This window comes from Xenopus laevis, chromosome 9_10L, assembly GCF_017654675.1.
Source record: "Xenopus laevis strain J_2021 chromosome 9_10L, Xenopus_laevis_v10.1, whole genome shotgun sequence".
NCBI lineage: Eukaryota > Metazoa > Chordata > Amphibia > Anura > Pipidae > Xenopus > Xenopus laevis.
The window spans coordinates 45,301,223-45,445,401 of NC_054387.1; the positions used below are offsets into that span (position 1 = coordinate 45,301,223).

Genomic DNA, 144,179 nt, shown 5'->3' on the forward strand with positions numbered 1-144,179 from the left:
GTGTTACTCACTGATCCCCCCCCAATGTTACTGACTGATCCCCCCAATGTTACTGACTGATCCCCCTGTGTTACTCACTGATCCCCCCAATGTTACTGACTGATCCCCCTGTGTTACTCACTGATCCCCCCAATGTTACTCACTGATCCCCCCAATGTTACTGACTGATCCCCCTGTGTTACTCACTGATCCCCCCCAATGTTACTGACTGATCCCCCTGTGTTACTCACTGATCCCCCCCAATGTTACTGACTGATCCCCCTGTGTTACTCACTGATCCCCCCCAATGTTACTGACTGATCCCCCTGTGTTACTCACTAATCCCCCCAATGTTACTGACTAATCCCCCTGTGTTACTCCCTAATCCCCCCCAATGTTACTGACTGACCCCCCTGTGTTACTCACTGATCCCCCTTTGTTACTCACTGATCCCCCCAATGTTACTGACTGATCCCACTGTGTTACTAACTGATCACTCTGTGTTACCCACTGATCCCCCCCAATGTTACTGACTGATCCCCCTGTGTTACTCACTGATCCCCCAATGTTACTGACTGATCCCCATGTGTTACTCACTGATCCCCCCAATGTTACTGACTGATCCCCCTGTGTTACTCACTGATCCCCCCCAATGTTACTGACTGATCCCCCTGTGTTACTCACTAATCCCCCCAATGTTACTGACTAATCCCCCTGTGTTACTCCCTAATCCCCCCCAATGTTACTGACTGACCCCCCTGTGTTACTCACTGATCCCCCTTTGTTACTCACTGATCCCCCCAATGTTACTGACTGATCCCACTGTGTTACTAACTGATCACTCTGTGTTACCCACTGATCCCCCCCAATGTTACTGACTGATCCCCCTGTGTTACTCACTGATCCCCCAATGTTACTGACTGATCCCCATGTGTTACTCACTGATCCCCCCAATGTTACTGACTGATCCCCCTGTGTTACTCACTAATCCCCCAATGTTACTGACTGATCCCCCTGTGTTACTCACTAATCCCCCCAATGTTACTGACTGATACCCCTGTGTTACTCACGGATGCCCCCAATGTTACTGACTGATCCCCATGTGCTACTCACTGATCCCCCCAATGTTACTGACTGATCCCCCTGTGTTACTCACTAATCCCCCAATGTTACTGACTGATCCCCCTGTGTTACTCACTAATCCCCCCAATGTTACTGACTGATACCCCTGTGTTACTCACTGATCCCCCCCCAATGTTACTGACCCCCATGTTACTCACTAATCCCCCAATGTTAGTGACTGATCCCCCTGTGTTACTCACTAATCCCCCCAATGTTAGTGATTGATCCCCCTGTGTTACTCACTGATCCTCCTGTGTTACCCACTGATCCCCCCAATGTTACTGACTGATCCCACTGTGTTACTCACTGATTCCCCCCCTCAATGTTACTGACTGACCCCCCCTGTGTTACCCACTGATCCCCCCAATGTTACTGACTGATCCCACTGTGTTACTCACTGATTCCCCCCTCAATGTTACTGACACCCCCCTGTGTTACTGACTGATCCCCCCCAATGTTACTGACTGATCACCCTGTGTTACTCACTGATTCCCCCAATGTTACTGACTGATCCCATTGAGTTACTCATTGGCACAGCGACGCTACTGATGGTGGCCGCAAATAGGTGCCTATTTAATCTAATTCTAGCTCCACACCACTAGCAATGTTACATTATAATCCTATATTTTTCTTACAACCATACAGCCCCAATATTCCTATAAATCTGGGCATACATCATTAGGTCCAGTCATTTGGTTACCTTTTAATGATTTGTTGAAGTGGGTCAAATGGGAATGATCTGATTGTTTGACCCCCTGGCAAATGATCACATCGTAAATGGGGCCTACGGTGACCCTTTGGGAAGGGACCACATCAACAAGCCATTGTAGCCTTTGCCTAATAGGATTGTTGAACCTGCCCAATGGATTTATAGTGCCCATACATGGGCCACACATTTTTGAGTGGTTGATTGGTCAGCTTTTATGACACCTATATGTGACAATTTTTGTTTTGAGAAGAATAGAAGTGTCCCCCTGGCTCTGTTTTGTGTAACTGCTGTATCGTGGAATGTTTCCTGCTCTAAATGTGTCCAGTTGGGTTTGAAGTTGGGCAGGAGTATAGGGGTGGAACAAGTCATGCAAGCAACACCTTATTACTAAGTATAAGTCATGGTGAGTAATGCCAAAAAACTGTAACTGTAATGACAAAATCGTATGTTATTCCTCTGCCCAATCTGATTGGTTGCTAAAGACAACTCCACTTGTGCAATATAACACCATCTAGCTTAGAAAATCCATCCCATGTCTTTCCTTTTATATAGTATAACTTTTAAGTCGACACCATGCCCTACTTATTTTAGTAAGTAAAATATTAAATATTCCCCGCTGACAGTCTCAGTCTCTCAGTGCAAAAGAAAGATACAAGAATTTGCATTCATATTGTCCCTGATGGGATATTCAAATCTTCATCTTGATTCATCTCCTCCATTTCCTGGTGTATTTCCTTATTCAAATTAGGACACAACAATATTATGCCATGCCTCAGGGCACGATTTGTATGCATGACCGATGCACAAGATTTTTGCAGACACTGTTAACAAAGGTGACCCAACCGTTGGTATAAAACCGGTAGCATAACTATAGAGGAAGCAGACCCCTCTTGCCTAGAAACTTGCAGGCCCCCTGCAGCAAGCAGATGTGCATGAGCGTTGGTGCGTTCATGGCAACATGTCCGCTTCCGTTAATGTCAACGCGTCCGCAGCAGCGTGTCTATGCGCATGGGGGGTGGGTAAGCTGCTGCACGTGCAGGGCCCCTCGGAATTTTTTTTGAGCAGTTGTATAAAACACACTTGTGTGCTGCATGTTTTTATTGCTAAAATGATTGTTGAACTCATATTTAAAATGTGTTTTGGCCGCCCCTAATACTCTTTCAACCTAGGGTTGCCATCTTTTCCAGAAAAAAATACCGGCCTTCCTATATATTTATCTTTTTCCCCTATTAATAACATTGGGATCAACCATTGTTTTTACCGGCCAGGTGGCAACCCTATTTCAACCCCATTATGAAACTATGGGTCAGATTCCCTAAAGGGCAAAGTGGCTAACGCTAGCGACTTTTCACCAGAAATTCCACCCGCAGGGACATCGCCAATGCACTAACAGGCACAGATGACAATTCGCTAGTGAAAGAGACAATCGCTAGCGTTCGTTCGCACTCTGTCGCCAGGCGACTTTTCGCTCAGACGAATGGTCCCAAATTCACTTTAGTGCAGATTTCACTGATCGTTACCTCTTTCGCCAGAGTTGACTTTGCCACCTCAGACCAGTCTTATCGCAGTGACATCATATCCTGTCTGCCGAAAATGCCTTAAAGTTAAAAAAAACTCTGACGACTTTTCCTTTTTTTAAGTGGGATTGCCTGCTAAAGTCCTGACTTAAATTTTTTTGGGTTAACATTTTCCCCCAGACATTTGAGGGCCATGGAATATTTGTTTTACAGTGGGTTCGTGCCTAGGGCATTATAGGATCTCTTTTGTCTTTATTCAGGTTCCTTGGACATTTGTAATAAAAAGTGGCCACTTCAAGCATTTGCACCGACATCTCTAATAAAGACGTCCATACGACTTTAATGTACCCGCCCTATTCAAATTGACATAAGTGTAAGATCCCTAGCGACTTTTCACTAGGCATAAACAACACTAGCGAATCTTCGCTATGAAATGCTCGCTAATGCTAGCGAAAAGTCATCAGCGTTCGGTGCTCAAGACGCAACTTCACATTTTAGTGTATTAGCTAAATGAATTTGCGCCTTGCGAAGTGTGCGCAGCAGTCGCTGGTGATAATGTTTTTTCTCAGCATTCATGAGTCTTCTTCCTTCAGTACCTGGGATCTGGCATTCAGCAATGAGGATATAATTAGGCAGATATCTATTGGGCAAGTTAAGACATCCAAATTAAACAAGGGCTGCAACAGCTCTTTAGGGCTCTTACTGACGAGCGGTTGTAGCTGCGCTCCCCTGCATTCCGTTTTTCTGCGTTCAGCCGCAGGGGAGCGCAGGAATAGACACATTACATTTTTTCCAATGGAGCTATACTCACACAGGAGCGTGTAGGCGCCGAACGCAGGTTGAGACACAACATGCTGCATTTTTCCTGCGTTCGGCGCCTACACGTGTGAGTACAGCCCCATTGGGCTATTCCTGCGCTCCGCTGCGGCTGAACGCAGAAAAAATGGAACGCAGGGGAGCGCAGCTACAACCGCTCATCAGTAAGAGCCCTTAATGTGGTCCTCACCTAAAGGGTAAGAGAATTTTCCCTTCTTGTTTATTAGCTCCTCAGGGCAGAATGTCAGAAGCTATCTGGTTGCTAGGGTGCAATTGACCCTAGCAACCAGACAGGGGTATCAATGAGAGACCGAGTTATAAATAGGAGAGACCTGAATAGAAAGATAAGCAATAACAAGTAACATTGCAGAACAATATTTTTATGGTTTTTCAGTTGCCCCATCTGACAGAGGAAAGAGGAAGAAGAATAAAAAAACAATAACATTTTATGAAGTAATTGAAGGGTTTCAAAGAATCAGGCATCCTATAGCATACTAAAAATTAACTTTAAGATGAGCAACCCATTCAAACGATAAAACAGTACATTTCACTGACGGGCACCGACTTATTTGGTAAACCCCCGTCTTGTGATTGCCGAGATATAGGTGCAATTCGCTAAAACTGTATGGACTCTGCATCTGGCATTTCTTTCAACTCTCCCCTTGTGTCCCCTTTCTAACACCTGGGATCCCTATTCCAACGTCTCTTCTACTTCATTCCCCGAGGACACATCACATTTGCGACTTTCACTATTACTTGACATATTTCCTCTTACAAAGCCTTTACTTTGAAGGGCAGCTGTGCAATGTTGCTAGATTTTTCAGGTATTCTGCTATTGAGAAACTTCAAACTTCACGTCTTGCCTGCAGAACAGCAAGTGCCGTAAGGAAATAGAATTTCTCATACAGTTATCTATAATTAATCTCATCAATTCTAGTACTTGCCCACGTTTTTCCTTAGTGGCCCCAGGGCCATTCTGAAGAATACTGCAAGGCCTCAATCATTTTCCTATCCATTTCATTTTTTGTTTCCCATGCAAGATTTATACATATCGGTGGGTGTTACCATATTACCGTATATGAGTATATGTTGTGCTCAGAATATTTCTTCTCTGCAAATTTGTTTGAAGGTATAGTTCATTCTGTACATTCTGATATGTTCTATAGGACTATATTGCTATGAAATATAAAAATACGAGTATAGTTCCTGCACATAGACTATAACATACTGTATTTGCATTATACACATGATTGGCAGCTGCAATTTAGGCTGCTCTTTAAACCTGCCCTGATCACATTCAGTTATGCCCCAACACACCTAGATCTTCCCAAAACCATACCCATGTTCTGCCAACCCTGGTGCTTTTTTGGGTCCATGATTCAGAAACACAAGTCATAATGTTTCCAAGGGACAGTACTGAATTGAGGAGCTTCTCACAGCCTGAAAAAAATATTATGCAGAGAGGAAATTGTATAATTATCATTATCTCACCTAGAGAGCTCCAGTTGTTAATGAATCTTCAAACAAACCCCTACAGCCTTTAGGGCACATGGGCATTGTAACCCTATCCGGACTGAGAATCAGCCCACAAATAGGCCCAAACAGCCCCCACCAGCCCACTAAATACTGACTTTCTATGGCACCTTATAGCAGCCCCTCTGGTATTTGCCAGAACCCACAGATTGCCAGTCTGGGCCTGATTGTAACTACCACTGTGCTATTGTTGAGAAGTGGGGCAGTTACAAATTCCTGTCACTGCTTCCTATAACATAAATATGGGAAATTCTCAGTCCATGGCATGTACAAGTTGACCCACCACATGCACCTTAAGGTGCAAGTGTTTGTGCACAAAGAGTTAAGCCGCAATCCGAATCGCCAACATTTTTGCACTCTGAACCTTGCCCTGGTTATTTAATCTGACTCAAGATGCAGAACTTGCACCACCAATGCATAAAGGCACAAGCTATTTTGTACACCTTAGTGCTCCAGGACTTTCACTTTATATCTGTTTTCTATGAGTGCAACTATAAAAGAAGCAGATTGCAACAGCTATATAGGTCCAACTGCTATATAGGTCCCATTGACAGGTATTTTCAATGTACAAGGTATTAATGAAATATGCCTTATTCCCAAGGGAAGTGAGAACCCTACAATGGGTTTTCTGTGGGGTCCAGTAACTTCGAATAAACACAACACTACTGTCATCTATTACTGAGTCCCACAAAAATCCTGATGACTTGACCATGATTTAAACTTTAGACCTCGCTAGCCCTAAGCTACTGTAATTGATTTAATTGTACTTGCTAAATAAAAACTGAATTCAAGCTCAAAAGAAAGAAAAGGAAAGCCTTTATTTTAGTCAATAATTCATTTAAACAGTTGACAAAGAGTTCTGTAAATTCCAGTGTCACTTCCAACGAAGGAATTGGCTGGAATGTGGTGCCACCCAGTCACATCTACGGCATAGGATTGTACCCTTCACCCTGCACTGCACTTCAATGGGGTTCCAAGTGGGGAAACACCCAGACATTACCTTCTTGTGGCCAATTGAAGCGCCATTAATTAGTTGTCAATAAGTCGCCAACATCGGGAACGTTTAATAAAGTAGGCCTGCCTTACTGGTAATAAATAGACTTTGAAATTCTTTTTAAATTTTCGCGGGTGTTTCGCGAATTTATTTGCTGGCGGCAAATCACGCAAAATTCACGCCTGGTGAATAAATTCGCCCATCACTAGTTATTTGCCTTCTTCTTCTGACTCTTTCCAGCTTTCAAATGGGAGTCACTCACTGACCCCATCTAAAAAACAAATGTAAGCAGGGTCGGACTGGGGGCTCCTGGCCCCCTTCTGGCACCCCCTGCCGTCCGGCACTCCGGTGCCGGGTATGTGTATGTGCATCAGTGCGCAAGCGCACTGTGCAACGCTAATGCGCACGCATGAAATTTTGATTTTGCCGCAACCCACCAACAAAGAGGGGTCGCTCGCCATAAGGAAGCAGATCTGGCCCAGCAGTGCCCACAAGATCCTGGGGCCCACCGGGTTTTTTCCTGGTGTCCCGCCGGCCCAGCCCGACACTGTCTGTAAGGCTACAAATGTATTGTTATTGTTACTTTTTATTGCTGATCCTTCTATTCAGCCCCTCTCCTATTCATATTCCAGTCTCTAATTCGAATCAGTGCATGGTTGCTAGGGTAATTTGGACCCTAGTTCCCACATTGCTTAAGATGCAAATTGAAGAGCTGCTGAATAAAAGCTAAATAACTCAAAAATCTTCAATAATAAAAAAATGAAAACCAATTGCAAATTGTCTCAGAATATCATACTCTACATCAGTGATCCCCAACCAGTCGCTCATGAGTAACATGTTGCCCCCAAACCTCTTGGATGTTGCTCTCAGTGGCCTCATAGCAGGTGCTTATTTTTTTAATTCCAGGCTTGGAGGCAAGTTTTGGTTGTATAAAAACCAGATGTACTGACAAACAGAGACTCCTGTAGGCTGCCAGTCCACATAGGGGCTACCAATAGCCAATCACAACCCTTATTTGGCACCCAGGAACATTTTTCATGCTTGTGTTGCTCCCCAACTCTTTTACATCTGAATGTTGCTCATGGGTGAAAAAAGTTGGGGACCCCTGCTCTAGATCATTCTAAAAGTTATCTCAAAGGTGAAGAAACCGCTTTAAATAAACCCAAAAGGCTGGTTTTGCTTCCAGTAAAGATTAATTATATCTTAGTTTGAATCAAGTACAATGTACTATTTTATTATAAAAGAGAAAAGGGAAATTATGTTTAAAAATTAAGATTATTTGGATAAAATGTAGTCTATGGGAGACAGTCTTCCCATAATTTGGAGCCTATTGTTTACCAGATTTCCGAATAACAGATCCCATACCCCCATTATTGCAGGGATTAAATGTGTCCGATCGGTTGTGTCCTTTTATTTTCTATTCATGAGAAAACATAAACCTTGATTGTAAACTGGGTACATTTTCTGTTATCATATATCCAAAATGGCCTGTGGGGCTTATATACTGTGTGGCTGCTGGTTAGGTGGTCTGTGTTTGTGCTCATCTGCAAAGATACGACTTTGCCCTTTAAGTGCTTACCATCTGGTGTAGACTACACAATATAAACATGATACAGAGATAGAATGCATCTTCTTATATTAAGGATTTGCTTTGTAAAGGTGGACATAAACAGGCCGATAAAAGCTGCAGACAGTCGGCAGCTTATTGGCCCGTATGTGGGGCCTTCCAACGGACTTCCCTGATCGATATCTGGCTGAGAGTTGGCCACATGTCGATTGGGCAGGGCTAAAAATCCCGTCGGATAGCGGACCGCATCTGTTCGTTGATGCGTTCTCGCGATCCGATCGCCCCGTATTGCTTTCATTATTATCCAATTGATAGGGCCTAGGGCCCACGATCGGATCAGCCCGATATCAACAAAATTGAAGGTGGGCATATTGAGGAGGATCTCTATGTGTATGATCAGATATCAGAGAGAGAATTAGAGAAAAAAAGAGAGAATGGATTTCTTTTCTTGTAATTCTTACAATGGGGGGCTGTCATTGAGTCAGGGCTAGGGTTGCCACCTTTTGCTAATTTTTTACCGGCTGGTGGGGGGTGGGTACAAAAAGGGGTGGGGTGTGACATCAAAGGGGGCGGGGTTGTGCCATAAAGCGACGGGGCCACGGCGCGGCCAGGACAAAAACTGAGGAAAAAGCTTACAGGGGATTGGGGGCTGGCCGAGGGGTCTTTTTAAGGGTATTACATATTTACCGGCAGCTACATTGCCAGTAAATTTGTAATACCGGCCCCGGCCTTGGCAGAAGTTTTACCGGCTAGGCCGGTAAAATACCGGCCTGGTGGCAACCCTAGTCAGGGCCCAGTCCAGACTGTGCCATGAAATACTAGTGGCCAATGGAAAAAGTGAAGTGAACAGGCAGTTTTACAGTGGCAGTCGGCAGAAGAGAGGCCCAGTCCATTAGCCCTTTTGCCCTGCCAGTTTATGGGGGCCCAACAAAATGGTCCAAATTGAGCCCTGCACTGCACCTGCGGCAAGAGTGCCTCCTTATTCTCCCTCTGCCACTGGCATCAGTCCATTAAATAATGTCAATAATGGTCAGACATGGCAGGCGGGACACTGGGAAAAAACTCAGTGAGCCCTGCCGGCAGGGTTGCCACCTGGCCATTATATTACCAGCCTGGCCGGTAAAAATGATGCTTGATGCCAATGTTATTAATAGGAAAAAATAGCAATAATATTGGAGGGCCGGTATTTTTTCCGGAAAAGATGCCAACTGAGGTTGTCACCTTTTCCAGAAAAAAATACCGGCCTTCCTATATATTTATCTTTTTTCCCTTTTAATAACATTGGGATCAACCATCATTTTTACCGGCCAGGCCAGTAAACTACCGGCCAGTCAGCAACCCTAGTGGTAACCCTACCTGCCGGCCCAGACCCGCTCCCTTTGCTGCTACTTCTGACCCCCCCTATCTGGCCCCCAGCATGCCACATGAAAATAAAGGTATGCGTGGTGGGCTGAGTGGGGTTGCGGCTCAGTCAGGGGGGGGATGGGGGGGTCCTGGAGCACCAAGAGGCAGCAGCCCCAGTCCGAATCTGTAGGCATACAAGGATAGGCAGCACTTGTCAGACTATTATGACCAGGTAAGGAGGGGGTTAATAAAAGATTTTAAAAAATCACATTCAGTCCTTTATAAATTTAAGCAAAATATATATATATATATTACAAAGCATAAAAAATATATCAAATGGACAAAAAAATTGTTAAAGTTCTTTACAGCGCCTACAAATGATTTTACATATTAATAAACATCTTTATGAAGGTACAATTCCCCTGTGTATCCTGAAGTGGAACATTCCATACCGTTCAGGGATCAATATCAATTTGTTTGACTTCCGTATATTTATGTACATGTATGTAGCACTACAGACCAACCTTATAACTGTACAAACTGATGGGCCAGCCAGTATTGAGCCAGCCATTGTGCAGTGCGATCAGTGTTAATGCTTTTGTTTTTATTTTATGCCTAGCTCTCTGATCATAGAATGGCATCGATAACAATATTGGGATATATTTTTAGGCCACTCCCCGAACCACAAACATTATAAGCAGCCATGTCCTGGCCTATCTCAAGCTCCTCCTATTCCTAGAATAAGTCCCACCCTTTCTTGAGTCCGTCTTATTGTGGCACTTGGTAGCGTATGCATAAAAAGTGTTTTGAGAACAGAAATCCTTAGATTTTATTAATCAGCACAGTAGATTTTCTGCTTAGATTTAACTATTTCTTTAGACGCTGTCTAGAAGAGAAGCTCCGGAGAGAGGAACCCAGCTCAAAGAAGAAGGCCCAATGAATCCGTCTCAGTTAAAGCGGCAGATGCACAGTTGGGCTATTCGTATGAAGCGCAGCTTGTAGACAAACCGACCTCTCTTACACTTGGGGGTCTTGTGCAAGATGGGCACCTCTTTATCAAATGGCACACTGACTACCGAGGTTTGCTCCTTGTTGTGAGAGGAAATGCAGCCTTTGCATAGGCAGTAGGCCTCCAATATCTGTCTCGGGTAGCGGTTTACATTTTCATTGATTCTGAAAAAGAAAGTAGCGGTTTCATTATAATAAATCACTGGTATTTTAAAGGATAATTTACCCCTACTGAAAGTTATAAGGCTATTAGAAGTCACTGTGGGGTTCTGTAACCATATAAAGGCAAAATATTGCAGGCTGAGTTATACAGGGAACTCAGAGTACCACTCATGTATTATAAGGGATAATGTACCCCCTACTGTAAATTATAAGGATATTAGAAGTCACTGAGGGCTTCTGTGACCATATAAAGGCACAAGGCTGCAGGCTGAGTTATACAGGGAACTCTGAGTATCACTCATGTATTATAAGGGATAATGTACCCTTTACTATAAACGATAAGGATATTAGAAGTCACTGAGGGGTTGTTCTGTGACCATATTAGGGATGCACCAGGATTCGGTCCGAAATTCGTCCAGGATTCAGCCTTTTTCAGCAGGATTCGAATTCGGCTGAATCCTTCTGCCCAGTCGAACCGAATCCTAATTTGCATATGCAAATTAGGGGCAGGGAGGGAAATCACATGACTTATAAAAATTGTTTATGTATTATAAGGGATCGTGTACCACCTACTGTAAATTATAAGGATATTAGAAGTCCCTGAGGAGTTCTGTGACCATATAAAGGCACAAGGCTGCAGGCTGAGTTATACAGGGAACTCTGAGTATCACTCATGTATTATAAGGGATAATGTATTATTTTCCTACTGTAAATGATAAGGATATTAGAAGTTACTGAGGAGTTGTGACCAAAGCACAAGGCTGCTCACTGGTCTCTGTCCTTCAGTCTGCTGTATAAACTTATTCTAGTTAGTAGCACAATTCTCTCAGCTACCTGTAGGACCATGGTGAGATGCTCCGTTCTTGGATGAGATCTGAGCTGTGGTTAACACTCTTAGGGCATGTCCTTATGTCCTGATCTGGGGTGATGTCTGGTTTGAAGAGGAGTATATGAGCATCAGGTGCTTGGCGGAACAGTTTATTCTGCAGATACTCCTCACTTGGGTCCTTGCATTTAATTTGGCTTCCTTGGCAGTAGGCCCAGGTCAAGACTAAGAGAAGAGAGAGGAGTAGCTTCATCTATAAAAAAACAAAGAGAAAGCAGGTTTATGGTTTATGATACAACAATGTATTCCAGTACCACATACTGTACAACAAAGCTAATACACCATGAAATAGAGGAATGTCTATCTCTGAGAGAACAGACAGATGTGAGGAGCAAAAGCTTGTGGTTACCCACTCAGTATTGGTCTAATGTGAAATAACCGAAAAGGCCAATAATCTCTGCCTTGTGCTGGATACAGCATACATGCAACAACCTGTATTAACTTTATAGCATGTTGGTTTCACCATCCCCAATTTAGAGATGAGGCAAGAGTTTAGGAGTGCATGAATAATTTTTGCCGTTCCTGTCTAACAAGATTGGTCAACACTGGCCTCAAAAATGCACCAGATACAAACTACTCTCTGCTGAGTAACACAAACAAGAACTAGGAGCAGAGTTTACATATCCAGGTGCTTGGGACCCCAGTCACTGTAAAGTCAACTACTTATCCCAACAATACGGCAGCTCTTTACAAATGTGTTTTAATCTTAATTTATCAGGATAAATCAATACTTAATTCGGTCTACTTTTATTTATAAGGGCAAAGTAAGCTTTGATGTATTTAGATGTATGTTACTTAACTGACAGCAGTTTATGATGTTACAGAGCTCAGTCAGTTGTAAATTGAGTTTTTCCTTAGGGTGCAATGGAGCAGCACCATAGACAATATTTATGCTGCTATAAACACAGTTGATGTTTAAAGTACAATACCAGCGGGAATACAACCTACAAAGTATTTTTTATTTTCATCTCAGTGTCTTGTTGGTCTATAAATCCAGCCCAAGGTCTGACATTTATGTTAGCTCTGGGCTAGAATATTATTAGCATGTATCTATATAGTTCCTACTTATGATTTAGTGCTTTCAGGAGATCATACATCATTCACATGAGTCCCTGCCCCAGTAGAGCTTACAATCAAAAGTCTCCATCACATTCACTATGGACTATTTTATCAGGAGCCGATGAACCTGCCTGGTTTTTTTTTCCAGTAAACATTTAACCAGTGCTTTTAACTCTCCTGGATTTTTCAGGAGTCACATGTATTTACATGTCTCATTAGCATGGGCATGGCATCATTTGATGGTCCTACCACCTTCTGGATTTCAACTCAGGACTAGGCCTCTCTCCGCCTAGGTCGTTTTGGTCGTATAGCACCCAACCCACATCCTACTAGAGGCAGAAATGCGTCACGTGAAATTTCAAGTATCTTATCTTGTTAAATCTTACAAAAATATCTCAAAATAGGAACTGCATGATTTTAGCTGAACTTTCCGATAAATGAAAGAGAAGATAAAATGCTTCAGGCCAGTTCAGTTCCTACCAAAATAGACCTATTCTACAAAATGGGTGGATTTAGATGTGCAATTATATAGACCTGCTCTGAGACAGTTTCTCTTCCTCTATGTGACCTGTTCTACTTTGAGCGTAAATACTGGATATCAGCTGTACCATCTAAGTAATAAATTCTAGGATATATTTCTTAAAAAATGACGTACTAAAGTTACACAACAGACTGAATTGCATAAGTAAGCCAAAAGGAATTTTTACTCTGGCAGCCCTCAGATAAATATCACAACTGTGGGCAGTGCAAATTTATGTAAGCAGGGAACATATTAGCAGGGACTGTGGCTGTGGGATAGCAGGTATAGTAGGGAGAGATGGTGCCTATAGTAACAGTGGGATAATAGTCTCTGGGAAGGGACTGTGGCTGTGGGATATCAGGTATAGTAGGGAGAGATGGTGTCTATAGTAACAGTGGGATAATAGTCTCTGGGAAGGGAGTGTGACTGTGGGATAGCAGGTATAGTAGGGAGAGATGGTGTCTATAGTAACTGTGAGATAATAGTCTCTGGAAGGGACTGTGACTGTGGGATAGCAGGTATAGTAGGGAGAGATTGTGCCTATAGTAAAAGTGGGATAATACATATATAGTAGAAAATCAGATGGCACAAACTCTGGCAAATGTGCAAACAACATGTGTGGATCTCAATAAACTACACATTTTTTGCACATTTGCCAGAGTGTGTGCCATCTGATTTTCTACTATATATGGAATAGTGAAACCAAGGTTTGCAGTAAGGTTTCCAGATTGAGCACAACCCGAATACACGCATAGGTTTTGCATTACCACCGAATAACAGTGGTACAGTATAATAGTCTCTGGGAAGGAACTGTGGCTGTGGGATAGTAGGAGTAGTAATTGGGCAAGTGCAGCCACCTTTCCAAACTAACCTCACTTTTCAAACCAACAACTGCTGCTTTGCAAGCCGCCCCCACTATGTAGAAACCCCAAGGTAGCTGTACTTGTCTGGACTCCTGGATGACCGCTGTGAATCACAGTTTTGATACATGCTATTTGCTGATCAGGTTTATTACTTTATTAATTCCTTTTAAGGATGCTGAAGAATTAAATCTGACATATTCCAGATAACAGAAAACCTAGCTGTAAAAGGGACACTTTTGCATATTGGGGGTCCAGCTTCTGCATTCCGCAGGGCTTTTCTTCTCTGACTTTTGCTCTGGTATAGATCAGCCATAGTATAACAGTATGCTTATAACAGATGAACTTACAATAGACTATTCAACCATTCATTTCACACTGGTTACATAGCCATGTAGGTATTAGAAGCAACTTATTTCTAGCTGTTCTAAAAAAGTTCTAAAACTTAAGTTGTACGCAGAGCGCAGTCTTATTGGAGACGCCACCTGGAGAGTCATTTAACCCTGGGACCTGTGGCTCTGCAGCTCTGTTTTGGGTCCATGTGAAATAGTTGACAGGACCCAGTATTTAGTGAGTAGGGACTTGGAAACCAGTACCACAGTCCTAAAACCACAAAGAGATATTGTGAGTTGTATGCAGAGCACAGTCTTTCTGAAGATGCCACCTGTATAGTCATTTCAACCTGGGACCATTGGCTCTGGGGCTCAGCCAACACAAAGGTTCCAGTTTAGTAGTAGAAGACTCCTAACTGCTAGTTTACTTCAAATCAGCAGTTCTGTCTATTGGGTTTGAATGGGCTGCAGATGGTGGGACGTACTGTACCATAACAGGGGAAAGGCTGCATTCCTGATTTAAACAGTAGCTTGGGGTAATAACAATCGCAATGAGGCGTGGGTGGAAAGTGTGTTCACTGGGGTAAGATTACAGACTTATGAGAAAACGAAACACAAACATAACCGTAAAAACATCAAGCTGATTTGCCCATTATAACATCCCTTTAAAGGGGTTGTTCACCTTTCAACAAACTTTTAGTGTGACGTAGAGAGAGCGATATTCCAAGACAATTTGTAATTGGTTTTCATTTTTTATTATTTGTGGTTTTTGAGTAATTTAGCTTTTTATTCAGCAGCTCTCCAGTTTGCAATTTCAGCAATCTGGTTGCTAGGATCCAAATGACCCTAGTAACCATGCACTGATTTGAATAAGAGACTGGACTATGAACAGGAGAGGTTCTGAATAAAAGGACGAGTAATAAAAAGTAACAATAAATGTGTAGCCTTACAGGGCATTGGTTTGAAATGGGGTCAGTGGGAAAGCAGCAGCAGAAGAAGGCCAAATAATCAAAAAGAAAAAATGAAGACCAATTGAAATAAATTCTTAGAATCGGTCATTCTATAACATACTAACATATTTAACTAAAAGTTAAATTTATGGGACATTCCACTTACGGGATAATATAGTACAAGTTGTGCAATAATCTTGGCAGCCTCACAATAATTCCCTCTTAAAAATACTCATGTTAATGGTAACAAACAGGGCTGAAGCCTCTACAGTCCCCTGTAAGGTGGATTCCTGCCAACATTACCCTTATAGGGAGGGACACTTACAGGTAATGTACTGTGCAGGGATGTGCGCAAACCTCAATCATTTTTACAAAGCTTCTGCACATTGCCCTACACATTGCATTCAGAGATTTCAGCATTGTCCTGCACATTGCATTTAGAGATTATTTCCGTATAGCCCTGCAAAATGCATTTAGAGAATTCAGCAGAGCCCTGCACATTGCATTTAGAGATTTTACCAAAGCCCTGTACATTGCATTTAGAGATATCAGCATAGCCCGGTACGTTGCATTTAGAGATTATTTTACCATAGCCCTGCACATTGTATTTAGAGATTTCACCATAGCCCTGTTCATTGCATTTAGAGTTTATTTCAGCATAACCCATTGCCCAGAACTGTACCAACATGTAAGAGCCAGTGCTGAGATCAATACACCTAAAGTGCATATGTTATTATAGATAAAGCATTGCTTGCACACTGAAAGCTGCAGGTTTCTCCCGATACAAGGTACAGACAACATTGCAACTAATAAATAAATACACAAATAAATACATAATGCCATTGATGATTAAGCGCTAAGGCACAAGAGGAAGGAGCGCTTAGAATCTAATCTGGATCAGGAGAAATTTCAACACAGCCCTGCACGGTACATTTACCAGAAGTGTGCCTATATATAGAAAGTTGTTGGCAGTTACAATTTCAGACATTTGCAGAGAGTTTATATATCCCAGGGGTGATACATTTCTAGGGGAAAAAAAGTGTCTACCTTATTATTCATCCTTATTAATATCATTGGTAGCAAGCATCATTTCTACTCGTGGGGTTGGAAATAAATCTTGATCCAGAGGCAACAACAGAACTGCCCTGCACTTTATAAATATAGTGGAACTTCAGTTTTACATCCACTGATTTTAAGTTTTCCCTCATTTTACATGCGTGAGCGGTGCCGCAAATTGATTCTTTTTGTAGGGCCAGGAGATTGTGAGAGGGGGTCTGGCCCGGCAGGGGCCCACCAGGTTTTTTCCCGGTGTCCCGCCGGGCCAGTCCAACCCTGAATGGGGTTGTTCTGTATGCCTACTTAGAGAGGAAGGGAACAGAGAACCTTCAATATCTCTCATGTAAAAGGGGTTCACATAAAGCTAAAGATATTAATTTAGGCATATAAACCCCATACTGATGTTAGAAAGCACATTACAAATCAACCCAACAGAGACAAAGAATAAACTCAGTTCTTCAAAGACATAAATAAAGGTCCCACCTCTGCTGCTGGTTCCCGCTTTAACTTGTGCTGCCTGTTGTCCGTCACACGCTTTTAAAGGGACGATGCCAGTATCTGAGCAGGCTGAAGCTGGGTTTCTCTTTATAACCTTCCCTCTGTGACATCAACTCGCAACTAAACTTTCCCGTTGTGTGGTATTTTTTTTTTTTGTTCTTGTAACCTGATACTGTACGAGGCAATGGGGTTTATTGGAGTCTGGGTGGCTGCCAGAAGTTACAAGAGGCACACCCTGCATTACTCACACCTGTAATTGTACTTTGCTCCCTCCTGTGCTGTTTAGAGCAAGTCAGTTGGGAGCAGGTGCAAGAAGCCTTCTATAGAGGGTTTGGGCACAAACACACTGGCCCTTAGCCTGAGGCGAGGAGTGGCGCGTTCTGGTACAGTTCAACTCTTGTCCGAGTGGGAAAGTTATTATGGCAAAGGCAGCCATTATTTGTCAATAGGATCATTGTCTCAGAGGAAGGCCAGCGCTTCATTGCTGATGTAGTTATCCATTGTGCACAACAGGGGACCGTGTGTCGCCCCTCCATGTTCGCTAGAAGGGAAATCATATTGTACTGTAATATATCTTCTTGGAGTCATCAGGGGCCAGTTGTCAGGAATATTCCCTGTACCAAGTCACTTTTATATTCTAATCTACCCCCATTAACTGGCTGAATGGCTACCGTAAGTAATGGTATAACTAGATGTTACTGGGCCCCACAGCAAATTCATTTTAGAACCCCCAATATATCCAGAAGTTGTCTTGTATTATCAATATATGTTGAAATTGCTCTGTTTTGGGGTCTGATGGGGGCCCCCAATTCCTCCCAGGCCCCCCTACAACTGCTTCCTCTATAGCAGTGATCCCCAACCAGTGTCTTGTGAGCAACATGTTGTTTTCCGACCCCTTGGATGTTGCTCCCAGGGGCCTCAAAGAAGATGTTCATTTTTTTAATTCCTGGCTTGGAGGCAAGTTTGTTTGCATAATAAACAGATTTACTGTCAAATAAAGCCTCCTGTATGCGGCCACTCCACATGGTGCTCAGGGCTGTGTTTAGGTCCGATGCCGCTCTAGGTTTCCGGATAAAGGATCCCATACTTGTACTTTGATATCTGAGGGACAAGAGGCATAGCTATTGATCCCAGGCTCCTGTCCCTTGCTCCTGACGTCACACACCAGAGCGCTGACTTCCATATTCTTCTTCGGACCCCTACCCCTCATCCCCGTCACCAGATTTCCTATGGAAATCCGTGGCGGAGGGTTTAAAAAAAATAGGTACTCCAAAAAAATAGGCAGTCTCCAAAACCGTGCCGCCCTAGGCACAGGCCCTTGGGGCCTATATATAAACATGGCCCTGATGGTGCTACCAAATAGCCAATCAGTGCGCTATGTGACATTCCATATAAGTTTTTTGCATGCTTGTGTTGCTCCCCAATTCTTTTTACATTGAAATTTGGCTCATCCGTAAAAAAAGTTGGGGATCCTTGCTCTATAGTTACACCCCCTGACCGTAAGGCATTGCACACCAGGGTGAACGGAAGAGCAAGATGCAACTTATTTATACATTAGGTTTCTGCTTGTGTTTGTTTACTGTTTATCAATGGGATATGTCATGGTTGCTCTGATAACAGCAGATTTTCTATGTGATACCAAATTGCACACAAATACCCTTAACAGTATACACTGTGGAAAGCACTTGATGATTTTTGCGCTTATAATTTAGGTGATTCCTATACTGCTTAAGTGACATTTAGAAACAAGTGCCAGTTTTGTGCCTCCATTGTAGAATCACTTCCAAGCAGCAGATGTAAAGGTTAGGGGCACTTTGGGGTGGGCACTGTGTTGTGTGTGACTTTTTGCACTTTCCTCCTGCAGAGGGATAGGCCCAATAAGAATGTGCAACCTGCCCTGCATATACATGGTGCACTGATGCCGAAGGGGCCTGTGAGTAAGTCTGGTGGGCAGTGATCCATGGCCCTGGTGCAAAGGCTTCAGCATGGGTATGGGGCCTGCAGGTGTGGGTGACAGGGGTCCATAGCACTAAAGAGGAGCAAGGGACAGGAGCCTGGGATCAATAGCTATGCCTCTTGTCCCTCAGATATCAAAGTACACGTACGGGATCCTTTATCCGGAAACCTGTTATCCAGAAAGCTCCGAATTACGGAAAGGCCGTTTCCCGTAAACTCCATTTTATCCAAATAACCCAGATTATTCTAATGATTTCCTTTTTCTCAGTAATAATAAATCCGTACCTTGTACTTGATCCAAACTGAGATATAATTAATCCTTATTAGCAGCAAAACCAGCCTACTGAGTTTATTTAATGTTTACATGATTTTCTAGTAGACTTAAGGTATGGAGATGATCCGTTGTCCGGAAAACCCCATCGCCCAAGCATTCTGGATAACAGGTCCCATACCTTTACTAATGTTTTATTCAGCAAAGAGAAATGTTGTGTTCCATAAATCCACACCGTTGAGGGAAAACAAATCCATTTTTTTTTCTTGCCAGTGGTCTGGCCAATTTATCTCAGCTTCAGAAAAGAAGTGGTGCTAGGCAATGCAGTTTTTCCGTAGGTACTATATAATTGGCAGGACACTATGATGTATTACCCACGTTGTTGTCAGGAAAAGAGGATACCAGTACAGTGTTGAACTGGCCCACCAGGAAAACTCCCAATGGACTCAGGTATTATTGGGTCCTCCTGCTCACCCAACCATTTTGATTTGTATGTCTATATTAGGGATCCCCAACCTTTACAACCTGTGAGCAACATTCAGAAGTAAAAGAAGTTGGGGAGCAACACTGGCATGAAAAATGTTCATGGGGTGCCAAATACGTTCTGTGATTGGCCATTTGGTAGCCTCTATGTGGATTGTCAACCTACATTGAGACTCTGTTTGGCAGTGTACCTGGTTTTTATACAACTAAAACTTGTTTCCAAGCCTGGAATTCAAAAATAAGCTCCTGCTTTGAGGCCACTGGGAGCAACATCCAAGGGGTCGAAGAGCAACATGTTACTCGCGAGCTACTGGTTGGGGATCACTGGAGGCACCCCAGCCCGACATTGTACCAATACAGTATAATTTCCCATAAAATCAGAGCAAATGTTTTTATAATAATAACTGGACCAATTGTTAGGTCTGAAATCATTGCAATACGACATAATGCAAAGAGATGTATAACAGATGCCCAGACTTTCTGCGTGGGTGTGAGATAAGATTTAGCACATAGACATACAATATAGCACATAGACATACAATATATATATATATATACACACACACACTGAGCTGTCAGTCATGCCGAGTACAATAGTTAATGTACATATTGACTTCACACAGAACTGCACGAAGCATTTTGTACAATTGATTCCAAAATACATGTTCATTTCCCCCACTGAGTTGAATGCAACAGGTTTACTTAAAGGGAGGTTTGACCATTGGACAAAGGCAGAATGTTGCAATCAGAATATTGTACAATAAATGTGGTGTTTTGCAGCCATGAAAGCGATTTGTGTGGTTAACGGTTAACCCTGACGCTTCCTGCAACTCATTACAAGGGAATGCCCAAACGTTTGCATTTTGTTGTAGTTGCATGAATGTCCCTTAAACTATGCGCACGCAGGCTGAAGGTTCTGGCTGTTGTCAGTCTGTCTATTTTTGTCATTCTGAGAGAAGCAGATCTGCTCAGGGCCCCTGCTCCATTCATTTGAATTCAACCAGCCTGTGTGCAGTCACACACAGTGGAGCTGAGGCTAAGGTCAGCCCGGAGATGCCTCCTTTCACGTATTTGGGCTGAACTCAGCTTCACAGACAAAAAGTTTTGCCGCACGCAGCTTGGCGAACATTTTTGATCACGCCCAAAACCTAATCTATTTTACAAAATTTGACAGGTTATGGAATGTTTGAACACATTTCTGGGAGTTTTAGGGTCAGGTTTTGTGTGTTATTACCGTATTGCTAATGAAGGTGAATTGCCATTTAAGCTACAAATCACAGTTTACCCAAGAGACCTGCTTATTTTAAATTGTTACAATTTTTTTTACTTATCTTAAATTGTTACAAAAGTATCTGCAGTATTCTGGGCTCTGCCAAATAAGTTATAAACGTTGTATCTTTTTCTGGCTGTTCAGTGCAGGAGATCAAAGAGAAAGTCAGGACATTTCAGTATGAAGGTTGAGCTGTCAAAATCAGGACTGTCCCACAAAAAACGGGACAGTTGGGAGATTTGCCTCAGCCTGCAAACATAGACAGACTGACAACAGCCAGAACCTTCAGTCTGTGTGCCCATAGCCTAAGGGTTGGCATTTCCACCATCACAATGCTGCTGCAAATAAATAGTGTTGGAAATGCCCAAAACAAGTCATGAGAAATGCTCGACTTATGTCAGACCCAGGCAGGCAGATCTTATTCTGCTGCTAATCAGGGTTACAGAATGTGCTAGAATGTCGGGGTATTAAAAGGGACATGAAGCTGGTTCAGAAAAAGTACAAGTATTAACTATTGCAATTCTAGCATGACTATTTGCATGGTTTTGCAAAGGTCTAATTAAAGTTCACATTATAACTTAAGAACAGTGTTTATCTGCTGTGTATTAATAACTCTATTTTCCAGGTGTAACAGACAATATGACATGTTGCTTTATCTGACTAAGCAAATCCAGATAACCATATTTAGATTATACTTTATGTGTGACTGAAGAGTAAGGAGGAATGGTGTCTATAATGTAAGTGGCGTAATAGCCTCTGGGCTAAGAGACTGTGGCTGTGGGATAGCAGGTATAGTAGGGAGAGATGGTGCCTATAGTAACAGAGGGATAATAGTCTCTGGGAAGGGACTGTGACTGTGGGATAGCAGGTATAGTAGGGAGAGATGGTGCCTATAGTAACAGTGAGATAATAGTCTCTTGGAAGGGACTGTGACTGTGGGATAGCAGGTATAGTAGGGAGAGATGGTGCCTATAGTAACAGTGGATAATAGTCTCTGGGAAGGGACTGTGGCTGTGGGATAGCAGGTATAGTAGGGAGAGATGGTGTCTATAGTAACAGTGGGATAATAGTCTCTGGGAAGGGACTGTGACTGTGGGATAGCAGGTATAGTAGGGAGAGATGGTGCCTATAGTAACAGTGGATAATAATCTCTGGGAAGGAACTGTGGCTGTAGGATAGCAGGTATAGTAGGGAGAGATGGTGTCTATAGTAGCAGTGGGATAATAGTCTCTGGAAATAGACTGTGGCTGTGGGATAGCAGGTATAGTAGGGAGAGATGGTGCCTATAGTAACAGTGGGATAATAGTCTCTGGGAAGGGACAGTGGCTGTGGGATAGCAGTTATAGTAGGGAGAGATGGTGTCTATAGTAACAGTGAGATAATAGTAACTGGGAAGGGACTGTGGAAAACATGGCAATAGCTGCAATTGATAAGAACCAGCAGAACTGTGAAGCTCAATAATGTTTTTCCCTATCCCCCTCTTGTGGTTGTAGTTCAGTACTGCAGTGTGAACAACAATTAGGGAACATACAGCAAAGGTTAGTATCATATTTCCAACCTACCTTGAACATCACTTCCATGTAGAACAGTGTGTCTCAACCTATTAAAAGGTTCATAGTTCTCTATGTAATCGTTCTTGAGGCAAAATCCCAGAAAATATACATACTGATTTAGAGGAAGTTAACAGTGTTACAGTATAATAAAACAACAATATATATATTTTTATTTCCCTTGGTCCCCAGAAAGTATCAGTGTTCTATTTGCTTTATTTAGTCAATCTAGCCCTAAACATGCTTCTATGTGACACAGCATATCAACATTTCATTTTCTAGTTTGTCCTGTAATTGCGACCTTGTTTATGAAAGCCAAAGTAACTCTTGCCCTCTAAACACTCTTCATTGGCATCTATTGCCCTGCAGCAGAATAAAGCACCCAATCACCAGTGTGCATCATATCTATGGAGGTCATAGTGTTGCCCTTGGCAGAACTCTTTGGGAGCAGATTTACTCTGACGTAATATTGCTATCATTTTTTTTTATTCTATCCCTTTTAGGGGGATGTTTGGAATGACAGAATCCTGGTTGCCCAAGGCAACAAGTCAGCCACGGCATATGGACTTTCCTTGTGACTAGTGGGTACTGCAGGGTGATTCTGCTTAAAGGGCCAGTAACAGCAAATTGTGAAAATGGCTTACATATATTTATACATTATGGGGCAGATTTATCAAGGGTCGAATTTCGAAGTGTAAAAATATTCGAAATTCGACCATCGAATTGCATTTACTTCGACATTTGAAGTCAAAGTCATTTTTAATCGAATATGGCAGTTTTTGGTCTAAGTAAAATCGTTCGATCGTACGATGAAATCCTTCGAATCGAACGATTTAATTGATGGAACGATTTTACTTCGACTTCTAAAAACTTAGGTTCAAGGAGGTCCCCATAGGCTAACATAAAACTTCAGCAGGTTTAAGGTGGCGAAGTGTCGAAGTCAAACTTTTTTAAAGAGACAGTACTTCGATTTTCGAAGTCAAACTTTTTTTACTTCGAATCAAAGTCGAATTTAGGCCTATTCGAAGGTCGAAGTACCCAAAAAATTGTTCGAAATTCGAAGTTAAAAATTCTCTTCGACCCTTAGTAAATCTGCCCCTATATGTCTCTGTCTAAGGTATTTATGACAGCACCCACACGCTTTATAGTTAATAATGAGTAATATAGAAACACCAGCAAGTGACAGTTATTTTTATTATGATCATTTACAACTTCGAAAGCAGATTGTATTGCTGATTTAACCCTTAAAGGGGTTGTGCACCTTTGGGTTAACTTTTTGTATGATGTATAGAGTCATATTCCGAGACAGTTTGCACTTGCTTTGCATTTTTTAATATTTGTAGTTTTTGAGTTATTTAGCTTTTTATTCAGCAGCTCTCCACTTTGCAATTTCAGCAATTTGCTTGCTAGGGTCTGAATTATGTTAGCAACCATGCATTGATTTGATTAGGAGATTAGAATATAAATAGGAGAGGCCTGGATAGAAAGAGGAATAATAAAAAGTAGCAATAACAATGCATTTGTAACTTTACAGAGCATTTGTTTTTAGATGGGGTCAGTGACCCCCATTTGAAAGCTGCAAAGAGTCAGAAGTAAAAGGAAAGTCATTTAAAAACTATAAAAAAAATAAATATTGAAGTCTATAACATACGATAAGGTATCTTAAAGGTGAACCACCCCTTTAAAGTGGAATCGCAGGTAGACTCTATGGTACTGGTAATGCCCTTCAATCTATTCCAAGGGTTAAAGGGAAACATCTCCATGTAGACAGAGGTAACAATGGTGCCATTTATCACAGCAGTCTGATGAGACATCTCCACCCATATGAAGAAGCCAATAGATGAATAGATAAATGCATATGGTCATAGTGATATATAAACATTACTCCATAACACTGGTATGCTTCTTATATCATGTCTTATAACGGCATAAGAGTTCAGTGAGTCATCCAGAGACTAGTAGAGATCAGTCGGTACTCACCAAGAGGGCGTGATCCCTACAGCAAGCCAGAGCCAAGAAAGCAAGGGATATTGGGAAGGTAATGTGACAAGAGATGATGGATTTCCTTATAATGAAATGTTGCACAAGTAATACACAATGGCACAACCGCATGCTTTCTTATAAGCAGATCCAGTGTATCCAGCAGTTTCATTTAACTAATGAATGTCATTTCTTGGGTTCTGACATCTTATTTTCCTAGAAAAGTAATGCAGAGGTGAGTACCGGAGACAATGGCATTAAAGACTACACTATAACAGTATCATTTAACATACCCAGGGTTTAAAGCATGCGTCAATTACACTGTGGTTTCCCATGACTTAATAAAGCATTTCCACAAACTACCATAAAGATTATATTTCCCTTTCTGTTTATGTCATATTCATACAAAAAAACAATAAAAGCCCTTACTATTTCAGATGGAAAAAAAATCGTGACTCTTGTGACTTCAGACCCAAGTCCAAATTCTTATGTTTCCAAAGAAAGAAGATACATCCTTATTTCTAGCTTCTTTTTTTGTTTAAACTCACCCTCCGCTGGAAACTAGACTGGAATTCCTGAAGCGGAAGGATGATGGAACGGTTTCTTTTTTAAGCCACGGCTAAGTACCTATGTAAACAAGTCATTTTAATAAGAAAAGAGCCTGCTGTGATATTCAGTGATATATAGTAATACTATAAATAAACTGCATTGGTGTAACGGTCATGTTCTGCATAGACTGCACTGAAATATATAATAATTACAGTAGGATCGAATCGTATGATGTGCATGGCAGTAAGGTATAATACCTATATCAAATTCTGATTCTATGAAGAGTAATAATAGTGATGGCCGAATTTATTCACCAGGCACAAATTTGCAGAGTATCTCCTATTTGCGAATTTGCCGCGAATCTTCGCTGGTGTTTTAAATTTTTTTTTTTTTTTTATGCCGGCGTCAAGCATTTTAATGCTGGCGACAATTAAAGGCGGCTATTGACTTTAATGCGAGTCAAATTGTTTGACGCCGGTGTCAAAATTTGCAATTCACGAACCAAAACGGGAGAAATTCGCCCATCACTATTGAGTAGCCTTTCTTAGCAATCCCGCCTAGTTCACTGTAAACATGGGGTTATACGCAGTCACAATGCCCATAATAATAATATAGCTGTTGCCATGACAATTCCCAGCACCCTATGTGCCTCTCTAGATGTAAAAGGTCTACAAGTCCTAGCACCCATGCCAAAATACTTGAAGTCCTTCAACTTAAGTTAAATTTCAAATGTTGTCCCTCCTGCCAATATATCATCTGTGGCCCTACAGACAGTTCCACCATTAGTGGGGTACAGCACTCACGGTTCCAAGAGATGTAAAAGTGTAATTCACAGTTCACAAAGGGGATAGGGGCTTGCTGTATAGTGGGGGCGGGTATGGGTGGATTGTGGGCAGGATTTAGCATAATAGCATACATGGATCTATTTTTTTCATTGGGTTATATTCTACTTATTGAATAGGGTTCTCTGCCCAGGTGATCAATGAGTCTTAACTCCCTCCCTGGTGGAGGTAGAGGGGGTTCTGGTAACTTAATAGTAAAGGGCCCTGTGATGCCTGATGGTAGCCCTACCTCCAGCTGTAGCTCAAAAAGGAAGATCAGCCCAGCCAACAACTAGGGTTGCCACCTGCCCGATGTTTTACTGGCCTGGCCAGTATAAATGATGGCTGATCCCAATTTTATTAATAGGGAAAAAAGATAAATATATAGGAAGGCCGGTATTTTTTCCAGAAAAGGTGGCAACCCTACCAACAACATATCTGTAGTCCTCAAGATTGTACTTCAGTGACTTCTACAATGCATACCTAACAATGCTATTATAAAGATAGATATAACCATCCAACTGTGGTTTTAATTCACGACATGTATCTGTTGAGTTACAGGTTCTGGTGAGGAGCAGTGCTGCCATGAGCCAAGGTATATATTGATACGTAGTTGCAGTGTCACAAAAAAAACACTTTACTGTTCCTTTAAATTGCTCTCTCTTTGGTACCAGTTGGAGTAGACACTACTACTAGCTGATGCCCATTCATTGAACTTGTAATATGTAAGATAAGGGTACAGTTGAGTTTTTAGAGCAGGAGGGAGACCTTTAGATGTTCTATCGGGAGTTTGTCACTCACCAGTCTGGGTTGGGATTAGTAAATTGGCCCCTCCACCCTAAACAAATCCAATAAAAAAACAATTACAACATTCAATGCAACTCTAATTATGTTCACGTAAGAAGTAATGTAGAACTATAGCATGATAAGCAGATGCGTACAGTGATTTTATCATTCATTAAATTCATTGATTGCATCTTCAATGGGATCCACAATAAAAAAAAAGACAGCTTCATGCTGGAAGAACAATCAAATCGTTTTTTTTGTCAGTGACATCACAACTTTCTTTCCAAGATCTGTGACATCATATATGAACAGGATTCCGTTTGCACTGCCTGATGAAAATTTACAATACTGTTTGTTCACCCCTTTTTCTTTCATAATAGTGAATGATCTTCATAGGCTTTCATGTCCATTTGGAAGATGCCTACTAAGATACTGTACAGTAGTAAAGGCCAAGTTACCACTGATCCAACCAGCTGCAGGTAAGCCCCACAACATCACTGCCATTCATTGTGTTTATTAAATAACTTCGGAGAAAAGAGTAGGGAAGGGGACATTGCTTTCTGGAAAGCTCTTAAGAAGTCACCAGATCTGAACAGCATGATCCAGTCTTGAGTAGGTGATGTTTGTAGCCTCTTGACGAGGGTCAATTTGGGCTCAAATTCCACCACGAGGCTGTAAATAAATAAATAAAAATTAGCGACTAGAATAATAACGATACAGCTACAGTATGTGGCATGATTTTTGCCCCCTTTCTTATTGTTTTTCCTATTTACATTTTATCTCAACTCTTTTTCCTATCCTCCTTTCCCCCTTACAATCATCCTCTCCAATCCTCCATCTTCTTACTTACCTAATCATTTTAAAGGGATCCTGTCATCGGAAAACATGTTTTTTTCAAAACGCACCAGTTAATAGTGCTACTCCAGCAGAACTCTGCACTGAAATCCATTTCTCAAAAGAGCAAACAGATTTTTTTATATTCAATTTTGAAATCTGACATGGGGCTAGACATTTTGTCAATTTCCCAGCTGCCCCTGGTCATGTGACTTGTGCCTGCACTTTAGGAGAGAAATGCTTTGTGGCAGGCTGCTGTTTTTCCTTCTCAATGTAACTGAATGTGTCTCAGTGAGACATGGGTTTTTACTATTGAGTGTTGTTCTTAGACCTACCAGGCAGCTGTTATCTTGTGTTAGGGAGCTGTTATCTGGTTACCTTCCCATTGTTCTTTTGTTTGGCTGCTGGGGGGGGAAAGGGAGGGGGTGATATCACTCCAACTTGCAGTACAGCAGTAAAGAGTGATTGAAGTTTATCAGAGCACAAGTCACATGACCAGGGGCAGCTGGGAAATTGACAAAATATCTAGCCCCATGTCAGATTTCAAAATTGAATATAAAAAAATCTGTTTGTTCTTTTGAGAAATGGATTTCAGTGCAGAATTCTGCTGGAGCAGCACTATTAACAGATTCATTTTGAATTTTTTTTTTCCCCCATGACAGTATTCCTTTAAATACTCTCTCTCTCTTTCCTTTATCTTCGCTTCCAATTTCAGTCTATTGTTTCCCCCAATCATATTCTCCTTTCTTTCTGCCTAGTTTCCCTTTTCCTCCCCTTATCTCTGCACTCCTTTACCCCTCCATGCAGTATTTATATAAGGCTTAAGAACCAACTGAAATGCTTGTTAAAACTAAAGGAATGCGAGTTCCTAGTCAATAAAGAGAATATGACCTAACAGGAAAAGTATAGTGAATGGTCTCTGGGGCGAGTGCAATTTTCACCTGGAAATTGCATGGTCCTGAGCTGTTCCGGGTTCTCCAAGCAATCAATGATGACTCTCTGGAATGTCTTGCTCAGGGCAGTCTGGAGATGACTTAAAGAAAGATTAAAAAAACAAAACATTTATGTGATATTGTGTCTCCCTTTTATTTTCACCACAGTTATGAACAGTGATGTTAAGGGTAGTGGCAGACGGGCAGATTAGTTGTCTGCAATTTTTAAAAAAGCGAGTTTCGGCAACAAGTCGATCGTTTTGTCTTCTCATTGAGAATAATGTAAAGCTCCAGCTACTTCACACATGATGCTACTTGAGATCGAAATTGAAACCTTTATTTGAGTGATTTATTAGAAATAGCAAGCCCATTCAGAAGTATTGAAATCTACGATAGCAAAACACACAGGGAGATTAGTAGTAGTATGTGAATTTTACGATGATTTATTAGGGCATGTCGTAAGCATGTAAGAACGCTGGGAAACCACGCAAATCCAACATGCGATATCGATAAGGGAGGTAAGAACATCATTTCTGTTTCCCGTGTGGGTTGCACTATGGGATGTAAATCGTTTGGAAGCTGAAATCGCTTGAAATCTTTACTTACCGAAAGACGATTGACTTGTCGCCGAAACTCGCTTTTAAAAATCATAGGCAACTAATCTTCCCGTGTGCCACTAACTTAAGGTGGGTATACTCAATTTGTTCAGCGACAAGCTGTGCCAATTGGGCTGATTTAATTTTTGATCTCTACTCAAATTATTTTTTTTGGAGAACTGTCAAGAAGGGACCTATTCATTGTGCCAGCTTGGTCCTCATTTGACTGGATTTTATAACCCTAATTTTCAGCCACATCAGGCAGCCCATCAAAAAGGCTCCATACACAGGACAATAAGCTGCTCACTCTGGAGAAGCAGAGTCGTCAGCTTGCATTGGCACTATATACAGTATTTATGGACATATTTAGCCTCCAGTAGTTCTTGCTTAATTGCAATCAGAATACCAGTGCGAACTCAGGCAGATTCACATATTAACATTGGGCAAATCTGCACGTGGGCAGTTACAGTAACTAGGGTTGCCACCTTTCCAGTTTTGACCCGGACAGCCCGGTTTTTTAAGGGCTGTTTGGGTCAAAACTGGCTACCCGGTTTTCCAAATACGGAAAACCTGGCAGGATTTCCTGAGATTGATGTGCCGATCGGGCAATCACAGATCTCCACGTCATAGCCCCACCATGTCACAGCCCCACCCTGCTGTCAAGGTCCCACCCCCGCTGCATCACAGCCCCGCCTCCCCTGTAGTTCGTCAGGGGAAAAGATGGCAACCCTAGCAGTAACCCATAGCAACCAACCATGGTTAGCTTTTTTTTCCCTGCAGGCTGAACTTTAAAGGCAAACATTTGATTGATTGCCGTGGGTTACTGTCCAGGTGTGACTTTGCCCAGTGTTTATAAATGAGCCCAAATAAGATCACAAATAGTCTTGGTTTCCAGAAATAAATGTTGTGTTTACTAAAAATGACGTGGCAATGACGTGTTTGTGCTCTCCTTATTATATATAGCTTCCAGAGTACACTCAATTCTTGACCTTATAAGCACAGAGCTTACGTACAGTTATGGGGTTATCCTAAACTCATATAACCTTCTGTCAACCAACACTGTTTGCATTGTAATGATATTTATTTTAAGTTAGAGCAGGAAATACCCTAGAACAATCAGACATCATATTTACTCACTATTGGTTACACCGCCCTTCAAATGCAAATACAGAACTCCAACCTGGAGCCCCACTAAACATAAACTTTGAGTAGGGTTGCCACCTTTATATCTGGATCCATTCATGCATGGCTCATGGACAATTAATTAAAGGGGTTGTTCACTTTTTGATTAACTTTTAGTATAATGTAGAGTGATATTCTGAGACAATTTGCAATTGGTTTTAATTTTTTATTATTTGTGGTTTTTGAGTTATTTAGCTTTTTATTCAGTAGCTCTCCTGTTTGAAATTTCAGCCATCTGATTTCTAGGGTTTGTGAGCCCCATTTGAAAGCTCAAAAAAATAATGAAGGCCAAATGAAAATGTTTGTAATGTTGCTTACAATTGGCCATTCTATAACATACCGTATATACTCGAGTATAAGCCGAGTTTTTCAGCCCCCAAAATATGCTAAAAAACTCTACCTCGGCTTATACTAGGGTCAAGCGCAAAAACGTCTAAGAATAGTCGCCGGCATCTAAGAATAGTCGCCTGCGCCTAAGAATAGTCGCCAGCGTCCAAGAATATTCGCCGGCATCCAAGAATAGTCTCCAAGAATATTCGCCGGCGTCCAAGAATAGTCGCCGGCATCCAAAAACGAGACGCCGGCACCTCCAATGGGAGCAGAAACCCTCAATTTTTTGATTGAAACTTACCAGAAGCTGCTGCATTTCTCACCCTAGGCTTATACTCGAGTCAATAAGCTTTCCCAGTTTTTGGAGGTAAAATAAGGTACCTCGGCTTATACTCGGGACGACTTATACTCGAGTATATACGGTACTAAAAGCTAACTTAAAGGCGAACCACCCATTTAAGTGCTACAGGCTATATTGTTTTTTGGCAAGCAATGTAATACACATCTAAATGAATTGCTAATTCACCCATCCAGCATTCAGATTTTATATGTATCTGGTAAGGGATTCGTATGCACCAGTTGAATTGGAGAGGAGTTACCCCCCAATTACCCTGTCGCTGGATTTGGCAGAATATATTTTGGGGGCTTTATAAAATGTTTCCAAAAAAGAACATTTCTTATATATAGGCCCCCCCTACATATATTTGTCATATGATTTGCAGGTACATATTCATGGATGGTGATGTGATTGAAAAAAAAATGTATTAAAAAGAATATGTATGAGTTCAGGTATGTTGTGTACAAATACATCAACCAATCAGCTTCTCCTAGCAGAAGATCATTTATGTATAGATAAATACTGTTTGTCCTTTCTCCTACCCCTTGCGCAATATTTTTATCTTGATATCTGTGACATATATTCTGTGTTTTTATCATACTTTCCTTTGCGTACTTTGGACTTGGAGTTTAATACATATTTAGTGCATTTTGGGAGGTTCATGTGGTAAGGTGGGCCCAGGTCACAGAAAGCGATTGGCTGGTAAACTAACACTAAGATTTATCTAGGGTTGAATTTCGAATTAAAAAGTTTTTTTTTTGAACTCCCATAACTTCAAAATTCGAATTAAAAAAGACCAACTGAAATTTATTAAAAAAATGTACGTTTTTTATTTTGCGGGTTAATAGGCTGTATTCGATCATTCGAATGGAAGGAAGATCAAATTTGATTCAAAGTATTTCCAAATAAAAACTTTGGTTTTTCAAAGTCCACCAATTAGCTCCAAATAGGTTCCATAGGCTAAAACTGCAATTCGGCAGGTTTTAGATGGTGAATGGTTGAAGTCGAAGAGACAGTACATGATAAATTTCGATATTCGAATTTTCTAATATTTTTCATATTCGAATCGAATTTGGACTATTCCCTAGTCGAAGTACTCAAAAATAGCTCGAAATTCGAATTTTTTTCCTTCGAATTTTCAATTCGACCCTTGCTAAATATGCCCCTAAAAAGCTACTTTTAAAAATATTAATGTACATCAAGGGGGTTATTTACTAAAACTCAAATTTATCTCATTTTTATTAAAACAAGCTCGAGCAAACGCTCATCCACGATTTTATCTTATTTATCAATAATATAACTCAAAAAAAGTCCATCAGGAAAAACTTGCTAAAAATAAGGGAATCGTACAATTTAATTGGAATATTCTCCCTAATCATCCCAAAAACCTTGAATTTTAGGTTTATCTGGCTAAACCCAGCGCATACCACAATATCTTCAAATTGGGATAGGGACATCTCCCATTGACTGATTTGATTTTTTGCCCCAAACAGCCTGACCAGAAAAGAAAAAAATCAAGGTTTGGTAAATAACGCCCTAAAAGTTACCTATAGGTCATGTTGATCATTTTACGCTGATAGGTCTCCTTTTGTAAGGGCAAGGCCAGACATGGTGTTTTTACGTTGCGTTTTTAAAAAAGCTCCGTCAGGCGTAAATACGCATAAACTGCACTACCACTGAAACTAATGGAAAACGGACTATGGCAATTCTTATAGGGCGCTTGCAAGCTGAAATCCGCCACAGAACGCCAGTATTGGATTGGCGTTTTTTAGCAGAAACAGCAATACGTCAAGAAACTACAAAATCAATAGACTCTATAGGATCTGCAAGTTTAAAACCACAGCGCATTTTACATATGGCGTCCAAATTCTCGCAAGATAAATGATGCATATACGGTTTTACGGTCGGTGACGTAATTACGTTGCGTTTTGACGATCATTCCTGCTCCGTTTTGCATGTTAATAGTTTTTCTATTTCTAAACAGCTTTTCTAGCCCAAGCCCTTCTCAGCTTGTCACTTATAGCTTCTAATGCTAACGGACTCTTGCTGGACAAATATGGCAGCCCTCCTCATGGGGGATCAGGAAGGAAATGTCAAAGCATTGGACAAATACTTTTGTGGCTGAATTATAAGTTGAATGCAAAGACAATGTTATGAAAAATTAAAAAAAAGGTTTAATTTTTGGTGTCAGTATGTCTTTAAGCTCTGTTTTTTCTGGTGGAATTAAGAGTATACAGTATAATGGGTTTCAGCAGTTTATAAGCCTTAGAGAAGACCAAGAAGAGGGGAAGACTTTACTGTAGTCTCCTTGGCATCTACAGACTGGAATGTACCAAGCAAGTTTAGGGTTTTAGATTTTATCCACCTTCCGTTTCTACCTCTTCTTTATTGCTTGTACTGTAACTTTTACTTTTAGTAATGAAATCATTTACAACTAAATTGCTGTCTGGTATCGACTGACATGGAATCAAGATTCCATGTCAGTATTTTTTTTGAGCTTTTTCCTTATGCTTCCCAGATACTGTATGTAAATTGACTGGGTTTGTACTCTGCCTCACTGGAAACCAGGGAAACCATAAAAAGTCCTATGTGGTTCCTAGTAAGCAGCTAAAGGGGAAATATGACCTTTTGTAATGTATATCCCAATCGATTTGGGGGAGGTTTAGATCTTAAATCACTCAAATTGATCAAGTTTAAGGCAAAACCCTCCGAAAAAAACTCGAACATCATGAAGGCTATTAACAGGTTTTAAATGGTATATTTACGGATTTGAGCTATTTCCAGTGTCGGGGTATAATAATTCTCCAAAAATTGTAGTTGTTTTTTTTGTGACCAAAAAAATAAACTCGAATTTTCGTGTAAAAAAAAAAAACACGATTCTAAATAATTAGCCCCCTTAATGGCCTTTTCATTGAGCTTTACATGTTTTTTTGACTTTCATTCTAGTTTACTGTAGTAATTTTTGATTAATGGGGGGGTTTTGCTCTCCTTTAAGGTGGCCATACACAGGCCGATAAAAGCTGCCAACAAACAGAGTCGGCAGCTTATTGGCCCGCGTATGGAGCCCTCCGACGGGCTTTCCCGATTGATATCTGCCCGAAAGTCAGCTAGATGTCGACAGGACTAAAAATCCCGAATCTGTTCCCTGATGCGGTCCTGCGATCCGACCGCCGGTTATCCTTCGTTATGATCTGTATGGCGACACCACCAAACAAGCGGATCTCTCAGTGTATAGTCACCTTTAGTTGTGAATAGACCAGTTAGAAGGAATAGAGGCAGGAGGGTTTTTTTTCTATTTTGGGGGGGTGGGTTAAATTAAATCACAGCGATGAACTCACAAAACTCCCCACTGGGGGGTTTTGTAGTGTCTACTTTGCTCTACTTGTACCTACTCGGGCCTGATATTGGTTTGGTTTCAGCCACTTTTACTGTCTGGGACTGATGTTGACAACAAAGCGAATTTCAAAGAGTGATGCAACCTATACCTATCTAAAAAGGAATTCGATGTATCCACACCAAGAGTAAGGTTGGTTCAAAATTACACAATGAACAGCTCATAATTACCTGAGGCTGCCACTGCTACTTTAGCCAATAAAATATAGAATATATCAGTATTTGTCTAATGGTGTTCTTGTGTGTGTGTGTGTGTACAAATCCCTCTTATTCTGCTCATTCAGTGCTTTCAGAACCGGTTGTTAAGGAATCTATAACATGCCAAACCACAGCAGAATTGGGTGAGGAGTTCCCCATTGGCCAACAACAGCAGAAGTAGGAAGCAAGCGACCAATCAGTGCTGAACTTGAAAGAGGTATGTCTAGGCTGCTTGCCTTTGGAATGTGGCCAAAAATGGTAGGAATACCGGTCCTCCCCTGAAACTGTTTTGGTATGTGTGTGGTTTATTTTTGGCCCTCAGTGTATGACTACTAAACCAGAGTGGAATGTGGCAACACTGGTAATATCAGAAAAGTGAAATATGGAGAGGTGCCAACAGAATGAAGAAAGCAGCCATCAGAAATCCCCTAAATGCCACAAATAACCAAATGTTTTTATGAGCAAATCAATAAAGGAATCCCTGATACAGATGTTCCAACGTAGAAATTGCTATTTTTAGTATTACATGAAATGCACTAAGTTGTAATGTACGGTCTGATGACATTCTTCTACAAATAGCAAAGTCTTCTTTTCCATAGGGGTTTTACAAGACTATGGATTTACAGGACTCTTCTTGGACAGCAGTGATCTTTAAGTCTCTCTGTACATTAACATGCCAAACCAATTTCACTGCCATTCAAAGCAATGAACCAGGCTCATTCACGTTTAATTTGTGAGGTATAACAAGTACAGGTATGGGATCCATTATCCGTAAACCCGTTATCCAGTAAGCTCTGAATTACGGAATGGCCGTCTTCCATAGACTCCATTATGAAGCAATAATACAAATTTTTAAAAATGATTTCCTTTTTCTCTGTAATAATAGAACAGTAGCTTGTACTTGATCCCAACTAAGATCTAATTAATCCTTATTGGAAGCAAAACCAGCCTATTTATTGTTTATATGACTTTCCAGTAAGGTATGAAGATCCAAATTATGGAAAGATCCATTATCCAGAAAAAAGGTCCCAAGCATTCTGAATAACAGGTCCCATACCTGTATAGCTTTTTTTTCTCCTTCAAGAGTTTTTGCTAAAAGGCAATAATTACATATGGGGAAGGCTTGGCCCAAAAACCAGGGCAATGAGTAGCGAAGGGGGTGGTTCACCCAACTAGTTGTTTTCAGATAGATCACCAGAAATGACAACGTTTTCCAATGACTTTCTATTTTCTATGTGTCACCGTTTATCTTATATTGACGTGAAAAAGTGTAATTTTTCACCTTCTAAAGCAGGGGTCCCCAACCACCAGGCCGCGGCCCAGAACCAGGCCGTGGACAGTCGAACTGGGTCCCCGATCCTAGCAACCAATTAATGCAGCTCACCGAACGCCGACCCCCTCCCAAATCCCTCGCCAGAATTGGACGCCGACCCCTCCTGACCCTCGCAAAAAAAAAAATTGGCTCTACACCGGTCCCTGAGGCAGAAAAGGTTGGGGACCGCTGTTCTAAAGTATCTCTGGGAGGGGGATCTGTTCTAAATTGATACATTTAGTTGATACATTTCTTATCTTTGTCCCTGCTGAGCAGAATCCCCAGGTTTCATTAGAAGCAGTTATTAGAATTGATACAATAGTTGCTAATACTGCAGAGATGCTGCTGAGAAATGTATCAACTAAATGTTGTAAAATTGTAACAGTTTAGAGTCTGCACCTGAATTACTGAGCTGCCAGACTCAAACACCAGAGACACGAACATTCAACTCTAAACTTAGATTTTGGAAAAACAGTAAAATATAAATAATGGGAAGTAATTGAAAAAAGTCTTTATTTCTGTGGAACAATCTAAAAACAGAAAAAAGTTTTTGGAAGGCGAACGACCCCTTTAAAGGGAAAATACACCCCACTTTTTTTTTTTTTTTTACATGAGTTCATTTAGTTGGAAAAAAAGTGCATAAGAAAAGATACTATCCAAACTTCCAAATACTATTATAAATGTACTGTATTGTTTTTACACAGACCTACCTGATTTCCCACACTGAAAGGAAACTATGTTACTTACAGGAACCACACCTTAGGCTCACAGTGTGATGCAACCCTTCCCTCAACATATTCCAATATGAATTGATGGATTCTGGTACTTGAAGCCCCTCTGCTTTCCAGAGAACCTGTGCACAGACTCAATCACTTCATACTGGAACAAGGTGAGGGAGGGGGTTGCATGACACTATGAGCCTAAAGAGAGTTGGGAAATGGTTCCTGCAATTATCATAGCTTCCTTTCAGTATGTGGAACCAGGTATGTTGCATTGTTCATTATATATTTTACACAGGGGCTATGTTTTACCTGCAACTTACATGCTGCTTTCAAGGATTAAAACTCCCGAACATGGCTGCCCTTTTGTTGGCAAGAAAGGGAAAAAGTTGTGTTCACTCCCACTTAATGGTTTAAAAATTAGTGGTGAATTCTGTTTAAAGAAACAGAGGCATATAAGGAACGAGTCCGCTGACACCCCGCTGCACCCCCCTATCGCTTTTCCAACGTTCCCCCCCTTACCCATCCCATGATAACAAAGCTGCATCAATCCATATTTGTGGCAAAACAATCCATTTGGGTTTATTTCGTGTTTAAATTAGGGATGCACCGAATCCAGGATTTGGTTTGGGATTCGGCCTTTTTCAGCAGGATTCGGCCAAATCCTTCTGCCCGGCCGGACCGAATCCGAATCCTAATATGCATCTGCAAATTAGAGACGGGGAGGGAAATCGCGTGACTTTTTGTCATAAAACAAGGAAGTAAAAAATGTTTTCCCCTTCCTATCCCCTAATTTGCATATGCAAATTAAGATTCGGATTCGGTTCGGTATTCTGCCGAATCTTTCGCGATGGATTCGGGGGTTCGGCCGAATCCAAAATAGTGCCTAGTTTAAATGTCTTTAAGTATACATAGGGGCATCTAGTATAGGTAAATCTAGACGTTTCACTATTCATCCGAGCAGCTTCTTCAGTTGAACTGAAGAAGCTGCTCGGATGAGTAGTGAAACGTCTTCATTGATTACTCAGCAAGTCCAGTTGTTTTAGATTGACCTATACTAGATATACCATGACCTGGATGAACGAAAATCTTCATAGTCATTTACATAGGGGCAGATTTATTAAGGATCTGTAGTTGTGTTTTCCAAGAAAATTCGAGTTTTCAAGGTTAGTTTAGTCAAAAATAAATTTTTCAGGTTAAAAAAATAAATAAATTTTTTTGAGATTTATTATACCCCCACTCTGGAAATAGCTTGAATCCAAAAATACACCATCTAAAACCTATCAGGCTAATGTAGGATTCAATGGCAGAGGTCCCTTGAACCATTTGAAGATGTTAATAGCCTTTATGTTCTTTTTTTCTGAGGGTTGTGCCCTGAAAACGCGATTAATTTGAGGGTTTCGAGTCATTTCTCTAATGTGATTTACTTTTTAAAATACCTTTGTGGGTTTGGATATGTTGAACAGACTAAGGCAAGTATTAAAAATCCAGGTCAAGAGAAGTCTCCAGTGAGCAAGCTCAGAACAGAATGTCAGTATAGAGTCTGTCTATTCCAGCAAATCCAAATGCCACATGAGGATATATAACTAGCACCTCCTGAGAAAAGGAGTTTATTTTTGGATATAAAATCTTGAGACTTTTGCACCAGAAGTTCTTAAAAAGGGATGTAAATATTTCAGTTCACTGTAAGTAACATGACACTGCACCATTTTAAGTACAGGTATGGGACTTGTTATCCAGAATGCTCGGGACCGGGGGTTTTCCGGGTTAATGAATCTTTCTGTAATTTGGATCTTCATACCTTAAGTCTAAGTAAACATTAAATAAACCCGACAGGATTGTTTTGCCTCCAATAAGGATTCATTATATCCTAGTTGGGATCAAGTACAATGTACTGTTTTATTATTACAGAAAAAAAATTTAAATTTTGGATTATTTGGATAAAATGGAGTCTATGGGAGAATGTTTTTTCTGTAATTAGGAGCTTTATGGATAATGGGTTTCTGTATAACAGATCCTATACCATTTATTTATAATCTTTTTGTAAAGGGGTTCATAGGGTGCAAGTTACAACTGGACTAGAAATAAACTGTTTGCTTCTCGTGTGCTTTTATTTTATAAATGGTTACTATATGTGTGTGCCTGGGCCTCCACGATAGGTGTTATTCAATAAGGGCAGGCTTCCTTCTCGGGGATGCACAGCTTCGACACACTTTAGCTTGCCTTCATTAGAACAACTGATTTTTACTTTTAAGTGCCACAAAGCCTGCTGTGAAGGTAGAAAAGATGATGATAGCCGGCGTGGAGCACTTGCAGGGTTTATTCACTTGTTCTGCTGAAGGAAGGTAGTTGGTTCCCTTATGAAATAAACATGTACGAAATAAATACACTTTGAAAATAAATTGAGAATTAAGGGGTCATTTACAAGTATAGAGCGTTACTTATTTAAGGCAGTGTCGGACTGGGATGCCAGGGGCCCACCAGAAACCTTAAGTCGTGGGCCTACTTTACAAACTCTTATTCCTCCTCTCCTCTTTTATCTCTACATACTATACTATATTCTTCCATTATAAAGCCCCATAAAGAAATAGGGAATGACCATGAAATAGGCCAAATGGTATAGACGCAAGAGGCCCACTGACACCTGGGCCCACCGGGAGTTTTCCTGGTATCCCAGTGGACCAGTCCAACACTGATTCAAGGAGCACATGTAACCAGGATCTTCCGATATTTAATAACTGGTCGTCTTAGTGCCAAAGCCGTACAGGTTCTCCAGATATTCCCCTGCCCAGTAAAGGTATGGGATCTGTTATCCAGAATGCTCTGGACCTGGGGATTTCTGGACAACAGTTCTTTCCATTAGTTGGATCTTCATATCATAAGTCTACTAGAAAATCATGTAAATCATATTAAATAAACCCTATAGGCTGTTTTTGCTTACAATAAGGATTAATTATATCTTAGTTTGGATCAAGTACAAACTACTGTTTTATTATAACAGAGAAATATGAAATCATCTTTTCAATTTTGGATTATTTTGATATGGAGCTTTTTGGATAATGGGTTTCCGGATAATGAGTCCCATACCTGTACCAGATTTTTCTGTTGAAAACTGAGCCGGCATCTCTACCACAGACTTCCCATGAACCAACAGCTTGACATATTGTTTGTGATATTGTGTGTTCTACTCACTTTTTCCATGATTCTTGGTCCTCCCAAATTTCATACAGCATATAGCCTGACTCAGCATGACGTCTATGAGTAGAAATGCTGCAAACAGCAAGATAAGGTTACAGTTATTCTCCAAATAAAAGCTTTTCTGAGAATACAATGCTGGCCGTAAAGAGCAATATACCAAGCAAGCTTTCCAATTCAAGCTAAGGTGGGACTAGAAATTAATTTTCAGCTTGATTTTAGATATTGTTGGACTTTGGGTACATTTGCTAAAGGAGTGCAAAGTGCAAATAATTGGTGCAAGTCAGCATGTTTCTGACCCACAATGAACTATTATCTTTCAGAATTGTAGATGGTCATGCTCCAAAATGTTGTGCCGGATTCACCAGGTGTTGTTTATGTTTGCTTATGTTTGGCAGGGGGTAGGTACATGGTCGCACTTATATAGAGAAGCCTACCCTCACTAAGCTTAACTAACAAATGCAATACAGCATAAAGCACTACATCTCTCACCCACGTCATTCTGATCTTTCCCACTTCCACAAAGTGGGCTAATTCACTAACTTCGGAAAATTCACCAGCGAGGGCTTCGTTCACATCGCAACACTTCGCCAGGCGTAGATTCACCAGGACAACGCCAATTCACAAAAAATTCTAAGTTGTGTCCAGGGTGCCAAACGCTGGTGAAGTTGCGCTAGCGTTACTGCGCCAATTGAAGTGAAGTTGCACTAGCGTTGGCTAATTTGCATACGGCGGGAAGTTACCGTTCAATGGATGTATATGTTGCAGCAAATACATTACACTACACAAGCCCGGGAAACCTTTATAAAATAAAATAGAGTTGGTATATTGCCGTACACACGAGCCCAGTGTAAAGTTTATGTGCCATATGTTAGGAAATGTAGGGGGGGGAGTTGTTTACCCCAAAAAATTTTACGTTCTTTTTCAGCATATCACCCTGAAAAAGGAAAAGATGCTAGTGCTTTTTGGAACTTAGAAAAATTTTCAACTATTTTTTTTGGAACTCCTATCTACTCTATTGCACTTCGCCTGGTATGAGCTGGTGAAGGCAAGTCTGTCGGTAACATTCAGTAAAATCTGCATCTTAGTGAATTTGCGTAGTTACGTCCATTTGCCAGAGAGCAAATTTGCCAGGCTTTAGGGATCGAAGTACCGCTAGAGTCTATTTCCTTCGCTAGTGAAGTTACACCAGTGACCGTTAGTAAATTGGCGAAATACCGAAATGAAGCCAGCATTAGTCACTTCGCCCTTTAGTAAATTTGCCCCCTTGTGTCTTATTCCCTTCCCCTTAGATTGTAAGCTCTTTTGCACAAGGCCTTCCTAATTTTTTGTACCAGTATTGGTTGTGATGTATGTAACACCATATGTTCTACATATGTAATTCATGTGATTTAGTTGTGTAAACACATTTACTTTACAGCGATGCGAAATATGTTGGCGCTATATAAATACATGTTAATAATAATAAATAATAATAATATTCAATAAACAAAATAGCAGGAGTCCATAAATGCAATGCATAAAGAAAGCCTCCTTACACTATACTAGAGCTTCTCAACTGGAGGTCCATTCACCATATCAAGCTCTCCAATAAGTTGTATGACTTCTGAATGACTACTGACTCAATAGATGGATGTGAATGACATCCAATCAAATGCGCTCAGGTTTTTTACGCTTATTTATTACTCCATTTTCCTGAAAATTTGCTTTGCAGAAAAGAATCTGATTTTCACGATTTTTATTTAGATTTTTCCATCCGATTTTCACGATTTTTTCTGAATTTTCAACCGAAAACTTCGAAAACTTTGGGCCTTGCACGAAACCCAGCGAACATCAAAAAATCATTGGGACTTCTCCCATTGACTTATATGCAAACTCAACAGGTCTGAGATGCCGGATTTTCAGGTTTGGACTTTTCCATCCTCAGGGTTTAATAAATTCCGAAAAAATGTAGATTTTTTGAAAGTCCAATTTTATAAAAAAAAAAAAAAAAATAGGCCTTTCCCCTGCCCTCCGCCGGATAAAATGAAAATCGCCTGCAGCAATTCACACACAGCGCTTCATTTTTCGAAGACGCCCGATGTTTCCTCTTGAGGCAACTTCGGAAACCGAAACGTCGCATTTGCATTGCCGCAGGTGATTTTCATTTTAGCCGGCGGAGGGCAGGGGGAAGGCAGTTCAGGGAGATTGGCGCCCCGAAGAAGAGGAGATTTGTTGCTGGGGCATCTAATCTCCCCGAATCTGCTCGTGTGGCCTGACCCTTAGCTGTTCATTTTTCTGATGTCAGTTTGGCTTTGTGGCAGTACAGAGAACAGACAGGTATGCTGTGGGTGACTTACTGTAAGCAGCTGTTTTGGACTGAGGTTGTTTTTGTGTAACTCTCAAGAGACAGTTTGAATAGATCCTGGTAATGTTCAGCTACAGGCAGCTGCCTCTGTGCCACCAAGATGTACTGTAAGAGAGAGACATATAATGCCAGAATGTCAGAAACACTTGCTTTCCTCTGTTGGGTATGACATATATACAGGTATGGGACCTGTTATTCAGAATGCTTGGACCTGAGGTTTTCCAGATAATGGATCTTTCAGTAATTTGGATCTTCATACCTTAAGTCTACTAGAAAATCATGTAAACCCAACAGGCTGGTTTTTGCTTCCAACAAGGATTAATTATATCTTAGTTTGTATCAAGTACAAGATACCGTTTTATTATTACACAGGAAAAGGAATTCATTTTTATTGGATAAAATGGAGTCTATGGGAGATGACCTTTCCATAATTTGGAGCTTTCTGCATCACTGATCCCATACCTGTACTTTATTGAGCTTTTCAAAACATACCAATACATGAATAAGTGTAATATGCCAAATAGAATTTCACACCCCTACCCCTGCCACTCCCAATATAATCTGCCATCAAAGTGATGTAGTCATATCTAAAACAGGAAACTGCGCTCACATTTTTCAAGTCAGATAAAGTCAGTGTCAACAAAAACCAGTTCTTTTATTTTTATTCCTCTTGCTTTCTCTTGAAAAAGTGTGCATGGGTAAAACCCGTAGAGAATTGTAGTCTCCACTCTTAAAAGAGAATTCAAACCTTAACTAAAAAAAACTCTACCCCACTACCCTACGTAAACCCCCCTCCCTCCTCCCCCCAACCAACTGCCCCCGGGGAAACTTTTTACTTACCCCTCGGTACAGATTCAGGGATCGCAGTTCACGTCAGCCATCTTCCGGGTCTTTGTGTCTTCTTCTGGGGCTTCGACAATTTCAGTCCATTTTCGGCGCATGCACAGTTGTTGCGAACTGGAAAACTGCTCCAACTGCTCATGCTCCGCTTTGGCAGTCTCAGATGACCGAAGACCCGGAAGATGGCTGCGATGGGGTAGAGCAGGGAGGGGGTTCTACGTAGGGTAGGGAGTAGGGTTTTTTTAGTTAATGGTTAAATCCTCCTTTAAAGGACAATTAAAGTCCAACTAAAGAAGTAGCTAGAAATGTTGTACATTATGTTTTGGGCTTCTGTACCAGCCCAAGGCAACCACAGCCCTTTAGCAGTAAATATCTGTGTCTCCAAAGATGCCCCAGTAGCTCCCCATCTTCTTTTCTGCTGATTCACTGCACATGCTCTGTGCTGCTGTCACTTACTGAGCTTAGGACCCACTTACAGTATACTGAAGACAGAATGAGGAGAAACAGATGCTGAGAGAGGAATAGTGAAGATAAACTTCAGAAATAGAGTAGAATTTTCAATCTATTGAACATTTCTTATTTCAGTATGCTAAAGCTAATATTCAATTTTCATTTTTGTGATAGTTTAAACATTTTGGTTCTCTTTTAAAGCTTCTATTGAAATAAAGAGGAAGAAACTGTAGAAGCACTGATGTGTTATCACAAAGGGTGAAGAAACAAGATGCTTATTAATTGAATGCACAGAGGGTAAGGAATAATAGGACTTACAGGCACTGCAGGATCAATAGATGGATCTCCTTTCAAAGGCTCAAACTGTGGGCTCTGCAAGCAAAGAAAATAGCAATTTTATACAACCTTGCAACCCGTTCCTAGTCCTGCTTCCATAGTTGTATGAATTTCCTAGTTCAATGCTGTAGAACTGATAAGCAAGATGAAGATGGTTGCGCTGCCATGATTATCCTCGGTATAACCTCACCTTCATTAAAGGGTAAGGAAACCAAGCATAACATTTTGCATAATGAAAATAAATGTAGCTACTCTAAGCAAAGTTTTGTTAATCATGTCCAGAACTAGGTGTAGGCACAAGAGACACATGCCTAAGACACAATGGTGTATGTGTGCTAGGCAATGCAACTCTGAGCAGCAGCCAACCTTGGGCAGTGCAGAGTAAATTCATACTGTGCCCTGTCAGACTCATCTGCATTCATCAACTCAAGGGGAGAAGGTCATTGTAAATGGGGTGCCCTTATCACTCGACCTGGCACTGCTGCTAATCACCAAAAATGCAAGACAGATACTGCAAGACCGTAGCAATTACCTACACAAGCAGCTTTAAAATAATTGAAAACATGCTTGGTGGGTGGTACAAAAAAAATATTTATAAAGACAAAAACTTGTACATTGGAAAGTTAATTAGTATCAAATGTGCTTCCTTTATCCAAAATGTTATATTTGAGTTACGGCCCCTTTAGGTTTTACAGGCCTTGTCTACAGAAAGATATTATGCTTTATGATTTTTTTTACTGTTTTTTCCAAAACTGAAGTTTAAAGTAGGGATGCACCGAATAAAGGATTCGGTTCGGGATTCGGCCTTTTTCAGCAGGATTCAGATTCGGCCAAATCCTTCTGCCCGGCCTAACTGAATCCGAATCCTAATTTGCAAATGTAAAAACAGCAGAAATCAAATAATTCCTTCCATAGAAGCCAGTACAGCAATAGATTAATAATAAGAATATGAAGACTGCACAGGGTCTACGGATACAAATCTCTACACGGTCTCCGGCTGCTCTACAGGGAAACAAACAAAGCTGCTTGAGTTCTGGGAAGTAAGGTGGGGGGCCTCCCCCCTTCCGTTTGAAAGTAAGATTGTTTCCTTGCAAAACAGTTAGGGACCGTTTGAAGTTTCCTATCCTCAGCAGTCAAAGCTAGTAAAACGAAGGGGGAATTTCACTTTTCTTATAAAAACGGTACACATTTTTTTTTATTAAAGTATATTGGAGATAGTTTTCTTTATCATTAAAGAAAGTAAAAATGTGATTTTATTGTTTTGACTTTACATCCCCTTTAAAGGGGTGGTTCAACTTTCAGTTAACTTTTAATATGTTATAGAGTAGCAAAGTCCAGAAAGCAATCCAGACAAATGATCCTTACCGTACACTCTAGCTTGTCGATGAGCTGCTCCAGGCGGTTGATTTGTGCAGACCATGGAATATCATTTTCTACTGGCAAACCTGCAAGATACAGAATCTTACAGACTGGCTTACTGATTAATAACAGTACATGGCCTAAGATAGCACAGACACATTACCTGTGGTCAGGATTCCCGAATAAGGATCCGTCGGTGACAGGCAAACAGACTTGTGGGCCCTTCGATTGCACCTACGTCCCAAGCGCCGTGGCACGGTCTTCCTGGCATCCTGTCTTTAAAGTGATCAGGATAAATAAAAATATATTCCTATGTCTATAATAATAATAATAATCATAATAATAAAAAAATGATATTTAGGGGCCGATTCACCAAGGGTCGAATATCGAGGGTTAATTAACCCTCGATATTCGAGTGGGAATTAAAATCCTTCGACTTCGAATATCGAAGTCGAAGGATTTAGCGCAGATAGTACGATTGAACGATCGCAGGATTATTCCTTCGATCGAACGATTAAATCCTTCGAATCGTTCGATTCGAAGGATTTTAATCCAATGATCGAAGCGTTGGAAAGCCTATGGGGACCTTCCCCATAGGCTAACATTGAGTTCGGTAGGTTTTAGATGGCGAACTAGGGGGTCGAAGTTTTTTTTAAAGAGACAGTACTTCGATTATCGAATGGTCGAATAGTCGAACGATTTTTAGTTCGAATCCTTCGAAGTCGTAGTCGAAGGTCGAAGTAGCCCATTCGATGGTCGAAGTAGCCCAAAAAACACTTCGAAATTCGAAGTTTTTTTACTTCGAATCCTTCACTCGAAGTTAGTGAATCAGCCACTGTATGTTAGACAAAAATACATGTAAAGGTTGCTTTAACCTTGTAACAGAAAGCAGCCAATCAGTAGTTAGCTTACCTCTCACAGCCATTCTGACCCTCAATCGTTTCTAAGGCACAGTCCAATGAGTTCTGAAGCGAGTGCAGTTGGTTCATGGTCTCCCTGAGTAGGAAGCGGGTCACAAACTGCTTGATTTGAGAGGAAGCCTCATAATCCTGAAAGAAACGTAGATTGTAAACTCTACGAGGCAGGGATCTCATTCAACTTGCCTTTTTGGCACTTAGCTTTTTATGTTAAATGCATGTAATTCTTTATTTGTAATGTATATTGTAATAACCCCGTTTGTTCTATCAGTTTATTATTCTGCTTGCTGTACAGTGCTGCGTACATAAGTAGTGTTATATAAATGAAAATATACATATATATTTATATACAAAAAACATTATTTTATGTCAGAAATAGTTGTGTTTGCGGTTATTCAATGACGTGGCTACAGAGACAGCCAGTAGGAAGGTGACCTCAAGCAGAACAGAAATAATCAGGCAGCCTAAAAGGGAATATCCTCAGTTCTGTGTGGAATGAATGGTGGGGCACAATCTGGAAACCCTGCTGCACGAGGTTTTGAAAGTATATATACCCAAAAGGAAATGAGATGGCACTCACAACAGCAAATATGCTGAAACCCTTAGGGTGTTTTATTGTTATCTCCACACAACATTTCAGGGCTTGCACTTGAGAAAGGGGGAGCAACCCCCAAACATTGTGGGGAGATCTTAATAAAACACTCTAAGGGTTTCAGTAAATTTGCTGTTGTGAGTGCCATTTCCTTTTGGTATATATAGATATAGCCAAAAAAAGAAGGCAAACCCAAATTTTAAAGTCAGTTTTATTCTAAACAACATTTCCATGAAACTAGTTGTAAAGTTACTTGTAGATGCAATTACTACAGTTTTGGGACCTGTTATCCAGAATGCTTGGAACCTGGGGCTTTCTGGATAATGGATCTTTCTGCAATTTGGATCTTTATACCTTAATTCTACTAGAAAATCCAGAAATCATTAAATTAGTCCAATGGGCTGGTTCTGTTATAAGGATTACCTATTTCTTAGTTTGGATCAAGTACAAGGTCCTGTTTAATTATTACAGAGAAAAAGCAAATCGGTTTAAAAAATTTGGATTATTTGGATAAAATGGAGTCTATGGGAGATGACCTTTGCGTAATTCGGAACTTTCTGTATAACGGGTTTCCGGATAAGGAATCCCATACCTGTATTTGGAAGCACGGCCATTCCTGACTACAGTACATGCACAACTGTACTAAGGTAGAAGTGATCTGCTCTTCTCCAGCCAAGACTGGAATTTCCCACAATGCCTGGCATGATCTGAGATTCTTTGCAGGTTTGCTAATAATACAACGTGCAAGGCATTGTGGGAAATGTAGTCTTGGTTGGAGGAGAGTGGACTGTTGCTACACAGTTTCAGTGGTCTATGTACTGTATGTAGCACCAGCACTGAAGGTAATAGCGAGAGGCAAACAGAAGCTGCTTTCAGTGCAATTACATTTAATAATAACTTTCAAATTACTGACAATTCTAATAAATGAATACTGCCACATTTCTAAGAATTACATTTTCTTCCATTATGCAAAGAGTTATATTTAGGCCTACTCCCCCTTTAAGGCTGAAACCCTTTTTTGTAATTATATAAGTGTGTGGCACAATGTAACTGAATCAGTGAAGGCAACTACAATAAGATACAAGGAAAACATATAATAATACTTACCCATCGTTTTATATGAATTATTTTATATAGTACAACTGAATCACCAAAGGTACAATTCACCTAGCTGCTTAGCAACCCACTTGGACGTCTATCTATATGTGCCACGTGCTATAACAAAAGCACTAGAGGCAAAGCACACTTGAATATGAATTGTTTCTCATGTACAGGTAATTGGCTAGTTGTTTACTAGTCAGACAAAAGACATAGATAAAAAGATTATAGAAAGATAAAGATAGACAAATGACAGATAGATACATATCATAGAGAGGAAGTCGATAGATAGATAGATGATAGATAGATAGATAGATAGATAGATAATAGATAGATAGATAATAGATAGATAGATAGATAGATAGATAATAGATAGATGATAGATAGATATCCAGATAGACATAGATCGATAGATAGATTAGATGATAGAAAGATAGATAGATGATAGATACAGTAGATAGACAGACAGACAGATAGATAATTGGACTGGTGTAACTAATGAGGAAACAGACCCAGTGGGATGAGGGGATAGATAGATAGATAGATAGATAGATAGATAGATAGATAGATAGATAGATAGATAGATATAGCTTTAGAAATTCTGCATTTGGATTATTGCTCATACAATTATTTAGAATTATGTAACAAATCTGCTACCAATGCCAGTGTTTCCTCATGTGTCGCTATACAGACACGAAAGATAATTTCGTAATTACCTCTTCATCTCTATGAATTGCTTCCTCTATAGCAGGGAGAGGTAATGCGCACCGGGCACCTCCAAAAAAGTTTTTCCAATGGGAGGGGACCCGGCGTGGTCCTCTTTCTCCGATCCTTTAAACTCTAGTGAGTGCCCAGTGAGTTATACAAACCATAAAAATTGTAATAAAAGACAATCCAGCCTGTTCCTTTTGGCACAAAATAACACGTTTATTGTGGCTGCATGACACCATGGCTGTCTGCATGTCTGTGCCCAACCTATTTAAATAGAACCTCTATATCATGCATCCCGTTACAGAGATTATAAATCATTCATCAGTCCCTGCCCGGTGGAGTTTACAATCTAAGGTACCTATGATATTTACATCTACTAGGGTCAATTTTGTCAGGGGCCAATTAATCTGCCTGTATGTTTCTGGAGTGTGGGAGGAAACCCACGCAGAGAACTTCTCAGTTCTACTGAAGAGCAGGTAGAGGATTAGTGACATGAGCATACACAGCAGAAACAAGCAAATCAAAGATAGCAGCTGTGAAGAAAGAGGGCGCTGGCAAGATTTATCCAAATTAATTACAAAATGGACAATAGGATTGTTGGACAGTCACAAAAAAAGTTGTAATAATGATTAGTGGTGCCACATTTACTGGCTTCTTATGACTCTTAGGGTTGGGGTGAGGTAGGGGATGGCATCACAGGGTGGATGTCATTGTGTTGAGGGGAAGAGAGTGGGTAGATCCAGTGGACAGCTGTGGTGGGTTCGGAGGATACGTAGCTATTTAAACACAAGACAGAGACAAAATTGGACAGGGAGGTGGTTAAAACTAATTAACCAGCATATTGTATTTCTGGTAATTCCAAAGGGGTAGTTCACCTTTAAATTAACTTTTAGTATGATGTAGAGAGTGATATTCTGCAATTGGATTTATTTATTTTTTTATTTGTGGTTTTTGAGTTATTTAGCATTTGTATTCAAAAGCTCTTCAATTTGATAGTTCAGCCATCTGGTTGATATGGTTCAAATTACCCTAGCAACCATACATTGATTTGAATAAGAGACTGGAATATGAATAGGAGAGGTCCTGGATAGAAAGGAGAGTAATAAAACGTAACAGTAACAATACATGTGTAACCTTACAGAGCATTTGTTTAAATGGGGTCAGTGACCCCCATTTGACAGCTGCAGCAGAAGAAGTAAAATAATACAAAAAACTCAAATCAAAAAGAAAAAGTGAAGACCAATTGAAAAAAAATGCTTAGAATTGGCCATTCTGTAACATACTAAAAGTTAAATTAAAGATGATCCACCGCTTTAATAATGAACTGAACCGTAGCAGGTAAATTACGAGTTAGGCTGGTGAAATGCCAGCCAGGTGGCAAGCCCAGTAATGATGCAAGCTTTGACATTACTTGTACTCCTATCTTCTTCTCCACCAAGGACTAAAATGTTCCTTTTTACTTGTAATTTTTACAAAGGGCGCAGGTAATAAATCTATGTGCAAGTGCACGATTTCAGCTTGTAAGAAGATTTTACATTTTTAAAAGGCAATGCCATTACTGCAACCCACATATAATGGCACCGGCCTTATATCACGCAGTAGGCTCCTCATTTCAGCTTAACAAGTCTGTTTGAATTTCTAAAGATAATTTATGGCTGCCTAAAAAACTGCCAGAGTCTTCCCGAGCCTGCAGATTGTTTAATGCAGCAGAGAGATAAGCAGGAGAGCTATTTTAGTAACCGTATGGGTAATTTTCTGTGCTTTGACATGCCAACGTTATTATCAAGAATGTAGCACTGCAGGAGGGAGAGGGGCTGCGAGGAAACATGCAGGATTTTGAGCCTCCTTGTAGGACTATGAAGCGTTAATTGAACAAGGGTAGAACATAAAGCACTGTGAAAGGGCTATAAATAAATGTTTTTTAGAATCACAAAAGCTTGCTGCAAGAAAAAACCTGCTCCTTCTACCAGATCTGTAGCTCAAATGTAGAAAAATTTCATACCTCCAATCATCGTCCACTGTAAAATTAGGATGTCAGGCCACACCCATAACCACACACCCAGGGGCCCACCAATTAATCTTAGACCAGGGGCCCACTCTTAGTACTATTATTCTTCCTCTCCTCACTCAACCTTTATTCTCCAAGTCTCTTTTCTTTACATACTATAATACTATAATCTATTTTTCCATCTATTTAGCATCTTTGTTCTCATAGAAATAGGGAATGGCCATGAAATAGGTCAAATGTTTAGCAACATGAGGGCCCACCGGGACTTTTCCTGGTATCCCAGTGGGATAGTCCGACACTGCTTAGGGATGTATAAGTCCACCCACCTAAGGTTTAAGAAAATACTGTAGAAGAGATGAAGTCTAATTATGGGTCTGAAAGATGTGTTGAAACGAAAAAGGTAAAAAAAGAATCTGGTTTTAATAAAAGTTTATAAAAGAACAAAACATATATTGCAAACATTGCTACATAGCGCTGCAGCTAAAGGCATAGAGGAGGGGCAGACAATATTTGATTGACAGCTGAGATTTTTAAATGAGCTTACAACAGCTATGAAAGCTTTAATAAGAAATTGGATTTCATGTTTAATTTGCAAAAAACTTTTATTATACAGATTTTTGTGTCTGGGTGACTTTAATAGCATTGGTCAGCTGAAGAGGTTATAGGGAGGGTTAGAAGGAGCAATAGAAGGAGATATAAGGGGTCCTTTACAGGCAGGAAGGCAGTGTGCAAAGTGCAAAAATCTGGTGCAAATATCATTACATATTACATTTTGCCAGTGGCGTAACTTGAAATTACTGGGCCCCACCGCAAGTTATTTTTCAGGCCCCCAAAATGTCTACAGGTTGTCCTGTTTTACCAATATTTATTGAAATTGTACATGAATTAGGGACTCATGGGGCCCCTAAACCTCCTGGGCCTCCCTGCAGCCACAGGGTCAGCTTCCCCTGTAGTTTGCAAACTGTATGTTGCAGCATGACGCTACAATCGGGTTTCGAAATTGTAATACAGGAAAAGCACATTGGTGTCTCTCCTCACAGTCCCTAACTTGCACATTATACAGACATGCAAGTAAGACAATGGCAAAGGATTGTGCTCTGCAGCTCCTGCCAGGTCTTAAGAGGGAGGGTTATAGGGAGCAATATGGGGCATTACAGTAGGGATGCACCGAATCCACTATTTTGAATTCGGCGGAACCCCCGAATCCTTTGCGAAAGATTCAGCCGAATACCAAACCAAATCCTAATTAGCATATGCAAATTAGGGGCGGAAAGGGGAAAAAACAAATTTCACTTCCTTGTTTTGTGACAAAAAGTCACGCAATTTCCCTCCCCACCCCTAATTTGCATATGCTAATTAGGATTCAGATTCAGTTCAGCTTGGGAGAAGGATTCGTCCGAATCCGAATCCTGCAGAAAAAGGCCGAATCCCTAACGGAATCCTGGATTCGGTGCATCCCCAGATTAAAGGGAAGGTTATATGGAGCAATAGAAGAGATTATAGGGAGGGTTATATGGAGCAATAGGAGGAGTTATAGGGAGGGTTATATGGAGCAATAGGAGGAGTTATAGGGAGAGTTATATGGAGCAATAGTAGGAGTTATAGGGAGGGTTATATGGAGCAATAGGAGGAGTTTTAGGGAGGGTTATATGGAGCAATAAGAGTTATAGGGAGGGTTATATGGAGCAATAAGAGGAGTTATAGGGAGGGTTATATGGAGCAATAGGAGGAGTAATAAGGAGGGTTATATGGAGCAATAGGAGGAGTTATAGTGAGGGTTATATGGAGCAATAGGAGGAGTTATAGGGAGGGTTATATGGAGCAATAGGAGGAGTTATAGGGAGGGTTATATGGAGCAATAAGAAGAGTAGGGAGGGTTATATGGAGCAAATAAGAGTATACTGTAGCTCACCCTTATCGGTTATAGGTGGTTTCTCCTGCAGGGGTGTCCTGTTTCCACACCCCAAAATGACACGATCATGTATAATGACTGCAAAGTGCTTTTATTGGGGAAAATTGCACTACAATTTTCCCCAATAAAAGCATTTTGCAGTCATAGTTACTGGCTCGGATTTGTCCTGCTTCTTACCATTATACATGATAGGGTTATATGCAACTGGAAGAGTTATAGGGAGGGTTATATGGAGCAATAGGAGGAGTTATAGGGAGGGTTATATGGAGCAATAGGAGGAGTTATAGGGAGGGTTATATGGAGCAATAGGAGGAGTTATAGGGAGGGTTATATGGAGCAATAGGAGTAGTTATAGATAGGGTTATATGGAGCAATAGGAGGAGTTATAGGGAGGGTTATATGGAGCAATAGTTATAGGGAGGGCTATATGGAGCATTAGGAAACAATATGGGATATATTAAACAATACAAGGAGTTAAGGAAAAAGCAGCAGAAATAGCTGGCTAGATTAATATATAGAATATATATGAAATATGTATAGAAAAACATGAGCTGCAGGACTAGTTTTTTTATTTTTGTATCACTGAAAACTGAAGCCAATGTTAAATCTGCTGTATATTTGGCATTGTTATAAATATTTAAAGTCACTCTGTTTGGCTCATAGGGCTGAGCCCTAACAGGCTAAGGGATTTCACAACATTCACAGCAGGCCTCTCTTTCGAGTTCCTGGGGTTCTCATAATTTCATGGCAGTGGAACTCCAGCAGCGATTACAGCACAGGCAGCTTCTCTAGCTCTCCAGGTCTCATTCATAGTTAATCATGCGGCGGCAGGAGTTGTGGCACATAGTTAAGAGGGGCGTAAGGAGGATCTTGGATAAATATTGCATACTCAGTACAAGCACTCAGTTTAGGAATAATAATGGAAGTCCTCCCAAAGTGCTTGCATAATGAAACGAAAACTTTCCACAATACATTAAACATTCTTAATGGTTTTAAGGATATTTGTAAATTTAGTTGCTATTGAAAGCAACCCTCTCTGTACTCTACTTGTATGCTTATTGACAGGTCAGTTAATTCAACGGTGCAGACAACAGAAAGGGACATATAGATGTTACATGCAATTTCAAATAACTACTGAGATGTTTTAACTGATGATGATGACAACATTGCCTATAATAACATTTCAGTCATACAGTGGTTAGCTCAGCTGATTTTCAGAACTGGGGGTCCTAGGTTCACTGTTTTGGGTAGACATATCCTTTAAAATAATATACTCTAAACCCTTTAGTACCAGTTATAGAGAATACAAGTGTACTTGAATTTTTTTTTTTACAACAAATCAGTTCAGCATGTTTTTAAGTACACTTGTATTCTCTATAACTGGTACTAAAGGGTTTAGAGTATATTATGACAACTAGCATTAGCGAATAGAACCAACAGGAGTGTGGGTAATCTGGAAGACAGAACACCAATCTACACTAAGGGGGAGATTTATTAAGGTTCGAATGTTAAATTTGAATTTTCTAATTTTTTGGAGTCAACACTCACAAATTCGAATTTAAAAGCACCAAAAAATTAATTTGAATGTGAGATTTACCACACCTTGACCATGGAAACAGTTCTAATTTTAATATTACCCACCTAAAACCTGCATAATTAATTTACAAGTCAATGACAGAAGTCCGTTGACCCATTTGAAGATGTTAATTGCTTTCCTGACATTCAATTTTTTTTTTTTTCGGATGAAAACTCAATTCAAATCAGAATTTTCGGGTTGGGACTATTCGATCGAATATTAGACGTTCCAAGTTTTTGCACAAATAACCTCCCATTCGAGTTGTGGGTACATTAAAATTTATTAGAGTAAAAAAAAAAACTCACATTAATTTGAAATTCAACCTAATAAATAACCCTCTAATAGTTATATTTCAAACAGAGCCACCGTGATTCTAGATCAAGCTTAAAAATCATACATGAGTGATTCCCTTTTAATATAATAGCCAACAGTGACTTCTACTGGCATTTACATTATGTACCTAAATATACAATTATTACAAAAGACATTACTGGAACAAATGTAGCACTACCAAATGTAATGCTAAAATATGTACCAGTAGATATGCCATATACAGTATTAGGTGAAGATGGTCCATGAATTAGCAGATGTCGGTGATTAAAGTAACAAGGCATGGTCAGCTAGTCTTTAAACATTTCATTGAGTTAGGACAAGGGGTTCATAAACTTTGATTTCAGATTGGGAGTGCAGAAAAGAGTACAGTCCCTGCAAAACCTGGAACTGGCAGCCTGCATGCTGGAATAGAAGGTGCTGAAAGTGCAAACCCCAAAACTAGCAGTTTGCAAACTGGAAGCCCTAGCAAAATATGGTGGTAAATGGAACATTTTCCAATTCGGACCAGTGTTTTTAGTGGAGTACTGCAGGGCTCTGTATTTCGTCCTCTGCTTTTTAACTTGTTTATTAATGACCTGGAAGTGGGCATTGAAAGTACTGTTTCTATTTTTGCAGATGATACTAAATTGTGCAGAACTATAGGTTCCATGCAGGATGCTGCCACTTTGCAGAGTGATTTGTCTAAACTGGAAAACTGGGCAGCAAACTGGAAAATGAGGTTCAATGTTGATAAATGCAGGTTATGCACTTTGGCAAAAATAATATAAATGCAAGTTATACACTAAATGGCAGTGTGTTGGGAGTTTCCTTAAATGAGAAGGATCTAGGGGTTTTTGTAGTTGTCTAATTCTGGGCAGTGTCATTCTGTGGCTACTAAAGCAAATAAAGTTCTGTCTTGCATTAAAAAGGGCATTAACTCAAGGGATGAAAACATAATAATGCCTCTTTATAGGTCCCTGGTGAGGCCTCATCTGGAGTATGCAGTTCAGTTTTGGACTCCAGTCCTTAAGAGGGATATAAATGAGCTGGAGAGAGTGAAGAGACTAAGTGCAACTAAACTGGTTAGAGGGATTGAAGATTTAAATTATGAGGGTAGACTGTCAAGGTTGAGGTTGTTTTCTCTGGAAAAAAAAGGCGCTTGCGCGGGGACATGATTACACTTTACAAGTACATTAGAGGACATTATAGACAAATCAGGGGGCCATTTTACCCATAAAGAGGATCACCGTACCAGAGGCCACCCCTTTAGACTAGAAGAAAGGAACTTTCATTTGAAGCAACGTAGGGGGTTCTTCACAGTCAGGACAGTGAGGTTGTGGAATGCACTGCCGGGTGATGTTGTGATGGCTGATTCAGTTAATGCCTTTAAGAATGACTTGGATGATTTCTTGTATAGACATAATATCAAAGCCTATTGTGATACTAAACTCTATAGTTAGTATAGATATGGGTATATATACTTTATGTGAAAGTAGGGAGGGGTGTGTGTGTGTGGATACTGGGTTTTCATTTGGAGGGGTTGAACATGTTGGACTTTGTCTTTTTTCAACCCGATTTAACTATGTAACTAAGGATCCAGTAAAATTGGAATGGGAAGCACAGAGAATGAAGCAGCAGCAGCAGCAGCAAAACATGGAGCTGGCAGTTTGCTGAAAATACAGCACAAGTAAATTCAAGTGATACCCCACAAGTTGCAGTAGGAAACAGAACTTCTACAGAGAGTTTGCAGGCTCATGGTGTGGATCCATCAGGTTCAACAGGTGCAAATCAAAGAGTCATGAATGGAAGTGAGAGAAATACTATAAGACCTGTAAGAGAAGTCAATGGAAAAAAGCTGTGTGTTTGGTATACAATGGGCCTGAGTCTGATATAACTAACAGAGAGTATATCGGTAGAATTCTACTCAAGCCCTTTATGGACTTCTCAGACAGTGATGTGTTTTCCTATATGAAGATGGTTCAGTTATCAAAGCAGAACACTTTGGTCATTACAATTCTATTGCATTCTGAATCTGTGGACTGATGTCTTGTTCTGGCTTAAGAAACAATGGCAAGTTCTGAGTTCTGTTTGATGATGAAGATTATTGGATTGGTGGCTGGAAAAAAAAGTCAGACTGCCACAAGATGGAGGCAGAATACAACATTTGCCCCATTGCTTCTTCAGTGGCTCAGGTAAAGGTGTGTGATTTTATCCTGGCCAGCCCAGAACGTGCTATGTGTGTGGGTCCAATAGGCACCTTGCCTACAGCTGTGATAAGATCAGATACTCACAGTGTATGGGGCACACTAAGAAGGACTGTCAGAAAGCTGTTGTATGTAACCTGTGTTCTGCTATGGATCACTATTGCAGCAGCTGCCCTAAAGATTCTCATAGCGTGAAGCAAGAGTAGAGGAGTTTATTGAGACAGAACTGGATGAAAGCACCAACTGAAACTGTGTCCCAAGTCACTCAGGAAGCTGATAAAGCAAATGACTCTGTGATGGAAGTTGCTGGGAATCTGGGATGCCATCAAAGCAAGGATGGGGTATCATATTGTGTAGACAAACTAAAACACCAGTGATGATTTAGAACTGGTACCCTATAAAATCACTTCTGGCAGATTTGGAGTAATGGAATCTGAACGTGAGAGTTACTTAAGAGTCTTCTGAGGAACTGCTTGAGAGACTTGATGAGCCTTTGTCTTCTTCAATTAAAAGAAAAAATCTAAGGTAACAGGTTCCAATGATCAGCTCATTTACTATGAATGGTGTAACCTACATTGTAAGGAGGGAATCGATTTGCAATGTCTTTGAACAAGACTTTATCGGTTTTTGTTTTTAAGATCTATTTGATGTACAGTAAATTGTTACCTGATTTCTTTGAAATTTTTGTTGCAGAATTATTCAATACAAAATGTCCTCCTATTGCTCAATATAAGCCTCCCTAAATCTGCTTTTAGTGTTTGATACAACCAGTGCCGAGTGAAGTCGGCCGGACGCCAAAAGTAACCCGGCCGTCTACGTCGCCCCCCCCCCACACACACTGGTGCGGCTATGTCACGCCAGTGCGCATGCGCAATATAGCTTATATGGCATTTCAAAACGGCAGCCAGGGCGCACATGCATTAAAAAAACTGCAGCCACAGCTTAAGGACACAAGGGTCCGGACTAGGGGAAGGGCTCAGAAGAGGTACATGCTTGGCGCCCCTCTGCCTTTGCGCCCTAGGCAAGTACCTCTTCTGCCTACCCCTAGTTCCGGCCCAGAATACAATCTTCCCTATACCTACTCTGTAGAGCCATCTTTTGCTGAAAATAACACATGTTAATGCATAGCTTAATATTTTATTACTATGTTCTTAAAAGTACTTGTGGGCAGCATTACTGTGCTTATTCTCTTTTTATGTTCCCAGTGACCTATATTTCCTACCCATTATATAACTATCTACCAAAGGAGAGCTCATTTATGGACTCTGCAGGGACATTAAGCGGCATTAAAAGATTTATGGTTTCATGCAACACAGCATCAAACCCACAATATATTAGTTACATGTCTGTAAGTAACTTCACCCTCCAAATAACATGTGGATGATTTATTTTGTGTTAATAAACCCTTTCCCATATGCATTAATGAGTCCACAATAGCTACATTTGTACTTGCATATTCAAATTTAAAGCAGTGCACAGATAAGCATATAAACACTATTACAAAATGTTAAAACAATCCCCTCCAGCTGTTGAGAACTGCTGCTCTCAGCGGGCATGAGACTCCACGCGTTTCACATCCCTGATTCAGAATCCAGTACAAATGGTGATGTGTTTTTTTTTGTTTTTTTTAATTATTTGCGATCATCTGCTTCTCTGCAGCAGTGAGCTTTTTGCTTAAAATGATATGTGTTGATATAAATGACATGATACTCTTGTTGTGGTTGTGTGGGTGTAGCTGAATGATTAAAAAACTAAGCATTACTTGAAGTGTAGAAAATGAATTAAATGGGTACACCCTACATTATATAATGGTCTAGCTTTATCTCAACATGTAAGTTAAAGGGGGAGCATTTGGCAGGCAAACTTGTGCAGTTAGGGTGGAGGCAGAGGGCTAGCCAGAGAGACTATATCTCATATAAGCTTTTCATTTTCCTTTAATTGATATAACAGACACCAATAAATAGTGCCACCCTGACAGAATGTTCTTTTATAAAGATACTGTAGCTAGAATCTCAGCCATAAAGCAGAGCAGGACTGCTGCTTACAACGGGGATCCAATAAGATCTGTGTCACTGTGACAGAATGCTCTGTTATAAAGATAGCTAGAATCTCAGCCATAAAGCAGGGCAGGACTGCTGCTGTGTGACTAGAAGGAAAAATTGGATAACACATTTCATAAGTGAACCTTTTCTACAAGTGACTGTGCTTTACTAAACATTACAAGATACAAACTTTTATTTGATAATAGTGTCATTTAATTAAAATACTTGGCATGAAAAATACACATCAGCAACATAAAATTGTTACAATTGTTTGGAAATACCATTGGGAACATCTGAAAGAAAGAATACTGTTAGACTTACCCTCTTGGTTTTGTCCATAGCACTTAAAATGGTTACATTCAGATTATCCAGAGCTATGAGAACATTTCTGTATTCTCCAAGGTATTCTGAGAAGTAATCTGAAATTCAAAGCATAGAGGTGACAATATATAAGAACATGAGCCCAAATGAAAAGCTACCTTAATGAATAATAGCATGAGGCTACTGACAATGAGCTTGTGGAAATAACAATAACGTCATGTTATTGAAAGCAAGCCTGACTTCTTTGATATAAAGAATGGTGATTCCAAAAGGTCCAAAGGTTGAATAATGCCTGCCATTGCAAATTATACATTAAAGGAGAACTAACCCCTAAAAATGAATATGGTTAAAAATGCCATACATACTGAAATCATTGCACCAGCCTAATGTTTCAGCTTCTCAATAGCAGCAATGATCCAGGACTTCAAACTTGTCACAGGGTGTCACCTTCTTCGAAAGTGTCTGTGACACTCACATGCTCAGTGGGCTCTGAGCAGCTAAGCTTAGGGGTTGTTGCAAATTATCAAGTAGATAATTAGGTTTGTCTCTAATATAAGGTGATGCTATAGGGCTGATTATTAAATTCTAATGCGAATTGTGCTGGATTCTGATCTGATGTAGTAATTATCAGTATTACAGTTAGTCCTAATCAGTCTTATATTGTGACATTTCTATTCTATGTGTACTGTATATTGTGAGTGGGTCCCTAAGCTCAGTAAGTGACAGCAGCACAGAGCATGTGCAGTGAATCAGCAGAAAAGAAGATGGGGAGCTACTGGGGCATCTTTGGAGAAACAGATCTTCCCTGCTATAGGGTAGGCATTACCTTGGGCTGGAACAGATGGCCAAAACATAATGTACAACATTTCTACCCTACTTATTTAGTTAGGCTTCAGTTCTCCTTTGAAAGGCACACTTTAAATAATAGATGTATTTACATACATACATTTAGCCAGTCTAAAATTAGAAATACCACATGAGAAAGCCTTATAAATAGATGGGAACTATAGCAGCAGTAAGAATAATCGTCTCTGGGAAGGGACTGTGGCTGTGATATAGCACGTATAGTAGGGAGAGATGGTGTCTATAGTAACAGTGGCATAATAGTCTCTGGGAAGTGAGTGTGACTGTAGAATAGCAGGTATAGTAGGGAGAGATGTTGTCTAAAGTAACAGTGGGATAATAGTCTATGGGAAGGGACTGTGGGGTAGCAGGTATAGTAAGGAGAGATGGTGCCTATAGTAACAGTGGGATAATAGTCTCTGGGAAGGGACTGTGGCTGTGATATAGCACGTATAGTAGGGAGAGATGGTGCCTATAGTAACAGTGGCATTATAGTCTCTGGGAAGGGACTGTGACTGTGGGATAGTAGGAAGAGATGGTGCCTATAGTAACAGTGGGATAATAGTCTCTGGGAAGGGACTGTGACTGTGAGATAGCAGATATAGTAGGGAGAGATGGTGCCTAAAGTAACAGTGGGATAATAGTCTATGGGAAGGGACTGTGGGGTAGCAGGTATAGTAGGGAGAGATGGTGCCTATAGTAACAGTGAGATAATAGTCTCTGGGAAGGGACAGTGGGATAGCAGGTATAGTAGGGAGAGATGGTGTCTATAGTAACAGTGGGATAATAGTCTCTGGGAAAGGACAGTGGCTTTGAGATAGCAGGTATAGTAGGGAGAGATGGTGCCTATAGTAGCAGTGGGATAATAGTCTCTGGGAAGGGAGTGTGACTGTGGGATAGCAGGTATAGTAGTGAGAGATGGTGTCTATAGTAGCAGTGGGATAATAGTCTCTGGGAAGGGACTGTGGGATAACAGGTATAGTAGGGAGAGATGGTACCTATAGTAGCAGTGGGGATTATAGCCTCTGGGAAGAGTCTATCAAATACCTTATTAAGGATCATTGTGAACAAACAACAGTTTTCAAAAATCTGGGATTACCAGCCTGTTGCCCTCCAATATCATGGCATCTATAGTGAGTCCCCATGTCTGCAGGTTTCGATAGCAGTTAAAAGTTTGCTATAAATTTAATAAAGCCAAGTCTCATTGGGGAGGTGTTGCAGGGTGATACCTTTGATGGAATTCTGCTAGATCAAGCAATTAAAGGAGCAAGATCTTGAAAGCTCTGCATTTGTACAAAGGGTCTGCCTGAGGCAGAAACAAATAAATCATATCAAAGCTCAGAGAGCTACAGACAAACTACAAATGAGACTCCCAGGAGAAAAGCTAGATGTGTAAAGTCTTGTCTGACACGCAACTTGACAACATGAGTGCAGCCATCCATTTAGTACTCAGCACATTGTTGCAACTCTAAATAATATGTAGAAGAACTCTTTTGTTGCCACATATAATTGGTCTATATAGGGCCACTTAAGTCCTATGATGCCAGTGATTCATACTGTAGTTATAGAGAGCCTTATCTCTTTACCATGGAAGTTGGAAAAAAATAAAATAAGTCAGTGGGGGGGGGGTCATTTATAAGCACTGGGCAAATTTGCAACTGGGCAGTAATCCATAGCAACCATAGCTTTTTTTCCAGCCAGCTGAAGGTTAAGCAGTGAAAGCAATCCTCTAGGGTTGCCATGGTTCACTGCCCAGGTGCAAATTTGCCCAGTGTTTATAAATGACTCCCAGAGAGTTGGTGATATTTTGCCAGTGCTCATTTTTCAAGATTAAATCCATTTAAATATTGCAACGCACCGACATGCCTTTAAAGGGCCACTATACCATTCTATTGCCCTGAATTCTGTATAGTATAGTACAGGTAAATAAGTATGATGGCATAGCATGTAGGTTATAAGAATATTCAGTTAGATCTCCATGCTATGGAGAATCCCATTTATGGTGGCCCTGTTCAACGGACCATACTGCCACTGCCCTTACAACACATCTCTGCAGGACTGAGGGGTCATAAAACAATAGTAGGGCAATGGGAGCTCATACATGGAAGTTGTAATTAATGTAAACTTAAAGGGATCCTGTCATCAGAAAACATGTTTTTTTCAAATCGCATCAGTTAATAGTGCTGCTCCAGCAGACTTCTGCACTGAAATCCATTTCTCAAAACAGCAAAATGATTTTTTTATATTCAATTTTGAAATCTGACATGGGGCTAGACATTTTGTCAATTTCCCAGCTGCCCCTGGTCATGTGACTTGTGCCTGCACTTTAGGAGAGAAATGCTTTCTGGCAGGCTGCTGTTTTTCCTTCTCAATGTAACTGAATGTGTCTCAGTGGGACATGGGTTTTTACTATTGAGTGCTGTCCATTTGCCGCTGAAAATGCGGCCGTACTGAGGGGGCGGGGCCCGGCTGCGTGTCACGCACCAGGGCCCGCCCCCTCTAGGATCACTACTGTGGGGGGGGGAAGGGAGTGGGTCATATCACTCCAACTTGCATTACAGCAGTAAAGAGTAATTGAAGTTTATCAGAGCACAAGTCACATGACTGGGGGCAGCTGGGAAACTGACAATATGTCTAGCCCCATGTCAGATTTCAAAATTGAATATAAAAAAAATCTGTTTGCCCTTTTGAGAAATGGCTTTCAGTGCAGAATTCTGCTGGATCAGCACGATTAACTGATTAATTTTGGAAAAAAATTTTTTCCCATGAAAGTATCCCTTTAATATCAGAGCAGTGACTCCATGAATGAGGTACCCCTCCCTATAAGCAGAACATTGACCCAAGCTGTGCACTTATAGTATATGACTTCAAAAGTGACATCCAGGACATACAATGCCATGCAGGAACCCCTAGTACTTACTGTATATACACACAAAGGGGTTCTCAAATCTGTTGAGTGAAGGATACCCCCAGTCCAGCAGCCTTATTTGGCTGCCTCATATGATTTTCATAAAAAGAAAACTGCGAATGATATAATCCATCCATGTTTCATTTGGCTAACAATTAAAGAAATTGCATTCTGCCACAAGTACAAATGACTCAGTGGGGCCATGAGATGTAATGTGTGGAAACTACAAACCCTCCTGCTTATTACTGGTCTACTAACTAGACATGATTGAGGGCAACAAATGGAATTCTTATCCAGACAAACATTCTGCTACATCTTGGATCAAAAATTACGCACAGACCTCCACTATATGGTTACTAGGAAACAAATATGACCATAACTTGTTCCAATGAGGAAGAACAGAAAGACAAGACCGTTTTATACACATATATATTATCCTCCTCCTCTGATGACCCAGCAACGGGGAGCAAAATAATAATCAAAAGGGGAAACATATATTCACGAAGGATTTAAAGGAGAACTAAAGCCTAACTAAAGAAGTAGCTGTAAATGTTGTACATGATGTTTTATGCTTCTGTACCAGCCAAAGGCAACTACAGCCCTTTAGCAGTAAAGATCTGTGTCTCCAAAGATGCCCCAGTAGCTCCTCATCTTCTTTTCTGCTGATTCACTGCACATGCTCTGTGCTGCTGTCACTTACTGAACTTAGGGACCCACTCACAACATACAGTACACATAGAACATATCACACTATAAGGCTGATTAGTAATTAATACAGATAATTACTACATGGCAACACAGAAACCAGTGCAACTAGCATCAGAATTTAATAATCAGCCCTGAAACATCAGCTTATATTATAGACAAACCTCATTTTCTGCTGGATAATTTGTGACGACCCCTAAGCTTAGCTTCTCAACAGCTGCTCAGAGCCCACTGAGCATGTGAGTGTCACAGACACTTTCCAAGATGGTGACCCTCTGTGACAAGTGTGAAGTCCTGGATCATTGCTGCTATTGAGATGCTGAAACTTTAGGCTGGTGCGATAAGTTCACTATATAAATATGGCATTTTTAGCCCTCTTAACTTTTAGGATTTAGTTCTCCTTTAAGAACCCTAAAATAATTCTGCCAAAAATGTCTATTCATCCCACTGACGGTAACCAGACTTTCTTCTGCTTCTTCCACAGAAATCATTCCCAAGTTAAAATGGTATGAAAAAACAGCAGGATGATTAATTGAGCAGAAACGTTTGAATTAAGCATGTCTTTGTCATGACAGTAAATTTACAATATTCAACAAGATAAACAATGCAAAATTTAACAATTAAAAGTTACTGGGGCCCCCAAAAACTATATCAGTGTCCTTTATCCATAAAGCTCATGCACCCCTGAGCTAGCCCACCATCCCTATCCTACTTGGCTTTGCGCTAGCTCTGCTATCTCTGTTGCTAGGGTTTATTCTGAAGCACATTAAACAGTTATTCCCATTTATATATAAAGATATAGAACAATGGCATTCTCCCTGGAAACCAGAATGGATGAGACTGGAATTAAAAGAACCAGTAATTAATTGTGTTTCTATTGCCCTTGTCATTCCCTGTTGTACTAAAGCTATAACCCTGTTACTTTGTAAGAGGGGTTTTCACTAGCAAGCAATAAAAAAAGGCTTACCGCACAATCGTTCTGTGTCCATGTTACTGTAAAAAATGAAAGAGAAGGTTTTATTGTATAAGGTATTATCGACCCTTAGCAGATGAACAGAGAATAATTTAACCATTTCATGATGCCCCTTCAGTAACACAAGTAAGACAACTTAAAGACTAATCATTTGGTAATGGCCATACCTCTCCAACATTTTCTGGCCTATATTAGACAATGGCTACAATCAACAGACACACACACCACTAACCACCCTATACTCCTTTTACCTTTAACTAAGCCCTATCTGTATCTGACTCAACAGATCAGGACAGGCACATTTGATGGGTATGGATATCTGTGGAACTTACACTAGAGATGATTGGTATAGCCTATTGGCTATTGTTATAGGCTTTGAGCAAACTAAGAGGCAGTTCATGATAATTGCACTATGTACTCCATGCTGAATTTGGCTTTCTTATCATATTATACACCTAGCCTGCCTGGCATACAGCTTTTGACTGAAAATATAGTAAAATAAGGATTCGGCTGTTATTTCCTTCAGACAAATCTTGTAAAAAAGTGTACAATGAAGGCACATTAAAGACTTAACAACACAAATAATAAAGGCAGACCCAACTAACTAACCTCTTTCAGATTCTGTGTTGCTACATGTTGAGTAACGGGTACATGGAGTTATACTTACTTGCTCCGCTTACTGTCTATCCTGCTGAACATCTCTTTCAGCTCCTCTTGATTCAGGATTCCATCAGAAAAGAAGTTCTGGAACTCATCAAAGGACAGTTTCCCGTCATCTGCAACAGATTTGAAAGTGATGGCACAACAGCAGTTGGACAATTATCATGTCTTTGTTGATGCACTTCAGGGTTTCAGTTTCTTAGGTACCCTATAGCACCACTATAGGGATGGGATCAGAATGTTATTTCTGGAACCGTCCACTTCCCCATGTCTAAATAGAGTTACGAGGCTTAACCAGGCAGTTGTCATAAAACTATGTCAAAGTAGGTATTCTTCTATTCAAATTAAAGGGATACTGTCATGGGGAAAAACATTTTTTCAAAATGAATCAGTTAATAGTGCTGCTCCAGCAGAATTCTGCAGTGAAATCCATTTCTCAAAAGAGCAAGCAGATTTTTTTATATTCAATTTTGAAATCTGACATGGGGCTAGACATATTGTCAATTTCCCAGCTGCCCCAAGTCATGTGACTTGTGCTCTGATAAACTTCAATCACTCTTTACTGCTGTACTGCAAGTTGGAGGGATAACACCCCCTCTCTTTTTCCCCCCAGCAGCCAAACAAAAGAACAATGGGAAGGTAACCAGATAGCAGCTCCCTAACACAAGATAACCTGGTAGATCTAAGAACAGCACTCAATAGTAAAAACCCATGCCCCACTGAGACACATTCAGTTACATTGAGAAGGAAAAACAGCAGCCTGCCAGAAAGCATTTCTCTCCTAAAGTGCAGGCACAAGTCACATGACTGGGGGCAGCTGGGAAATTGACAACATGTCTAGCCCCATGTCAGATTTCAAAATTGAATATAAAAAAATCTGTTTGCTCTTTTGAGAAATGGATTTCAGTGCAGAATTCTGCTGGAGTAGCACTATTAACTGATGCGTTTTGAAAAAAAACATGTTGTCCGATGACAGGATCCCTTTAATCATAAACCTAGCCTGTATAGAAAGAAAGAGAGAGACCATAACGCTATGCCAGCAAAAGGTAATTCCCTGTACTTAATACAATTCAGCAGGAGCCTCTGCTCATAGCTGAAAGCCTAATTGTTACAGTGCAAAAGGCTTTAAAAGCAACTTTTGGGGCTTCTAGATGCTGTAGCTATTAAAAAAGCTGGAATTAGATCTATGTAATTCCTTTATTTCCAAGCATTCTGTCTATCACTCTGTCCGTGTGCTTCAACATCTTCTTTCAGAATTGTTTGGTATGCTACAACTCTCTTTTTAATTAAATTACCTTCCATTCCCCCATCTCAGATTTCATTATTACATAACCCTCTGCTTTTCAATCTCCCTCACTGTCAGCTCCCCACCCCATGCAATCATAGAGACAATCCATTAATACTGAATCCCTGCACCCCCGTGAACAGATATATGAATGACACCTTAACCGCAGGACGTCAGAGATCGCTACAGGAACTTACCATCCTTGTCCGCTCTACGGAATATCTGCAAGGGAAAATGGGGAGAGAGATTCAACGTCAAATTATCTTCATGTCAGACATGATCAGGCATAAAAGAAAAGCAAAATACAAACTGCAGGAATACAGGGCCCTTCAGGGATTGTCATCTTTGTTTATTTCATCCCTCTGCCCTTTCATTTCTCACACACCCATTCTCTCTGAGAGCTCTTCTTTCCACACATCCCTTTTCTTGAATCAGTATATATATATATATATATATATATATATATATATATATATATATATATATATATATATATATTGTAATTTATTAGCCAAGTGTACATAATTTATACAGTCCAGCATCAGACTAGTATTAATCAGGGTACTAAGCACAGATCAAATACCCTGTGTGAGACCACAGTATATAATTCATAATAACACTGTCCCACAATTATAAACCAGTCCAATAAAACATTGCCATATTGCCTTGCTATAACTCCCACAGTGGCATCTTCTTTCCAGATAAGCAGATAAATCATTCAAGGCTCATTATATAAGATGAATTCTACGAGAACCAACTGCAGCCCATAGCAAGGATATCTGCTTGCAAACCTCTACAGAAAGCACTACTTTATGAAAGGGTATAGGGCCACCGGGGCATCATGTTCATTTATTTCTGTATGTCATGTGAGCCCTGCTGTAGTGTTGCTCACTGACAGGCCTCACTTCATCTGTGAGCTGTTTTCCAGATTGGCAGTTTATAATATATTATTGATCTGTAGTTCTGACAGCACTTTCAACTTAGAATTTTTTTTTATAATTCTGCACCATACCTAAAACCCAATATCCCAGAGTTAATATCTTCTAGGCTGCAGTAACTCTACAGTAAATAAGCAGCAGAGGAAGAAATTGAATGGTGGGAGTGCAGAACTAAAAAATATTAATAGTTGGACAAAAGTAATATATGTGATTGCTTACGTGATTGTGTAGAATTAATAATCAGGCATAAGCTTAAATTGACACTGTCATGGGTAAACAAAAAAATGCAACACATATCAGCGAATAGTGCTGCTCCAGCAGAATATTGCACTGAAATCAGTTTCTCAAAAGAGCAAACAGATTTTTTTATATTTCATTTTGAAATCTGACATGGGGCTAGACATATTTTCAGTTTCCCAGCTGCACCCAGTCATGTGGCTTGTGCTCTGATAGCCTTCAGTCACTCTTTACTGCTGTATTGCAAGTTGAAGTGATATCACCTCTTCCTTTTCCCCCGCAGCAGCCTAATAAAAGAACAATTGGAAGGTAACCAGATAACAGCTCCATAACACAAGATAACAACTGGCTGGTAGATCTAAGAATAGCATTTAACAGTAAAATCCAGGTCCCTCTACACCAGGGAAGAAAAAGGAGTTGGGTAGCAACACAAGCATGAAAAATGTTTTCGGGGGGGGGGGCAAATAAGTGCTGTGATTGGCCATCTGGTAGCCCCTATGAGGATTGTCAACCTACATTGAGACTCTGTTTGGCAGTGCACCTGGTTTTTATACAAATAAAACTTGCTCCAAGCCTGGAATTCAAAAATAATCACCTGCTTTGAGGCCACTGGGAGCAAAATCCAAAGGGTTGGAGAGCAACATGTTGCTCACAAGCTACTGGTTGGGGATCACTGCTCTACACATTGTGTAGGAGAAACAACAGCCTGCCAGAAAGCAGTTCTATCCTTAAGTTCTGGCTCTTTCTGAAAGCACATGACCAGGCAAAATGACCTGGAAAAATGACCTGAGATGGCTGCCTACACACACCAATATTACAACTAAAAAAAATACACTTGCTGGTTCAGGAATTACATTTTATATTGTAGAGTAAATTTTTTTTTTGTCTGAACAGTGTAATTTAGGAATAAGAATTACATCATAAAAATCATGACATAATCCCTTTAAATTACAGGAAGAAGCTCTTGCTCACCAGTCCCAGTCCAGTAAAGAAGTATATTTGTCTTGTTGGAGAATGTGATGGATGGATCAATCAGAGAGTCAGTTACTATATTCTGACTGATCGATAGGAACCACTTAAGGCAGATGTAAATGTACATTTAAAACATGACCAGTGTGTACCCGTTTTCATTTTTATATATTCCTTCTGCCATGTTTTCTTTTGTATTGTAAACATTCTACCAACAAAGCATGTTAAAGGCTATATCCAAGAGCTATGCAAGCTAATGAGAGCAAATCTGCTCTGCAGGGATACTCTTGTTGTGGCTTTGTCAGTTTTGTATTTTTCTGTATTGTGATGCTATCACAGAATATGTTGGTAGCACTTGCTGATGCCAATAAAAATCCTGCCTTAAAGAGACTGTAGCAAGAAGGTACATGGCAGAGGAAAGGATTAAGAACACAGCTCTGTCACAATAATAATGAGACTCTCCCTGACAGCAGGGAATTGTGAAACCGACATCCCATGGTGCCTTGCCTGTAACCTTTCCTTAGCTTTAAACCCTGTAGTTAGAGAAGCAAAATATGGTACCTGCCATTTGCTGACTACTGTAAATACATTTTCCTTTATAAGTGGCTGTTTTGTATGTCTAATAAAATGGAAAAATGGAAGCATTCCAGCCATGTGCTCTAATGTTCTACTCAGCTGAGAGGTGAAGGTTAGCTAATGATGCTGACAGTAATACTCTCCTTGCACTGATTCTAGATAGAACTGCGTGGGAGTTCACAGGTGCAATGCTTTACATAAGGGCATCATATAGGATCAAGCAGCTGATGGGCATCAGTAATATTGCCAGGCTCTGATGTTAAGGCTCGAACTGCATGAAGGCCACCAGTGCCTTATATTTTGATGACAGATCTTGAGGGAGAAGTAGGAAAGATCAAGCTACTCTAAAAAAAAAACAGTGGCTGCTATTCAGTGTACAGTATGGGGCACATTTACTATTGGTCGGATATCGAGGGTTAATTAACCCTCGATATTCGACCGTCGAAGTAAAATCCTTCGACTTCGAATATCGTTTGATCGAACGATTAAATCCTTGGAATCGAACGATTCGAAGGATTTTTATCCATCGATCAAACGATTTTCCTTCGATCAAAAATTGGCTAGAAAGCCTATGGGGACCTTCCCCATAGGTTAACATTGATGCTCGGTAGGTTTTAGGTGGCGAAGTAGGTGGTCAAAGTTTTTTTTAAAGAGACAGTACTTAGACTATCGAATGGTCGAACGATTTTTAGTTCGAATTGTTCGATTCGTAGTCGAAGGTCGAAGTAGCCAATTCGATGGTCAAAGTAGCCAAAAAAAATACTTAGAAATTCAAAATATTTTTTATTCTATTCCTTCACTCGAGCTATGTAAATGTGCCCCTATGTTTGAGGTTGGGGATACTCTTTATGTGAATCAATATTCTACAGATAAAATGAGAAATGACATTGGCCCACAACAATGGATTTATGTTGCGTTACAACCAAAGCAGACCAGGGGAAACAGAAGGGTGTTGGTAAGAACATCTGTATTATCTATATGAAACTGCACTGGCCCTCCTGCGGTCCCTGTAACCTGCTAAAGTCCCAAAAATATCCCATGTGTTCATCAGTTCTTTCCCCATGATTGTTCTGCTTAGCCGTCAGGCATACTGGCACGAGCAAAACTAATGCTTAATGATACATGACAAGTCTCTGTCATTTGAATGGTTAATGGCGAGCATTACATGTAACAGTTAATGGTCCGTTGCTTTTCATTCATGATTGTAAGCAGGAGCTCCTATTCATCATTCACCGTAATGGTCAATGGTGATGGCTCTTTATAAGTGACAGTTCTCTGAGGGTCAAGGAAGATTGATTTTTCTCTTTGCCTTTCTAATTGATAATAGCAATATCTATTTGTGATTCCAGGAAAAGCTCCAGATCTAATGGTTAATGGAGTGAGCTCCCTCTATATATACTGAATACTGAATATAGAAACAGGACATTACAGTACTTTATGGTAAGCCAAGTCTATCTCCTTCAGCCTGAAAAATTCTCATTGCCATTGGGTGATGACACCCTTCTGCTGCACTGGTTAATAGTAAGTGAGAGCTCTCTGCCATGATGATATTTAAGTTTAAGGGAAAGCATTCTGCCATTATTTAATGGTAAATAACCGCTCATTGCCATTGCTATATTTCATGGTTAAAATGGCAAATGCTTTCTGACACTCTGATAAAACGTGGAAGTTCTCTGCCATTTTAATTCCAAGCACTCTCTGCTTTTCTGGCGGGAGCTTTTCGTCACAATGTAATATTGAGATGTCTCTGATATTTTTTTTTTTCAAAATGCATCATAGTGCTGCTCCAGCAGACGTCTGCACTGAAATAAAGGCAATTAAAAGCACTGGGAGAGGCTTTTATCAATACTGCACCACTTCACTAAGTATCTCCGCTGCTTCCTTAACTCCAACTCAACTTACACAAAGTTGGTCAATGCTGCAAAATATCTAGAAGAGAAAAGAGAAGGAAGCAAACATAGGACAATACTGTTTTATGTTGTCTGATAAGGGCAATCCAGCCACAATAGGGTTAAAAGGTGTTCAGAAACAAAAAGGTGTTCAGAAAAAAAGTTAATTGGATAAGTTTCTGAACACCTTTTAACCCTATTGTGGCTGGATTGCCCTTATCAGACAACATAAAACAGTATTGCCCTATGTGTGCTTCCTTCTCTTTTCTCTTTTAGATGTCTGCACTGAAATCCATTTCTCAAAAAAGCAAACTATTTAATTTTGAAATCTGACATGGGGCTAGACATATTGTCAGTTTCCCAGCTGCCCCCAGTCATGTGACTTGTGCTCTGATAAACTTCCGCCACTCTTTACTGCTGCACTGCAAGTTGGAGTGATATCACCACCTCCTTCCCCCCCCCCCCCGCCCTCCAGCAGCCTAACAACAGAACAATGGGAAGGTAACCAGATAACAGCTCTTTAACACAATATAACAGCTCCCTGGTAAATCAAAGGGTCTGGCCACACGGGAAGATTCGGGGACATTAGTCGCTAGGCACAAATCTCCTCTTCTTCGAGGTGACAAATCTCCCCAATCTGCCTTCCGCCGGCTAAAATGTAAATCGACTGGGGGAAGGCACACGGAGGGCTTTGTTTTCCGAAATCGCCCGAAGTTTCCTCGTGAAGCAATTGCGGGCAACTTCGGAAAACGAATCGTTCCATGTGCCTGCCCGCAGGCGATTTACATTTTAGCTGGCGGAAGGCAGGGGAAGGCTGATCAGGGAGATTAGTCGCCGCTAAGAAGAGGAGATGTCGTCGTGTCGTGTGGCCAGACCCTAAGAACAGCACTAAATAGTAAAATCCAGGTCCCGCTGTGACACATTCAGTTACATTAATTAGGAGAAAAAAAACAGCCTGCCAGAAAGCAGTTCCATCTATCCAGCCAAGTGCTGGCTCTTTCTGAAAGCACATGACCAGGCAAAATTACCTGAAATGGCTGCCTACACACATATATTGCAATTAAGAAAAAATACACTTGCTGGTTCAGGAATTACATTTTATATTGTAGAGAGAATTATTTGAAGTGTAAACAGTGTAATTTAGAAATAAAATCTACATCATAAAAATCATGACAGAATCCCTTTAAGGATGAAAAATCTTGATTTTTGCTGTGTTAATTGAGAGAGGTTTGTTAATCTAATTAAAACTCTGTGCCTTCCTCATCTATAATGGTGAGAGATCTCTGTAGGTTCAGACTGGGAACCAAAAGAGGATCTGTGGGGGTACACAGAGACCCCCACAGCCTCTTGGATGTTGCTTCCAGTGACCTCAAAACAGATTCTTATTTTTGAATTCATGGCTTGAAGGCAAGCTTTAGTGGCACAAAAACCAAGTGTACTGCCAAACAGAGCCTTGTGTAGGCTGCAAGTCTACATAGGGGCTACCAATTGCCAATAACATTCTATATTTTGCACCTTTAGGGACTTCTTGCATGATTATGTTGCTCTCCAACATATCTTACATTTAAATGTGGCTCACAGATAGAAAATGTTGGGGACCCCTGGTCTATGGCATCTTAAAGCAGCCCCTCTAGCACTTGCCAGAATGCACAGATTGCCAGTCTGGGCCAGGCTCTATGCCATCCTAGTAGTTAATGGTGAGAGTTCGCTGACAGTTCTGTCATTCTGGAAACACTTAATTCTGCCATTCTTATGGTCGGTGGTTAGTAAATGCTCTCTAACATATTAATAATTGATGGAAACTGAGAGTTGTCTGACATTCTAACAGCTGATGCTCAGTGAGAGAGCCCTGCTACTCTGTTGTTTGAAAGAAAGGGTTCCTAAGAAGACCTGCCATTATAGTTGTTCATGGTGAGAGAGTTGCTTATCAGTCTGACAGTTGACATTCAAGGGGCATTATCCTGGCTAAATTATAGATTTTGAACTTAATACATGTTTTATGTGATGCGAGTTTGATTTCACCCTACCAAGGTGGATTGTGTTGGATTTTTCAACTTCATAGGGCTTTATCAATGGTCTCTTTAAATGTTTTGTTATGAAGTGAGATTTCATATCGCACGTATGAAAAATATTACAGGTTTCCAGAATATCAAAGATTTTTAATGATCAGTCTCTCTTCCCACAATGTTTTGCAAGCTTTGACCAGGTTCAAAACATTCCATTTCAAAGCCTTACCAGTTAGTTCCAAATTCATTTGACCAGGGTGACTTCAATCATGGAAAATTATACCCCAATGAAAGTCTATTGGAAGCTCATGCAACTTCATTATTTCTTGTTACAAAATAATAAATAAGGGAAGATTGGTTTTTTTACCAAAGACTGGTGATGAAAAAGTGAAAAATGCATTTGTTTCTTGTTTCTGCAGCTATGATTTTTATCTCTACAAAACAAAATAAATGGTATGTCAAGTCAAATAATATTCATAAGGGACAGCACTGTGGAATTCTGTCAAAAGATAATATATTAAGACTAACATTTTGTCACTTGATTGTAAATAATAGCTTCCTTAGATTCCAGCAGGTAATGATATGTGAAACCTCCTTGGCATTTTGACAACTGATAGTAAATCTACATTCCATATCATTCTAGCAGAGGTCGATAAGAGAACCCCTGTTATAATGGTATAAGTGTGACCCCCTTAAAAGCCTGGCATACAGTAGAATATAATAAATCTCTATCATTCTAGCAGTTGATAAGTGAAAGCTAGCAGACAGTGGAGATGACAGAAAAATAGGACCCACTAACATTCTCACATTGGATAGTAAATGAGAGCTCTATAACATTCTGACAGTGACACATGAAATTTCCCCAACATTAGAGAAATTGAGAGCTCGCTAACATGTTTCCAGCTGATGATATGTGACAGTACCCTGATATTATTGTAATAGGTAGGTAATTAATCAGCATTCACAAACATTCTGACACAATATTAAATTAGTGGAATAGATAGGGGTGCTATAGACTTATGTATATTGGCTGATTACAGATGTCTCCGTCTAGTTCTGACCCTATTGCTCCTGTTTGAAGCCTGATAATGTATAGTGCGGTGGTGGTCACTGAGAAACTGAAGAAGGGCTGGCAGTCTACATTGACTGAGCTGCGAGACTCGGACATGTGGAGGCAGCTGCACTGGAATGGGTTGTATTAAACTATTCCATTAATCCACCGGCACATTAATTTGCTGGCTAGTGGAGAGCTGTCCTCAAAGGATATGTTTTATGGTCACCCATGATTTATATCTGATCTAATCAGTGCTGGAAGCCTGCAACAGTACAACATGGTGGCAGATTCTAAGACGTTAAATGAGGGCCAACAGACTGTTTGAAATAAGTTTACTCTTAGATTACTTTAATGGCATACCATTTTTATATGTGTTATTATTGTTACAGAATTTGATGGTACATGAGAGTTCTCTATTATTCTGGTAGTTCATGGAATATAAAAATAATTGGTAGTTCATTTTCTCCACTGATATTATAGCAGTTAAAAGTATGAATCTCGATTCTGAAATTTAATAAAAAAATAAAAGTGCCTTAACATGATTGTAGTTTGTGGTACATCAAAGTCAATTACATTAGCAGCATATCAGAAGTCTTATGCAGCTCGATAAGCTTGCATTTTTTAATTATCTAAGTTCGTCAATAAAGGTAGCACTTACTCTAAATTTTCCTCTCCAATATTATGGCAGTTGAAAAATAGCTCCTTAACATTTTGACATTTCAAAGTACGGCTTCCTGTTACTCCTCGCATTTCCCTTCCATTTTTACTTCCATATATGTTTCCTATTTAATGCTCAATATTGTACAAGCAATATGAAAAAAAAAAGAAATATATATATATATATATATATATATATATATATATATATATATATATATATATATATATATATATACACATACATAAATACAGACTTTCAATACATTGGTCAAGTGAGTTTCTAAAGTGATTTTTATACTCACATCTTGGAATATAGACAGATCCTGGTTGCAGAGTTCTGGAGGAGAGAACTGTTTCCTCTCGTCCTCCTGCAAGTGTTTAGCTGAAAGAAGACACATAGTGATCATCTCTGCACAGGACATCATGGTGAAGCTGGGGAAGATCTGGTGATTTTTTCCAGATGTAATGCCAATAACAGGTGTTGTGCTGGTGCTTTAAGGTGCCGGGCTGGCAGGGATGCTGTAAATTCTAGTGCTAAAGAACTAATGCAAAGCAGGGTAAGGAAGCTGACGTGGGGTCAGAAGGAAGAGCACTGGATCCAAGGTCATAGAACGGGTTGTGTGCTCACTACATAGGGGGTAATAAAAAATACAACAGGTATCAGGGCTTAAAACACAAACAGTTTCAAAATGTAAAAAGGAAGAAAATATGGCGCTTAGAGAGCTGTGCACAAAGCAGAAATTTGTTGATGGAGTACAGTAAAAAAAGAACAGTTCCTGGGATGCAAGGCTGAGTTTCCAAAGCTACAGAGTAGATGCCACGGTCCTCACACGCTGCAGTGATGCACAGTGCATTGGATACAAAGATGCTATTGAACTGCTTGTCAGCTTCCCTACTGCAGGGGATATAGGACCCCTCCTCTTCCATTTCGATTGGCCCTGCCGTTCCCTATGCACTTAACAGATCCAATTGCAAGCTTACCTACACCTCTGGTTAGCTGGAGCATGGTATGGCAACACAAGCATAATTCAGAGCAGTGACAACAGGCATAATATAATTCTGTAGGTAATCATTTCAGCAAATGGATTTTTCTCGGATGCAAAGAATGTATGAACAATTGATTTTTCGGTACCCTTAAAGAAAATCTATCATCTATCTATGTCTGCCCAAATAGCTTATGCTGATGGATAGATAGATACTATCTATCTATCTATCCATACATCCATCCATCCATCTAATTCTCCCAGCTAGCTAATGCGGATGATATCTATCTACTTATCCATTTTATTCAGCCCAGCTAGCTAACTCTGATGGTATTTTTCTACCGATCCATCTATCTAATTTTCCCAGCGTGCTAATGCTCATATCTATCTATCTATCCTTCTTATTCTGCCCAGCTAGCTAACTCTGATGGTATCTATCTATATATCTATCTATCATCTAATTCTCAAAGCTAGCTAATGCTGATATCTATCTATCCATCCATGATCTATCATCTAATTCTCCCAGCTCGCTAATGCTGATGATATCTATCCACCTAATTCTGCCCAGCTAGCTAACTCTGATGGTATCTATCTATCTATCTATCTAATCTTTCCATCCATCTAATTCTGCAGAGCTAGCTAACTCTGATGGTATGTATGTATGTATGTATCTATCATCTATCTCTGCCCAGCTAGCTAACTATGAAGGTATCTATCTATCTATCATCTATCTATCTATCTATCTAAGTCCAAAGGTGCACTCCGTTAACTCTGTAACGACCTGGTGCCAGCCAAAAAGTAGTAGATATTTGCAAGAAGAGCAACACTCACAGGGTAGTTTTCATTGCAGGCAAAACGTTTCGATCCCCCACAGGGAAGGAAGGAAGCCTAGTATACTATGCACTCTCTTACTCCAAAGGTATACGGGCAAAACAATTGCACAGGGTCCACTGTAGGAATGTAGTGGTCTCCCATCCCTATGTATAAATGTGTCCATGTGTTGATTAATGGACGAGCCATCCATTAATCCTGTTTTAGTATATTATCCCATTACGACTAAACATAATAGGGGAGAATCACTTATTTAATGTTTAAGCAACAATGTAAAAGAAAGAGCCTAATTTGGGACTGCGTATTATGAATTTGATCATTGATCTGGCTAAATAGATTGAGTCTGACAGTAAAAGGTAATGTTACATATATGTATATCCTGGTCATAAAGTCAGATCAGGATACTGCATATCTGCAGGGTGAATGCATATTGAAAAGGCTGGGAAGGACACTGGAGATATCAATCAATACAGAGATATATACGATGATGTATTACTGTAGCAAAGTAAATACATTGACATGAAATGGGAAAATCTTAGTGGAACAATTTAGGAAATAATGTGGTAGGTCATTAATCATGGCTCCGTAGCTTCACAGAGACTATTATGAGCTGCCATAACAACCCCAGTGCCTGATGATGGTGGTACCATAGGTTTGTTGAAACAGAGAAAGAAGGTAGCCATGTAACTCATGTCTAATACTAGGGATAGGCTGGTGTTATGTACAGGTTGACATCACACTAAGGGACAACACCAGGTACATTTTAAAACACAAATTAACCTCAAAAATAAAAATTGTGCTTAGTGATGTAATCAGCAATAATCTGAACTTAGTGAGATCGCTTGTGTCTTGTGTCAGGAAAAAATTTTTTCCTCCTCAATCAAAAAAAAAAGGAATCTCAAAAGTCAGCTCGGTCCCATGATCTGTAGAAAAGCACTGGTTTACCGTTATGCTCTTATATGGTAATAGAAATGTGTTAATTCTAATATCCTTATAATTTACAGTATGGGTACATGAGTAAAACTGGCCATAGACGCAAAGATCCGATCGTACGAATCTACGTACGATCGGACTTTCCCATCTCCCGACCTGCCACTAACCATTCAGATCAAAGTCTTACCATTCCGACCAAATAAAGTAGTAAAAGAACAGATCAGCCGATGTTCTGCCCGACAGCAACCGTACGATAGACAAAGCTAGTGACACTGAAAATCGTACGATTGGCAATACACGCAGCGATATTATCGTCTGCCGACAGAAATTTTCTAACCTGTCTGATCGTCCAAACGAGCGATCTCCGCCGGACGAAAAATGTCGGGACTCTCCACACACAGCCCGAAAAGCGTACGAATCCTCGATTCGTACGATCGGATCGTTGTGTCTATGGCCAGCTTAATACTTGTTATCTTACGATGTTACCTGACCTGTACAACTCAGCCTGCAGCCTTAAGCATTTGTATGGTGATGGAATTCCACCATGACTTCTAATGCCCTTGTATCTTACAACCTGGATCCATTATTCCCTGTATAGAATAATACAATACATTTGAATTATTTAGCATTATGGGGAACTGCTATATGAAGACTCAGCAGCAGACACTGCTATGCCTACACATATCTAATGAAAAGCAGCAAACCCAGATTTACCGATTCATATAGTGCAGTACATGAGCGAAATTAAATGACCCCAGTGATTATTTGGTGACACTGAGACAAATGCAGGGAACACTCTTCCGATGCATCCCAGAATTCTTTGCTGTGCTGATTCTTATTGTACACAGAAGATCCTGTGGAATAGATGAAAACTATTCTGATCAAACCAAGCCATTTGTTATTTGATTCCCCAGTGTTCTGATATGTCAAAGGCATTTTGTGGCAGCTACCAATCTCTTCTGGTTTCATAAAAAAAAAGTCCTTACATAAACCCTCGTCATATCAGATCCCTTTATAAAATCAAATAATTTTACATAAAATATCATGGATTGGTGACAAAATAGAACACAAAATTCTATCAGCTGTTGGATGAAAATAAACAGGTATAAACAGTATGACTGCATTATTCCTTTGAAACTGAAACTCATTATCCATTTCCTCATTGCATTAACTGTATTCTTCCGAAAACAAGGGTTTCCATTTTTCAATAAAAAAGGAGTAAAATCCTTAAACATTAACCTATCCAATGTAAAAATGGGACAATAGAAAGTGGATCAGGATCAGGGGTGCTTTCAGTAAAATAAATGGGGGATAAAACTATTTGCAGGGAAGAAGAATCACTTCTCTGGAAGTGCTGACAATCATTTGCCTTGAAGCAATAGTGGGAAGTAATGCAGTGTTCATCTTAAATAAATAAACAAATCAGGCTTTTCTCTCCAGGTGTACTCGGCATAGCAGCTGCAAGCATTTAGATATCTAGCATCTATTATTCATAAAGATGCCCAAATTAAAAGGTTATGTGCATGTCCTATTAATGTATTGCGGGAGTAAATCACATTAGCAGGAAATTGCTGGCTCTGTTTCCTATTCACTGCAATTTTAGCTTTTAATATTTTGCCTTACCAGCACTAAACGAATACATAGCCATGTATCTATATTTATATTAATAAAGAGGTATCTGGCTGGATACCAACAGCCTTCTGCCCTCCATATACATCAGTGTCTTTTAATGCCTTGCTGTTCCTCCTCCTCCCTCTCTTCACAACACATTACAGAAAATATACCTATGTTTTGTTTATGATGCATTGCAGGTCTGCAAACCCTGCACTGCTGTGCTTTATTTAAAAAAAAAAATCACACGTGTAGGCTTTAAAAGAGATTCTGTCATGATTTTTATGTAGTTTTTATTTCTAAAATACACTATTTACACTGCAAATAATTAACTCTACAATATAAAATTTAATTCTTGAACCAATAAGTATATATTTTTTAGTTGTAATATTGGTGTGTAGGCAGCCATCTCAGGTCATTTTGCCTGGACATGTGCTTTCAGAAAGAGCCAGCACTTTAGGATGGAACTGCTTTCTGACAGGCTGTTGTTTCTCCTACTCAATATAACTGAATATGTTGCAGTGGGACCTGGATTTTACTATTTAGTGCTGTTCTTAGATCTAGCAGGCAGCTGTTATCTTGTGTTAGGGAACTGATATCTGGTTACCTTCCCATTGTTCTTTTGTTAGGCTGCTGAGGGGGAAGGGAGGGTTTCATATCACTCCAACTTGCAGTACACCAGTAAAGAGTGACTGAAGTTTATCAGAGCACAAGTCACATGACTGGGGGCAGCTGGGAAATGGACAATATGTCTAGCCCCATGTCAGATTTCAAAATGAAATATAAAAAAACCTGTTTGCTCTTTTGAGAAATGATTTCAGTGCAGAATTCTGCTGGAGCAACGCTATTAACTGATGCATTTAAAAAAATAAATAAAAAATAAAATAACAGTATCACTTTAAGTGGAAAGGACATCAATTATTTTCATCACCATGAAAAATATACTATTTGCACAGACCTGAGACAGACCACCAGAAAACCATAAGCTGGTCATATGCAATAAGATCCACTCTTGTTGCATCAAATTAGGTTTTTGCTACTGGTTTGGACAACTCTGTGGTCAGGGATGGAATTAAGGGTAGACAAAAGAGGTGCATGCCTAAAGTGCAATGATAGGGGGTGCGGATAAGTACATCTTCTGACTGCATTCCCATAGGTTTGCCCCTTCTTGCCATTACAGCAGTGGGAGATTCAGTGCATGAGTCATGGGGGTTTTGCGGTGCGAGTTGAGGTTGTGTATAGCGGGGGTGGGGGGTGGGCGCGATCAGGATCTGATCTTTCAGCCCTTGGACAACCATGAGGGTTCTGTGGAGTCCTGTTGACTTAGGACCCTATTATCCACAGCCCCATCTGGGCTGTCATTTGGTGTTTGCGTTATGTGCTCAACACATTGCATTCCTGATATGCTACGTTATGTTATTCTGGAGTTTGAGCGGATCATCAAAATGTTAGAGCTATGTAATAAAAGGTGCAGTGCTACTAGTCTCGTAACTTACGATAGAGTAGGTACTAGTTAGCTGTTTAAAATTAACATTTACTTGGTTGCTGTGGGTACTCAGATCTTGGCAAAACTTTGCAACTTTTATTTTTTAACTAGCAATGTTTTCTTACATTTTTCTTGCTTTTGTGAAAGTGCAAATAAGAAGCAATTTGATTAAAGAATATACTTGACATTGTTCAATAATAAATCTTTTCTTTTTTGTTGAAAGACAAGCATTCAAGTATGTACATGAAGTAATCTGCATCTTCAAACATCAGAAGGCACATTTATCAAAGGTCGAAATTAGAATTCATGTGAGTTTTTAAAAACTTCCCCAAATTCGACCGATCGAAATTCATTCATTCAAAAAAAATGACATTTTTTAAACTCGGATGAACCCAATCAACCCGAAAACTCGAATCTAATTCAATTAGAATTTGAAAAACTCGATTAAAGTTTTTTTTCTCTGAAAAAGAACTCAAATGTCAGGAAGGCTGCAAACAACTCAAAATTGATCTCTGGACCTCTCCCATTGACTTAAACAGCAATTCGACAGGTTTTAGGTGGTGAATCGTCTAATTCAAGTTTTTAAAGGGTCAGAGTATGATAAATGTCGAATTGAATTCCCTAGTTGAATTTGACAGTTTTGACCATTAAAAAACTCGAAAATTCTAATTTTGACCCTTGATAAATCTGACCTATAATGTGTAGGCTTGGCCACTGACCAAAACATTAACATAAGTCTGTGTACAGGTCAAGAGTTTAGCCATGGATTAAAATTAATCACACCACTGTGTCTATACCATAAGTCTCTGCTCCCCTCTGCTGGAAAACTTGAAATATTGCATCAAATTTTTTTTTATATCCATAAGGTGACTCATGATTCCCTACAACATCCACGATGATCTGCACCCTCAGGATGAGCCTCTGGATAAAATCCAATGAAAGAGATACTCTTATTAAAAAAAAGAATATTAATGCTTAAAAATTAGGTCTAGTAAATATCAGACTTGACCATGAGAGCATATTTGACCATGTCACAAGGCACAGGTAGCGGCAGACCAAATAGGTTGGCAACCCCAACCCCATAGAAAAGAATGAAATGTGATGAGAAACCCAATCCCTTGGTGCACAAATAGTGAAAAATATATGGCTAAAAGCCTGGAACTCTGATTGGGGTTATATAAAAACATGAGATATAGGGGTGCACGGAATCCATATTTTTGGATTCAGCCTAATGCCAAACGACCCTCTACAGATTTGTCCAATTACTGGACCAATTTGCATGTTTAAATGTGACTTAAAACAATAAAAAGTACCATTTAAACGCTTCAATTTATGCAAAGCTTTAAATACAAGTTCAACGTCAACTCAAGGTAACCTTTAGTATTTAACAGAATGTTCTACTCTTAGTAACTATTCAGTTTGGTCTGCTGCCTCTTTGCAGCTTTCAAATAAGGGTCACTGACTCCAGAAACCCAACACTATTTCTCTGCAAGGCTACAGTTTTTTTTGCTATTGTTTTGTATTACTTATCTTTCTATTCACTACCTCTCTCGTCCATCTTCCAACCTCATTTATACCACTGGCTGGCTGTAAGGGTACATTCGATTGTAGCAACTGGATAGCTGTCGAAATTTCAAACTGGAGATCTGCTGGAAGAAAAGATAGCTAAATAATTCAAACAGCAATAAAAATAAAAAAAAGACCTAGTGTAAAAAACTGTATCAAGAATGATATACATTATACAGGTATGGGACGTTATCCAGAATGCTCAGGACATGGGGTTTTTTAGATAACGGATCTTCATACCTTAAGTCTACTAGAAAATCATGTAAACATTAAATAAACCCAATAGGCCGGTGTTGACTCCAAAAACGATTCATTATATCTTAGTTTGGCTCAAATACAAGCGGTTTTATTATTACAGAGAAAAGGGAATTTTTAAAAAAAAAATTTATTATTTGAATAAAATGGAGTCTATGGGAGTTGGCTTTTCTGTAATTTGGAGCTTCTGGATAACGGGTTTCCGTATTCAATAACTGTATTTGGATAGTCCATGGGAGACGGCATTTCTGTAATTTGGAGCTTTCAAGATAATAGGTTTCTGGAAATAACGGATCCAATAACTGTACTAAAAGTAAATAAAGCCACATGACTGCAAACAGAATCCAAGGCAAAAGCATTGGGTTCCGGCCAAATCCTGGATTCAGCGTATGCCTACTATTATACGACTGATTAGAGCAAGTGAATATGCACATATGTATATTTGGATTTGTTTACAATTGATGCAACATGTTTATTTTTTTATCAAAGTGTCACGCTCAGCTTTCCAGAGCCACGCAACTTTGAGACATCAGGTTAGGATTCAGTTCGGTAATACATGTAACACCCTTAAAAATACAGCCATTTTTTTTTTCTTGGGCAATTCCTTAAATGCACGCTGAATGCGTCATTTATAAGCAACTAAGCTTGTTCTTTTGAGTACAACATGCATCTTTGTTTCATTGTACAGGTATAGGATCTATTATCCAGAATACATGGGACCTGGAGTTTTCCAGATAACAGATCTTTCTGAAATTTGCATCTCCATCTCTGCTTAAAGAAAAAAAAAACATGAAATATACCCAATAAGGCCTAACTGGGTGTCTTCTAATTGAACTATTGGTACTGCATCCAACTACTCAGCACAGTGCAAATTCTGGAAGCAGGCATGCATTTGAGCCTATGATTAAGTGTTGCGAGAACACGAAACGCGTAAGGCTGTTATCCATACTCGTACTTCAATAAAGACCTTTATACTACAGCTGCCTGGAGGATTGCTCGAGTGCCTACACTACAAACAATATGGTGATGTCCGCCCCCCTTTTGCTGAAGGCTCGGGACAGAGCACCTGGGCCTCCTCATATACGTGGGGAGTCTTTTTATAATGCTTTGGCGATATTAGGCATACATTTGAATCAAAATTTAAAGCAAAATGTGTATTTTAATGGGCCGAGAGCAGCACACATCTTAGAAACCAGTGCGTACATGGTAATTTAATTTACATAGGTAAATTATAAAGCAAAGTGGTGCCAATTAATATACAACCTTAAAGGGATACTGTCATGGGAAATTGTTATTTTTTTTTTTCAAAACACATCAGTTAATCGTGCTGCTCCAGCAGAATTCTGCACTGGAATCCGTTTCTCAAAAGAGCAAAGGGATTATTTTTAGATTTAATTTTGAAATCTGACATGGGGCTAGACATATTGTCAGTTTCCGAGCTGCTGATGTGGGAAATGCTGATGTCCCAGATGTGACTTGTGCTCTGATAAACATCAGTCACTTTACTGCTGTACTGCAAGTACTGCCCTCCCTTTCCCCCAGCAACCTAACAACAGAACAATGGGAAGGTAACCAGATAGCAGCTCCCTAACACAAGATAACAGCTGCCTGGTAGATCTAAGAACAGCACTCAATAGTAAAATCCAGGTCCCACTGAGACACATTCAGTTACATTGAGGAGGAGAAACAACAGCCTGCCAGAAAGCAGTTCCATCCTAAAAAAAAGGTGTTCATAAAATTATCCAATTAACTTTTTTTTTCTGAACACCTTTTAACACTATTATGGCTGGATTTGCTTTATCAGACAACATAAGAGTATTGCCCTATGTGAGCTTCCTTCTCTTTTAGATGTCTGCACTGAAATCCATTTCTCAAGAGAGATTTTTTTTTTTATATTTAATTTTGAAATCTGACATGGGGCTAGACATATTGTCAGTTTCCCAGCTGCCCCAGTCATGTGACTTGTGCTCTGATAAACTTCAGTCACTCTTTATTGCAAGTTGGAGTGATTTCGCCCCCCCCCCCCCGCAAGCCTAACAACAGAACAATGGGAAGGTAACCAGATAACAGCTCCTTATTAAAATATAACAGCTGTCTGGTAAATCAAAGGGTCTAGACAAGAGAAGAATCGGGGAGATTGGTCACCAGGCGACAAATCTCTTCTTCTCGGTGACTAATCTCCCCGATCTGCCTTCCACCGGCTAAAATGTAAATTGTTTGGGGGCAGTCACAAGGAGCTTCGCTTTCTGGATAACGGGTTTTCGGGTTTACCAGCACAAAAAAAATGTAAAACTAAAACCAGAGGAATAACTGTTTGAATTATAAAATGAACTGTTCTTCTGTAACTTTACAGTGGCATATCTAACATACAGCAAACCACACAACAGTGTGGGTATGGACACAAGGGGTGTTGTATGTGACCAGCTCCCCATTGCAGCAAGTACATAAATAAAGAGATGGGAAAGGTGTATGGTGTCACTGTGTGGCTGAAGGTGTGAGCCACTCCCACCCCGCCTGATTATATCAGTTAAGCGTAACCATAATTCTTGATTATTTCGATCCACATAAACAGGTCTATAGAATAAATCTGTGTTCATTACTTTAAAGGGATTCAGTCTTGATTATTATGGTTTATTTTTATTTCTAACTTACACTTACATAAATAATTCACTCTATCATTTAAAATTGTATTATTGAACCAACAAATGTATTTTTTTTTTTAGCTGTGATATTGGTGTGGAGGCAGCCATCTTAGTGCATTGTGCCTGATCCTGAGCTTTGAGAAGGAGCCAGCACTTCAGGATGGAACTGCTTTGAGACAGCTATTGTTTCTACCCTTCCCATTGTATTATGCCACAATATGGTTCATGTTTGCAGTGCTAAAATTGAGACATGAGAATTTTGTTACCTAAGCAGCAAAAAAAAAAAAGCGTCTACCATTAGGTGGGGCTAGGGATTTTTAGCATTTTAGCAATGCAAACATATCCTTCAGCAGATTTATCAGATAGTTGCTATCTGGTTAGCTGCCCATTCTTCTGCTGATAGGCTGCTCGTTAGGGGAGAGGGGTGATATTCCAATTTGCAGTGTAGCAGTAAAGCAGGGTTCCCCAACCTTTTTTTTACCCGCGAGCCACATTCAAATGTAAAAAGAGTTGGGGAGCAAAACAAGCATGAAAAAGTCCCTTGGGTGCCAAATAAGGACTGTGATTGGCTATTTGTTATCCCCTGTGTGGACTGGCAGCCTACAGGAGGCTCTACTTGGCACTATACTTAGTTTTTATGCAATTAAAACTCGCTTCCAAGCCCAAAATTCAAAAATAATGGCCTACTTTGAGGCCACCGAGAGAAACATCCAAAGGGTTGGAGAGCAAGATGTTGCTCACGAGCTACTGGTTGGGGGATCACTGCAGTAAAGAGTGACTGCAGTTTATCAGAGCACAAGTCACATGACCAGAGGGCTCCAGGGAAACTGACAGTACGTCTAGCCCCAACTGAAAATCAGATTTCAGTGCAGAATTCTGCTGGCTCAGCACTATTAACTGCTGCATTTTTTATTTTTTTTATTTTTTTTAAAAAAAAGTTTTTCTGCGACAAGAAAACTAGTCTGGAAAATAAGATGTCCACACGAACAGATGCATCGAGTGAGAAGGGGCTCTCGATAACTTGGAGGGATGTAGTCTTGTTTTATTTTATTTCTTGCTTTCTAAATTAAATTGTTACAGCATGCAGTGACACAAGAACAATTAATAACATGATTTTTAAGATCATTTGCTTTAAACCCTTTTTGCTGCAAAAAAGTTTTTTTTTTTATTGGCAGTGAAAATATATTTATTGATAAATTAAGCTAGCTCAATCAAACACACTGATCCTGTTCGTTCTTCACACAGAAATAAAGGCGGAGAAAAAAAAAATTGTCCTCTTTACCATATAAGGTGACCTCACAAATATAAACTCACTTATAAATACTACTTTTGAGTGCAGTTTTTACGTAAAAATGTACACAAACTAACTTTCAGAAAAAGTCCCCCATAAACCTTTTTTTTTTTTTTTGCCAGACACCCCAAATCAAAAAGCTGCACCCTGGTGAATTTTCTGTGATGTACATAACTGCAATGTAACTGGCCGATATAAACAACAGCATGGGAAAAATATGGATTCTATAAAACGATGTATCACACCAGCAAGCTGTTTGCACCGATCGTTCATAGGTTAAAGGAAGGGACAACAATGCTGTTGGGATTTAATAAATTAAAACAAACACATGACAATGGAAACTGCTTCCTCTACAATAATGCACAGGAAAAGCCATTAGGAGGGATTAGAAATAAGAGGTGGCATGAAGCTCTTCATTCAGAAAGCAATTTATCTTAGGAAAAGATGACAAGAAGGTTGTCTGTGCAGAAAGCTATTGCTTGCCAACACACTACAATCCAGCGGTTAGGCCATCAGCAAGCTGTTTGTCTGCTTGCAGGTTCATTATTAAAGTTCCATTTTCTCCTCTGCCCACCCCAAATGGATAGCCCATAAAGCCAACAAATAAACAAAATTATGAGTCATTTTACCCACACACACAACATATGGGCAAATGTAAGTGCTAAAACCAGACTATAACCTCTCTCTCTCTGTGTCTTAATCTTCTGCTGTAACGAGAGGCTTATAATTTATATATAGTGCTTGATTAGTAATACAAATGCATCATCTTTGCAACTGATTTTCTTGCATTACAAACAAAAATTGTTCAAAGGAATGTGGACCACATCTATAGAGCCAGGCATCAGGAGCAGCAATTACTGATTTTGATAAGAGGGGTTGTGCTGCGTGTGCACACACCCCAAAAAAACGCATCCCATTCTGGCGCCATTTACAAATCCAGAGCTGCGAGGCCACTAAAGTCACAGTCAAAGTTGAAAAGTTCAGCTGCACCTTCGCAGGTTTGCAATCCAAAGCTGTACTCCTGTGACGAAGTAGGCGACAGGCTGATGAACTCATTAGGGAGAAGGTCTGGCATAAAATCCCGGTGATGCAGGAGGTCAGAGGGAGAAAGTGGGAGACAATTCAAAGTATAATCAAGAGGTATTTCAGTCTCAGGTGGCAGGAACGGCTCTAGAAAACATGACAATAAGGTTATATACAGACAAATTAGTGGAGGGCTAGAACACAAACAGTAAGCCATGCACAGACTTTGGCTCAGGCCACTATCTATTTTTATCAATCCCTTTGTTCAGTTCAAGGAAACCAATAGCTTCCTGCTTTAGGGCAGAGACATACGCTCAGGAGTTTAGTTGCCGTGAAGAAGAGGAGATTTGTCGCTGGGTGACTAATCTCCCCAAATCTGAGCATACGTCTCTGCTCTAAGGGTCAGGGCACATGCTCAGATATGGGGATGTTACCCCGTGACAAATCTCCTCTTCTTCGGGCCGAATAATCTCCCCGAAATGCTTCCCGCCGCATTCGCAAAATGAAGCGCTCAGAGTGCCATCCCGCCGGCGATCTACATTGTAGCCGGCGGGAGGCAGTTCGGGAAGATTAGTCGCCCAGAAGAGGAGATTTGTCCCGAAATCTGAGCGTGTGCCCTGACCCTTAGGGCCGAGACACACACTCAAGAGATTAGTCGCCCTGAAGAAGAGATTTGTCGCTGGGCGACTAATCTCCCCGAATCGGAGCGTAGGTCTCTGCCCTAAGGATCAGGGCACATGCTCAGATTAGATCTCCCTGAACTGCCTCCTTTCGGGGCGACTTCGGAAAATGAAGCACTCAGAGTGCTATCTCCCGGCAATTTACATTCTAGCAGGCAGGAGACAGTTCGGGGAGATTAGTTGCCCCGAAGAGGAGATTTGTCGCGGGGCGACTAATCTCCCCGAATCTGAGCATGTGTCTCTGCTCTAAACAAAATCTTAAAAATTCACCAATGCTGCTTACCAAAACAACCACTCACCTTGCTGTTATGTTACATACACTCAGATTATTGTATAATATTGCTGCTTAAAAAACACAATGTGCATAAAGCTTCTGACTCCAATTGCAGGGGCAAAGAATATAAGCAAGTAAAATTTTCTCATTGGAAGATAATTTTGAATTGTAAATGGCTGCTGGCCCTAGGAAGCCGTTTTAACAATACAACTGTGATGTTATTGTACTACAGCTCCCAATGCACTTTAACCCTTGACAATGTTAAAGCAGGCTGGAATTTATACTCCAGCAACAATTGTGTCAAGTGTGGTTGAAAAACATTGTTTAGATTACCTCAAAGAGGGGGTTATAGTACAGGTATAGGATCCGTTATCCAGAAAGCTCAGAATTACAGAAAGGCCATCTCCCATAAACTCAATTTTATCCAAATAATCCAAATTTTTTTAAATGATTTCCTTTTTCATAATAATAATAATAATAATAATAATAATAATAATAATAATAATATTACAGTACCATGTAGTTGATCCAAACTAAGATATAATTAATCCTTATTGTAAGCAACACCAGCCTATTCGGCTTATTTAATGTTTACATGAAGGTAGACTTTAGGTATGAAGTTCCAAATTACTGCAAGATCCATTATCCGGAAAATCCCAGGTCCTGAGCATTCTGGATAATAGGTCCCATACCATACAAACACTACATAATCTTTAAAAATGCCAAAATTTGCAGCTGAATATATTCGAGAAAACACAAAAAAAATATGTCAATCCAACTTCCTTCCCTCCAGCAGACAATGGGTGTTGAAACGGACAAGAGCAGCAAGGCTAATATCTCATTCAATGATCAGGTTAATATACAATCTAAACTTTGCACTCGGAAGCTATGGTTAAGGCGCCACACCTGCAGAGAATCGCTTGAGGTGGGCCCTAGGGCTCAACAATCTGATCACAACGCAAAAAATACAGGCGGTCAGACAGAGGACCACGTCCTCGATCCAATGGGATTTTTAAACCTGGCTGATCATAATCTGCCTGATTTTCAGTCAGATATTGATCAGGGGAAGCCCGTCGGAGGGCTCCATACAGTGCCCAATAAGCTACTGACTTAAGCTGGCCATAGACACATAGTGTGTGGATTGTCCTGACATTTAAAAGGCCTGTAAAGGCAAAAAAATTAAATCCCATTTTTACTTTCTTTAAAGAAACCTCTATATCTCCAATATACTTTAATTAAAAAATGTGTAACGTTTTTATAAGAAACCTGACTGTATGCAGTGAAATTCACCCTTTATTTACTGCTGTGGATAGGAATTGTCAGACGGTCCCTAAATGCTCTGCAGGGAAACAATCATACTTATGAACAGCAGGGGGAGCCCTGCCTTACTTCCCAGGCATGCAGAACTTAAGCAGCTTTATTTGTTTCCCTGTAGAGCAGTTGGTGACTGTGTAGAGATTTGTATTGGATTTTATTTTTGCCTTTAAATCCCCTTTTACTGATTCCAACTCCAGCTGCAGGGACAAAGATCATGGAGGCAGATTTAAACAGATAAACTGGGATTCTATTTGGAGGATTATTTTGCTGCAGCCAATGGTTCTGTAGAGTTGGAGAAAGTTTGTATTAAACGATACAAAAACTATAAAATCCACATTCGATTACATGACAACACAGGACCCAGTTCAGCCGGCCTATTCTGATTATTAATCAGTCCTGCTGTATTGGCTTCTGGCAGATATTATTTGACCACACTGAGCATGGGCACAGTCTTGGTCTTGCAAAGATGTTTAACAAAGTTACAAGATGGTGACCCCCTGTGGCCAACTTTGAAAGCATAAATCATTTGTTTGATTAGGCTTGCGGTGCAGTAAGTTCATGTTTATGTTTAGTATACAAAATACAGCATTTCTAGCCTTATTCTAGTTTAGACTTCACTACTTTAATTGTGCCATGGCGATCAGTCGTTCAGTCGATCAGACAGGTTAAAAGATTTAGAACGCCTAACTATATCTCTGCATGAACTGACAATATCAATGGGTGTCTGTCACTACTATTTGTCGGACATAACTTTCGTACGATTGCTGTATGTCAATTAATGGCACGAGCATTGTGCGATTTGTTCCGTTTACTACTTTTATATTATTCCGGTTGGTTGCAGGTCGGAAGATTGGAAAGAAGATTCTTATACGATTAGACTAACCAAGCAGCAAGAACAGGCAGATATGTTTTATAGAGTACTTAGACATTTGTATGGAAACTTTTCTTTGTGTAGAGCATGCCTTTCTAGAGCAGTAATCCTTTGACGTGTTCATGTGCAATTGGGTATCAAATACAAACTGCAAGCCAATGTGTATGCGAATGATTTCAAACCTCTACCTATTTCTGCACATACAAACAAAAAACCCATACATGACCTAAGTAGCATGATGGTATAATACATTGAATTAAAAAATATTAAATCTACAAGAAGACCAATAACAACAAGTGCTAATGATTAGAGCCTTGCAAGTAGCTTCTTTCAACCCCCCTGAAGGGAGTTATGAGAAGCATGCACCGTTTCACCTGTACAAAGCAGAAAATACTCCACTACAGCTTCACATTTGGTATATATAAGATTCTTAACCAGTTGGGACATGACCGCAGTTTGTGTGAATGGATCATATAAACATTCTGTTTCAGGAAGCTGTGTTACTAGTTGTGCTGAAATGTCAATACTTTCCTCTTGGCCATTTCGTAGCCCATCCTTATTTCAGGTATCAGGTGAACACTTGTACTGTGATATACTCCAGTTTGTGGTTACATCTTGCAAAGACACTGCATATATTTGTCATGCAATATAGCACTTATTCTCCTCAAGCAGTCAGCGCAGCCACACATTTACCAATTAGATTATCAATAAAGACAAAACCATCCCTAGATCCCTAGTTAGTGTGTGTCATAAATGTTGGCAATCTGACTGTAAATTCACAAAAGGCACAAATATAATCTCTAGGGATGCTTCAACATATGATTAGGTGCATAATGCATCACTCACCTTGCATGTCAGACAGCAGCCCAAGCCCCATGTCCAGCATAGGGACAGAAGCAGGCAATTCCTCTTTCGGTTGGATAGGCAAGGGCCCTGCTTCGATAATGGACGAGGGTTCTGCTTGGCTAGTTTTTGTGGGACTTGTGACTGGGCTGCACACACCAGAACTGTCATCTGGACAGAGAAATACATCAATAGGTCCCTGTGTGCTTTTTAGAGACATCTGATAAGCCTGTAAACAAGCAAATATATTGATACAAACAGAATACAACAATTTAACTGGAAATCTTAATTTTAGCATTAGTATTGTTTTCAAGGTTTGTTAAAAATCTGTACCTCGATATCTAGTATTTCACATTCCATTGTGTTTACTACCCAGTGAATAACAGAATTGGGCAAGTGCCTGGCACTCCTAACTGGCCTTCAGCACAGTAAATTAATAAAACAATATCCCTGCAGCAATTTATTCAGCGTATGATCCGAGTCCATCCACTACTCTGAATAAATCATTTAACTCAAGGTTTCCCTTTCATTCAGTAACAAATAAAAACAAACACATACAAAAAGTATTGTGGAAGTGATACCTATATTGGCTAACAAAAATACTTTGCAAGCTTTTGTAGAACCAAGGCCCTTTGCCTGACGAAGGGGCCTTGGTGCTCCAAAAGCTTGCAATGTATTTTTATTGTTAATCAGCTGTAACAAATCTCCTCTTCTGCAGGTGACTAATCTCCTGTAAATACTTTTCCACCAGCAAAAAAGTGAATCGCCGGTGGTAAAAACCACGTGTCACTTTAGTCTTTCAAAGTCACCTGAAGCTTACTCTTTGCAACTTTTTTCTCTTCAGTCTTAAGAATTTAATAAAAGTAATGATTTCAATAGATGATGCACTATATGCTACTTGTAAAAGTGTTACTTAGAGATGCAATTTTGGTTTTATCACAACATGTTTGATTATTTGGTCTGCAAGTAGGCCTCTTAATTGGTTGCATACAGAAAACCAAAAACTGCCAGCAAAGGTAAAGGATCTATTATGTGAATGCATACGAGTAAGTCGGTCTAAAGTAAGAATGACCTTTTATATGATCACTTCCTACTCGGCCTTACATCCAGGAACGGAACGTCTTACCTCAGAAGGATCTGAAATACACATATCTGTCTCTGGAGGATACCTCACCACCATAAGCATGCGTTCAGATGGATCTGCAATGCTCCGAAGGTCCTGACAAGTTACATATCCATAAGTGAATAAGTGGGTGTCAAGGATAAACAAAGGAATCACTTCAAATCACATAGACTAGAATTGCTTAATTACAACAGCACAACTACCCCAAAATTTACCATATACAAAAAAAAAGGTACTAGTACACTAGTATACAAAGAATGCTGCTTGTTAAGGCAAGCAATGTTTTGTACATGCATACGTCTTCATAATTATTACAAGAAAAATGAGACAATAGATGCAAAGCACTGTGCCCATCAAGTTCAAACCTTCCAAATGAACCCCAGTGCACATCTATACACTTACATATATTGCTTGTTCAAGAAATGATCAAAGCCACCAACAGAATATGCCATCACCTCCGGCACAATCTCACTGCCCTCAGGTGCGCTACTTCAACTGAAAGTTCTGCTCCTCTTGTCTAAAAAGCCAGCCTCTCTAGTGCTTGTTTTCTTTGGAGAAAAATATCCCCGTTCATCTTTCTATAATGTCCTCTAATGTACTTGTAAAGTGTACAAGGTGCAACAACTTCCAGATCCATATGAAATTTTGGGTTTATGTTAAGAATTAAATTGAAGGAAGACCTCAGCACCAAAAAAAAAAAAAAAACTTTTACCAATGTCTCTGTTGCTCAGCTTCTCCCAGTCAAAGTTGAGGTTGACAATATCTGGCCTTTTAATGTACTAAACTGAAACTCTACCAGAACAGTTTAAGGATTTAGAGTATTTTCATCTTTGGATAAAACAAACATATGGATCTTAGCAACTTACTCTCCCAAATTTAGATCCTTTAGATATGATCTCTTACATCTCCAGGCCATCAAAGGAAGATGTTTGTGATTCTGAATCTGCACTGAGCATTTAAATTTAAAAGTGGCTTCTTTACTCTGAAAAGCAGAAGAAACCATGGCCATTATGGGGTGCATCAGTGGGATTGCATCTGCTCTGTCTCTTGAGCACTCTCCAGAGGAAAAAAAAAAAACATTCAGCCAAGTCCACCATTACCAGACTGCTTTTAGGTTTTCCTTCCCATGAAGGTGGACCACCATTAGGTAGAACCAACTTACTGACTACTGATATAATGGTATACTGATAAATTTCTTTAAGAAACTGCCATTGTGCTCTCTGTTATGACATTTACTCTCTCGCTGCCTTTTATTCCAGAATATTTCTGTGCTCCAGCTGCCTTCTCTCATAAATGGGCCCCAAGCCTACACCTGAAGCATCTGTAGTTAACACCAGTCATTCTGTATCCTTTAGGGCACTACACAGATTAAGTGGAATTATTCACACCTGTAAACCCCTGCATTGTTCACCTATTCAAACCTCAGACAGTACTGTACATCTTAGAGTGGTCCTGACAAGGTTTTCCGTTCTCCTGTTCTTCTCTGCCTGCCCTGCTCTACATTACCTGTATCTGTGTCATACTCTGCTTGCCCTACACTGACTTATGGAGGATAGCCTAGTGGAGGGTTGTTAGCATTTAGAAAAAGTTGTTAGCAGGGTCCTTAAGGTGTTTCATCGTCTTGCGCTGGGGGTTGAGGTAGTATCCGCAGGGGAGGAGGGGGCACATGGTTTAATATACAAGTCATGGGTCATATCCCTGCGGTAAGCACCAACCATTTGGGGCTGTTTTGGAGTGCTACCGCCATCAATATGGTACGAAAAGGGCTTGTGTTAAAGTGGTTGTGGTTTAAAAATAGAGTGGACAACACTTGCTTCCATCATGTAACTTCACACGCAGTTTCATATTTTTCAGAAAAAAAGAACTGTAGAAACCCCAAGTGCCGTCTTGCCCATATCACACAGAGCTTCGTCTCTTGAACTCCCTCTTTCAACTTTCAATTCCTGGCTAAAGCGAGACTGACTAGATTTGGACTTGTCTGGAAGCGTGCTTAAAGAACCTGGAGGGACTATTGTAATAATGTTGTTATTTTACTTTATTATCCATCCAGGGGCTTAAAACCCCTGGAGCTTGAAGGTATGGACTTCCACTCTGTTTTGGAACTTGCCATGATTAAAATGTTGTTAAGGGAATGATAAACTGCTATACCCTCCTTCCTGTTCTGCAATAAAAGAGTCAAAAACAACTTTGCAAAGCCTCTGTTGGAGACAAGGAGACTGAAAGAAAGACACCTGAACTGCACGTGTAAGTCACCTAGTGAGAAGCTCAGAAACTTTGTGTTCTACTGCAATTTGCACATGTAAATAGCCATCCATCAGATCAGGACTCCATTTCGAATTTCTTTGCCTCCAAAAACGTTTAGTCTTCTTTATTCTTGAATATAAACCATTGAACTTTTCTTGGGGGCTATTCTATTGCCCTTGAAGAAAAAAAGCTGGGCCATATACACCTGGTCTACTTTTCTGCATGACTCTGAAACTTTGAAAGTAGAATGGACGGAGTAATCTTTTTTGGGAACTGAATGCAGTTCTAGGAGAAAAACGGTTTCCACTGTATTGAGTACTTAAATGAACCTGGCCCAGACCTGGGAAAATTCAGAAAATCTGCCGCTACCATGTTCTGGGCTTGAACATTCTCATTGATGTGAGGAAGTCAAAGGTCCTGTAGAAATAACATCTGACCTTCTTGAAGCAGTCTTGTCCCTTTGACAATAAGATCTCCAGGTGTACTGTTTAGAATACGCTTTGCCTGGATTGTACCAGCTCTCAGATCTCTCTTTATGTTTATTATAGGCTTAGAGTCATAGTGGATTTTTTGTCTTCTCTTGCATAAGTACACCACTTCTGCCACCTTTTAAATGAAAACATTTCCCTTAAAATTTAAAATTTACATTTCATTGCAGTATAAAAGGTTCAAAGCCAAAGAGCTAATCTGGCTACTACTAAAGGTGGCCATACACGGAGACATCCGCTCGTTTGGCGACGTCGCCAAACAAGCGTATCTCTCCCCAATATACCCACCTTGAGGTGGGCAATATCGGGCCCAACGATCGGATCCTAACGGTGGCTTTACGGGCGATCGGATCTCGGGACCGCATCAACGAACAGATGCAGCCGCGATCCGACGGGATTTTTAGTCCCATCCGATCGAGATCTGTCCGACTTTCGGCCAGATCTCGATTGGGGAAGCCCGTCGGGGGGCCCCATACACGGGCCAATAAGCAGCTTTTATCGGCCCATGTATGGCCACCTTAACAGAGCCATAGATTTTACCGAAAAAATTTTTTTGCATAACCAATGAGGATTCCAAAATGATATCTGACCAATTTACAGTCTGCCTACAGTTTCAACAGCCTCAAGAAATTGCATTACTAAATTCAGATCATACATTTAGGGCTGGTTTACAAGCAGCCACCGCTGCACCAGACGTTCCTAAATCGAAATTATTTTTCTTTTGCATTGGCTGAGCACAGCCGCATCATCTACCAGTAAGGTAGATCTCTCAGCAAGCCTCACCACTGGCACATCCACCTTCAGGGAAGAATTGTGTTCATCAAAGGGATATTTCTTGTTAAACTTCCTCGCATCCGAATCAATCCCTCCTTCAGAGAAGCCCTGGAGAGCTTAATATAAATCCTTAATAAACAGATGAATGTCCTGGATGGAATCTTCCATGATGGCAGCCCAAAAGGTTTCTAAAGGCTGCAATCTTACCCTTGGCATGGACAAAAAAGGGGGCAGAAGGGAAAGCAAAACCTTAAAACCTATTGGCAGAAGTCCTGTCTGCTAGCCTGCAGGGGAGTTTAACCTATTGGTTAATGCTGTCCGTGGGTGACTGTGGGAAATGTTCAGGGAGCTGTAACCAAACTATATATCAAGGGTAGATTACCTACTCGAAACAAGTCTAAGGTTCTAAGTATACTTGAAAACATTTTACCACTTATCGGAGTGGCTTCTTCAGTTCAGTTCAACAGAGGTAGGGAACAACACAGAATTTGCATTACAGAATGTCCGCAGGCACACCAGGTCACAGCTACCCCTTGCTTCCATTCACATACCCCATTGTTCTGTAAATCTGAAATGTTATGTTGTAGGGTACATACATTATTGGAAATATGAATTGTGAAACTGCAGGTAACAATGTCAAAGCAGCATTGTACATTGCTGTCGCAAGCCCCCTCCTCTGTAGAGGACAACAATTCAGGTTTAAATGCCTGGGTATTCTCTAACACTCAGCTGAACTGAAAAAGCCACTCGAGTGAGTGGAAACATTTTTAGAAGATATTTAAGAACTGCCCTTCCTCAGCTACCCTGATATGTTTCCTAGGATATAAAGCCTGAAGTGAACTTAGGAGGATGTCAACACTCTGAGCGAGGAGAAAAAGCAAGAGGGATCTTTTGCAAACATTCTTGTACACTCTGCAGACACAAACTAGCGCTACATTAAAATCACTAATGCTTTTTGAGGTCCATGCCTCGTCATCCTAAAGATTTCCTATACTCAGTCTCTGATACACATGACTATACAGAAGAGTAAATTGCCATGCATAAAAGCATAACTTCATATTCACAGATCTATTTTGGGGATGAAAATGAGTCTATATAATTTTCCTTTAAAGTAGCTTCTTGAAAAGTCACAAATACAATACTTAGACAAAAACTAAAAGGATATTCATGACTCTCATCTTCTTTAAACAATTTCAACTGAGTGTTGCACATGTGAATAAGTTCATCTAACTGCTTCTCTTGGTCCTCTAAATTCTGGCACTCCTTCGACACACTCTGGTATCTGCTGCTGAATTCCACAGATGATGTATACCCTCTGAAACAAATCAAACTTTAAGAAAGCAAAAAAAAAAAAAAAAAACAACAATACAAATACAAGATACATGTTTTGTTTGACAGCTAACTATTAAAATGTAACAAGCTCCCTGGAAGAAGGGCTCCTTATGCACGCCACTAAATATGGCCACCTGTACTGGGAGCTTCCTCCTGGAGCGAGTGGCCTATAGCTTGCGAGGGCATTTTTTTAAAAAAAAATTATATACATTTTAATACACAAGAGCCATGAATATCCTGTAAATTATATCTTTATAAACGGTGCTTGGTGATGTCATCAGTTATAATCTGAGCGAAGCAATGTCATTATCAATTCAGGTCTTTGTACTATATAGGACTAGTTGTAACAGTGATAAGAAGGAGAGAAAGAAGACTAAAAACATGTAATATACATCAGAGAAAGAGTATGTGGAAAAGGAAGCAGACACTCACAGCCATTGTATGTGGTTTTTGGATTTTTTAGCGATTAAGTTGATTCCTTCTAATACATTGGTTATGTCGTATATTCTCCTTTTCTGCACATTCAGCACCTGAGCAGCCCAGTTCAGATCCACTACTCCATCTGGAGACTGGCTTAGCAGTTCCAGAAAACGTTTGGTTGTAAGATGCAGGGATGTATCATACCGAGACCGCTCGCCTGGGGATTTCACGGCTACAAACACGAGGTAAGAAAAATAAATAAATGTATTAATATAACAATTCAGGTAAAATATACACAGAACTAGTCATAAGCTGAAATTTGGTCATACAATGAACTAAAAATTATTATGTGTGGAATATGTTAAAGCACGATTATCAGCCGATAAAACAGGAGTGGGAGTACTTCACCTACACAGCATTTGCTATGCATATTACACATTTAAACTGACCTTTCAGAGGTCTTTTGCCCTTCCCACGGGGAGTCTGTAGTCCATCTTGACTATATCTGGATACAGTTTCCAAATCTAACTTCCTCTTCACCTGAAAAGAAAAACCATGTTACCATGTAAGACTACCAGGCAATATGATTGACAGCGGAGATTTTTTTAATACATTTAGAAGAGGTATGGATGTTTCAATAAAAAAAATGTTTGGGTTTCGCTTTTAATTTAAAATGGAGAATTGTTGGGGGTTGACTGGAAACCCACTTTCTTAATGTTACCATGATAATTACATTTATTTCAACATGATGTGATCACTTTACTGTATGATGATGATGACTGGTCTCGACAATGGCTGTATACCCCCCCCCCAAACACACGCCTTCTTCCCCATCTTTGTTATTATAAACTCAACAGAAAGAGTTTCTGTTAAAAAGGAGAATTATTCACACTCTTACAACTGGTGTGTTTGCGGCAGAAAATCTACAATTGTTTATATAAACAAGCTGCTGTGTAGCCATGGGGGCAGCCATTCAAAGCTTAAAAAGGAGAAAAAGCACAGAATACTCAACAGATAAGCTCTATAGTATACAATGGGAGTCTTCAAAACATTTCTGTGATCCATTGTGTATCCTGTGCATGAATGGCTGCCTTGTTTATATAAACTATAATAGTAGCAAACACCAGTTTTACCAGTGCAGGGCAACAGTACTTGTCACTCTTTTTTGGCGTTAAGTGATTCCTATACTTATTCTCATAAAAGTACAACGGAAGCCCTTTAGGTCCCTAATTGGGTGTCTGTAGCCTTTTTAAAAGGAGAGTGCAGATAATAGACCTAACTACTATATTTAGATTTAGGCTACCGTCATGGCAAGTCCATCCTACCTCAAATATGAAGGAAAAAAAAAATAAACCTTATTCATCATGTTAGTATATTGTCTGTTTACAGCACTTAAAGGGGCAGCACACTGGTTCAGTAAATATGGCTTGTACTGAACACACCTTTTGCCTATTCTTTTAATTTAAGGAAATATCTACAGTTTTTGAACTCGTTCTAAACAGAGCAAAATGTAAAAATGAAACGCATGCCAAATTATACTTCCAGATCCCAAAGAGCAAAGTCAAAAAGACCAGCAGTCCACTGAGAAGCCTCTTAACAACCAGCTGCTCTTTATCTAAAAAGATAACAGGCTGCAGCAAGCGAAAGGGGGGGGGGGTTATATAGAGAGCAGATCTTTCATTATTAAAACATTTAAGTATGTTCAGCACAAGCCCGATTCATTACAATGCTGAAAAATGGGGTATCCCTTGAACGGTGTACCATCACAAAATAACTTTTATAAGCAAGGCAAATAACTTATAACCACAAAAATTTAGGTTCAGGAACACATTTTACTTTTAGGGTACAACTCCACTTTTCGCCGGATCGCCGCATGGCGACAAAACGCACGTGACAAGTCGGATGGAGACGCAGGAGTCAAGATTCTAATTGGACTGAATGAAAAGCCGCAGGTGAAAACTACATTACATCCGCCACGACTGTCGGATGTGGACGCAAAAAGCAGCATCTTCATCAGTTGGACCGTGTAGTTGTTACCTCCGACTTTTCATTCAGTCCAGTTATATCTTGACGTGTGCGACTCCATCCGACTTATCGTCGTGGCGTCAATCTGACAAAAAGCCCTTGTGGAGTTCTACCGCTAAGGTTTAAAGTTTGATATGCTGGGGTTGGAAATGGATTCGCCTCTAAACTGAAATCGCATCTCTGGAGAAAAATACAACGTGCAACGAATTGCTGGAATGGGAAATATTGTCAACATTAAAGGGCAACTGTTGACCTAAAATTTTTCCCCTAGCAAAGGTGCCGGCTAATGGAGCTCACACTCCAGTTGGGGGCAACAGTAGTTTCTTTTGAAAAAAAATCATGATCTCCCGGTGCAAGTAGCCATGTTGTGCAGTGGGCTTACGCATAATGAGAAAGTTGCGACTGACTCATTTGTGTGCCCCAACATGGTCACTCGAACAGAGAGCTCAATTAGCCAGCAACTTTGGTGAGGAATATTTTATGGTAACAGGTGCCCTTTAAGGCACACAAGGTTTCCCTACGCTTAAGTTTCAGCAAGTACAGAAAAGCTTAATACCTGTCCACTCTAGCCTTCAGATCAAAGGAAACTGCCTGTGACTGCTCGGGGCATGTTGCAAAGAGGGATATGGAGCATTTCAGATGGTGTAGAAACATCATGTGTATCATGGTGGACTTTAAAGTGACATTTACGGTTGACATGACTGATGCTCATGTTCATATTACAGTGGTCCTAGTGGAGGCTTTTCCTTTAAACTGCTCCCTTATGGTTTAACAGCTGTTCAGTAAATTTTCCCACCCCAACCCATACTGGTTTCCCAAGTCAGGAGCGTAGGAGGGAAATTCCAACAACCCATCTGTCTGGTTTACCCAATGATTGGGATAGGCTAAAATGATGCTCGTTTGTTAACTCTTTCTGTGCATGTTACAACCGGCATCAAAGAATTCCTAAGATGCACAGCTTTTGAAAGGTGAACAAAACAAACCCTGCATCTGCCGTACATACAGTAGGAGCTTGATGAACATGCAACGACAGTATGAGTGCAAAATACAGATGGCAGGATTTAGTAAAGGTATGGGACCGGTTATCCAGAATGCTGGGGAACTGGGGTTTTCTGGATAACGCATACCTTAAAGGGCATCTGTTGGGCAAAATTATCCCCAAACAGAGGTGCCGGCTAATAGAGCCGGCACTCCAGTTGGGGGTAAGAGTAGTTTTTGGTTTTTTTTCTTTTAAACTGCCCCCCTCCAGCGCTAGGACACCCACACTGGGAGGTTGTTTCCAGTGCACTTGTACCGGGAGCTCCTGGTGCAAGTGTTTTAGCGCTGGCGGCGGGCAATTTTTAAAAGTAAAACTACCGTCACCCCCAACCGCACCTTTGGTTGGGATAACGTTTAATAATCCATTAATAAGGAATTCCCTTCTGATTGCTGGTTAAAAAAAAAAAAAAAAAAAAACAGCTCAGAAAAAAAGTATTCATTCATTTTAGAATGGTCAATGGTAGCAACCTTTGTTAAATAGTTTATTTGCTTTTTCCAGCATAAACATGGGGATCACTAACCCCAGTAGCCAACCAAAACAATTTTTCTGTTAGGATACAAATTATTACATTTAACTTGTGTTTCTATTCAGGCACTCTTCTATTCATATTCCTGTCTCTCATTCAAAGCACTACTTGGCTGCTAGGGTAATTTGGACCCTAGCAATTAAGAGAATTGTGGGCATTCCAAACTGGGGAGTTGCTGAGCAAACAGCTAAATCATTCAGAAACCACAAATAAAAAAATAAAAAAAAAACAATTATAAGTTCAAGAACCTCTCTCTATACTAAAAGTGAAAAGGTGAACAATCCTTTCTATAAAAACACTCGCACTTTGCCATTTAGCAGACACCATATTTACAAACAATACTTGTAACATTAGGGATGCACCAAATCCAGGATTCGGTTCGGGATTCTGCCTTTTTCAGCATGGTTCGCATTTGGCCGAATTGAATCCGGAAAATCACGTGTCTTCACACACACCAGGAAATCAAACTTTTTTTTTTTTTTAACCACTAGCTGTGCATGAAGTTCTCTTTCCTCCTTGTGTACCTAATTTAAATATGCAAATTAGGGTTTGGATTTGATTCAGTATTCTACCGAATCCTAAAAATGTGAATTTGGTGCATCTCTAATAAGACACACTTCTCACCACGATATCGTAAAATAAGCAATGCACCAATTCCAACAAATGTACAATTACTATAGTTGGTGCATATCAAGGATGTGTTTTTTCATTTAGTTACATGATAATGCTGCTTTATTGTTAGGAATGTACAAGGCTAGGCAGGTGTACGGATGTCTCATTTAGATACTACATTTTTCTCTTTCAGGCCAAGATCTATTTCAGTGCATACCTGCAAACCTCACTGTTACACATATGTATGCACACATAGCATGCATATTTGTGCTTACTGGTGAGGTTGCCTAATTCTACAGCAATGCTCTAGAATGACACCCTTATTTACTGCAACTGAGAGGAGCACTTTAAACACAATATACAAGAGAAAAAAAGGAACAACCCATAATTACAACTTAACTGCTGCTGCAGCAGGTCAAAGGGGAAAGAACACTTCATTTTACAAAGTTACACACACAAGGTCATTTTTAATTATTTTTTTTTTTTACATAAAATAAAGAGTTACCGGTGGGCGTCCAAGAGCGGGCCTCTGAGCAGTATACGACGTGGAAGGACCCTGAGGGGTGGTAAAGAGCATCAACTCTGCCTCACTGAGACCAGGGTTTCCAGCAGCTTCAGCAGGGACATCAGGGGTGGATATAATAACAATCTGCTGTTCAGCCACCTGGAAGGTTCCAGCTTCCCAGAGAGCCCCCAAATCTCCTTCATTGCAGCTGTAAGTCACCCCAAACTCCTGGGACATGGTCAGATGATGAAATGCATCTTAACATCAATAGTTCCCATAACAGAAGAATAACAGCTGATAACACTAGTGGGCCCTAAGCTTTAATTGAACAACCCCCCTTGGGTTGGATCACAGGGAAAATGAATGTGGGTACGCAGGTGAAGAAAGAGTTTGCAAAAAAACATCATGGAAGATCCAGATTCAGATCCAGTCCCAAAATAAACGCCGTTTCCAAAAGTAGGAAAAAATGGTTTTCCAAACTGCTAAGATCTTTAAAACCAACTGACTTTGTGCTTGGTCATTCACAGAGAAGAGGCTGCACCTGTAAAGAAATGATCACAATGTTGGTGGCTTCTGATAAGCAAACTTAGTGGAGGAGGAGGAGGTTTGCAAAGTCTTGTCATTTAGGATCTTCTTGTCGCAATACGTTAAGCTCTTTGCATCCGCCGACAGCAATTCGAAGCCCAAAATTCAGCGTACAAAAGGGGCAGTGGAAAAACTTAACAAAAATTCACTATTTTTGTCAGAACAAAAAAAAAAAAAAAAAACACGCCATTAATTACAAGTGCACAGAACAAAACATGCTAGAATGCAAGTGAACTGAATTAAAGGGGCCACTGAAATTGCTCCTAAGAAAATGCACCGCATTAAATAAAGCAGCGCAGGGCATTTAAAGGACCCCAAAAAAAAAGACTTCCAAAAAAATAAAACAATCTGATCTAAGTACAGGAGACACACTGGGGTGAAAGCAGTGCAGGAAATATGAAATACTCATAAATATGGGGCTGAAGTGATTGAACAAATCCAAAGCAAAGGCTTAAATAGAAAGAAGTAGAAAAAGCTAGTAAAGTCCATAAAGGTGCAGAAAGGCATGTACTGATAGGGGGGCTGCAGGGATAACTCAGTGTGATGTGGTTGCCTCCTATAAAAGGCTTATTATTGAGTCAAGTCCTGAGGTACCACACAAACACACACACAAACACGCACACACAAAAAGTCATTGATTCCGGTTGGCCAGGCGGCGTCACGGAAGTCCTGGAAGTGCAAGCAGCAGCCACCCTCACCGGTGGTCGGTTCGTCCCTGCTGCACCCAGACTTGCTATTGTTTTCGCCTCCCAGCTGATCCCCCGGTCTCCCTCAGCTCGCCTATTTGCGCGCCAATTCCTTTTTTGCCGCGAAATCATCCACAACGTCAGCGGCGGCGCGCCATTGGCCACGGCGGAAACGCCGGGCGTGCCTTATTGGCTGGATGGTGTTTGGAAGGCGCTGGCGGGAAAGAGAAGAATTGACAGAGCGGTGGCACAACCAATCAGAATGGCTAAAAAAGGAAACAAGAGATGTGATTGGTTAGGATACGTAAGGTATAGGCGGGGCTGACAGTGTAACAGGAAAAATATAATTTCACAGAGAGCTTTCAAAGACAAATAGAGATGGATGAATGGGAAGAGTTGTTTGTTAGTGAATGAGCTGGGGGGGGGGGGTAGCAAATCTAAATATCACATTCCTTCCTAAAATGCCTTGGCCTTATGCCCGGAAGAACAGGGAAACTCATATAAGTGATCAATTAGGGGCTCCATAAAACTTCTTTCATTCCTGATTCCCAGTTATAAACATCATTAAACAGAAATAAAGATATTATTTGAATATGTCTCCCCTTTCATGTTGTATATTTTAGTTTTTGTAGGCAAATGTGAACTAAGTGAAAATGCGCCCTCAGACTTTTTGTAATGTGTCAAATATAACTCCGACCCCTGACACTAAATAAAGCTGCGTCCTTTCCACTGTGGGTCAGTGCTCTGCTTTAAAAACAAACAGGCTGGGTGCCTTACAGTACATCATTGTGCCATTAAGTGATGTTTCTGAGGCAAAATGTTGCCGCTCTGCAGTGTGTTTACTTATACCTCCCAATATTTAAGACATAAAAAGAGGGACACAACCTTGATTCCATTCAGGAAGTGTAATCATTGCAGCATGCTCTGGGCGGCTAAGTGGCAGATGAGATTTAATGTTGATAAATATAAGGTCAAGCACCACTTATACCCTAAATGGAACTGTAGTGTACTACTAGCAGGGCCGGAACTAGGGGTAGTCAGAAGAGGCACATGCCTAGGGGGCGCAACGAAGAGGAGGCACCAAGCAAGTACCTCTTCTTTATCCTACCCCTGGTCTGGACCCTTTCTCTCCCACCGGCACTCTCCAGTGCAGCTCTGTATGTGCTCTCCCCCCCCTCCAAGAATTGCAAAATTGGGCATGCATGCGCAGTACCGGACGTGCTCACATGCGCACTCGAGAGCGTGCAGCCAATGGGGGCAAAGTGGCTGGCCGGGTTGCCTTGGGCGCCCGGCTGGCTTGGCCCAGCCTGACTACTAGGTATAGTATATCCAAAATGGAGAAGGACCTGGAGATAATAAACAAGGTTTTAAGCTGCATTAAATGGGGCAGAGATTTGAAGGAGTAGAGGGTATTTTTTCCACCTTAAAGGAGAATAAACCCCCCGTAATGTTAAGTCCCCACTGGCCCCTCTCCGTTAGCCCCCCTCCCTGCATCCCCTCTGCACAGTCTTACCCCAGAATTCTGTCCCTTTTTGAAATAGTGACCGCACATGCAGAGTGAGAGCAGCAGAGCTAATGGGCGTCATCTTCTTCTCTTCGAAAATCTTTGTGTCTTCTTCCTCCCCTTCAGCAATTACCGACTCTTTCGGCACATGTGCAGTTGTCGCGTACTGGAAGATTGCTCCAACTGCGCATGCGCCATTATGCCGCTCACTTCATGAACTTTACCGAAGAGAAGAAGATGGCGCCCGTGAGCTCTGCTGCGCTCACTCTGCATGTGCAGTCACTATGTCAAGAGTGGACAGAATTCCGAGGTAAGACTGTGCAGAGGGGAGGCAGGAAAGGAGGCCAACGGATGGGGGGCCAGTGGGGACTTAACATCGCGGGGGGTTTAGTTCTCCTAAAGGTGGAAAAAATACCCTCTACTCCTTCAAATCTACCTATTTTTTGGTGTTACTGTTCCTTTAAAAAGCCCTGGTAAGGCCCCATCTAGAATATACAGTGCATTTTTGGTCTCCAGTGCTCATACAGGATATCATTGAATTAGTGAGAGTTCATAGGCCAACTAAGTTGGTGAAGAGTATGGAAAGTCTTAGTTATGAAGAAAGACTGGCCAATTTGGGGTTGTTTACACTGGAGAAGAGGTGGTTCATATATTAATCTCTCTAATGCTGTATTTTACCAGTAAGTCCTTCCAGCAGACACAAGGACATCCAATCTAATTAGAAGAAAGGAGGTTCCATTTAAATATTTGGAAAGACCTGTGAAGTGGAGGAATTATTTCCCTGAAGTGGTTGTACTGGCAGATACATTAGACAGCTTCAAGAAGGGGGTTGGATGGCTTATTAGTAAGTGGGGAAATTCAAGGTGATTAAAAATAGTTCTTAGTACAAGCTGATCCAGGGATTGGTCCATTTGCCATCTTGGAGTCAGGAAGGGAATTTTGTCCACCTATTATGTTACTATGTAACTTATGTGATAGGAACGGCAGTGAAATTCTGACATCCTATTCAATATGTGCTTATTAAATTATTTGTATAGAAACAACAAGCTTAGACACAGCTATTTATTCCTTGCAAGTGAACATTTATTGTGCCATCCCACACAATATCTTTGTTTCAGGGCACAACCACCTTTATTGAGTGACACAGAGCCTCATTCTAAAGTGAACTTCGCCTTAAAGTAAGGCAAAGCAGCAGGCCCGGTCTTGCAACGGTTCGATTCTGACAAATGCCGGAGAGGCTGCTGTAAAACGCCATCGACAGTTACTATTTATTGGGCCTGTGTGGGGCTGTGTGGGTCTTTGTGTACTTAAAATGCCAGGGCCTTTTATGAATTTCAATCTAGACCTGCAATACATTATTTTCGTGGGACTCATATATGGAATTGTTGCCTTAGGCCCACCAGTCCTCCCTCTGTTTAACTTACCATATTTTGTATTAGATGAGGTATAGATATGGAGATATGGAGCTGGGCTGGCAATATCTTTATCCAGAGTATTTACTTGTTGGATGTCACCATTTATAGAAGTATGTGCTTGCAGCCTCCATAAATGTAACAATGATTTCACTTTCAGCCTGTGTTGTTAGAGAGACCTTTACTCCCATTTGTTAATATATAAGCAAACCTTGAGCTAGATATATGACTGGTCACAGGAGCGTAACTACAGAGGAAGAAGACCCTGGGGCTGCAGGGGGGCCCAGGGGGTATAGGGAGCTCCATGAGGCCCTAATTATTAGTAAAACAAGACAACCTCTGGATAAGTTGGGGGCACTACAATTAATTTGCTGTGGGGCCCAGTAACATCTAGTTACGCCACGGACTGGTCACTTGAAAATTATATAACCTTAGAAGTAACATATTCAGATATGGTCAAATATAAGACAATCCACAATTTGTCTCTATTTTGTAATTATTTATTTTATTAATAATCTTTTCAGTCAGGCACACTCCTTTTCACCTTCTTATCTTTCATTCAAACTAGGAATGGTGGTTGCAAGGGTAAAATCAAAAGGCAGATATTATCTGTCCCCATGATCTTGACTCATTTGGCAGTCCAATAACCTTCCTGTTCAATATCTAATAGGGATGGCTGGGGAATACAGGCAGGAAACTTTTGGACTGGGGATTCATTCCTTTCTTCCGAGGTCTGCATGGTCCAAAGCCCAATCATGTTATTCAGTTGATAAAAAAAGGTCAGATCAGCCCAGATGGATAGACAAATCTAGCAAAGATCTGCTTGCTTATTTGTCTTCCAGTGTATGATCATCATTAGTGGTATTAGCGGAACAAAAGACCATCTGCAAATAGATGAATATAAACAAGTGAGCAGGTTTTGTGGATCTAGTTTAAACAGTAGTCTAACTGCAATGTAGTGTAAATGAGTTGGACATCTAACTCCATATGGGCCAATATTGTCAGTAATAATCCATAATGTTTGTATTGACTCCACCCGAATCGAAATGCTCATTTGCATGTTCAAATTTGAGCAATTGTGAATTAACAAGTTAAAGAAGAAGGAAAGGTTAAAACTAAGTAAGTCTTCTCAGAAAGGTCCACCTAAATATAACCGTAAACCCTCAAAGTAGTGCTGCTCTGAGTCCTCTGTCAAAAGAAACCACTGCATTTCTTTCCTTTAAGCAAGTGTTAGCAAATATAATACAGTAAAGTCTTAAGCTTTCAGGCATTTTGCAATTTTATTATTATTATGCTTTATATACATAGCACACAGCGCTGAATTTCAATATGGGCACCCAGATGCTACCCCAGTCTCCCGCCCCCCCCATGTGCATTTCCAGTGGCAGAACTACCGGGGGAGCAGGGGGTGCGAGCGGGCCAGGGCCCGCACCCCCTCAGGGCCCCCCGGCAGTCCGCGCGCCGCTATGCGGCGCATATTCCCGGCCAGTTTCCGGGTGTACGGAGGGGGGCGGGGGCCCGGCTGCGCGACCTGCGCCAGGGCCCGCCCCCCTCTAGTTACGCTTCTGTGCATTTCCCCCCTGTAACTTTTATTCTTGCCAAACAGCCAGGGGCATTTCTGCCATGAGGCAAGGTGAGCACCTTGCCTCAGGTGGCAGCTCCCCAGAAGTTACCAGGGGTGGCATAAAGCTGCTCCAGGTAACTTTAAGAGCCAAAATTCGGCTTTTCTATTGCAGAGAGTGCAATTTAGCTCTCTGCACTAGTGATGCGCCCGTCCCCCCAATTATTAGGGGGTGGGGGGAACACGTTGTTTGCAGGGCTGTTTCAGGCTGTTATGCCGAATGAGGCTGTGTCCAAAGGGGACGGCATTTTGGATGCAGCCTCAGGTGGCATAACAGCCTTAAATGGCCCTGCAAACAACGTGTTCCCCCCACCCCCTAATAATTGTAGAATACATTCCACCAGTCAGAATGGAGTTAGCTTTTTATTCTCTGCTGGGAAAATAGATTTATAAAATAGATTTATATGTTGAACATATATTTTAACGCCTTGATCGACAAATCAAAGTCATAGTTGAGCCTGTAATTCTGTCATCTTTATAGTGTTTAGTGTATAGTGTTTGGTTTTTGTCAAGAGTTTTATTAACAGAACTGGGGGAAGTGTTGTTGCGGCTCACCTACTGAAATCAAATTCACCAATGATTGAACAATGCTGTGTGTCTCTAGATCTGAGAGACAGATAAACTACAGGTATGGGATCCATTATCCGGAAACCCGTTATTCAGAAAGCTCAGAATTAAGGAAAGGCCGTCTCGCATAGACTCCATTTTATTCAAATAATCCAAATTTTTAAAAATGATTTCCTTTGTAATAATAAAACAGTAGCTTGTACTTGATCCCAACTAAGATATAATTAATCCTTATTGGAAGCAAAACCAGCCTATTGGGTTTATTTAATGTTTACATTATTTTCTAGTAGATTTTACGTATGAAGATCCAAATTACAGAAAGATCTGTTATCCAGAAGACCCCAGGTCCTGAGCATTCTGGATAATAGGTCTCATACCTGTATTAATCTGGGACAAAATACTTACTAACTTAACTAAGGGAACTTGCCTACAACTAAGGGAGGAACTCCACTGACGATTTTGGAGCGATCGAACGCACTGCACAAAAACGCATGCGTCAAATCGGATGCAACAGAAATAAGGTAAGTGAATGCATTGTCGATGGTGTTGCAGTGTTGATCCAACGTGACGCGACTTTTGGATGCAGTCGCTGCACGCTGCTCAAATGTTTGCTTTTATTATTCTACCTGTAGCTGGTTGAACTGGTTGGCCATTGTTTCCCAGTGTTGATAGATAAGCCCAACAATGTGTTTCTAATTTGGGTTAACATTTTTTCCATAAGTGTTTAGTAACATATATTGTATACATTATTTGACACATGAAGGTGTGTTTTTTCTCCAAATGTATGTGTTTTTTTAAGGGTCAGGGCACACAGGCAGATTCAGGGAGATCAGTCGCCCGGCGACAAATCTCCTCTTCTTCAGGGCGACTAATCTCCCCAAACTGCCTCCCCTACCTTCCCGCCGGCTAAAATGCAAATAGCTAGCGGGATGGCACTTGGCGCGATTTGTTTTCTGAAGTCGCCCCAAAGTTGCATCGAGGAAACTTTGGACGATTTTGGAAAATGAAGCTCTCCAAGTGCCATCGCGCCGGTGATTTCAATTCTAGCCATCGGGAGGCAGTTCAGGGAGATTAGTCATCCACAAGAAGAGCCAATTTATCGCCCATCGACTAAATCCCCCCGAATCTGAGCATGTGTCTCTGTCCTTAAGGAAAACGCCACCCTTTAATTAGAAAAAATGATTCTAAGCAACATTACAGGACACATTAATTTCACATTTTAAAGTGTTTTTTACCATAAACAAGACTGTCATTTCTATATGTGATAATTTTTCTAATACTGAAGTTTTAAAAAAGTAATCTGGACACTACCTGTTCTGGAAAGTTGCTTAAAAAAACAGTTTGTGCCTGAAAGTGCCTTTACTCATTTAGTTACACATCCCTCTTCACAAATATGATGCTATTAGAACTTTTCCAAAAACTGCTCTACTTTACTGGCTGTGTTTATTGATGTGTCAGAGTGCTTAAATTAAATCTCATTCGCCTCTTGGTTTTTCTTATAATTTCTAATAAAGGCAATGTTCTCACCAGGGACCTCTCATTTGAAATTGCTTGATATTGCTTTTTTAAGATGCAAATTGCACCCTGGCTTCCTGTTTATTTAACATGTTTTGGTCTGGTTGTACTTTGAAGTTGTACTACTGGGATCCTGGGTGTGATGCTTCAGTGCACAACCGAAGGCTTTGCCATCTGTATCTGATGAAAAGTAGAATTTCACTGTTTTGTATTATGCAAATGTTTATGTATTTATTTATTTATTTGGTAAAAATACTTACTTTTAACTTTCCTGCCCCATTTTCAAGCGGTGACATGGCTTCACACAACTCCTGCCCTGGGTTAAGTTCTTCAATGGCAAAAGTAACTCACACTCAAGCGGGGTACATGCAACTACAGTTAACTGTTACAGTTAAGTATAATGAGGGTGAAATGTCACTAGGACTAAAGTTTAAGGACTTTAGAGGTGGACCTGGGTTTTTCCGGATAACGGATCTTTCTGTAATTTGGATCTTCATACCATACGTCCACTAGAAAATCATTTAAACATTAAAAACACCCAATAGGCTGGTCTTGCTTCCAATAAGGATTATATAAAATTATATTTTCGTTTGGATCAAGTACAAGGTACGGTTTTATTATTACAGAGAAAAAGAAAATCATTTTGAAAAACATGGATTATTTGGATAATGTCTATGGGAGACGGTCATTCAATAATCGGAGCTTTCTGGATAACGTATTCCATACCTGTAAAGTAAGAGGAGCTGAGCGAGGGGGATTGACAAAAGTGGCAATAAATTGATTTAAAAAGTGTGTAGGGAGATACATACATAGATCATTTGGGTAAGAAAGCTTGGCAAAAGCTCACACCCATAGCCAGAAGCAGGACATTACACTCCTGCTCTGTATTCTTTATTGCAACATCTATTTACAACCTTATCATATATATATATATATATATGGGTGGGTGACGCTCTGGTCAAAGCGTGTTGACAGACCCCTCCGCGCTCATTTGCGCACGCGCGTCCTCGTTTGCGCACAGTTGCGCACGGGGTTGGGGCGCGAAGTGGCCGGCTGGCACTGCTCTGTACCAAGCAATCCTAGAAATGCTCTGATATAACTGTTTCTTCATTACACAGGTAATGCCCTGTAGCAACAACTCCTAATAATGTTCTTCTGTGATTGCTGTCTTATTCCCTTGAATCCCTAATCATTGGCCTGTACCAACTAACTACTCCTAGTAATGCTCTCCTGTGACTGCTTCCTCATTCCCTACTCCCTGACCTGTACCAGCTACTCCTAATATTGCTCTGCTGTGATTGCTTCCTCATTCTACCCCACTGCCCAATACAAACTACTCCTAATAATGCTCTCCTGTGACTGCTTCCTTATTCTATGCAACTGTCCAATAGTAACTACTACTAGTAATGCTCTCCTGTGACTGCTTCCTTATTCTATGCAACTGTCCAATAGTAACTACTACTAGTAATGCTCTCCTGTGACTGCTTCCTCATTCTACCCCACTGCCCAATACAAACTACTCCTAATAATGCTCTCCTGTGACTGCTTCCTTATTCTATGCCACTGCCCTGTATTAACTATTCGAGGGGTTGTGCCCTGCAGAATGGGGCCCTTGCATTTTTGATTGATGGCTCTGAGTACAGTAGACAAAACTATCTGTGCTGGTAGTTAAGCCACTGGTCAGTGCATTTTTCAACAGACGAGTGCTGGGCTGGGGTCTGGGCTGGGGTGATTATAGTCACTTGTGAGGGGGGTGCCAAAATCTCCACCCTCTCTGATTTGGATTTTTCTTGTCCTTTACAGTGGACTTTATGTCAGCTTCTGTTTCCATCGATAGTGGATCTTAAATCACAAGCTATTTCTGAGGCGAAGAAGAGACTGGCCTTTAGGACCAGTGAAGAAGAATCAGCAGCTATTGACCATATATGCAACAAGACTACAGTTTCCATGGCAGCATAACACATGAGGGGTGAGTGTAAACTTCACTAAAAGTTGACCCCACAACAGTAAAATCCCCCTCTCTAAAGCTTGTGGGCAAAAGCTTGCATGCAACATACTGTGCCCCCCCCCCCAGACAATTTGGCTACCTGGCTAAAGATGCGGAAACTCCTACCTCTATGGGGCAGATGCTAAGTGACTAACGCTAGCGATAATTCGCCAGCGTGGCGTCATTTCATAACTACGCTGATTCCCTAATGGGCGCAGGATATAGACGCTAGCGTTGCTTCGCAGTGTAACGCCAGGCGAATTTTCATTCTGGCGAATGGACATAACTCCGCAAATTCAGTAAGATGTGGATTTTACCGAATGTTACCTCTTGCGCCACACTTGCCTTCGACACCTCAGACCGGGCGAAGTGCAATAAAGTGGACTTCAAAATTTAAAGTTGAAAATTTTTCTAAATCCGAAAAAAACGCTGGTGTCTTTTCCTTTTTTCAGGGTGATAGGCTGTAAAAGAGCGTACATTTTTTTTTTTGGTAACCGGCTTCCCCCCTACATTTCCTAACAAATGGCACATAAACTATACACTGGGCACATGTGTAGGGCAATTTAACAACTTTATTTTATTAAGGTTCCCTGGGCTTGTGTAATGTAATGTATTTGCTAGGGATGCACCAAATCCAGGATTCGGCCTTTCACTAGGATTCCGCCGAATCCTTCTGCCCGGCCAAACTGAATCTGAATTCTAATTTGCATTTGCAAATTAGGGTCGGGAAGGGAAATCTCGTGATTTATTGTCACAACACAAAGAAGTCAAAAATGTTTTCCCCTTCCCACCCCTAATTTGCAGATGGAAATTAGGATTTAGTTCGGTATTCGGCCAAATCTTTTGCGAAGGATTCGGGGGTTCGGCAGAATCCAAAATAGTGGATTCGGTGCATCCCTAGTATTTGCTGCAACAAATATGTCCATTCAACTTTAACTTCACGCCGTATACAAATTAGCCAGCGCTAGCGCAACTTTGCGAATTAACAATAACGCAACTTCGCCAGCGTTCGGCGCCCTGGACGCCCTGTGGGTGAAGCGGACACTAGCGAATTAGCGCCGCTTAGGGAATTTGCCCCTATGCGTCTAGAGGGAGTTGTACTTCAAGCAGATATGGAAAGAGTCGGGCTGAATCTTGGGTACAGAAGGCTGCTTACAATCATGGCTAAAGTGGAACGATTTACTGTAAAGTACCCTTTTATTACCCAACACAGATGTGTCTTCTCATCACAAAATAATGAAGTTGTTTACCTATTCTGACTGCTGCACAGCACAGTACATACAGAGACCAGTAGTGTTATTTATCCAAATGATTTATTCATATATATTTACAATCAGTACAGATTATGGAACAAATTATAAATAAGGGTATACAAGGCATTTATGGACACACAGATACCTTCTAGACAGCATAGGAAAAAGCTGGCATCAGGGCTTGCATCAAGGTTGGTTCATACTTTCCATACATAGGTTTCATTTTTGATATAATGTATGTAAAATGATTTCTTTCATTATCACATTGTTCAAAGTAACATTTAACAACAAAAAGCTGCATTTGCCCAGTGTCACTAACATAGAAATGTCTTCCTGCTTTACTGCAGGTTGTAGTGGGAGTGATCATTTATACAGCAGATAGGTCTCACTCTACTTGCAACCCTGCAACCTTCCTGCCTTATATGATGCTAGTCTCACAGCCTGATGCTTAGTGATGCTGATTATAGACCAGGGTCTGCTTAGTAAACAGGAGCATACTGCATATATGGACATAGACTACAGGGTAGAGTCCTGCACGGTTCTATTTTTGAAACCTGTGCCCGACCCATACCTGCAATTTGACCCACATGTTCCTGCTACCCGACCGAAACCGTAATATGGCAACTAACCTTCAGACCTGGGGGACAGACGAAACGGGAAGCGACGTCACATTTGCCCGGAAGTGATGTCACTCCAGTGCCTCATCTTCCCAAAAAATTTCTGGAAGAACCACATTGGTGGGTGGGAGGAAGTGATCAAGCCTGCACCTTTGTTGGGTACCCAGACTGGTTACCCGCGGACTGCCTGCACGGCTAATGAATCGGGGACTTTTTGCCCAAAACCCAACCACTTATTCGGCAGTCATAGACCCCACTAAGGCGATCGTTTACATTTTTTTTTTATAATTCACAATGCTGTGTTCCCCATTATATAGTGTCAATGCAGTCGCATCTGATGTAATTCTTATTCCATTATGGCAACAATTAACACAGGCCGCTGTGGAAACCCTGAAGCTATCGCTTGGTTCAGAGGTGGAGGTAGTTCAGGGTTTCCACAACGGCCTGTGTCAATAGCTGTGACTGCACTGCAATTTGGAGGAGGTAGACAGCAGTGCCAAGTGTAAATATACTGAAGTGTAAGAGTATTTGTTAGTGTATGTTACCGCAAGTACAGGTATGGGACCTGTTATCAAGAATGCTCGAGACCTGGGGTTGTCTGGATAAGGGATCTTTCCATAGTTTGGATCTTCATACCTTAAGTCTAATAGAGACTCATGTAAACATTTAATAACCCCAATAGGCTGGTTTTGCTTCCAATAAGGATTAACTATATCTAAGATCGTGATCAAGTACAAGGTACGGTTTTATTATTACAGAGAAAAAAAGGAAATAACTGAAAATAACTGTGGTAAGTAAACAACCCCTATAGCAGAACTAACTGTTGAGTTTGGCTGCTTCTCATGGCTTCTTCTAACTTTAATGGGAAACAAGTACAAGGAAAGAGCTATTATGGCCCAAAATTCCTCTGTTGAGCAGTTTCAGACTAAAAAATATTTACACATTTTGTGAGTTTCCCATTGAAATAAATGGATTCCCCACAGACAGTTGAAAAGGCCATATTAGCATAAAGGTGGCCATACACTATAAAATCCGCTTGTTTAGCAAGGATAGCCAGTTAGGGTATCTTTCCCCTAAATGCTCACCAAAGGCAGGGCTATATCGGGCTAATCCGATCGTTCGGCCCTAGGGCCAAAATGCAAATATCACAGAAGGAATATCTTATTTAACTGAATTCCGATTTAACGAAAACAAATTGTTCTTACAGAGTGATCTATCTTTTCTAACTTAACTGATTTAAACGTTTCATTAGATGTTGCGATTTAACACAGGGGAATGCCAGATGTGCTAGCGAGGCAAGATTCACACCCAGTTAAACTATGTGTCTCTGAAATAGTGGGTAGTTTCCAAGCGTGTTCGTTAGAATGCACAATATCATGTAAATTTATTGACAAACATTTTTTTTTGTAGTGATAATACAGCACGTTTTTAATGCCCAATTCACTTACATCTCTAAGGTTAGAGCATGCCCTTACAGTTGAAATATCTGCATTTGGGAGTCTACTCATCCGATTCCTGGTTTCAAGCATGAACGGTATAACAAGGGTCATTTACAAACATAAAATGTATGCAAATATTGTACGTAGTGATGCTATTCAATAAACTTATTTGTGTGCAAAAATGCTCCTTGCACTTCCATATAGTGGCACTAAGGGGCAAATTCACTAAGATTCTTAGTTGCGGCAGGCATAACTTCACCGCACTTCGCCAGGCGTAGTTTCGCTAGCGCTCCGCAAATTCACTAAAATCCGAAGTTGCGCTCAGGGGTAGCGTAAGGTTGCGAAGTTGCGCTAGCGTTGATTCGCTAAGCAAAGTGAAGTTACGCTAGCGATTGTTAATTTGCATACGGCGCCAAATTCAAATTTGAATGGAGGAATATGTAGCAGCACTACAAATGCCTGGGAAACCTTCAAAACATCAAATAAAATTTTTATTTTGCCCTACACATGTGCCCACTGTATAGTTAAGTTGCCATGAGTTAGGAAATGTAGGGGGGAAGGAGGGGAGCCCCAAAAAAATTTTTCGATCTTTTTCAGCCTATCACCCATAATATAGAAAAAAACGCCAGCGTTTTTTGGGACTTTGAAAAAATGTGAACTTTTTTTGAAGCAATCCCTATATACTCTATTGCGCTTCGCCTGGTCTGAGGTGGCGAAGGAAGTCTAGAGTAAAAGGTAGCGTTCAGTACAATGCAAGGGTGCGAAGTAACACTAGCGAATGTACGCCAGCGTTCGTTAGCGAATTTGCGAAGTAATGAAAATGACCAACACTAGCGAATTGACGCTAGCGTTAGGCGCTTTGGCGCTTAGTGAATTTGCCCCTAAGTGTCCAGCTTCCTCTGCTGAATCATGTAGATGCTACTGCCACCCTGAATGTGGCCAAAATACTAGGGTTGCATCAATAGGCACAGTGGACTAGAGCAAAAAGAATCACAAGCAGCAACACAATCCCCACTCTGAAAATGTTTGCTGCAACTTGTACCCAATAGCTATAGCTTGGAGGGAGGGCCAATAGCAGCAGCCAAACAAGTGAAATCTGAGTGGAAGGAGGATAAGCTCCAGCTTCTTTGGACAAAACAATTGTACCTGAAGAGTACTCAGGATGGTCTGTCGAAACTAACCAGTCCTTGTTCTGAAGGGGCTATATATGACCAGACAGTCACACAGTATGGTTGAAATTGACTACACTATGTTATCAAATCTTGGCATGTAAGGCCACCTTCAAACTGCAAGTCAAACACATGGGCTAACAAAGCAATTGGAAAATCATTTCACATTCAGTGCTTAGTACAGTATAGCAGGGGTCTCCAACCGTTTTTTTTTACCTGTAAGCAACATTCAGATGTAAACAGAGTTGAGGAGCAACACAAGTAAAATGTGAAGGCAATTGAAATGTTCCTGGGCAGTGCAAAATAAGTCCTGTGGCTATTTGGTAGCCCCTATGTGGACTGGCAGACTACAGGCAGTACATATGGTTTTTATGCAACCAAAACTTGTCTCCGAGCCTGGAATTAAAAAAAAAAAAAAAAAAAAAAAAAAAAGCACCTGCTTTGAGGCCACTGGGAGCAACACCCAAGGAGTTGGGGAGCAACATGCTGCTCATGAGCCACTAGTTGGGGATCACTGGCATATAGGGTGATTTACTACCTGCGGGCAGAGTGCACTCCACCTCACGTCTGCACAGGCAGATAAATGACCCCTTATTTCACTTCGGCAAATCATAGTGAAGATAAATACTCAAAGGAGAATAGCCCTTCAAATACTGTTTAAAAAAAACTGTTACAGGTTGCTAACCTTAACCTCTTTCATATCCAAATATAAATGGGGAGCAATGCAAGGTCTGTGCTATTATTGGATACTGACCAGCTCCATATGCTATACTAGCCTGCAGAAGATTCTGATATATGTGTTCATCCTGCTTTTGCCACCAACTATTAGGTCTTTAAAGACCAGCATCTGCTGTGGGGCTGCAGGAGTCATCATGTTAGGGCTGGACGGCAACATATTCTTTGACAATCACTAGCCGGGAATGAATATGCTAGAGTAGCAGGGTTAGTTAAATATCAGTAAGGGTGACCTCCACAGATCAGTTGTCACAGAGCTTTGGGCTATAAGAATGTCTGTCTACAATGAAATCAGTTGAAGGGTTATTGTGCTTCCATGTAAGGCAATGACCAAAAAGGTGATATTTAGCAATTTGCCTCATCCAATATGGAGGTTGCCTTGCACCATTAATGCCTTTAGGATCTCGCGCCAGATCTCGGGAGATCCTAAATGTGCCGCTTGGAGATTACTTAGCTGGTTTGGGCTTGTTGTAGATTAGAAAATCGGAGATGTCATGCCAGATATTGCTGTCATCATATAGATATGTCATGGAGGACTGTAAAGATGGCTGTAGTGTGTGTCTTTGGTATTCAAAGAGCCAGAGAACAAAGCCCCAAACTAAGGCTGAGAATATGGGGAAAACATCATGTTTGGGTTCAGGGATGTAACCCTTCTCTACTGCCAGACGTGACAAGCCAAACAGGACACGAGACAGGAGGTACATATTGATCTGCAGAAGATAAGGAGTTGGTCAGTTGAAGGTTCTTCAAGATAAACTGGGAATATGTTTTAGTGTGGAGTGCAAAGAAGTGAAATGTTTTAAAGGAAAACTTGCTATAATATTAGTAGGCAAGTGTCTGTGAACCATGTGACTCAAATGGATACAAGAAATTAATAATAAAGCCATTACCTGGCTATTGATGTGATTGTTTTCTCCAAACACCAACCAGCCCCCCACGCAGGCAGCCAGGAAGGAGTGGAACTGCCATTTGCTGCCATGTAGTTTCTCCTGCGCAGCCATGAGGCTTTTATATGTGAAAACAAAGCATGCCAGATTTCGGGAATGGGTGTACGTTGCCTGCAGGATGGCTTTCAGCTTCTCTTTCAAACTGTAAAAGGCAGAAATGATTTGATTATTACAGTAGTGGCACTGATCAGTGTGTCACATGGCCCCTTCTTTGGTCTGCATCTATAGACCTACTGCCGTTCATAACCCCTAAACAGGGGCAGTTTTTAAAGGAAACCTAAAGTCACAGAGGAAGCCATGTTGTCAACAACCCCCAGTGATTAAGTTGCTCATCTCCAAGAGCCTACATGCTCCTTATTTTGTGCTTAGCCCCAATGCCCTTTGGGGCTTACTCTAATAACATATGCACAAATAAGCTAAGTGCAAGATACATAGTGCACAGATAAAAAATTTCTAGAATTAGTACTTGTCTTGAGAAGATGGTGTTTACAGGGTTCCCTTAGAGTGTTGCACCCCAAGTGAGTCACACAACAATGACATTATTGATGCCATTAGGTAGAAGTGATGCCATTTGCATAAAATTCAGCAAGAAAACATATATATATCTAAATAATCCAAATTTAATTTTTCTCTGTAATAATAAGACAGTACCATGCACTTGATTCAAACTAAGATATAATTAATCCTTATTGGGGGCAAAACCAGCCTATTGGGTTTATTTAATGTTTACATGATCTCCTAGCAGACTTAAGGTATGAATATGCAAATTATGGAAAGATCCGTTATCCGGAAAACCCCAGCTCCCTAGCATTCTGGATATATAACTGTACATAATCCCTTTATAAAGAGCATTTTCTGATGTCAGAATGTGCCATTTATAATTTAAAGAAAAGTGGGTGTAAGATGTATCCCTCATCTTGCTGCAACCCACTACTATCTGTGGTTCCCCACTCACTCCATTGCCACTTCTGCCCCTCTCTTCTTCCTTGTTAGTGACAACAGCAATTCTAAAGGTATATAAAAGATAATGAAACCGCTTAGAGAGCTAGTACACGGGCAGATTCAGTCGCAAAACAAATTGCCTCTTCTGCGGGGCAACAATCTCTCCGAACTGCCTTCCCCCTGCTATAATGAGAAAATACCAGCACCAATGCACTCGTGGCACGTCGATTTCCAAAGTTTTCTCGTGAGGCAACTTCGGAAATCGAAGCGCCGCGAGTGCATTGGCGCTGGCGTTTTCTCATTATAGCAGGCCAAAGGCATGGGGAAGGCAGTTCGGGGAGATTGTCACCCTGCAGAAGAGGCGATTAATCAACTAAATCTCCCCAAATCTGCTCGTGTGCTAGCTCCCTAATAACTGTAACAAGCCGTTAGAAATCACCTTAGTGTTCTGTGACCATTAAATAAGCACTTGAGTTTGGTCATGGAAGTCCTCTTTGTAGTAACCTTATAAATTACAGTAGGTGAATATTCTCTATATATATTGTATAGCACTGTAGAATATATTGGTGTTTTATACATATATGTTGATAATAATAATCATTTATACACACAATACAGTAAATTACCGTAAAAATATTTACCGACCATTTAACGATCAACAAATCATGCACAGTTATTTGTAAATAAATATTACCTTCCACTTTTAAACAGGAAAGTCATCACTAATGCATGCGGGGCCCGGATTTTTGCGCCATATCTTGAAAAGAAAATATGCATTATCATTATTGATACAACAATTAAAGGGAAAAAAAAGTAAAATGTGTTTATTGATCTCTGCCCAAAAAAACACTTTTTTTGCATAATGAAAGAAAGTGTAAAAGTGACACGGGTTGCTTTCAATTAATTTGAAACGCATTATGGATTTCATTTGTACATTTTACATTAAGAATATAAAAACAGCAATTAACCCAAATGTTGCCCTAACCTTCATGCTTTGGTTATAGGTATTGCCTGCTTTATAAACTATTACAATCTGATTAGTGATGTATGGTCCAATACCCGTGAGTCAAAAAGGTTCGCAAATAGACAGGGATTGAGTTGGATGTGGGTCTCTCTAACCTGCAACCCAATGTAATAGTGTAATGCCAAACATGCCCCATATTTGACTTCATGGCTGACAGCATAGCGGGCATTGGTCCCTTTTCAAGAGTTAGGATGGCCATGATCAGGAATTTCTCAACTCCCATATCAATAAATCAGATTCTTTTTGGCATTTCTCAGTGGAACCTGGACTCATTCACCCTTTCCATATTTCTTGGGTTCAAACCTGCAGTTGACATCACTGAGGAGGAGAGGCCCTGCCATGAACATCACCAACATGGAGGCTCACAGGAAAAAGCAAAATCTCATGAAAGGCAGAGGTCAGGATCTAAATGTTGCAGGTCTAGCAAAACTAACACTGGATCTGCTACAAGTGAAGACCCAAAAGGTACTTGCACCCAATGCAAATACCTCTTGCGCCAGCTCCAGCCCGCCTGTCTGTCATGGCAAGCCTTCATCCATACACACCCCCAAGGTCTGCTCCCGCTTGGCCTTTCTAGGAGCTGTCTCTTCTGCCTACCCATAGTTCCAGTAGTGTCTGCCACAGACAGGCAGATTAGCGCTAAAATGTTTTTAAGATTTCCCAGAAAGTCCCATTTATTTAGACTTACCACTACCAGATATTATTGTTCCTGCCCCTACACATGGCAGTGGCTAAGCCTTGGTGTTCACTGCCATGTTCTGGTCCAGGAAATGAAAATCAAGGTAATTATGAAAGGATTTTATGTTATAATGACCCAGATGAATGAAAGTCTCATATATGAGAGAGAGAGAGAGAGAGAGAGAGAGAGAGAGAGAAAATAAAGTCAGAGGAAGCCCTTGACAATGCAGAAAGGCTGCAGAAATTCTGTGGTTTAAAGGAAGCCAAGCCTGTAAGCCTCCAGCTGCTAGTGGACTACAATTCCCAGCATTCCTTGCAACAGCCAAAGAGGTTGCAGTATGTTGTCATACCTGAAGCGTCTACTGTTACACAATATAATGTGCACTTTGTACTCGTATCTACACCCTTCCCCGCCAGGTGGCACTCATGCTGAGGCCCAGGGAAATCAGTTTCTTTCTGTTTCTGCCCTTTGCCCTGGTAACATGTTGGGTATATCCACAGGATTGCTGTATTCTCAATACACATATTATACGTAGAGAGAACAGGCACCGAGACACAAGATACATTTCTACTAGGGATGCACCAAATCCACTATTTTGGATTCGGCGGAACCTCTGAATCCTGTGCGAAAGATTCGGCCGAATACATCATTTGCATATGTAAAATAGGGGTGGGAAAGGGGACACCAGTTTTTACTTCCTTGTAAAAAAAAAAGTCACACGATTTCCCTGCCTGCCCCTACTTTGCATTAGGATTCGGTTCAGCCAAATCCGTATTCTGCTAAAAAAAAAGGCTGAATCCACAACAGAATCCTGGATTCAGTGCATCCGCACTCAGTCAGTTTTAAGAATCAGGGACCTCGTCCCAAGTTATTGCATATTAGGGACAACTTTCAAATTCTTATAACTCCCCATAACCTTCCTCCTTGGCTCACGGTAACCCTCCACCCTCATGAAGCTTCCCTGTCCTCACACTGCCCCGTTGCGGAGGCCCTTGATCACAGCCAGCACAGCCCGGTATCGTCTCTTCCTGAGCAGCTCATTTACGGTCTTCACCAGCGCAAGCTGAGCCCCCGTCCCCGCCATTCTGCAGCTGTCGGAGAGAGAGAGAGCAAAGGCACTTCCGTGTTGCTGAGGGGGGAAATGCGTTCCAAGGAACTCCGCGCAGCGTAAACGTTCCGACGGGAAACGGAGTACTGCACGTTTAGTTCCGGCCATGAAAGGGAATGCCTTTCAAGCTTCATGTGAGAAAACTGGTGCTCATAGGCCAGCGTTAGACAGTTACTACAAATCCTTGCGTAGCTTCCTTTGTAGGAATACGTTTATAAAAACCTGATTAAACCACATAGGCGGCCTTCCTATTTCCAAATGAGATTCATGCATCTTTACACCAGTCAGTCCTGCGCTTTTATTTACCAACATAAGTTTCTTATCAAGTTATACATAAAAAGCAGTAACTTTGCAGTGCGCCCCTCTGCCGACCTGCCGGGGTACTACAGGCTCCTCATATTTCCCATCATGCTACTTTTAGGATCGCTGCAACTTGCAAGATGGCGCAAGCTATATTTGAAGCTTTTGAAGGTAAATAGAGATATAAGCCCCCTTGCTCATTTATGGTACGCCAGTCTGCCGTCTGCCCCGCTGCTCATTCTCCCGTTGGCTGGGAGCAGCCGATGTGCAGCGGTAGAGGGGCGGAGGCAGATTGGCTGCTGAGTACAGAGGAGGGAGTGTGCTGGAAGAGCTCAGGCGGGAGGGAGAATGGCTTCTTGGCAAAGCTGCTTGCACTCACACTCTCTGCTCAGTAACTAGGCAATGGCAAGTCATACAGGCAGCGGCCTACATTCTGTGTATTTTCACTATACTACAACACTCGGGCAGATTCGAATTTCGAAAAAAAATCGAATTTCGAGCTATTTTTTTTTTTGAATAGTCCAAATTCGATTTGATTTTGAAAATGTTTTTGATATATCATGTACTGTCTCTTTAAAAATTTGACTTTGACCGTTCGCCATCTAAAACCTGACAAATTGCTTTTTTAGCCTATGGGGGACCTCCTAGAACCCATCTGGAGTCAATTGGTGGACTGTGAAAAATCAAAGCTTTTTTGGGGGGGGGGACTCCGATTCACGTTCAATCGAATGCGCTGTTATTCGTACGATTCGAATTCGGCCGATCCAAAACTGACTTATTCCGGGTGGTCCTTTTGAATTTGAATTTCAACGTTTTTTAAATTTGAAATTCGACCCTTGATAAATATGCCCCTCGGTCATCATTCGGGGAAGAAATTTTAAAATACATCTTTTACAAAGAGGGAAGACTGATGAAATAATACAACGTGGTCTTTGACTCCAGTTTTACTCTACTAAGTTGTGTAATTGTGATATGTGTTTATGTGTATGTATGTATATATATATATATATATATATATATATATATATTTATATTTATTAGCACTTGGGCTGATCAATCTACTAACTGGAAGGCGAGGTTAGAAACAAGCATAGCAAAATATCGGCAACAACTTATTGCTTTTAAAGGTGAAGGAATGGTTAAAACTAAGTAAGCCTTATCAGAAAGTTCCACCTAAATATACCAGTAAACCCCCAAAGTATTGCTGCTCTGAGTCGTCTGTAAAAAGAAACACTGCATTTCTTTCCTTCTATTGTGTACACATGGGCTTCTGTATCACACTTCCTGCCTTCAGCTTAAACCTCATTGCCCCGGGCGTGAGCATGCTCAGTTTGCTCCCCCCCTTCTCTGCTGTAATCTGAGCCCAGAGCTATAAGTGAGTAGGGAAAGGTTCAGGCAGGAAGTGATGTCACACCAAGCTAATACTGCAGCTGCTATCCTAAACAAACAGAGAGCTTCTAGAGCTTTTTACTCAGGTATGGTAAAACATTCTACAGAATAAATATAGCATTCTAGCTTGCACTATTGCAGCTAATCTATTGGCTATAAAATGTCTCCGTAGCTTTCCTTCTCCTTTAAACAAACTAAAATTGTTAAGATGGATCAAGATTACAGAGATCGCAGAGTGTATGGATGGCTTATTGGTAATGATGTTGATAGATGTTCTAGACGCAGAATAATCAGGAGAAACTTATCAACTATAGATAGTTGTGGAGACTCCCCGGCTTCAGATTTGGAAACACCAAAAGTTGGGTCAACCTGCGTTTGCCAAGGGAATACTCCTTTAGGGAACACAAAAGAAAAAGGAAACACACCAGAAGGTCAACCAGCGAGGAAGTAGAACACGTGATTTTGAATGAGTAAAAAAAGACTCTCTATAGCATACTAATAGATAATTTAAAGGTGAACAAACCCTTAAAGGCTTCCTGCATTATCCACAGCTTTAGGCTTGATTATAATTGCAGTCATCAAAAATTATATAGTGAATAAAGTACCCCCTCTTGTAAAATATAAGGATATTATAAGTTACCGAGGAGTTTCATGACCATATAAAAACACGAGGCCGAAGGCCGAGTGTTTTTATATAGGTCATGGAACTCCGAGGTAACTTCTAATATCCTCATATTTTACAACTGGGGGTACTTTATTTATTATAATACACAAATTTCATTGAGTCATGTGACAGAAATGACATCAGAACTCACTGTTTATAACTGATGACATCAGAACTCACCGTTTATAAGGATATAATTTACAGGATATTCATGGCTTTTGTGTATTATATACATATACGCAAAAAGTAAAATGTCTGCCAAACTAAACCTTACATACGTCCTTTCTATAGTGATGTCGAAGAAGGCAGGAAAAAAAATCCTTCCTTGCTCAAACATGATTCTCCTTACTTAATTTCTGGATTCATCTCTAAATGCGTAACATTTGTATGACCTTTACATGTAATCCTATACCTACCAAGAGCAATACACTCATCTTTGATTTGTAGGAGCTGCACTGCTGTATCACCCATATGTGTGGGTTACCCTACAGCCTAAAGGTGCTGTTACATGCACAGAAATGGCTAACTCAACCAAGCGGTCTCTTGACCAAATAGGCAGCCTATGGGCCCTACCATTTTCTACTCCTAAAAAAAATCCTGTCTGGGTTTGGTTAAATAGGATAAAAATGTCAGATATGGATGTGAATGGCTGTGCATGACCCCCCCCCCACACCTATGACCCAATCAGAGTCTATTAAATGCAAGAACTAGGTGTTTTAGTCCAGCAAGACTAAAACACCTAGTTCTTGCATTTTCTAGACTCTGATTGGGTCATAGGTGGGGGGAAGTGTTCTGCCATTTGAAATATTTGATGCCAGAAGCCTCTCTTATACATTATGTATATTTCTGCTGCTCAGAGTCTCCGAACATAAACCCTGCATGTATATATACAAGGTATATCGTCACTCTAAAGAATCCTGCATGTTTTTTCTCAGGGATGGACAACCAGACAGTGCTTGCTGTTCAGTCGCTGCTCGATGGACAAGGGGGCGTGTCAGACCATTCTGCTCAAACTGTCACTAACTCTGCTCCTATCCAATCAATGGGTGAGAAAAAACTTTCAGTGTTTACTTGGTTTCTTTTTAAATACAATGAACCAGTTAAAACTGTGTATAAGTCACAGAATCCCATTCCAGTGCTTTCTCTTGGTTCCGTTACTTATTCATGGGACAATAAGTTATCAGCCCGCATCTAGAACCACAGGAGAAAATCAACTACTCTAGTGGCCAAATTAAGCATTTAAAATGCAACTGCAGGGTTCACTTTGTGGCCCTAGCTGAAGCTGGTTGATTTGTTTGTTATTGCAGACTCACTCTATATGCCTTTCTCTTGTTTAGGAAACCTTTAGCTCTGTTTTCCTTACAAATTAGCTTTTTTGTTTCAGATGATGAAGACGTATTCCTTTGTGGTAAATGTAAGAAGCAGTTTAACTCCCTGCCAGCCTTTGTGATCCACAAACGAGAACAGTGCCATGGTAGTGCCCCCTCTCTATCATCGGTCACTATGGGAGTTCACAGTGCCTACACTCCATCGGTCAGCTCAGTTCAGCAGTCGCATGTGAACAACAGGCAGGTAGGTAACAATGAGGGATGGGTTCAGCCTGGGGGAGGTGGTCAGAGTAAAGGAATGATAGATGGGTGGTGGTGGAGGGGGGAAGGCCATTTGGTATTATAAAAATATCTCTGCATGAATGTCCACCTTTAGATAAAGCAAAGTGCTGTGGTTTTGCTCAAATAAAATTAATGTCACCTCTTTTCCCTCCCTAGATCTCCACGTATATTGCAGTTCCACCGTCTCCACTCATCCAGACCCTGGTACAAGGCAATGTGCTGGTGAATGACGAGGTCCTACTTTCTGCCATGTCTGCGTTCACCTCTCTAGACCAGTCCATGCCTCCAGTGCCAACACCAGTGCAGGTGAGAAGGGCAAGAAAATGGGGGGGGGGCTGTAGGAGCCAACAAGGAATATGGCTTATAGACAAATACAAGAGGTCCTCTGCACTCATCCCATTATCAATATATTTAAGACAGAGACTTCCCAGCTATAGTCAGGTGATCCCACTGGTGTCTAATAAAAGGGCAGCCAAGTTTGGGAGTTTTACTTTGAAAGCAGCAAGTAAGTTGCAGGTAAAACTTAGTCCCTTTGTAAAATGTATAATGAAGCAATAGAATTCTTAATGAATCAGATGACAATTGAGAGTAGGACTGGCCAGATATGGGATGACTTTGACGTAGTTGGCCAGCTTAAATATATTGCAATATATGGACAAACAATCCCTGTTTTTTTTAAAGGAGAAGGAAAGGTTAAAACTAAGTAAGCCTTATCAGAAAGGTCCATCTAAATATAACAGTAAACCCCCAAAGTAATGCTGCTCTGAGTCCCCTGTCAAAAGAAACACTGCATTTATTTCCTTCTATTGTGTAAACATGGGCTTCTGTATCAGACTTCCTGCCTTCATCTTAAACCTCATTGCCCTGGGCAAGAGCATGCTCAGTTTGCTTCTCTTCCCCCTCCCCCTCCCTTCTCTACTGTAATCTGAGCCCAGAGCAGGGAAAGACTCAGGCAGGAAGTGATGTCACACCATGTTAATACTGCAGCTCCTATCCTAAACAGACAGAGAGTTTCTAGAGCTTTTTACACAGGTATGGTAAAACATTCTACAGAATAAATATAGCATTCTAGCGTGCACTATTGTAGCTAATCTATTGGCAATAAAATGCCTCCGTAGCTTTCCTTCTCCTTTAAAGGGTAAGGCATTTTTCACTAGCAGTATGCACAAAATCTATGGAATGTTTTGAAGCAGGCAGCCATCAAATTTAACTGAACTGGAGAGATTTTGTATGGACGAATGGTCAAAAATACCGCCATCCAGAATCCAGACACTCTTTAAAGACTAAAGGAGGCTTCTAGAGGCTGTTACATTTGCAAAAGGAGGCTCAATTAAGTATTGATGTAATAACTCTGTTGGCGTGCCCAAATTAATGCACCTGTCTAATTTTGTTATGATGCATATTGTCTGTTAATCCAATAAACTTTGTCACTGCTGAAATACCACTGTTTCCATAAGGCATGGTATATATTAAAAGGAAGTTGCTACATTAAAAGCTCAGCCAATGCTCAGTTTGGTTAGCAAACTTTTTCAAATGACTGTATATATTATGACAGCATCTCTATATAGGCTATAAGCACGTTTGGCAGACGGTAATGCCTGTACAAAATGGCCTTGTATATAGATGCCATAAACTAGGGCAGCACAGGCACAATTCCAAAGGTACAATTGGCTTATAATGGCCCTTAATTCAGTTAGACTGTCTTTGCTGGTTTTTCAGTGAAGTCCCTACATGTTTATTAAGATTTAGCCACCTGCTACCTAAGGAGTAGTAGGAATTAGCCTTTCTTGCCTAAGGTATTTTCTTTGCTTTATATTTATATAGCAAAATATAATCTTTAAATGCTGCCTCTCTCTTGCAGAGTAATCCCAGCATGCACTCCGCGGGAACATATATACATGCACCCTCCTTGCCACTACGACATCCACACCCTCCTCCTCTCACTCATGGACACAGCCCAATTGGGGCCCCTGTACAATCAAACAGTAGTAGCTGCAGCACAGTGGTACAGGTGTATAGCTCACCTATCAGCATGCCAGGAAACTCGGGTATGGAACTCCATGGGATGAACATGACTCCTTACACACAGATCGAGGTTGGTATATAATGAAAGTGCGCAGTACCTTCCTTAATTACAGATGCAACCTATGGGTGTTGTGATTGGCATGTGACCTACTATACTATACATATATCATCAGTGAGGAATATTAGGAAGTCACTGGGGCTCATTTATCAACACTGGACAAATTTGCCTATGGGCAGTTACCCATAGCAACCTATCAGTGATTAGCTTTTTAAAGCCAGCTGCAAGTAGAACAATGAATGCAACCATTTGATTGGTTGCCTTGGGTTACTGCTCACAGGCAAATTTGCCCAGTGTTGATAAATGAGCCCCACTATGCATATAGTTTAACGACCAATCGATTGCTGTCCATAAATGTAATGATGTAATGGGGCTACAAATTCTCTTGTCCTCAGACATGGATCATAGGATCTTTTTTTTTTATTTCTCTTTATTTAAATGTTTTCACATGTATTTCACATAAAGAGACCTTGAACAGTGTTAACATATGACACTAGGATCTTTTTAAAAAGTAATTGTATGCATATTCTCAGGTATGTAACATGTATTTTAAGTGATTCATTTGAAAACTGATTCCTACTGAAATGCTGTCATTTACAATTAAATTACAAAAAAAAAATAGGTTTTCTCAAAATTACTACTAATTAACACATCATTAAATTCTTTGTCCTTGCCCTTACAGGGCAGGTTTAAAGGAGGCATATAGGATAAATTTAAAAAAAACAAAACAATTTTTGTAGACAATAATGTATATTATATGGTGCTGGTTTTACTTTTGGCTGTAAATTAATATTGTCTTCAAAATTAGCCCCTATATTTGAGCTCCCCATAGATGTTCTCTGGTCCTTGTCCCTGTTTCAAATGAGGGGTTGGCGTGTCCTAACGGTCCCTGCCAGACGCACAGTAGGCAGGGGACAGCCAATCAAAGCCTTGCAGTCACACAAGCAAAGACTGGTTTCAGTTTCCTATCAGGTCAGCCTAGTTGGTGATTGGTTACTATCAGTGTAGTGTGCTGAGTGCCACCAGCCCCCCTGCATAGCCAGACAATTCAACGGGCAGGAAGTGGAACAGTTGGGTGGGTTTTTGCAGACATTTTCAATAAGAAACACAACTTTGTAAAACACATTCCTTCTATATCAAAAATAATTTACTGGTACTTGCTTGTTTATTAAATAATATATCTCTTTTAATTTAGCCATTTTCTGTCCAGCAGGTTCAGAGCCAATGTGTGGAGAGCTCTGTATATAACACTCCATCTGTATACAGTCCTGGGAAGCAGGAACTTAAATTGAAAACTCCTAGCAGCTGTTCTCCTTGTGCAAATTTAGGTGAAGGCAGCATGGGAACTCTGGAACCAAGTTTGCCAAATAAGACTCGGCGCTCCAAGACTGATTGTGGAATCCGCAATGGTGTGTACTAATGCTGGTGACGTGTTCAGTCCCTCCTAGGCCCAAAGTGTACCAATGGCATTGACATGTTTAATTTCACAAATAGCCTTTTTTTGTACAACTGTTTATATATTTAGGGATTTATTTGTGAGCTCCTCATCTGAACACTGCTGTATCAGCTGCAAACAACACATCCATAGTGTGAGCTGCTGGCAAGCTGCCTGTTATTGTGTGTATGTGTCCATCTGGGTTTCACCCCATTCATTTTGCAGGGAAACTGAAGTCTCCCAAGCTGAAGTGCAGCTACTGTGACAAGGCATTTGGGAAAAACTTTGACCTCCAGCAGCACATTAGAAGGTGGGAGTTTCTTCTCTGTTATCAGACAACTCTATCCAACTCTACTCTGTCCACAGGGGAGAAATATTTCAGAGGTATAGGTGCCTTTTAAGTTTTGCATCCTTGCAAACTCTGGCAATTCAGAAACCAACATTAGCTTTTTGTACGATTTTCAGTGTGTGTATGGCAGGCAGCCCAAACTGATAATGCATATACTATGGATATTGGTCAGTTTTGGGATTGGGAATGTTGCACCATATCTGACAGTGTATAGTGTCGGCAGAGGGAGTGGAGTGGCAGCTCCTCTTCACTTGCTCCTGTTCCGATAACTGTGCTGTATCTGCCTCTTTAGCCCATGGGCCAGTTGGCCTGATACCAGCGAGAATTGGCCTATGTGCAAGGGAATTTTGACAAGGACCAAAATGAAGCACCAATGCTTCCTATAGGTATTCCGGGGCCCTTTTTTTGATGCAGGGCCATCTCAATTTGTCTCAGGATACTGGTAAACTGGGTAACGATATGCTTGTTCGGTGCCCACACCAAACTGCTGCAAAACAATCTGATTTGACTGATTTTTTTTTTTTTTATAAATGTCAGCTCAGAAATACGTCTTAAAATGTAGTCTCTGCCATTCTGGTAGCCACACAGGTGAAAAGCCCTTTCAGTGCATTGTTTGTGGACGGGCATTTGCACAGAAATCCAACGTCAAAAAGCACATGCAGACGCATAAGGTATGGCCTCGAGAAAAAAACACCACCAAGTCTCAGGGACCAGTATCCGTTCAAGTCGTCCCACTAAACCCCTTGCAGGCTCAGGAGAAAGTCGTTGACAATGGAGGTGACGTTTTCTTATTATATCAACCATTTCTTTGTCTTTCCTGAAACTAATGTTGAATAAGAGGCCAATCTGCCTTTGTTTACCTTGTAGTTAACAGGCAGCCTTCAACAGAGGAAGCCCCTGCCGAGGGCATGGAGGCAGCACAGGGCAGCATGGGGGAAGGGACAGATGGCAAGCATGTGGTACTAGTGGATAATTCATATCACTGCCAGTTCTGTGCAAGCAAGTTTGACAACTATTTCCAGCTGAAGTCCCATATGACTCAACACAAGCAAGAGCAGGTGAGTGACAGACAGATATGACAGAAACTTGCCATAAATTATGAATCTTAAAATAGAAGACTATGCCACTTATAGAAGACTATAGGAATAACCATTTGTTTGCAGTTTCAGATTTTAGGGGCACAAGAACCTAATTTGTTTGATTAATAGTATTATTATTATTATATGTTTTTGCTTAATTTCAAAGTCCACAGTAAGAAAGAGAAGAGTACTTCTAAATACCAAACCTGCTGCACCATTTGCTTGTTAACTTTGTCTACTCTTCTCCAAACAGGTGTATAAGTGTGTGGTGAAGGGTTGTGCCCATACCTCTCAAAAGCTGGATCACTTCCTGGAGCATATCAAAACCCACCAGGAGGAGATGACTTACCAGTGCCATCTCTGTAACAAGGACTTTTCATCTCTCTATGAGATGGGTGTTCATCAGTACTCGCACAGCATGCTACCACAGATCACACCAAAGAAAGACCAGGCTGTTTATAAGTACAGTTGTCCTTATGATTTTTTTTCTAAGGGGTGTAAATTCAAAAATATGATTTTGCTAATGAAAGAAAATGTATTTCTAAGTAACTTTCCCATATATTTCTAAGTAACTTCTGGCAGTTGAGCCTTGGATGGTCCATGTGGCCCCCCTCAAGTAACTGATTGGTTACTGCCTGGTAATCTATGATGAAACCAAACGAGCTGCAAAACAGGAAGTAGTGTTCTGGCTATTACTGTATATTACACATCCGGTCACTCCAGCCTTCATAGATTACACTTTTGGCTAACCAACTATGTTAGAAGCATTTATTATTTTGCAAAGCCTATCTATTTACCCAGTTTTTATTTTTACTTTTTAGTTTTTAATTTCTTTAAGCACAACAAGAGGCACCCTGGTTGCCAGTGCCTCAACTTTATGGATCTTGACACTGATCTCTTCTCCTTGGCAGGTGTCTGAAGTGCATGAACAAATATTCTACTACTGAAGCCTTAGAGCAGCATCTGCAAACAGCCGCACACAGCTACCCCTGCCCACACTGCCAGAAAGTAAGTTCTCTGTTACTCCCTACCTTGTGGATTCATGTTACCTTCACATTATTTCTTCTTTTAGTCTCCAATGTACTTGTTTGCTTTCTCATTTGTATTTTCATTTGTCTCATCTCTTAATAAAAACATCACCATTAAAGCTAAAAGACTCACATTCTATTTCCTTTACCATACTAGGTGTTCCCCTGTGAGAGGTATCTCCGCAGGCATCTTCCCACCCACGGAGGAGGAGGTCACTACAAATGCCCCATTTGCAAGAAGCTCTTCCGACGAGAACATTATCTTAAACTGCACAGTCATATCCACTCAGGTACAACACTAAAGGATTGAACCAGAACCAGGGATATGTGGTCTTAATCTTTCCTGTGGATTTGGATGAAATGTAGAAAATGTTAAACAAAAAAATCTCACCCTAACCAGCCCTCAAACTGGGACCCTTAGGTCACAAAAAGGTTATTAATATATAGAAACATTTCTGCTATAGTTCCAGGGGTACCCAGGGTACAAATAAGCACTCACCCAAATCTCCCCCTAACTGGCCTTCAGGCTGGGCCCACTTGGCTCATAACAAGGTTACAGATATATAGAAACATTGGGGTAACAGTCACCCTGTTATAGTTCCAGGGGTACCCAGGGTACAAATAATCACTCACCCCAAATCTCACCCTAACTGGCCTTCAGGCAGGGCCCCCTTAGCTCATAACAAGGTTATAGATATATAGAAACATTGGGGTAACAGCCAACCTGCTATAGTTCCTGGGGTACCCGAGGCACATATAAGCATCGCCCCAAATCTCAAACTAACTGCCTTCAGACTTGGCCCCTTAGCTCATAACAAGGTTACCGATATATAGAAACATCGGGGTAACAGTCATCCTGCTATAGTTCTAGGGGTAGAAAATATCACATCTGCACTGCAATACTGTTTCCCTGCTCTCAGCACAGTTAGAGGGTTGAAAATATCTCGGCATTTTGGCTTTATCAGACATCATTCTCTGTTCTCTTTACAGGTGAGAAGCCATATAGGTGCACACTGTGTGACTCTGCATTTAACCGAAAGGACAAGCTGAAGAGGCACATGCTTATCCATGAGCCCTACAAAAAGTACAAGTGTCCATTCTCGTAGGTATCCGGCTCCTTTGCCTCCTGCATCTGTACCTATAAATATGTGCAGCTGTTTCACACTAACCTGTCCACTCTTTCGTGTCTGTGAACCCTAACAGGACTCATACAGGCTGTAATAAAGAGTTTAACCGCCCGGACAAACTAAAGGCTCATATGCTTTCCCACTCTGGTAAGCCAAGGCTACTGCTTGTGTATTTTGTTGAAGAAGCTGCTGTCTTCTCAACACAGTTTTTGTTTTGTGTTAGGAATAAAGACACACAAATGTCAGTTCTGCTCCAAGTCATTTAGCCGCCGAGCACACATGATAGAGCACCAGCGCAGTCATACTGGGAATTACCAATACTGTTGCCCAAACTGTGGCAAGGGATTCACTAGGCAGAAGTACATGAAGGAGCACAAGTGCCGGTTGCATTCAGACAGTGACAAAAATCAGGTGAGGAAGCTGCAAATCTGTAAATAGAGACATTCATCTGCACGTTATATTGTGTTCTTTTTGGTGGGGCTGCAGTATATGCTACCTGCTGATTGGTTGATGTAAATTATTAGATCTGTAGCAAACTTTTATTATATAACCACCACTAGGTATGTTTTCTGTTAAAGGCCAAATTTTTACTCATCAATAGGTATTTCCATTGTTTCTTCATACTTTGTTCCACTGCACATGTTACAGGTCAGAAAAGTGCAGAGGAAGAGAGGCCAAGAGAAGGGTGGAGACGATTCCAGCACAGAGGAAGAAGGAACCTTCACAAATCGGAAGAACGTCACAGAACCAATAGCTGCCTCTGAAGATCAGATCGAGGAGACTTTCCAGACAGCTGATGCCCAACTGTCTATAGTCGTGGGCAGACAAGACCGCTCAAGTGATGGCCTTGGGGTGCCTCCTGGAGTAGATACCATGACATCCACCACTGTGACCCTGGCTGAGCTGCAACGTGGAGCAGATTCTTCTTGTGCCATGCTGACTGTGCCTATATATATCCAGAATCCTGAGTGATAACATATTACCTATAAAATATGAAATCCTTACACAGTACATGCTCTCTCTAGCTGTTCAAATGAAAATACGTGAAAGAGCAACACTGAAAAAATCTGGACTTGGTGCAGCAGTTGGGGAGTTATTTTCATATTCTTCTTCTGTTACAGATATTCTCAGTTTCCCATTCATCCAACATATTTGATATAGATCTGATTTGCTTGTTTTGCCCCAATCTTTTTCTGAATTTGTGTGTAGAAAGAGATGGAAAGGCTAATTACTTCTCCGTGGAGCAGAGGAACATCTCACGCAAATTCAAATTTACTTTAGCGACACAATCATCACCATATCATTTTATTTTATTGCATGCCTGAGAACTTTCTGTAATACTGAATACTTTAGCAAGGCAGCTGCAGGAATGACAGCATGGGATCATTCTACATGTATGTAGCTTGGATTCCAACCAATAGTCCATTGTGCCAACCTTGATTTGGACATTATACACATGGGCACAGTGATCTGCAGGCCTGAGTTTGTGGGAAGATTTCAGGGGCGGCATGGTGCCTAGCCATTTTCTATTTTTTTTCAGAAGCACATGCAGCTCTTAAAATCTCCTGCGTGCTCAATCCCCAGTGCTCCAGTGGGAACCTGTGCATATGTGCATGCTCTGTGGGAGGGGGCAGTGCTGGGTGTGAAGACCCTCTGGCCTAGGGGAGGCCGAATTAGAAATCTTGGTGATCTGTTTCGCCAGTCCATTGGTTCAAGTGTTATTCAAAAATTATTTTACTATGACAGGCCTAGGGCTCTCACACACACTCAGCATGTTTATATTTAGAAATGGTTGCCCACTTTGGCCAGTGTGTGGCTAGGTCTAAAATAAGCCACTGGCTACCCTAAGTAACAGTTTAGTGTTCCCTAGGGCTACATGGGAACCTGCTTTTGCATTAGATGGAAAATCACAGTTTAACTATTCTGTAGGAATTGCAGATGATGAGCCAAAGGTTTGGTTAGCGTTCTGAAAAAGAGGCAGGGACTTGGATACTTTTTTTATGGATAACAAACATGACCATTTCCACTTGGGCTGTTTATGTAAATACTATATTTATTGTAGTTGCTCCTGCCTATAACATTGCATATGTGTACAGAGGAATGCATTTTTTTTTCAACTGTGCTTTCAGCTTCTCTTTCTGCCTGATATTTGGGTTTGGTTTATGTACAGACAAGCACTATTCTTCTATCTGGAAGAGAAATACATCATTAAATTATTGAGCATCTGGTTTGTGTCTCCTTCTTGTGTCCTTTTTTTAATTTAACATGTCATGTTTCTAAGGGGAGAATAATCCGCACAGGATCAAATCTGTGGCACCAAATATCCCTAACATTTACAGGACTATTAAAGGAGCCTAAGTAGTGATATGAACCCTAAATATGCTTGTGTAATAATGCTATTATCAATTATTTTCAAAAAATATATATATATATATATATTTTTTTTTACACAGAACGGATGTCATAGAACACAAGGTGGACAATATTACCACAGTTCTTGATGCCCACGAGATGGATATCCAAGACCTCCAAGGTCAACTACAAGAAGTCTGGGACAAAATCCAAGACGCAGATAATAGGTCTAGGCGCAACAATCTCCGCATAAGAAGTATCCCAGAATCTGTAACGGACCTCTCGGCCGCCATGGACAATTTTTTAACTTCGCTGATTCCTAACCTGCCACAAGAGCGCTTGGAATGTGAACTGGCTCCTTGCAAACAGGAACAGAGCTCCTAATACAATTAGGCCTTCTCCCAAAGCACATCGAAAGCGCTACGAAATCTCCCCGACCTCTGTAATCCCAACCCCGACGGGTCAGCCCTATCTGGGCGAAAGTAACGGGATCACCGAGATGGAGAATATGAGCTTGGTTGCCTCCCCACGTTGGTTACCCCTACAAATATGTGTATGCTGTTAACCCTTTTACAATCCCAATGGAGCTGAAAATCTTATCCCACAATGTCGAAGGCTTTAATTCCCCGGGAAAGAGAAGGAAAGCTTTTCACTGTTATAATTTCCTACATATAGACACAGGGCTGCTATTAGAAATCACGGGGCCCCGTACAACAAAATTTTTGGGGCCCCCTGCCCACCCAGGCCCCACCCCAGATCCCACTCCACACCACAGTTAAAAAACCACACAGGTTTTAATAAAACGCGCTAATGAAAGGTAACCCCCCCCCACACATAAGTTATAAAAAGCTATTGATGGTCAGGGGCCCCTTATAAGTAAATAAAACTGTGGTGCCAGGGCCCCCCATAAAAGTTTTTTTAAAAAACATTGGTGAGCAGGGCCCCCCTATAAGTAAAAAAAAAAACATTGCCGCCAGGTCCCCCCATAACATTTTTTTTGCAAAAACATTGGTGCCAGGGTCCCCTTACAAGTTAAAAAAATTGGGGCCCAAAGAATATTTTTTGAATAAACCTTGGCACCAGGGCCCCTTACAAGTTAAAAAAAATTGGGGCCCCATAAAATATATTTTTTTAAACAATTGGCGGCAGGGGCCTATAGCGTATTAGAATAAAACATTGGTGGCCAGGGGATTAAAAAAAAACCCCACATTGGTTTCAGTAGAATTGAACTCATGGCTTCAGTACTTCAATTATAGCTGTTTTTGTGACTTTGGGGTCTTTTCGCCGCTTCAGGATTTCAATGTTGGCTCCTTTCGTGACATCTGGTCTTTTCGCCACTTCAGGACTTCAGTGTCGGCTCCTTTTGTGACTTCGGGTCTTTCCGCCGCTTCAGGACTTCGTCTTTTCGGCACTTCCGCATTTGGCTGTTCGGGACTTTGATCGGACGGCACGGCTTTGGAGCTGTCAAGGGGGGCCCGGCTCTTCGAAAAGTGCAGCACTGCCGGGCCCCCCTTCAAGCCCGGGACACTTGTCCCCCCTGTCCCTCCCTGATGGCAGCCCTGTATAGTCATAGTACTCCTCCAAGAAACCCATTTCTCAGCAACCTCTTACCCAAAATATGTACATAAAAATTACCCGATGATGTACATTGCTAATAGCACAACGAAAACCAAAGGGGTTGCAATTTATATGAGGAAGGGATTACAAGCACAGGTACTAGAGTCTGTAGAAGACACGGAGGGTAGATTCATAGCACTCAAAATACTACTGGCTGAGATGAAGATAACACTGGTTTCTTATTATGCCTTGAACTCTGGTCAGCTACAATTTTTTGATTCTTTGGTGGGCTTTCTTTCACATTGGGGGGAGGGTCATCTCATTATTGGTGGAGACACCAATATTGTCCTAGATAATACTGGGATAGACAAACTATCTTTCCATCTTCGGCTGCTCATCTCCCTCATATCTCAGCGGAGGGTATGAAAATATATCAACTATGCAGCCGGGAAGGATGGGTAGATATTTGGAGGGAACACCTCCCAGGAACAAGGCAATTTACAAATTTCTCTCCTCCACATAAAGTGTATACCAGGATTGACCATATATGGGTTTCAAAAAGCCTGAAGACAATGCCCCAGTCATCCAGAATTTTAAACATATCTTGGTCAGATCATACTATATATCCCCCATACTATATAAACTGACATCTCCCCAAGAGTTCAGTGAGATGACGAATTAATGAATCCCTTCTAACAGTCCCTGACATCCATAAACAGTTAGAAACTGCCCTTGAAACATATTTTCAGGGAATAGCCCCTCAGTTTCCTCCTCTGCTATAGTTTGGGAAGCCCACAAAGCGGTAATTCGGGGTCTATTAACCCAATGGGGTTCACAACGGAAAAAGGCTCAAAACATGGAAATTTGACCACATAATTAAATAACTTATTGTTACAACAAGGAGAAAACCCTAAAGTTGACCTGAAAACTCAGATCAACCAAACCTGTACAAAGTTAGATCTGGCCCTTACCTATAAAACAGAAAAAGCATGGAAATTGACCCAGCAGATATTGTACTATCATACAAATAAACCGAGTTGCCTCTTCGCTAGGAACTCCGGAACCGCTTAGACTTCGCTCCAATCACTAAAATTAAAACCTCCAGTGGATTTACCACTAGTGCTTTACAGGTGATCCTGCGGGAATTCCACACCTTTTATAAACACTTCTATCAAGCTACACCACCACCGCCTTCCCACAAATTGGACACATTTTTCCAAGATATGGTTTTACAACCCTTGACTCCCTCCCAACATCTATCTTTAAATGCGAAAATTACAGAAGAGGAAGTCAATGATGATATTAAACTTTTGAAACTTCCTAAAACACCAGGGCCAGCCGGATTTCCAGCCTTATACTGTATTATAAGAAATTCTCACGTATCCTTTCCCCCCAATTAACCACAATGTTTAACCAACTACTAAAGGAAGATAAATTCCCAGCCCAAACTTTAATGGCCACAATCATCCTTATCCCCAAACCAGACACAGACTCGTCAGAGTGTTAAAATTATCGCCCAATCACTATCTTGAATTTGGATATTAAAAATATGGCTAAAATTCTTGCTAATCGCCTTAGTATAATTTTACCACACTTGATACATAAGGATCAAGTGGGGTTTGTCAGAGGTAGGCAGTCTTCAGATCAATAAGGAAACTAATCTTATTGATAGAAGGAGCTCAAAAAACATCTACCCCCTCCATGCTTCTCAAGCTCGATATCAAAAAGGCTGTTGACCCCCTGGCTTGGCCCTATCTTTATTACACCTTACGGAAATGGAGGATTGGCAAGAACTTTTTAAAATGGGTCCAAGCACTCTATGATGCCCCGACAAGGTACAAATTGGGCCATATGTTTCTTCCCCATTTCAGATTAGAGAGGGACATTATGGGCTTTAAGGACAACACTCATCACCACAAACTTAATATGTTTGCAGATGATGTGACATTATTTATATCCTGCCCACTCTTGTCACTTCCCAATTTATATAACTTCCTATATATAACTTTAGTGATATCTCAGGTCTTACAATTAATCATGCAAAAACAGAGGCATTGAATATAAACATGCCAAAGGATCTGACCAAGCTATTAACCCTCAACTTTGAGTTTCAGTGGAACACTTAATTCATAACTGTGTTGGGGATCAAATTAAAGGGGACCCGTCACCCAAAGAAATTATTCAAAATCCTATTTTATCACATTAGTCAAGCAAAATGAACTTTAATTACACTATATAAATTATTTTTTTTCCTTCAGTCTGGGATTTCAAAATTATAGCAAGCAGGCAGCAGCCATTTTGTGGACACTGTTATTAAGGCAAGCCTTGTGTCATCTCAGAATCTTGTTTGTGCACCAGAATGGGGGACCCAATGTCCATCCCCATGCCCTGGCTACACAATTAAACGGTGAAGAGAACGGGGTAATGTGTGGAGAGCAGTGACATCAAGTAAGTGCTGAATGGAAAGTGAAAGTAATTGTCTGCCCCGCTTCTATGCCATTGGCATAGAGGAGGGGCAGACAATATTTGATTGACAGCGGAGATTTTTAAATGAGCTTACAGCAGCTATGAATGCTTTAATAAAAAATAGAAATTGGATTTCATGTTTAATTTGAAAAGGACTTTTATTATACAGATTTTTGTGTCTGGGTGACAGGTCCACTTTAACCAAATCATTCGACCAGCTATATACAGTCAATTACCCCAATGTATATCGAACATTGAGTAAACTTCTGGAGGACTGGGGAAAATACCACATTTCATGGTTGGGAAGAGCAGTGAAAATGGTTTTACTGCTTAAAATCCTATACCTGTTTATGGTACTGCCTATCCCTATTATTAAAAAAGACCTACAGAAACTAGAATCCAATACATCCAAGTCTGGAATAATAAAGTTCCTCGACTTCGTCTCCAGGTACTGCAACCATCAATATCAGAAGGAGGTTTAGGGCTCCCGGATCTCTGGAAATATTATATAGCAGCACAGTTGACCCACTTACCTGCCATGCATGCACACATAAATCCTCCTTTATGGCTGTCTCTTGAGAACTGGTTCACGACCCCTTATGCAGCTGATTCTTTACTTTGGTCACAACCAAAGAATAGGCCAATGATAATTAGCCGCACTTTGCGACACACCATTAAAATCTGGGACAATAATACACACCCCTACTCACTATATACTGCCCATACCCCGGCACAGACACTTTTCAATAACCCTCAATTTAACCCTGGGCTCCAAAGCTGCGCTTTTCACTGGTGGAGTGACCATAACTTCTTTAGGATGAAAGATTTGCTTACAGTCAGAGGCCCAGCCACAATAGATTATTTGAGAGAAACCTATGACCTCCCAGAAACGAGTATTTTTTTTGAGCAAACCAACTATTACATTTTGTTATGGAATGTTGGAGACAACGGGCCTTAGATACCACAGAACGCACCTTTTTTTAGAAATGGTGTATAGATAGGATAATCCCCCTGAAAGTGATCACCTTTTTATATATAGACATATTAACTCCCCAGCCTCATTAGTAGGCGTGCGCTATATCCAGTCATGGGAAAAGGAGCTGGGGAAGTTCCTGACAGAAAAGGAGTGGCGTAAGCTCTAGCATAACTTAAGGAGAGGCTCCAACAACACAATATTACTTGAATCTGGCTACAAGGTTCTCTTTCGTTGGTATCTCACTCCCAATAAGTTATCACTTATGTACCCGAACCACAAAAATAGCTGTTTTAGAGGTTGTAATACTCCAGGAGACATGGCGCACATATGCTGGCTCTGTCCACGTGCATCAAGATACTGGGTCAGGGTGTATAATTAGATTTTTAGAGTCTTGAATGTCAATTTACAGAAAGGCCCCTATGAAGCATTAATGGGAGTTCCTCCACAAAATGTAACAAGGGCACATGGGCGTCCACAGAAAATTTTCCAGGGGGGGGGGGCAAGGAAGAAAACATATTACACAAATTACTTGTATCCACATTTTGGTTTCCACACAAACCTAACAACAGCTTTTCTATAAATATTTAGAGTAGTAAGTGTTGCACATGTATAGCATTGCCATTCTATTAGTGACACAAACTTCTTGTTTGCCAGTATAACACTTGGTATTTTCTACTTTCTTAACAAAATTACTAGCCAGAGGTTTGTAGAATGTTATTCCCTCTAGAGTTCTAGTTACAACTAGATACATACAGTGAAGTCTCCATTTTACATACCCTCATTTTAAGAATTTCCATGTGTTATACAACTTTTTGTGGTCTCACCAATATTTAATGCATAATACATTTAACTGACTTTACACCATTTTTCTGGTCCATTTTTTTACATATGGCAATATTCTCTATTATGATGTGTGTGTGTGAGAGAGTGTGTGTGAGAGAGTGTGTGTGTAAGAGAGAGAGTGTGTGTGTGTGTGTGTGTGTGTGTGTGAGAGTGTGTGTGTGTGTGTGTGTGTGTGTGTGTGTGTGTGTGAGAGAGAGAGTGTGTATGTGTGTGTGAAAGAGAGTGTGTGTGTGTGTGAGAGAGTGTGAGAGTGTGTGTGTGTGTGAGAGAGGGAGTGTGTGACTGTGTATGTGTGAGAGTGTGTATGTGTGAGAGTGTGTGTATGTGTGTGTGAAAGAGAGTGTGTGTGTGTGTGTGTGAGAGAGTGTGAGAGTGTGTGTGTGTGTGTGAGAGAGGGAGTGTGTGACTGTGTATGTGTGAGAGTGTGTGTGTGAGAGTGTGTGTGTGTGAGAGTGTGTGTGTGAGAGAGAGTGTGTGTGTGTGTGAGAGAGGGAGTGTGTGACTGTGTATGTGTGAGAGTGTGTGTGTGAGAGTGTGTGTGTGTGAGAGTGTGTGTGTGTGAGAGAGAGTGTGTGTGTGTGTGAGAGAGGGAGTGTGTGTGAGTGTGTATGTGTGAGAGTGTGTGTGAGAGAGGGAGTGTGTGTGTGTGTGTGTGTGGAAAAATGTGTTTTTCTCTCAGTCCTCATTAAAGGAAGCACTGCATGTAAACACTGTCCTTGTCAGATTTAATTAGAAGGTGGGTGCCTGTCTCAGCACCTGCTACAGAGCCGTGTTATCTCTTGGAGAGGACAGGGGCGTATTTATATTAAGGCACCCAAAGGCCTGTGCCTAAGGCAGCAGGTTTTGGGGGGTGGCCCTCCGTGCCTATAAATTTATTTTTTTTAAATTAAAAAAAAAGATTCCCCGGCCTTTGCCATATTTGTTAGGTGCAGCTCTAGTCTCAGTCTCTATAGACAAGTGGCAATAGGCTGCAAGTTTCAAGGGATACTATGCCTTTCTATGTCTATTTAAGCCTCTGTCTGGTTGCTAGGGAGGTAGAACATTTGAAACAAGAAAACTATTCCAATTCAAACATAAAGAGCTGCAAAAGACTAAAGTGAAAAACATATTCTCAACAGAATACTACTGTCTGCCTCAGTGATCCCATAACTGTATCTCTCTAGCCACTGCTAAACTACAATTCCCAGCATTCAAAGCCAGAACCAGTAGCAGAGTTGTAGCTGCTGACCTTCATTCATTCGGCATGGGAGAGTCCAGTCAGGGACCAGTGAGTTCTGATGGTGGCCCTGGTTCTATGACTGCTTATGTTTGATGTCTATTTTATTTTCCTAAATGCACATGTGTGTGACTGATGTGATTGGCTGCCAATTACTGGTATATCATGCCTTACTTGAGGATGACATCACTCCCAGCTCAGCACTGATTGGCTGAAAGCTGCCAGGGAAGGTGACTTAACGGCTCAGGCACAAGTGACCAGTATTTCATTTCTGGATTCAGAGGTAAGTGGAGCAGACTAAATGGGGAGGGCATAAAGTCAATGATACAAAGGGATAGTTTGGGCAGTGTGGCTTCCATGATTTATAGTAGTTCGGGGACTAGAGCCAGGCCCGGACTGGCAATCTGTGGGTTCTGGCAGATGCCAAAGGGGGTGCTGTAAGATGCCATAGACAGTCACTATTTATTGGGCTGCTAGGGGGGGATGTGAGGGGCTCTGTGTGTCTTAAATGCCAGGGCCGTTTTTAAATCCCATTCATGACTTTAGTCTAGAGCCAAAGCTCCCAAAATTGCCCCACCATTGCCTGATATTGTAATTGTCTGGGAAGGTGCTTGTCATGAAATTGTCCATTGGAGATGTCAGTTTGTCTTTCCAGTTCCATCTTTTCCAATTTCATTGGAAAAGGGGGGGGGGAATTTTTGGTGATAAGCCATCAGGGGGTACAAAGGGGCACAACTACAAGGGAGAGGACAATCAATGATGGGGCCTTGAAAATGGTTTCTGCTGGCAGCCCTGCCCCTTCCCAAACTACTAAAACTTGTGGGTGCCAAAGTACCCAAAATCTGCCTGTGTGCCATTGCTAAGGGGAGTGAGACAACATGAGAACTTGCTGTCCCACTGACTCTAAACCTGAGCTTATCTAGCTGTGCCTTAACTACAATTCCCAGCACCCCCTGTGGCTGACTTGAAGTTATATAATATAGTGTGTTTGGTATTTCTTGTTTACTTGTTACAGCTTTAGAAGTGTTAGACCATTTACTCTGCTGCTCTTTAGCTGTAAATGTCAACTGCCATTGGCCAACTGTCCCACTCATCACTCATCCTAGTGTGCTTATCTAGCTGTGCCTTAACTACAATTCCCAGCACCTCCTGTGGCTGACTTGTAGTTATAGAATACAGTGTGTTTGGTATTTCTTGTTTACTTGTTACAGCTTTTGAAGTGTTAGACCATTTACTCCTGTTGCTCTTTAGTTGTAACGGTCAACTGCCATTTTTCCAACTGCCATTGACCAACTGTCCCACTCATCACTCATCCTAGTGGCCTCAACATTAGAGTAGATGATGGGTAAGGGAGGACCTGAGAAGAAAGACAAGTAGCACAAACCAGATCAATAGTTACATGCCTAAAATTAGGGTGCCTTGTGTTATGGGTGCAGGGGCACTGATCAGAGCTTGACTGGTTATGAAAAGCCCCAGTGGGCCCATTACTCACCTGGGCCTCTAATGTGAACCAGTGTCTTCTGCCCCTATTACACCCTGCCAATAAGATACAGCTTTACAGTAATGGCATAGAGGGGGATTTGGGATGTTTTGTCCCCATGTGATTTCCAGTTCAGTGTATGACCAACCAAATGCTCACTCCAAAATGATCACTCCCGTTCATTTCTAAATTCAATTTAATTCAGCCCTGGTGAAAGCAATTGGCACATAAATAAATGAGGGTGATTCCAAGTGTTCATTTAACTATTAGTTTGTGCATTGTGTCGCCAGGACCCAACCTTGGTTAGCAGGGGTGTCTAGGGCCCTTGATTGTACCAATTAATTCTGTCTCTCCCAATCAGCTCCTTCATTCTATTAAAGTTGCTGCTGATTCACAATCTCTTCTCT

General features: G+C 40.7%; 5 protein-coding genes across 8 annotated transcripts; 1 reads left to right on the top strand and 4 right to left on the bottom strand.

Annotated features, from left to right (window-relative positions):
* Window positions 1-9,928: 9,928 nt before the first annotated feature.
* LOC108701082 (interleukin-17D) lies at window positions 9,929-17,049 on the bottom strand. Its single transcript, XM_018235271.2, has 3 exons — window positions 16,898-17,049; window positions 11,586-11,830; window positions 9,929-10,754 (listed from the first exon to the last, which is right to left on the bottom strand). The coding sequence occupies exons 2-3, from the start codon at window positions 11,828-11,830 to the stop codon at window positions 10,529-10,531; spliced, it is 471 nt and encodes a 156-aa protein (XP_018090760.1). The 5' UTR covers window positions 16,898-17,049; the 3' UTR covers window positions 9,929-10,528.
* A 7,008-nt stretch (window positions 17,050-24,057) lies between these two features.
* necab3.L (N-terminal EF-hand calcium binding protein 3 L homeolog) lies at window positions 24,058-75,231 on the bottom strand. The gene is made up of 13 exons (XM_041576214.1): window positions 74,637-75,231; window positions 66,203-66,227; window positions 64,728-64,836; window positions 64,055-64,080; window positions 58,632-58,729; window positions 45,851-45,987; window positions 45,102-45,214; window positions 44,945-45,024; window positions 43,562-43,615; window positions 41,946-42,058; window positions 39,604-39,681; window positions 28,354-28,445; window positions 24,058-27,250 (listed from the first exon to the last, which is right to left on the bottom strand). Exons 1-13 carry the CDS (start codon window positions 74,757-74,759, stop codon window positions 27,222-27,224), a joined length of 1,077 nt encoding a protein of 358 aa, XP_041432148.1. The 5' UTR covers window positions 74,760-75,231; the 3' UTR covers window positions 24,058-27,221.
* Window positions 75,232-85,662: 10,431 nt separating this feature from the next.
* Window positions 85,663-103,459, bottom strand: e2f1.L (E2F transcription factor 1 L homeolog). 3 transcript variants are annotated; one of them, XM_018233872.2, is made up of 8 exons: window positions 103,312-103,459; window positions 102,029-102,569; window positions 97,771-97,861; window positions 97,334-97,553; window positions 96,735-96,884; window positions 92,067-92,181; window positions 90,944-91,169; window positions 85,663-87,102 (listed from the first exon to the last, which is right to left on the bottom strand). In XM_018233872.2, the coding sequence occupies exons 2-8, from the start codon at window positions 102,263-102,265 to the stop codon at window positions 86,861-86,863; spliced, it is 1,281 nt and encodes a 426-aa protein (XP_018089361.1). In that variant the 5' UTR covers window positions 102,266-102,569; window positions 103,312-103,459; the 3' UTR covers window positions 85,663-86,860. The 3 variants fall into 3 exon arrangements, with proteins under 3 accessions (XP_018089361.1, XP_018089360.1, NP_001090608.1); XM_018233871.2 differs by having other exon boundaries at window positions 102,029-102,761; window positions 103,312-103,441; NM_001097139.1 differs by lacking the exon at window positions 103,312-103,459 and having other exon boundaries at window positions 86,228-87,102; window positions 102,029-102,454.
* A 12,664-nt stretch (window positions 103,460-116,123) lies between these two features.
* On the bottom strand, window positions 116,124-122,068 carry pxmp4.L (peroxisomal membrane protein 4 L homeolog). The gene is made up of 4 exons (XM_018235276.2): window positions 121,682-122,068; window positions 119,702-119,764; window positions 118,009-118,207; window positions 116,124-117,828 (listed from the first exon to the last, which is right to left on the bottom strand). Exons 1-4 carry the CDS (start codon window positions 121,924-121,926, stop codon window positions 117,565-117,567), a joined length of 771 nt encoding a protein of 256 aa, XP_018090765.1. The 5' UTR covers window positions 121,927-122,068; the 3' UTR covers window positions 116,124-117,564.
* Window positions 122,069-122,135: 67 nt separating this feature from the next.
* Window positions 122,136-135,110, top strand: znf341.L (zinc finger protein 341 L homeolog). Of its 2 annotated transcripts, none has more exons than XM_018235273.2 (16): window positions 122,136-122,289; window positions 125,107-125,217; window positions 125,556-125,743; window positions 125,938-126,087; window positions 127,643-127,876; window positions 129,075-129,273; window positions 129,525-129,609; window positions 130,229-130,425; window positions 130,516-130,706; window positions 130,981-131,189; window positions 131,639-131,735; window positions 131,913-132,045; window positions 132,746-132,857; window positions 132,959-133,029; window positions 133,106-133,293; window positions 133,531-135,110. In XM_018235273.2, the coding sequence occupies exons 1-16, from the start codon at window positions 122,259-122,261 to the stop codon at window positions 133,852-133,854; spliced, it is 2,520 nt and encodes an 839-aa protein (XP_018090762.1). In that variant the 5' UTR covers window positions 122,136-122,258; the 3' UTR covers window positions 133,855-135,110. The 2 variants fall into 2 exon arrangements, with proteins under 2 accessions (XP_018090762.1, XP_018090763.1); XM_018235274.2 differs by having other exon boundaries at window positions 129,078-129,273.
* Window positions 135,111-144,179: the final 9,069 nt, after the last annotated feature.

Coding starts and splice junctions, on each gene's coding strand:
- LOC108701082 (XM_018235271.2), bottom strand. CDS start 11,830: ATGAAGCTACTCCTCTCTCTTCTCTTAGTCTTGACCTGGGCCTACTGC. Junction 10,755..11,585: donor ATCTCACCATGGTCCTACAG/GTAGCTGAGAGA, acceptor TTTCTTTTTCAG/AATCAATGAAAATGTAAACC.
- necab3.L (XM_041576214.1), bottom strand. CDS start 74,759: ATGATGTCCTGTGCAGAGATGATCACTATGTGTCTTCTTTCAGCTAAA. Junction 64,837..66,202: donor CCGTAGAGCGGACAAGGATG/GTAAGTTCCTGT, acceptor AATCTGTTGCAG/ATGACGGGAAACTGTCCTTT. Junction 45,988..58,631: donor CTATGGACAAAACCAAGAGG/GTAAGTCTAACA, acceptor CGTTTCTTTCAG/GATTATGAGGCTTCCTCTCA.
- e2f1.L (XM_018233872.2), bottom strand. CDS start 102,265: ATGTCCCAGGAGTTTGGGGTGACTTACAGCTGCAATGAAGGAGATTTG. Junction 96,885..97,333: donor AAAAACCACATACAATGGCT/GTGAGTGTCTGC, acceptor GATTTGTTTCAG/AGGGTATACATCATCTGTGG. Junction 92,182..96,734: donor AAAGAAGATGAGAGTCATGA/ATATCCTTTTAG, acceptor CCACTTATTCAC/TTATGGATATGTAACTTGTC.
- pxmp4.L (XM_018235276.2), bottom strand. CDS start 121,926: ATGGCCGGAACTAAACGTGCAGTACTCCGTTTCCCGTCGGAACGTTTA. Junction 119,765..121,681: donor GGCCTCCGCAACGGGGCAGT/GTGAGGACAGGG, acceptor TTTCTTTTCAAG/ATATGGCGCAAAAATCCGGG. Junction 117,829..118,008: donor ACAATCACATCAATAGCCAG/GTAATGGCTTTA, acceptor TATCTTCTGCAG/ATCAATATGTACCTCCTGTC.
- znf341.L (XM_018235273.2), top strand. CDS start 122,259: ATGGCGCAAGCTATATTTGAAGCTTTTGAAG. Junction 129,610..130,228: donor CTCCAGCAGCACATTAGAAG/GTGGGAGTTTCT, acceptor CCATTCTGGTAG/CCACACAGGTGAAAAGCCCT. Junction 132,046..132,745: donor GCACAGTCATATCCACTCAG/GTACAACACTAA, acceptor TTCTCTTTACAG/GTGAGAAGCCATATAGGTGC.